The sequence below is a fragment of the Patella vulgata genome, chromosome 5 (assembly GCF_932274485.2).
Source record: "Patella vulgata chromosome 5, xgPatVulg1.2, whole genome shotgun sequence".
In the NCBI taxonomy this organism is placed as follows: domain Eukaryota; kingdom Metazoa; phylum Mollusca; class Gastropoda; family Patellidae; genus Patella; species Patella vulgata.
In genome coordinates, this window is record NC_065883.2 from 28,781,902 (window position 1) to 28,926,080 (window position 144,179).

The window sequence follows — 144,179 nt, forward strand, 5'->3', positions numbered from 1 at the left end:
ACAGTGATGGAAAAGCCGGGAAATCAAAGACGGGCATACACCATACAGTGTGCTATGAGGGAAATTTTGCCTGGGCAGCGGCACTATGGCCTACTCTTATATCGAATTCCAACTGCCATGGGATCTTTTACGTGCAGTCCAATGCATAAACAGGACCTCGGTTTTTGGTCCCATCCGGACGACTGGACGGCTGTCATTGTCAGGCCCTCAGTCCTGCACCACTGAGAAGGGGGAACCACGTCGGAGAATCGCAATGAACTTTCTCGGCCAATGCAGGGATCGAACACGCGACCTCCAGACTAGCGAGCCAATGCCTTACCCGCGGGGGGGGGGGGGGTCTAGTGGTATAACTCGGACTGTTTAACATACTGTCATTTCACTCCCAAGCTTGTAGGTGATAATAAGGAGTTGGGTCGGCTGACCAGCATAGTGGGTTTTCTCAGGGTCCCATCTTTACTCCCACTGTAAAGACATCTTTACGCACGCAAATTATTAAAAGAAAATGTATTATACATGTAATTAGTCCCGAAATGAACTGGTTTGTGTCAGCACACAGATCAGCAGTGAATACCTCTGCGAAACAGTTTGTTGTGTCAGGTGGACGTCAAACTCTCTTCTCTCCCCCACCCTCTCGTCACAAAGTGTACTATGCTCTTTATGGCCTGTACGCCTGTCATCGTAAATCTACAAAAGCAAAATGTGTTGTAGAAATTTAAACAATTTTACATGCATATATTATGATATATATACATTTATCACCCAATAATACATTCTACAGTAGATATCGCTTGTGTGATGAATTTCATAATCTACTGCGATATCTAGCTCCTAAGATGTTGTTAGTTAGTTAGTTGTATTTTACGTCCGCTTCCACCGAGGTGATATCGCAGACAAAAGCGCCTAAGAGATATCGATATCGTTTTACATGAATTTGATTGGTCAATCAAAAAGGAACTACTTTTTTTTATTTTCAAAGAACAGTTTATTTTTTATTTAAAGTAACTTATTTCTTATTAAAAAAGGAACTATTTTTATTCAATTGACCTTGATGGAAACACTGGGACAATATAAAGCACTTTGCAGTGGTTGAATTGCTGTCAAAAAATGATGTATCACTACGCCGTAATGTAATCAGGTTCAGTAAAAGTGAAATCTATAGCAAAGAATTATATTTATTTATTTGTGCATGTAAGAAGGGATTGTGTGATAAATAAAATCTCCTACTAGTACGTACTCGTCTTTTTTATATCAAAAAATGTCAACACTCGTCGATAAAGGTAAAGGAAAAAAAAAAATCGGCAGTAAAAGTGAAATCTATAACAAAGAATTATATTTATTTATTTGTGCATGTAAGAAGGGATTGTGTGATAAATAAAATCTCCTACTCGTACTTACTCGTCTTTTTTATATCAAAAAATGTCAACACTCGTCGATAAAGATAAATGAAAAAAACCAAAAAAAAATCGGCAGAGCCTCGTTTTTTTTTACTTTATCGTCTTTTGTTGATATTTTTTGATATCGAAAAAGACTCGTAGGAGATTCTCTATATAATATTGCCATCGTTTGTTTCGCTCATTTACATGCAATACTTGTGGTTTTATAGTTCCTTGCGCACTGATCAGCAGTGAATATTCGCTAAGCCGCTACAATCACTGATAAGGATGACATCAATGCGACTTAATGAATCTCAAATATTAACTTTTTTCCACCGACAAATTAAATTCTAAAAAATTTTTTGCTGTATTAGAAAAATAAATAAAGACGTTTGACGTATTTTGTAGGTAAAAATTATTTCCTAATTAGTGTAAATGGGTATTAAAATGACTAATAAAAGGCAGCATTCTGCCCGAAGCAGTAACGCCATTCAGCCAATGATTGACGCCGCGTGCTGTGACGGCACGTGTTAAAGGCAGTCATCTTTTACGGAGATATTAGAAGACTCGTAAATCTCTGTGAAACAGATTGAGTTCTATCATGAAGGTCCATGGTTCTATGGTCATGGAATATATCACGTTAGCTAAAGGGACACAACCCTAATATACATCCGTGTATTAAATGGATACAGACCACCAAAGATTGGTTACATCCTCTTTATGGTGTTTCTCTCCGCATTTTCTATGACGAAAGTTGTTATCTTTTTTGTTGTAAGTCCGAGAGAACCGGGTTTGAGTTTACATTTCCTGACATTCTTTGGTGAATATTCATGATTTTGAGCAAAAATAACCCCTCAACACATGGATAAAGACCACCAAAGATTGGTTACATTCTCTTTATAGTGTCCCCCCCCCCCTCCACATTTTTTAAGGCAATAGTTGGTGTCTTTTTGGTGTAGATCTGAGAGAACCAGGTTTGATTTTACATTTTATGACAGTTTTGGGTGAATATTCGTGATTTTTAAACAAAATTACCCCAACACATTATATTTTTTACATAGTGATTTTGAAGTACTCACATTATCTTACTTTCTTTTTTGGTTGGTTAGTTGGTTATTTTCATTTTATATCTCCTTTCTGAGTGAACAAAATAAAAGTTTTTATTTGAATTATCTAGCTTTTAAATTAGTCCAAAAAGCAGAAGTAAGTTACCATCATACCCTGATAGATGTGTCATTCACCATAAGGCTATAAGGGCCAGATATCTGCTGTCAGTAATATTTCGACTTTGCTCCGTTATCGATATCGGCCTAACATTTATATGCACTTATTGATACGGGTTTTCCTTGTTTGAATTCAACATATAAATGATAATTACCTAAATCTTAATCCATCCAGCACTCTTAACATCAGAGATTATGTGTTCTCTTGCGCAGACACTTGCATTAATATACAAATATATAGTCAAATTGCCTCTTCTCAAACAATTTGTTACATTAAATTATGTTGGTTATGTCAAACTATATTTTGGAAGGTCGTTGGAATGAAGAAGTGTCTAAAATAAATGTTAATTATAACATTATTACTGTTTCTTCCAAGTTTGAAAATAAAATTGATGACACTTGGAAAAGAAAAACCACTGTGGCAGCGTCAATCTCTGGATTCCAAGTATAACGAACCATCTGGTGTGCAGCGACCATAGACGAAGGCGATTCTTAGCAGTTGCTTTGTCAATCATATCCAGAAGTACCAACACGAAGCCATTTCCTTTCGTAAAAAATTCATAGATGTTCAAAACGCCCTCGATAACAATTTTACACTCATCTAGTTGTCTTCATATATAGAAAGCGGATTATTGTACAGGTATACTGTAGGCTTGCTCTTATTCTGATCAAAAGAACACGGGGAATATGGCTACAGCGACTGTCTTTGTTATGGTATTATAAAACAAATTCTAAATTGGATCTTAAATTAAAATAAATTACAAAACAAATTATTTCGTAGTCAATTGTTTTATTTAATTAGGTGCTTATTAAGTAATCAAGAGTTAAAGAATACACCCGCGGCTGTATATAGGTAATTAAGGAATAAACATTCCGAATGCGCATTCGGTCACTGTGACGTCACTGGCGCCTGAGGAGATTAAAGGACAATATTGATGCCAGTCATTATCACATATGTGATAGAACTGGTTAAACACGTTCCAAATATCATTTTATCACAGAGATCATTGCTACGATAGATGAGTAATCAATGTTTCAACAATAGGAAGTGACGAACGCAAAAGGAAAACACGAGTTATCCCTTTATATAACTGAATGAAGTGACGGATGATAACAGATACATTGGCGAATTTCTGCTCACTAATAATTCCTTCGAAGAAAAAAAATGTTGTATGGGACTGTGAAAGGATATCTGACAATTCATAAACAAAATTGACTCTCACTAGATAAGAGAACATGAAAGAAAAATAGAAAAAGTCCGTGCATTACCATGTTTTTATAAGTATAGAATGAATAAACACCCGTGAATGTACGGACTGTTTCTATTTTTCTCGTGTTCTCTTATCTAATGACATGCAATTATTTTTTTGAATTGTCATTTGCCCCCCCCCCCCCCCCCCATTAATCTGGTCTGCCCTCTGTTTGCCCCCCCCCCCCCCCCCTAATAATTTTAGAAAATAAAAAAAAGGTATTTGTGATAGGTTTCGGTAATCAATACCTTCTACGGTGAATAAATCTCACATCCCCACTCAGTCATAAACTTGCATGTTGTAGAGCATTTCCGACAGTCTATTTTTCAAAATTTTCTTGGCGAGGTCCCCAATGGACTCGCTACTTTGGCGCTCACAAGGGGAATTCGTTGAGGTTCGCAAGTCCGTTCGTTTGCCATTTTTTCTCTAGTCGGATAAACTAGTGATCAGACGACGAACGGTATCTGGGCAGATCTATTTATCTCGACGATCGGTTCCTGACAGAATACTGTAAGACAGCATTTCCGGCAGTCTATTTTTCCAAATTTTTTTGGGGAAGACTCCTTACTTTGACGCTTGTGAGTGGGCTTCGTCGTGATTCGCAAGTCCGTTCGTTTGACACTTTACCTCATACATCCGTGCCTGAAATACTGCCAGGCTGCATTTCCGGCAACCTGTTTTTCAAAATTTTCTGGGGGAGGCCCCCTACCCCTAGTTGATGCTCGTGCCTTTGCCCCCTTAACCTTGGACTTTGCCCCTCCAATCACCGACGGCTGGCGCCGCCACTGCATGTATCTGTTATCACCCGTCACTTCAGCCAGTTATATCTCTGTGATAAAATAATATTTGGAACGTGTTTAACCAGTTCTATCACATATGTGATAATGACTAGCACCAATATTGTCCTTTATGAGTGTTTTCGATAATTTGGCAAATTCGTTTTTACGGGAAGTCTTTATTTTCCACTTTGAGTGAAGATGGATGATTTAATGTTAATCAGATTGGTGTTTCTGATAAGAACTGCAAGACCTTCTGTTCATGATGTTTTGATCATATGGTCGACTTTCTGTGTACAGCCTCTTCCTAATTCTGTAAAAATAATAATAAAAAAAACTTAATAGAAATTTACAATGGTATTCTGTCGGATTTTTTGCCAAAAGGACTAAAGCCAAAGATATTTTCATAGTGTGCTGTTGGAAGGAAAGGTTGAATACAATAGAACTGTCAACTCAATTTATAATAAGCCAAAAGCCATTTCACGTATATAGACCCCCCTTAAGGAACGACATACTTTTCAATGTTGAATGTTTATGAAAAGAACGTTTATTTCTTCATATCTGTAATATGTATATAAAAAAGTAGTTGATGAATTTATTAGAATTAGGCCAATTCAAAATAGGAAAGAAAATATTAACATGAAACACGTGGTTATGAAAAGGCTCCACCAAACCATAAAACATTAGTTGCACTTACCTTTCTTTATCATCGTTTCCGGTAAAAGTAATTTATTTTTTAAAATTACCTACACATAAACAAAAGTGAATATTTAGGCCTACACGACATGCACTGTTTTTACAAGCGCCAAGCAGTTTTTAGCTTACCATATAGATAGAAGTACCAATCGTTAAATCAGTGGGTACAAAGAAAAGTCTTTCCGAAAAATATTAGAAATGCCAACGATCAATTTTAAGCGGGATAATTGAAGCTGATTAACCGATAATTCCGATTTTATTGTAGTATGGGCAAAGAAACCGGGGGAAAAACGGGAATTGTCAATCATCAATAATGGCGGCCGTGTGTTGATTGCCATTATTTCGTTTCACGTAAAAGACATTTAGCTTTCACAATTATAAAAACATCAGCAGTGATCGTTCAACGAAATATTACTAAAAAAATACACAAATTTTCAACAATATTTTATTATCAAGTTCAATACTCGCTGATGAAACAAAACAAAATAGAACAATCACGGATCAATTAAATAAAACAAAAGACAATTATTACCAGCCTCACATAGAACGAAAAAAAAACATCCCCCCCCCCCCCCCCCAAATAAAAAAAAAACAAACCCCACAGCTGTTGCTAAATAGATCACACATATTTTCAATAGTCCGAAACGTCGCCAAACCGAATACGAAAGTCCTCAAATTGTCAAACTGAGTCCGAAAGGGCGCCTGTGTTAAGTCCGAAATGACCGGGGACCGAAATGTTGTGTTACCATCCATTCTTGGGACAGAGGGAAGGCAATGGTGTATCTTTGTTTTCGTTAAAGTACAAAATGATGTTATATTTAATATATTGATTGACTCATTGAATAGCATGTAAAGAAAAACCACGCCCACATAATACTTAAAAGGTAAACAAGACCACGTGTCTTTTTGACTCCCAGTAGGTCGAAATTGTGTCGTAAAAGTGTGACGCTGTCCAGAATTGCTTTCTTTGTTCGAATTATCCAAACCAGTTATTCAAATTAAAAAACTATAATGATAACCTGAATGATAAAAGTCAAATTGATAGGACATATGAGAATAATTCTTATTTTGTTTACAAAACCTAATGTCGTAAATGACATCTGTTGAGATTTATGGTAGCTAAATCGTTCAACCGCCATAGCTGATAAAAATTGACAAGTTATTTTCAATTCAACGGCGAAGAACTCATTCTATTTCCATGTTGCAACAGCAGGAAGGGTATGGAATTTAACAAGAATATGATTACCTTTATTTTGTGTTCTAGAAAACGTGTTTGTCAATGCAAATTCGTGATAATGGAGACTTTGTTTGTAAACAACAGTTCCAAAATGTTGTTATTTTTTGCAAGCTCAGCTGGGTTGGGCTAAATTATCGCATATTATAGGTCGTGTCAGGAACAGGAGACATTTTGACAATAGATAGATTAGACATGATAGGTTTTATCCCTATTGATCTTCTTTATACTTTAGAAAATATCCATAGGTTTATATTTGGTAGGATCATAAATACCACTCTTGTTGTAACTGAATAATATGTCTCTGGTCAACAAATTGTACTATTTTACAATATTCCAATTAATTGGTGATACAAATTTCATCTTAACACACCTATTTTAAAAAATTGGAAAAATTCAACTAAATGATTTGAAAAGCCTAACGTAAACCTTTTTAAATGTGACTTGGATTTAAAAATATTTTCGAACCCTCTGGACAAGTAAAATAGGATGTAATGGATAATTTACACAACAGGTAGGACACTTAAACATCTAGTACTTAGAATAAGGCTATTATTTACTTTCTGGAGCTGTCAAGCCAGCAAGAGTGTTATTGTCCCTTTAAATTAGGACGGAGGGCCTGACAAGGACAGCTGTCTAGTCCTTCGGATGACACGAAAAACCGAGGTCCCGTGTATACATTGGAATGCACGTAAAAGATCCCTTGGCAGTTGGAATTCGATATAAGAGTAGGCGATAGTGCCGCTGCCCGGGCAAAATTTCCCTCATAGCACACTGTATGACGTATGCCCGTCTTTATTAGCCCAGTTTAGGAGCAGAACAGTAGGACGTTAAACCCCATTTCATTTTCCTTTAAATTAAGCAGATATTTGATATATAAACTATAAAGTGTCCCTCATCTGAGTGATCATTGCTTGTTGTTTAATAACAAAATGGTGGGATTAATAAATAAGCTTAAGAAGAGTTATAATTGTGTATATTGTGGAAATATACAAAATTACTTCCCATAATTAAAATTCATTAACCATAAACTGCTCAGTTGACTACAAACATGAACTTGACTCTTTGTATATTTATATGGTTAATACATGTAGTATTATTTATTTATTACAGAAATGGGTCGATATTTGTAAATTGGTGCAATTAGGACATATATACAAAATATATTCTAGTTTGCTGTGTCATTTAAAGAGGGTTACATGAACTGTTTTTATTTAAAAAAATAAAAATTAAAAAAGAATTGATTACGTTAGCGAACTGAAAACGGAAGCACGTCATTTTGGTCCCGCGTCATTTCGGACTCAACACAGACAGACTTTGGGACTCCGTTTGACGATGGTTCGGACTTTACTTAACGACTTTTCGACTCGGTCGGGCGACATTTCGGACTCGGATGAATAATTCAAAGACTGTTGAACAATTGTGTGATATATTTATTACAGCTGTTTTTTTATTTTTTTTTTATTTGAGTCCGATAGTTGTTTTGTTTTATTTAATTGATCAGCGATTCTTGAAACCACTAATAAAAAGATAACACTGATTTTAAACTGCTTGTTCTATTTAGTTTTATTTCATCGGCGAGTATTGAACTTGACAATACAATATTGTTGAAAATTTGTGTATATTTAGTAATACTGCTAATGTTTTTATAATTGTGAAAGCCTAAATGTCTTTTACGTGAGTCGGAATAATCGAATCAACACATGGCCGCCATTATCGCTGATTGACGCCTCACATTTTTCCTCGTCCACTAAAGAACTGTAAGGTTTCTTTGGGCATAATATAATAACATAGGGATTATCGGTTAATATTTTCCAAAAAGAGTTTTCTTTGTACACACTAATTTATCGATTAGTACTGCTATCTATGCCAAGCTTGTCAAGGAATGCATGTCAACGTGTAGCTTCCGGATTATCGTTAAAGAATTCTAGGGGCTTGTAAAAACAGTGGATCTCCAGTAAATATTTTGAAATAAATTCTACAGCATATTATTCTTTTTTTAAAAAAAATAAATTACTTTTAGGGGAAACGATGACAGTTGTGTTCAACCTTTCCTTTCAACTTATTCCCTGTCCGAGTCCGAAATGTTGAGGCCACATTTTTTTGAGTCCGAAATGTCGTAAGTCCGAAATGACGCGGGACTGAAATGACATGTAATCCTGAAAATTCGTTCATATTTCATTTGTTAAAAGGAGGTAGGCTTAATAGAATATTTTTTTTGTATGACCATAGCTTTTTTTCTTTTGAAATATGTCTGTATTTTTAAATTATTTTAGTTTAACCACTCATCTTACCTTATGGAACACAGACGACACTGGATCTGGTGCCGGGAAGAGGACGAAGATATCCCATAGCTCACATAGTTTGTCATCGTGGGATATTGATGGAGGACTGGCAGCTGATTTTGATGGATCTCTATCCGGCTTAGGGACAGAATTAGGGACATCTAGTTACAACATGAGGTAAAGCGAATAGACCAATATAGCCTATTATAGTTAGGAGTTCTAAATCAGAAATCGAAAAATGACAAATATGTGTTTCTCAAATAAACTCATAGTTTAACAATAAATGATCAATGAAATTTTCAATTCACCATATCTTTGTAAATACTATTTGGAATTCAACCATTTTTGGACTGATATTCCTATTAGCGATTCAACTTATTGTAGTTTAAATAGAGGTTTTTATAGCTCTAGTACGGAGTATTATAGCTCTTTGAGTTTTATTATTTAGTGAATAAATCAAAAAAATAATAAGACTGGCCTCTAGCTAATGGATTATAAACAAAGTAGTTATTAAATTGTTTCCAGGGACTGAAACAAGGAAGAAGAAATCCAGTTTAAAAGTGATAGATTATGGCTGATTTGTATAAACTTGAATTTCTTTTATTTTCAGTGAAGCACTGCTTGCTCTTCCAGTTTTTAAGCAAGAAAATATAGAAAATGGGTAAATAATTTAATAGAGAAAGAAGTTAATCCGTCTTTGTACTGAACGTGTTCTTTCCAATGTAATCTGACTTGATTCAGTTAAAATTATGTTATAGAGAGAGAGAGAAATGGAGTTTAACGTCCACTCACACAAACTAGGTCATTTCGGGGCTAACACATGGTTCAATTTTATTTCAATAATTCGCTTGCACGTAGGGGTCTTTAGCAGTGGAAGGAAACCGGAGGACCCGGAGAAAACCCACAAGGTTGGACAGGCCAAAATTTTTGTTATACTTGGATTCAATAATCTGTTGACTTAACTCTAAAATGTCTTAAAAACAGCAATTTTTACCTAATTAGTAATAATTCCTAATCCTAATTCATGATTAAATGCACTTATATAAAGTTACACAAATTTCAACAACCCAATGACCATTATGCTCTTTTATTGTATTCGCTCATATATTTTTAGGTTTCAATATATTCTTGGAGCTGCGACTTCTCCAGCTGTTAAAATGAATGAAGAAACATTGACATACCTTAACCAAGGTGAGTTATAGGATATGATTGTGATATTCTCTGATCATTTTTGATCCTGTTTCGAATCAGTGTTCTTAATTCATTTTGAAACGAACCAGGCAGAATTGGGTCAAATGAGGTCGCGAGATTATATAAACTTCCATTCCCTTTAATATAACCAGACTTCAACAAAAATAATTCTTGGTAATTTGTTATGGAGGATGTTGTATTCTAATGTATGTGATTGCCATAAAAATAACGATAAAAGGTGCACCTTTTGAAGATTTTCCATATTTAATTCACGTACCGGTTTGAAGTAATATTCCTCAATAGATTGCTGTCTTTGTCTATACATTGAAATGTTTGTGTTTCATGAATTCATCATTCAATCTAAAATATTACCATTTTTCTACTATTGCTATTTTTACAATGGCAGCTTACTGAACCTGTTATGAATAATCATTGTTTTTTTACCAATCGGCTAGATTAAACATCAATCGGCTAAAGCTGACAATAAACAGCCGATTAAGAACAGTGTTTCGAATATCTGTGTAGCAATGAAAGTTTGAAGAGCTATTAAAAGTTTGTATTGTTGAAAAAATACAATTTAAAACTGGAATTGCTGATGAAGATGTCTAAGTCAACATACTCAAAGGATGTAAAAAAATCCAACCAATTGTGATTCATATTAATCTAACGCAGTGATATGTCCCTTGATATTCTAGAAGTGTTATTCAGTTGCCTGTGTGAAATATATCATTCAGTTTTGACTGTAGTTCAAAATGGACACTCCCTTGTATATATTGGCATGCACATAAAAGATCCCTTGGAAGTTGGAATTCGATATAAGAGTAGGCCATAGTTCTGCTGCCTGGGCAAAAGTTCCCTCATAGCACACTGTATGGTGTATGCCCATCTTCATTAGCTGAGTCGGAGCAGAACAGTAGGACGTTAAAACCCCATTTCATTTCATTTCAAAATGAATACATGTGCATGCCACTGTATTTAAGGGGAACAATTTTAGTTGTCAGACCACAAAAAATTTGATATACATAAGTTTACACTTTACATCTATTACATCTAATTGACATCTTTGTTTTATTTTTTTCAGGACAGTCTTATGAAATAAAACTTAAAAAGCTTGGAGATTTAACAAATTCTCAGGGCAAACTGTTAAAGGTATATTTTATTTATTTCAAGTGATCTATGTACATATTTATAGATTGAAATCCATGTTGTCCCATAGTATTTCTTTGAGATAATGATATAGTTGTCAAGAAGGGTTACCTGCCTGCTTAGCGTGGGCTTTCTCTTCTTGCTTCCTCTGCCTGCCTGCCAACTTAACAGTGGTATTCACTACTTTACTTTGACTGCTTAAGGGCACATAATATGGGTGGGAAAATGTTTCGGTACGTATAGCCAATAGTTACTATATCCATTTTACGGCAAGTTCCCACCAATCTGATTAAAATTGATTCAGTTATATTCACTCAAAGTCGCAAAAAGATGCTTCCCGTAAAAACAACTTTTGTCAATTATCGAAAACAGAAAACACCCTTAATCACCTTAGACACCAGTGACGCCACAGTGACCGACTGCATAATCGGAAAGTTTATTCCTTAATTACCTATATACAGCCTGCGTTTATATTCATTAATACCTGACTGATTCCTTAATCCCCTAATTAAATAAAACAATTGAATACGGAATAATTTGTTTTGTAATATATTTTAATTTAAACATGCATTATGCAAGAGCTAAATCTGCCTATTGCAGGTCTTTCTTTAGGCCTGAAATGTTTTCTAAAGTATTAATTAGACAATAATTAACTGATCCAGGCCTTAATCAACTCTCGATGGCATCAGATTTCTCTGATATTTAATAGATTAGAATGGTTCAGCGATACTTGGATTTAATGAAATATGGAGGACCGAGACTTAGCTTCGATCAACCAGTACGGTGGTTGAAATTATTGCACACGTCTGTCAAACCTTCAAAGGCTAATATCTTCGCTTGCAATAGAGTAATTTGAATGAAATTTTCAAATTATTCATTTTACATCATCTACTTTCAAACTATTATAGCAAGAATGGCTAGTTCTTTATCTAAATCTTACATAATGTATCTTTAAGATCCAATTTAGAATTTGTTTTATAATGTCCCTCCCTCTCTTCTCACGACAGCGATTTTAAAACTGTGTTTTAAAGTGACTTTTTGATAAGAGTTCCTCTACCATTGTGTGCAGTCCAAATGACTCGAGATACATTTCCGTCCGAAGATTATTGTGGTTTTACTTTCCCCGAGTAAAAGAGTAAAAAGATGTGGTCATGCAAAATGTATCATAAAAGTCAAACATGATTGAAACACGATTTGTAAATGACCTTTGACCCTGATTGTCTCGAAAAGGCCACAGCGGCGGACTGATTACCACTCGGCATCGTATTCTACGCAAAATTTTACTCTAGAAAAGTTAGATCTGGTTTTGTGCCCATTTGATGGCCCCCCCCCCCCCTCCACAGAGCCTCCAGACTATTATATATAGCGAATAATGAATATATTGACAAGTGACTAGCACCATTTGTATTTCTGTACTTACAGAGAAGAGTTTGGGATATCAAGTATTACAGGGTTATCCAAATTACCGGTCAATGCGCTAATTGCTATGGTCATCTTCATTTGCCACGTAGCCTATTTAATCAAAGGCAATTTAAATTGGACCGTCAATAAACACTTGTCAACTGGTGGTATGCATAGATAGTGATATATTGTACAGACAGTGATATATATATATTGTATAGATAATGTATATACTATATGTAGTCCCTGTGACGTCACCAGCCAATCAACCGGATTAAGGTTGTATTTGAAAAAATTGAAAAACATTTTGGGGTGTTGGATACTTAAACATTAATAGCTGAATTAATTTTAATCAGATAAGTGTGAACTTGCCGTGACTAGTTTTGTTCGTATTGAACTTTTCCTGATTAACGACTTACAATAGCAGCCAAGAAAATTACGATCCCCATGTAAAACACACCATTGTACAGAGGTTGTAATCCTTACTATGGTATGATAAAGTGAAAACATAAAAACAAATGAAAGTATAAAGAAACAAAGTATTAATAGCATACTTAAGGACTGTATTGAGTGTACTTGTCATGTGTGAAGAAATTATGTGATAGATATTAACTTTTCATGGCCCCTGCATATAATGCACAAGGATATAGTTATCATACTTGTTTTGTACATCCGTTTGTATGTCACTTTTTGTTTCCAAAGCTGAACTGTTCCTTTTTTATCACGGAACTCTGTACACTCAGTAGTCCATTACTATTTTGTCTTTTGAACAATTTTCATTTTTTTTTTGTTTTTCTGCATAGTCTAATATGGGTATCCTTTCCGGAGCAGAACTCCAGAACCATTCTACACACAACATCAAAGTACTGTAGTGATGCCTTTTACTATTTAGACTTTTTGGACATTTTCATATTTTGCTGTTTTTATCAATCAAATAAGATACGGTCTAATCTCGGGCTGGGCAGATCTCCAAAACTATTCAGTATTCTGAAACACTTTATACACACAAACAGCTGTGTGTTTCTCTACCAGTGTGTCCGTATGTCCAGTTCTTTTTCTTGTGTAGAACTAAAAAAACCTATTCTTTTTTTTTTCGCTAAAAATGCTAGGTGAGATGGCACTTCTATGCCATTTGGTGTGTATTTTGTTATTCATCTTTTGAAGTTACCATCTGGTCTGTATTAAAATTATATGCATTATTTAAACTGGTGAAATGACAAAAACTATTGGATTTCAAAACTTTGTAATTATATGCATTTTTTAAATTAGTGAAACGAAGATTTTGCTTTATATACTGCTCAGACAACTTAGCTGCTGTGGGTGTATGTTTCATTGAATGGCAACCTATCTTAATTTTATATTGTAATGCCTTGAATTGAATGCTTTACTGGCTGACCTCTATGCAACTAACACGTTTATGATAAATCTAGCTGGCTACTATGAATGTTCATTGTACAAAATTGTGGGAGCCTGTCGGGATACATTGGGTGAGGGCAGAACAAAAATTAGTGTGTCAGTAAAAGAGTTTTTTATATTTATATGTCAGTACTTTATAAGTGGTAATTATATGATTCTGGTGAAACAAGGTCTTAAAACTTACTTGTAATGGTTGTATATTGTCGTCGCCCCTGTTGTCTACAGACAACAAAGACCATATAATCTTTTTAAAATTTATATATGTTGTGTACATTACGTCCAAAATTCTTTCTCCAATACTTACTCTAACACGGCTTTTGACCTCACCTGTTGTATGCCATGTTATGATTACTCTAAGTTTAATTTATTGTTGTGCATCAGACAATATGAATTTTGTTATATGCCCAAATAAATATAGAAAGAGGGGAATACAAAATCATTTGAATAAAATGTTAAATACCATAGAGGCTCTCAATTTAAACCAATTTTGTCCAAATTTGGTCTGAAGCGTAGTGGTCATTTGAGGCCAAATTCTATTTGATAATCAACAATATTCTTTCCTGAAGTTATGCTCCCTTTTCCGAAAAGGATTGTTTTCAAATTTGTTGTGAAGCATTGATATCATGAGAGGACAAACCCTTACGATATACAGAGTTCTGCACCCTTTCTTTTCCATAATTATGTCCCCATTTCCAAAAAGCTTGTGAACTTATTAGAGACTACAATCTTTCTTTTTTTTTGAGACAAAGCTGCTAAGTGGGCATATTTCCACACTATGTGAGGATATTTATTTTTTTGGGATTTTCACACTGTATTGTAATCTAACCAACTTTCTTTCACACCAATGTTTTATCAGAAAGCATAACCTTTAAATCAGACAATTGTATTCCAAATAGTTATAAACCTGGCCATAAACTACTTATAAGCAGTCTCATATACACTCTCCCATAATTGACTACAATTTGCAGACCATGTATTACATTCCAGTACCAACAATTTCATCACCAGTATTTGAAAATTTGACATGACCCGAATGCAGTATGTCAGACATGAATATGGTATGAAAAACATGAACAGAATTAATATGAAATTAGTGAATTTGGATCTGTAATTTGAATTGTCTTGGTTACAAAACAAATATACTTTCTGACAAAATAGAGGCTCAAAAGATGGGAAACTGTAACTTAACGTAAATCTTGAAAATGCTATAATTAATTTGTTACGTTACAGAGTGTGGTTCGAATAAACTTTCATGAAAGACGTTTACAATACATGGAGAAACAACAGATAGAATCGTGGAAACAGAATCGACAGGGAGAAAGAATTATAGATATAGGTGAGGAATTTCAAATTGTTGTCGGCTAAACATAGGAACATCATTAATATGAGTAGCAGAGCCACTGGACACAGCATTGTAACAAGAATGGAGAAGGATACTATTTGCATGGCTAGTGTGGCTGCTTTAAGTGACCATCTTCATTAGCCCGGATGGTGCACAAAAGTAGGATGTTGAACACTATTTCATTGCCAGACATTTCATTTTTTACCCTTGTGTCTACATTAAACTGTAAAGGAAATTTGTTATGGCCCACATGGGTTGTTGTTGATTTTCTTGTGTCAGTAAATGTGCAGTCTACAATCATGCCAAAAATCACATTTAAACGGCATTATGTCTCACCAGCACTTCCAGTCAAATCAGTTGTGTGTTTTCATTACATCTCAGTATATAAATAATATATACATTTTAACAGTTAATATATAATATTTCATATATTATTTCAGATATCCCTTTATCTTATGGATTAATTGATGTAAACTTGGATCCAATCAAATTAAATGAAACAGAGTTTATATGGGATCCTACGAAAGAGACTGGTGTTTATATACGTGTTCATTGTATCAGTACAGAATTTACCGCTAAAAAGCATGGTGGTGAAAAAGGCGTTCCTTTCCGTGTTCAGGTTGATACATATTCACAGGGAGATGCTGAAGAAAAACTTCTTCATTCTGCTTCTTGTCAAGTAAAAGTTTTTAAGGTGAGTTGTTTAGTTCTTTCTTATTCCATCCCCCATTTTTTTAACATTGACAGTTTCTTGCTAACATTCTGCAGACTACATTTATGTTGCAATCTTTTGAAAATTGATATATTGATATATATATTAGTGAGGTGAAGAAGAATATTGAATTATGATATTATAGTTATACAGTATAAAGACTTTTCTTGTCATTTTCACAAAGATCACCTTCTTGGTGGTGACGGCTTACATGATGTAGGTTTATGTTTTATTTCCTCGGAAACCTGTCTTTACTCCATACACAAAACCTTATAGGAGCTGCTGTGGCTCAATTAGTAAGACGTCGCTAATGTTCAATCTCTGTGTTGACCGAGAAAGTTCATCAGGATTTTCAAGCATGGTTACCCCATGTCAGTGGTGCAGGATCTGACAAGGGAGTAAAAGAACCCTTGGCAGTTGGAATTTGATATAAGAGTAGGCTGTAGCGCACTGTATGGCCATCTTCATTAGCTCGGTTGAAGCAGAACACTGGGACATTGAAACCCATTTTATTTTAAAACTTTATATAGCCAAAACAGTACTAAAATACTAGGTCAGCTTTCGAGATTTTGGTGGGGTTTACATAGTGCCAATGTTATTAAGGGGGGAGGCTATCCAAAAATTTCTATTCTGAAATGTTTAAGCTAATGAATTGAAAATAGTACAAGTAGTTAGGAAATGTAATAAACAAGGGAAAACTAGCATTAAAAAAAGTTGTTGCCAGGGTAACTCATTTTGGGGGGGAAAATTATGAAAAACGTAGGTACACTATATCTCTGTAAATATTTAAGATATCTTCGCCAAATTTGCAGGATATATAAACTAATCTCGTACCACAGAATCAGACAGAAAGCAATTTGAATTACCTTTAATATTTCAAAATATTGTGGTGAGGCAAATGTTTTAAACACCATTTTCCAAGAAACTATAAAAAATTATAGAGAAAAACTCTGTCTGGTTTTAGGGTTATCATTAAATAATAAACACTTCAAAAATCAGACATTTAGCTTTATTAGTGCCAGAGATATGGTGAAATTACATTTTTCATACTTTTTCCCCGAAAATGTGTAACCCTGGCAACAACTTTTTTTTCTTTATTTTTAATGTTAGTTTTCCCTTGTTTATTACATTTCCTAACTACTTCTGCCATCTTCAATTCACTAGCTTTAGAATTTCAAAAAGCAATTTTTGGGTAGCCTCACCCCTTAATCATTTACTGAAGGTGTAAAGTGCACACTGGCTGACAAGGACTCTTGTTACCTGTAATCTTCATTAGCCCAGTAGGACGTTACACCCCGTATCATTTCTTTTATCAACATGTACACATAAACATTATTTCTCTTATTCTTATTTATGCACCTTTCTTTGCAGCCAAAAGGGGCAGACAGAAAGCATAAAACAGATAGGGAAAAAATGGAAAAGAGATCAGATTCAGAAAAGGTAAGGAAGCAAAACACAATTTTTAGAGGCACTGTTTAGTACTGACTATTTAATTTATAACACCATGTTTTTAATTATTCAAATTACAAATTAATTTAACAGTTTTATATGGTTTTGCAAGATAATAGACATTGCATATCATTCATCTTTCTTGTCGTTGTGGGTGGGGGGGGTGGATGGCTGAATGGTTAGCGTGCGCGCGCTGTATCATAAAGTCTGTCATTGAGTCAACTGGCATGGTTTCGAATCCCCGGTTGTACGTGACAAGGAGTAGGGTCGCCTGTCCAACCTCGTGGGTTTTCTCCGGGTCCTTCGGTTTCCTCCCACTGCTAAAGACCCCTATGCGCAAGCGAATTATTGAAATAAAATTAAACCATATTTTTGTCCCGAAATGACCTAGTTTGTGTCGAGTGGATGTTAAACCCCATTTCTCTCTCTCTCTCTTGTCGTTGTTTTGATGATTGTTTAGTTTGATAACCAGGATGTATATAGACACGGTTATAGATTTTTAAATTTTATTTGTTCTTTTCTTGTAGGAAAAATATCAGCCATCATATGAATGTACAGTTTTAACAGAGGTAATTATTGCTTGCCGTTCTCCCAACTTGGAATGTGTCATTTGAGTAACCACTTACAGTATATTTTAGGCATAGTGATCTTTGATTATTAGGGGAAACCAGTAGACTTGGTTATCACTAAAGAATCACACCTCTCCTCTGATCACTAATCAATCTTATCAATAATGTTTCTCTGATGTAAGAGGTCCTGAACACAAAGTACCAGTACATATATTTATGGAATTTAATTACAGAGTTCTCAAATGACTATTATTGTACATGCTTGTAATGTCGCTCCTCAAGCTGTATTTTCGTTCATGTAGTTTAAACGGTATCTCAGAAAATCTGTTTTGTCTTCACTTTTATTTGGAACTAGACAATGTTGTCACGATCTCTTATTACCCAGATGTAAAACGTTTTAGTTCAGTAAGGATGAACACAAACTGTTCTGTGGTAAATTTTTACACTTGACCGCTACTTTCACCAAGATGGATGAGGTGTCTGGATTAACTTTTTATTGGCTGTAGATAAAATTTGGACAATATTTTTAAAAATTGTTTCAAATATAGATTTAAAGCAAACATATAATGTAAATAATGTAAAAATTGAACCCTGCTCTCAGAAGTGTATTCACCAGAATCATCTTGTAAGAAAATCATTGGTAAATTTGAATTAATAAGACTGGTAATATTGCATGCATTAATATTTTACGGTATTTATATTTTTTTTATTTTATAGAATCCTGCAGAAATATCACTCACATCACAAGTTAATTCATTAGGTTTAAAATCACCAGAACAATCAGATAGTTTTAGTGAGCATCGAGGTGGAACGAGTAATCAAGACTGGAGACATATAAAAAATAGGTATAAGAAATGATTTCTGCTTTGGAATTACAATATTGGTATGGCTTAACTAATGAATTTTTAACTTAACCTTGCAAATGTTGTCTAACATACTTATGGTTAAATCAGCAGCCCAATATGTCTTGAGATTGGTGCCCAGGCGCATCAGTCTGATTAAAATACAGATCTATATTTCGTTTCGTTTTTTGAATACTTTCGATGGCCTACACTACATGAAGATCTGACAAGTTGTACTATAAGGTTGTGTTAGGGCTTTTGACCCTATGACGTCAGACATTGATTAATCAATCAGCGTTGGCGTTTCAATTTGTTTACCCACAGATCCGTGCATGCCACACTAAGAAGTCGTTCAGTCGCCATAACAGACTGTTTCATTGGCTTATCCCTCACTTAGCCAGATCCTAGCGTAGTAAAGACAAGTAAAACGAAATTTTGAACTATAAAAAACGAAATAGGATCTGTGTTTTAATCAGATTGAAGTCGCATAAGATAATTTCAGATGAAATTTAAAATAGTATCAGTAACAATTGTCCATAATAAGTGATTCAAATTAAGTACAGGCCTGTGCACATCAAGGATTATTTCTTCACGCTAGCCTGTTATCCTGTCATGAGAATCAGGCGTGCAAAACAAACAATGCACATCACATTGATTCTTTATCAGCGATGAGATTTTTTTTATACAAATATAGTGGCAGCCATCAGGGGTTTACACAAACTATTGGAAATATATTTAAATACCCAGATGGTATGTTGGTGATAGATTGGCTCACAGTAGCACACATATCGCAGACAAAACTCTGGGGACAACATGTCAGGCTGCGGAAAATGGCTAACAAATAATTCTTTGTGTATTATTAGTAGGACTGGATGATATTTGAAATTTTCATTATTGCGATATCAATATAAAAATTCACAAGATATTGCTATTATTGCAATACTTATATACAGTAGAATCTGCAAAAGCAGCCACTCCTATTCAGCGACATCTCGTTGTAAGCAGTCAGGATAAATTCCCCCCGTAGAAATTCTATTGTTTCATCTCTTTAATCAATGGCCAATGGTCACTATTTTGTTAATAAATTTAGCAAAATAGCGCTTATTCAACGGCCATTGTTGAATGATACTATCTTGTCGTACTTCGTAGAACCTCCGCTAATCCCGTGATTAATAGTTAATTATCTATTCCCCCACCGATCAGGTAAAACGAACTGTGAAAATAACAATAAACCCAGGATTGCCCGTTAATTAATCTTTTGTTTTATTAAATGACAAACCCTGATCATTGTTTTCACACGTATTGAAACATTATTAGATACCGATTGAATAAACTAATAGTACTAGCAAAGCCGAGTTTTGTCGCGATCATTTAGTATCTATTTTCTATTGCCACTTTGTTGCTAAACAGAAGTTTTAGCACTCCCTATTATATTACATACAGAGTTACACCCCCTAAAAATCGATGACAAATTTAGCAATGTTTTTTTGGACATGTGCTTTTTGATAAAATAAAATTAATTCATGGATTTTCTTCACAAAAATGAATAAATAATGTCGAATACATTACAGTGGTTGACAGTAGTATCAATGTTGGTACAAAATGACAGGTTTACAGAAGATATATCAGAGATTTGTGTCAAATAATTTTCATCCCAAGCAAGTTTCAGCGACGGCCAAATTAACTGATGCAAGTATTGATGTTTGCTCCCAGTGCATCCAAGTGTAAAATTTACTTGATGTCAGCACTAACAAACACTCAGATTTTATTAAGCGGTCACTCCCGTTAGGCGGCCAGTCATGAAAATTCCCTTGAGTGGCTGCTTAATACAGATTTTACTGTACTGCTTAAACACAAAAGACTCGAAAAGAGGTGGCAAACCCTTCAAACAGATTTCTATGAGAAGCATGTAAATTTAAATCATTGTTAGGTCAAGCTTACATACATTTCAATAAAATATAATTGCTCAGGCGAATTGTTGAAATGAAATTGAACCATGTTTGTCTTGCAATGACCCAGTTAAATCTATGTGAAAATTCACATAATTGAGAATATCCTGAAAATTTTCTTTGTTAATATTTTTTCAGCCCACCTCCAACTCCAATAGCGTCATTAAGTCAGAGTTTATCTGGATCATCAACTCCTGTTCACACATCATCCACACCCATTCACATCTCTTCGAATAACGTTGATACCTCTACTAATGTAGTTACTATGGTATGTTGCATTTTATTGTTAAATAAATATTATAATACTATTGCTTTTACCAGTAGTAGAAGTAGAAAATTTATGTGATAGAATAGAGTAAAAAAAAACCTTGTTACTGGTCTCTCGACTAGAATGTCCAGGATTTGAATTGCGTCCTGGACTGATAAAAACCTAAAAGATTTTTCAAACCAGTTTCTCACTTAACATGGGTTGGTATCTACAGGGCTAACAATTAAAAAATACCTTGTTTGGGTGGGACCGAGTTACATTTGTGTAGACATTGACGTCCTCATAAAAGAACTCAGGGCAGTTGGAATTTGATATAGAGTAGAAACTCTGCTATCTGAGCAATATAGCCATTGAAGTGAAAATTACCATATGTTAGTCTCGAAATGACCAATATTGAGTTGATGATATGTTAAACTCCATTCTATTTCACATTGGTAATACTGGTTTAAAGAAATCACCTACAAAACTAGCAAGATTGAGCAAATGATCGATCTTGCTAAGGGAGTAGTTCAGATTGAAAATTTTCATGGATGAAACCAGCAAAGTATGGATGAATGAAATATGTGTCACCAACATGCCATGCATATTAAATATGTTACATGTCCTACATGTCATACAAAATTAAAGCCATGGTTATTTTCCAGCCATTATTAGGAGAAGCATCTGCAGTTGAGGTCACACAATGGTTACATTTAAATAGATTTTCACATTATGTTCGAGTTTTTCAAAACTTTTCAGGTAACATAGAAATTTAGTTTTAATTATTTTAAGAAGAATTTTGTTTTAAGGCAAAAATCAGATGCATAAAACATGAGAAATGCCATATCCTTCCGATTGCTGACCATATTCAATATTGAAATTTTGATATTGGCATACCATTATTTTAAATAATGGTACAGGCAAAGTGACAATCGGAAATTATTGCATGCTAGATGAAAATTGGACTGGCATTACGATGTCATTGAAATGCATGTGCAGGATATATAGTGTCTGTATTTTATGTTATTTACCGGTAATGCTCGCAAGCAAATCATTGAGACAACACTCAGACTAACGTCCTTCTGCTTTATCTGTATATTACTTAATGTTCTCAACGATTAAAACCACATTTAAAAAATATAGAAATTGATCATTTACAGTAATATTATTCATTATGTGTGAACAAATGGTAGTTTTTACTTTGTATTCAAATTAGAAAAAATAATTATATATGTATTGAAGGTGCTGATTTATTACGACTAACAAGGGATGATTTAATACAGATTTGTGGATTGGCAGATGGTATCCGATTAAATAATGCTTTACAGTCTCGGTAAGAAAACTAAATCTTGCTGCTTTTAGGAACCTGTGTTGTTGTGGTTTGAACAGATGGGTTGAAAAGCAGATGCAGTCTGGTTAATCTTATGAAATGAAAAATCTAGATCATGTGGTCAAATACAAAAATTTACTAGCTCAGTATTACTGTACATAGTATATGTTGATGACCTTTAAGATATTTATGAACCTTCTGGCATCTTTTTCTCTAGTCCTTAGGATCTTCACAGTCCAAATCTACTTTCTTTGCTTCTCCCCATGAGATACAATTGATCTGTAATTCAGAGTCCAGGTTTTTTCCCCCATGGTGTCACTGGATCTTCTCACTTTTGTTTGCCATGTAGATTCTATAATGGTGAGGTTTTAACTCAGTAGTAAGTACAGGAGGACTTCACTGCACACAAACAAAACTCATCAGACAAACCTGTGGACAATAAGACAAACAAATTACACAGACATTACAAGCAATAAACAACAGCCGTATATATCAAATCAAGGGAACGGATCCGAAGCCCACTGTAAGCCTCTACTGTGCTGTACTGTCCCGGAACTATAATGATACAGCCTTCACTAGAAATGAAAAACAAAGGAGCTATCTCGCAGAACAGAAATGTGTGCCTAATTTTGATTATTTCTGTATTTGTTGCAGGTCTGTACGGCCAAGGTTAACTATATATGTCTGTCAAGAATCAGAATCAGGTATGTATATTATTGTTGATGGATCATGATTACAATTTAATATATAAATCTTTTCTTTCAAATTTGTTCTTTGATATACTTAAATTTTTAATTCAAGACATTTTAAATTTGGAAACTTAAATTAATTTAACCTAATTTTGATAAATTATCCCGGTTTAATACACGTGATGCACACGGTCTAGATGAGACACATTTCCCGGGCCCAAAAATGGCTAGTTAATGCCCATCTTCATTAGCCTAGTTGGAGCAGTAGGACGTTAAACCCCATTTCATTTCTAATACATTAACTCAAACAAAAGGGCACTATAAAAAAGAAATTATTTTATGTGGACAGCTACTCAGTCGACCAAAAGTAGCCAAGACTATTGACAACAGAATGGTTTTCGTTTTTTTAAATTATTGAATGTTATTGTAATTTTATTGTAGTGTATCATGCTATATATTTGGAACTCATGACGGTAATAGAATTAGCCCAGAAGTTAGCATTGTTATTTGGTATACAGACACATCATATAGGTGATATTTACACACAAGGTCCATCAGGAATACATATACTTGTTACAGATGAGGTAAGGATCAGGATTGAATAAGTATACTAAACAGCGAAAAAAACCTTAGTACGATTTCAAAATCAGAGAGGCACTTTAATCAAATCATTCTAGAAAACGACTTACTAAATGGATCAAAGCAATTTTTTGTGAACAGCATGTTGACACATTATTGATTAATTCATCACAGTTCCAAGACATTACAAGAAGGTTTAAAGTCTGTACACAGTCTACACATCAGTATCTGGTGTGTCCACCGCGAGTGTCAATAACAGCAGCGCAGTGTCTGTACATGGAGTGAACCAGACGATTGATGAACACCATTGGCACCTGGAACACCACAGGACCTACTCTCTTGTTCAGGGCGATTCCACCCCAAACCATTATGCTTGGACCTCCCAACGAGTGTCGTTCCATGACACCTTGGTCAGAATAACGCTGGCCACGTCGACGCTACATTCTGGTCCTGCCATCTGCAGTTGATACGCAATACCGACTCTCATCTGTGAACAAAACAGTTCTTCGATTGCCTGTGTTGCCAGTTCTGGTTTGTTGGGTAGACTGCAGGCGTTCACGTCGATGGCGAGGGGTGAGGATTGGTCCATGATAAAGTCTACGGCAATGGATGGTCTCTCTAGTGAGATGTTGGCGCACTGTATCTGTACTGATAGGTTTTTCATGTGTTCCAACCGCCTGACGTGCTGTCTCAGATGCCTTTGCGAAGGGATTCTGTACGTGCTGTCGCACAACATGGCGGTCTTGTCACCTTGTGATAACCATTGGTCTGACAGTTCGGGGGTGCTTGTCCCTGGTGTTGGTGGCCTGAAAGCGTTGCTGAAGCCTGCAGATGGTCCGAACATTGACCTGGAAGTGATTGGCAACTGCTGGGGCAATGTGCCTCGTTCATCTGAGCTGTCGTGAGTCGGGGCATGCTGCTGACGTTGTAGTGTGAATGATTCAACCAGGAATGGGGGTGTATTTTATAGGGCTGGTCCCGGTGAACAGCATGTGCAGCATGAGTTACATGAAAATCATGGAGAACACATTACCATCTCAGAAGTCAGGTTGCGTTTTTGAGAACATTTCCTGGGTTCAATTCTGTGTTTGGGAAGGAGCCTTATTGCTCAGGTAAAGTTGGAGATGTGGTCACAAATATACAATAAAAACATTTGGTAAGTTTTATGCAATGCGTCTATTCAGAGTAACATACCAACCTGACGTTTCTTTTGCTGCTTACTATATTTTGAATTTAGTTGTTACCGATATCAGTGTAAGTCGACATTAAATATAATCGTTTTATACCCTAAATATGAAGACAATCAATTCCCGGGTTTTAAACACAAAAAGTTTTAAATTTTCTAGATTTTATGAAATTATAGTTCTGTCATGTATTATTAATGAAATAAAAATAAAAACTTACTCTATGTTGATAGTACAACAATGATGTATTATTTAACTTTAGGTAGTACAGAATATGCAGCATGTACAGGATCAGTCCAGGTTTGCAGTCGAAGGAATGAAAGGTATGCGTCTTATTTTTCATGTTATTTGCATTCACTTTAAGAAATCCAGTCCAAGATTTCAATAGTTAGGTCATAATAAAGTATAGATTTGGCATTTCCTAGTTATTTTATTGAACACTGGACAGATAAGTGATTTAAAGAAAGGGTCTCATGCTTAAACATATCTCAGTTTATGAGTGTGACATTGCCATCAAATTTAATTTAATTATCAAGCTTGAGATTTGTAGCCTCAGAAGAATGATGTACTTTCAAGGCTGGATTCTGTGTAGGATAAAGCACAAGACTGAGGTTATGCTGGGGAAAGAACGACTGAGGAAAATAACCCGATGTTTTTTTCTGAAGTCGAGAACCTTATCTTGCTTATAAACCGTCTATGTTTACATGTACATAAAATGAGAATATCCCAGAATTCCAGTAAGAAAAACCTTATATCATGTTTTCTTACGGAAAAAAAACCTACCCTAGAAGAATAACCATTTACAGGTTTATAGAAAAACTTTCAGAAGAATAACCCCAAATTCACTTATATATATTCACCCCCCTCCCACCCAAACAACATTCAGACCGCAAGTTATTCGGGCATAGAATATATCCCAAAGATCCAAGAGATTTACCGTTATGTGTAGGATAAAGTGCAAGACTGAGGTTATGCTGGGGAAAGAAAAACTGAAGAAGATAACCAGAGAAAAAGAATAACCGAGGCCGGTAGGCCGAGGTTTTTCTGTCAAGGGTTTTTTCTGAAATCTTTCTTCCCCAGCATAACCGAAGTCGAGGACTTTATCTTGCTTATAAACCGTCTATGTTTACATGTACGCAAGATGAGAATATCCCAGAATTACTGCAAGAAAAACCTTATATCATGTTTTCTTATGGAAAAAAAACCTACCCTGGAAGAATAACCTGTTACAGGTTTAAAGAAAAACTTTCAGAAGAATAACCCCAAATTTCCCTGTATATATCCAAAGCCGCCCCCGACTTTCAGAACGCAAGTTATTCCGGGCATAGAATATACCCCAAAGAGCAATGAGATTTACTGTTACAGGTTTATAAAGGTTTATAATTATTGTTCTCAACTAGCTTTAGGGTTTTTCAAGCCTTATCCCAACTTATTAAAGGAATGTGTGCCTAGTTGTTAGGATGGTATGCTAACAGGGACACCTTGATGTGCACCATCCTTGACAGTTCAATTTGAAAAGTACCATGGTAGTCTAGCAATTTATTTACAGGACTCTCAACTAGAATGTCGCAGATTCGTATCCTGGTGTGGGCTCTGAAGAACCATTATGATTGTTCAAGCCTGTAGCACCTGTCTGGCTGACAAGGAAAGTGTTGCCTAATCATTTGGATGGGACGGAAAACCAAGGTCCTCCCATGTAGAAGTCATATGAACCCTGGAATTTGAAGAATTTTATGCCAAAATGCCATTGTCCAGGCAATATTCTCTTCTATAGCATTGCATTCATGACCACATTAAATATAAGAAACGATGGACTTGACCAAAGTATTAGGTTGACAAGACAATTCGCTTTATTCCTTTCCTTCCTGGCTAAAATCTATTCCTAGGCCTGTAACCTAGAAAATAAAATGACTAACAAAGAGATATGGCATTAAACCCCATACCACTCTTTATTGTTCTTTATACCCCCGTCAGACCGGGGTGGCGTCCTTACTTCGCTGCTACAGCGATGGAAAATGGTTTTAGAGTGCGTTAAGATCGCCATAAGCGTGGTGGATATGCCAGTTATCGTGCTGTGGTCTCCATGGTCGCCAATGATCGCCGAGACACGGTGTGTAAGTTGAGCATGTTCAAAACAAACACCAAGGTTCTGTGATCTAAACTGGAAAGCTATGAGAATACGACTTTTTTTCAAGTTTGTAATTTTTTGGGACATTTTCGCGTGTTGTGTTCACGTTTGCCGGCAACCTTGTGCATTTTCTGTTCACGCTACGGTCGCAGCAGCGCAGTAAGGATGCCACCCCGGTCTGACGGGGGCATTACTATTTCATGATGCAAAATTATTTCAATTTGTTTTTATTTTTTCAGATGATGAAAATAATAAATACAGAATTTTATTAAAACTGATTGAATGAAGTGTTATATGCTGAGACAATATTATTACTCATCCTTAAACATGGTAAAATTATCCTCTTCTTTCGAATGACATTCCTTTATCCACGATATATCATATAGAAATTTTAAACTTCTTTGTGTGGAGGCAAGTCGAGAAATTAAAGAAGACCACGAAGCGAATATTGTTTGTTAAAATAATTTTGTTTTTAATAATTGAGAAAGTGAAAAGGAACACAATGTTGTTGGGATTCAGAAACAGAAGTTTTTATATCTTCTCTTTACATCAAAATCAACTAAAGTTGAAAGAAAAGACAAGTTTTTCAACGAAGAAAAGAGAAACTCTTACAATCTTATCAAGGACAGAAAAAAAGCAGAGAATTATGTATTGTCTAAAAAGAAAATATAAGTATATTATAGAAAGAAGAAAATCCTGTGCAAAATTTATAGACTATAGTAGTATTTCTGTTGAGGATAAAATCTTAACTGCATGTTGTGCTGCTCGTTTCCATGTGAAACATTATATTCTAAACAAATTGGTTTTACAATTTTCTTTGGCAAGAAGGAAGCCATTTTTAGCGGAAAAGCCCAAACCAACTTTTTTCCTGTTCTGCATTTATGCTTATCATATTACTGACTAATTGTGTAGACCCAGATACCGAGATTATTGGTTAGATGCCTTGTTTATTGTGACTGTGATGGGTTGATTTCATCCTTTACTAATAACTTATAATAATAATGTATATGTATGGTGCGCTTAATAATCCATCCATTTATGCATTCTCAAACCACTACTTTTAAGGAGCCTCTCGTCAATTAAAAAAAAAAACAATAGAGTGCAAACAAATGAGATGTTAGTTGTGACTTAAAAATTGTTATAGTTTAGGATTCTTTAATCTTTACTGGCAACTGATTGCAAAGGCAAGGTGCAACAGCACTGACATTTTTATCACCAAATTATTTTAGTTTTGTTTTAGGAACAGCAAGTATATTTTTGTTATGCGAGCTTAGACTACGTTTAGGTTTATAGTATGTCAGAAGTTCAGACGAATATAAGGGAGTGAGATCATTTTGACATTGATACATGAATGACATAACTTTATACTGAATCCAGGGTTCGACAGGCAATCAGTGAAGAGACTTTAACTCTGATGTTATGGGTGGATATTTTGAAGTTCCTGTTACAATCCTGGTAGCTTCATTTAAATATCTTCATTTAGATACTTGTTAGTGTAATATCAGCCAAATTAATTCTCTTCATATTTCGAAATTCCATCCATTAATCCCCCCTCCCCCTTGCCACATCCAACGTCTGATTTATATGGTTTGAAGTTCGATGTATTTGTACGTAATAGAGTTATACATTTTAAAATATCAGTGTTGACTAGTAATCCATCAATCATCATTAGAGATGCTTTATTTTATGTTCAAAATATTTTTGATACTTTAGCTTGTAACCGTCTTTTATAAGTCAATTAACTCTATTGTTGTCCCCTGCCTTTTGAAGAAAGCAGGGGACTATTAATATGGGTATGTCTGTCTGTCACACTTTTTGAGACAAAATAACTCTCCTTCTAATTGTGTTAAAATGTTCAAACTTGGTATTTATTAGGTGATGGTCTTGATGGAGTTTGAAGATGAACATTTTCTGCTTAGGGTAAGCAGAGATAAGCAATTTGATTGGTTGATGCTTTGGGACACGATAACTTTGGTTCTAATTAAGTGGGAGTGATGAAACTTGGTGTATAGTTTTGTCACATCAATACCTTGACTAATTTCGATAATAAGCATTTTCGGCTCAGTGTAAGCAGGTTGATAAGCAATTTGATTGGTCGAGACTTTGGAACACAATAATTCTCCTTCTAATTGAGGTAGAATGTTCAAACTTGGTGTAGGTGTCTTATTTTCCACTAAGGCTAAGCCTAGATAAGCAATTTGATTGGTTGAGACTTTTGAAGGAACATGATAATTGGGTGCGAGCGATGAAACTCTGATTATAGATAATTTATTTCAATACCATGGCTAAGTTCGATAATGAGAATTTTCTGCTTAGGCGAAGTAGTGATAAACAGTTTGATTGGTCAAGACTTTAGAACAAGGAAGAATGTTTTAACTTGATGTTAATGTTCATTACATGTAGGTGAATGTCTTGACTGAGTTCAATGATTAAAATATCCTGCTAAAGCTAAGCAGAGCTAAAATTTCATTGGTTGATGCTTTGGGACAAGATAATTGATTGTAACTGATGGAGAGTGATGAATTTTAGTGTTTAGTTTCACTACAAGGTACTTCAATACCTTGACTGATTTTGATTGTGCACATTTTATGCTTAGACTAAGATAAGTATAGATAATCAGTTTGATTGCTTAATACTTTTGAAAAAGATAAATGTGAAATTAATCAATATGTGTCATCTATTTATTGGTTTTCGGCTGGGGACATCAGCTTTACTCTTGGCTTGTTTCTCCTAAAAATGGCATTTCTTATATATTGCAATGATATACATATCACAATATATTGCAGTATATAGCCCTAACAATAAAAAGTTATCATAAGGTGTTACGCTGCCATGCATTTAGTTTTTTATACGCCCACAATTTTGTTGTCATCACTCCTGTCTGTCCATCTTACATAAGGTGTGCTATATGCACCACTCTTAATTGTTTAGTACTAAAGTACAATTTTGTAATGGTTTTGTTAAGCTCTTGTCTGCCTGGTGATTATGTTACCCCCTAACTGCTCTTTGAAGTATGGATTCCCCACCTGTTCGTGACAAGAGTAGGATCGTCTGTCCAACCTTGTGGGTTATATCTGGAGTCCTCCGTTTTCCTCTCACTGCTGAAGACCAAAACGCGCAAGCAATTTATTGAAATAAAATTGAACCATAATCCTGAAATGACCTAGTTTGTGTCCAGAGGACATAAACCCCATTTCTCTCTCTCTCTCTCCCTTAAAGTATGAATGGTGCAGTCAACAAGCTCAAAATTTTATAATTGATGTAGTTATTACTTAATAGGATTTAACTTTTCGTCTGGGAATGTAATTACCTTGTTAGCTTGAGATTAGGATATGGTACTTCTCATTCTGTTTGTATGCATGTGAGATTGAATGTATTGTTAGGGTTTATAGAAAAGATAAAAAATAATTGTCGGAATAATTTGTTCAAAATATCAAAGATATATACATGTGTTGTGTGATTATGTATGTATGTAGATGTATAAATTTTGAAGATAAAAAAGAATTATATATATACTTATCATAGTAAAAAAAAAAGAATAATTATGCAGCAGAATTCATCATTGATGTTGAGTCAATTCATTTTGTGTTAATTGTACATTAAAAATAGCCACTCTATGTTTTAAATAGCATTTGAGTGGTTTTGTTAACAATTATATAAAACTATTATTACTCATTGTTATATGTTTTATGTAAATTCATTATTTGTCCTTGTTCAAATGCTGTTAAAATTGAAAATATCATGAATTTTATTTAACAGGACTCTACATTCTGAGGAAAGTACAGTCTAATAAGTGATTATGAATTGGTGAATACTAAAAAGTGATTTAAATATAATGCTGATGCATAGAAGATTCATATTACATGTTTTACTATTTTTATATGCCCACATTTCAAATTTGGCTGTATATTGCCATCACCCCACGTCTGTTTGTCATCCTGTCCGTCAGTCAGATTCCTTGTTGGTGCAATAGAGGCTACAATAATCTTTTAAGAAATTGATATGTGTTGTCTATCATTTTGAAACACAGGTTTGCAAACTTGTTGTAGATGTTAATTAGGTGACTTGAGTTGGGATGATGAGCATTTTCTGCTTATCGGTAGGCTAAACAGAGATAAGCCATTCGATTTGTTACTGCTTTGAGGCTCAATAACCGTTATTGAGTGAGATTGTTTTCACTCAATATTGAGCATTGTCTGCTCGAGTTAAGCAGAGTGATCAGTAATTTGATTTCTCAACGTTTATAAATGTGAAAGCAATATAGGAATGTCATTTATTTATTTTGCGATTGAGACAGGGGATATCATCCTCACCATTGTCTTGTTAAGCTATCGTTGTGATATTTATATTGGTTGTCTCTCCTATTGAAAGGAAGAAGCATATTGATTTTTAATGATTTTCTATGATAACTTCCAGAGTTATTCCCCATTGTTACAAAATCTTGGGGATGCTCGATTGTCAGTCCAGAACATCACAAATTGACAGAATTACAATCGAGTGAAGTGGAATTAAGTCCCATCACAGCTCTGTCAGTCCCGACAATAGAGGTGGTGTCAGTAGAATCGTGACATTATTAAACACAACCAGTAGTTATGGTTGGTTGAGATATTTTCTTATGCAGTCAGCTCATGCGTTGTAGCCCGAAATCCACCTTTTCAGTCAATTGTCGCTATTTTTGGGATGGAGAGAATTTAGTTCAGGAACGTTTAATCGAGTATCGCCTTAGTTAGCACATAAAATCTTCCATTGCGATCCTATCATTTGGGAAATCTTTAGTTCTTTCGCCCATAACTGGTTTGAGTACTATGCTGCTGGCAGGTGTATGTTATTAAGAAGAATTGTATTACTGTAGTCCAAAAACCTTTGAGCTTTTGAGATTGACTATTTAGTTAATATGTTCTTCTAGGTGTCCTACTTGCTCGGACTATCCATGTTAGCTTCTAATTTAAAAGTCATATTTTCATAACAAAATTTAAAAAATCAAAATATGCAAAAAGTTGACTAACTGGAAGAATTATGAAGAACTTTGTTCTAAATCTATTTAAGAAAAGATAGTGGAAAATTTTGATTTTAAATAACTAAAACGATGAATATGTAAGCAGTGGGCACCATCATGTATGTAAAAGAAATGATATTTTATATATACAGTGTATATATTACATGCTGTAAAGAATTCACTATATATGTAGACATATGTATGTAAAAAAAATATGGTGTTAAGAGTGACTTGATCTATACACTAATTAAGAAAATCATTTTACGCATTTTAATGTCAAACTTCTCAAAATAAAATATTGTTAAAATTGATCATGATCGTTTGTCATTTGTTATTGTAGATGTAGACTATTTGACATATTGTTTGATGCGTGACAATATTCGTGTCACTGTCGAATAATCTTGTGGTGATTTTAAACTATGTCAGCATGATGAAATATAGGCGGTCTATGAAGTCAAATGAGAAGTCATCATAAATTTTTTATGCATAAGAAATAATCTTGACTTTAAATTCATACAGTGTTTAAGGTCATGAGACGAAGAAGCCTATTGATTTTTAAGGATATCCGATAATTACTGCCGGAGTTAAAACCTTTGATCATTTTGAAATACTCTTGTGAACGTTCTACCAAGATACGGTCCATGGTTCTACTATCTAGAAGCTAAAGTCATCACCCAATTACCAATGCATAGTGTTATGACCATGAGACAAAGATGCAAATTTATATGCTTTCGATTGTAAATTCATCATCATATTACACGTTTTATATAATAAAGGTGACTCATTATTTTAAATTCGAACAAGGGTTTCTGCTCAGTTTCTGCTCAATCGGTAGAATCTGTGAAAAAAAGGCCAAAAACCAATCAAATTAGTACAGTATTATGAAAAAAACTGATACTTCCATACACTTGAGGCCAGTCTAGGGTTATATTTAAGATCAACAATAAATCAAACTTCTCTGAATAAATATAGTCCATATGTTACCCAATGATCAGAACTTCATACTTATACTTTCTTAAGTTCAGATCAAATTGATTTCTTTCCTGTAATATTTCAAAACACTTCGGACCCATTCCCAGTTTCATTGTATGTTGCTCAAAATAATTAATTCATCAATTTTTATCATGCACTAAATTTATTTTAATGAATTTTGATTATACATAAATGCAAATGGCCATGATAAGCATCCAAGCTGATTGTTTGGCTGAGTGGATAATAGCCTCTAGGACATTGCGATTAAATTTGTTACACCTTAAGCTTTAGGCAATAAAACCCCTTTCATGGACAGCATTGAAATAAATAGGGTTATAAATGCCCTAATAAATGACAGATAATCAAAGAGGGATTATAAATAAATATATGAGCCTTTCAGAGATGAATGCTGATCGGACCTTTAGCTTTACTCATTCAATGAACTGCAACTGTATCGAAATACTGTTAAAGGGACAATAACACTCTTGTTGGCTTGACAGCTCCAGAAAATAAAAAATAGCCTTATTCTAAGTACTAGATGTGTTGGTGTCCTACCTGTTGTGTAAATTATCCATTAAATCCTATTTTACTTGTCCAGAGGGTTCAAAAATATTTTAAAATCCAAGTGACATTTGAAAAGCTTTACGTCAGGCTTTTCAAATCATTTAGTTGAATTTTTCCAATTTTTTGAATTAGGTGTGTTAAGATGAAATTTGTATCATCAATTAATTGGAATATTGTAAAATAGTACAATTTGTTGACCAGAATAAAAATTGGGACATATTATTCAGTTACAACAAGAGTGGTATTGGGACATATTATTCAGTTACAACAAGAGTGGTATTGAGCCTTTAAGCTGACAATCTTGTGTCTCTTGCATATTATGAAATTGGTTCAAACTGGTCCTCTTTGATTATTTTAAATAATAAATGTACTTTCTTCTTTGGAGTTTGATGTTGTGATACTGATCAGTGATAGTGGCTGGCGGTTTGGCGTCTGGTTTACAAAATTCTTAAACGCTCTACCTCATCTTTTTTTAACCCATAATACAAATCAATGTATGAACATAAAGTGCTACTCCAAAAGGTAATCTTACAAATCCATATTAGTAATTTAATTAGCCAGGCAAATCTTATCTGACGGAAAAAATATATGAAGCATGTTATTGTTTATAAGAGAGGGGCGTGGTTTACACGAGTGGGCTGGGGCATTCTATTTTAAACTTTCGCTGCGACGTGGCATGTGACGTCATATACGGAATTTACCGAATCGTGCAAAGACAATATTTTTTACATCAAAGATCGAAATATCTTTTATTTATGATCAGTTGTAGATGTAGAGGTCGCAATGGAATGTTCTTAAATATTTTGCTATTAGGAATTTAAAGGACGCTGTTTTCGGCAATCACGTGACCTCTTCTTCACCCAGGACGTGGCGATCGGGTGCTACGTCGAATTCTAGTCCATACAAACTATAATTATTTTAACTTAGTGGGACAGACAGGCGTCGATCTAAACTTTTAGATAGTGGAGACGCCAAGTAAAAGTCATGGGGAGTAAGTATGAATTTGATTTTAACTCGATTATTTTCTAATTTTGGTAAAATTTTGTCTTCAATGTACTCCACAACAACTGACGTATGGGAAGGATAGGGCATTATGATTAAAACTAAAAGCCGGTTGGGAAGGGGTTTCTCGACGACCGTGAATAAGAGAGGATCCTGTTCCCAGAGTTACAATACAGTATAAAATAAATGTACGTCTATTTTACCATTAATTGTATTTACTGACTTTAAAGATGTAATTTTAAGGAGTTACAATTTAAAATTTGTAAATAAAGACGTCTGAAATCTTTTCGGGTAGATAAATATCTCCACAGCTGTTTCCAAATCAAATCGGCGTGACAATTCGGTAATAATACTACAAATTATGGAGACATTTAAAACACTGTACAAATATACTTGAAAAACAAATGTTTTTGAATTGATTTTCTCAAACATACATTATATTTGTAAAATAATGTCTGCAATTATCATAATGATATGAAATAGTACAGATCTCCACCAGCAGTCTTCAAAAAAGGTGATGAAATAGTTCTAGACCCTTCTTTCCCAGGACCATTTCATAGTTTACCAAATTTTATTTATTTTTTTTTCAATTGAGTTCCTACTGCATCCAAATTCCAATGCGATATTGTGTTCAATCCTCACCCTCTTTCTGCTGTAAAAAAATATTTCATTCAAATTGGAAACATTGACACGATTTGAACCTCCATGTGCTGAGTTTACTTGTTATTAATGTTATGTGCTTGATTAATGACTAAAAATACTTGAACACTTAGACTTATTAGAAGACTGTTGAGAAAACCGAACAACCCAACTTTTATTTATAAAAATACATAAATGAGGGATTAACACTAAAGCAGTCAACCATGTAAATATATGGTTGAGTATCAGTAAGTACTATTAATCCCATTTCCACAATATATGGACACACATGAACACTGAATTTTACTTTTTTTTTTTTTTTCTTTTTAGTCAAGTTTTTGGAGTTTGTAAAACCGTTTTGTGCGGTTTTACCTGAAGTTTCTAAACCAGACAGGAAGGTAACTACATCATTATGTATAATTTGTGCCTTTTACTAGCTTTCTACAATTAATATTCAGAGTTTCTGTGTTTGAGGATCTGTGCCAATTGCAGTTTTAAAACATCAAGGGGCAGACATTGTTTGACACATGGCTTGTTCTAAAAAGTATGTTAATTGGATCAGGAAAGATTAGACATAATACATTAATCATAACAACCAACACAGATTAATCAGGTTTTGAAATTGTTGCTAATCCTAAAGGATATATTTAATAGCATATTATATAAATACATTGTTTGTACAGCTGATCTTGCTTTATTATGAACATTCAGTTTCTTTAAAATATTTTTTAAAAACATTTTCATACTATAATTCTGAAGCAGCAATATTTCATACTTGTTATTTTTATTTTCCAGATTCAATTTCGAGAAAAGATATTATGGACAGCTATTACTCTGTTTATTTTCTTAGTCTGTTGCCAGGTTCGTATCTTAAAATACTGTTCTTTTCTTCAACCAATAGAAGAAATATTTGTGTTTTAGAATATTATAAGGGAAATTCTATCAATTTTCTCTCGGATTCCATTATTTGGTAACACATATTTGTATATGTATAGCATGTGTTTTAAAATTTAAGTAGAATTCCATTAAATTGTTGTATTTGTGACTTTCAGATTCCATTATTTGGTATCATGTCTTCCGATTCAGCTGATCCTTTTTATTGGATTCGTGTTATTTTGGCCAGTAACAGAGGTAACTATCATTTCATTTAATTTATGCTATTTTGGTTTAAATTATGCATGTTAATTGTTATACATTCCCTAAATAGACGATAATAGGGTCCACCTTAAACTTGAAGAAATCGGGTTACTTACTGTGCACAGTTAGACAACCTTTAGTTTTGACCTCGGAATGTTTCAATGATCGAAGTAATGTCTTAACACTGATCTAAGTTTTTGATGTTTTTATTTTCAGGTACATTGATGGAGTTGGGTATTTCACCCATTGTAACATCCGGTTTAATTATGCAACTGTTAGCGGGAGCTAAAATTATAGAAGTCGGTGATACTCCAAAAGATAGAGCTCTTTTTAATGGTGCTCAGAAATGTAAGTAAACATACGTATACAATCGTACACATGAGTTGAGTTTCAAAAAGATCTCTACCCTTGTCATCATCATCAGATTGAGCACTGTCATTGCAACCTTGCTACTTTAACCAATATTATATAACCATGGTCCTAGACCATTATCAAACTCAAAACTTTTTTTGTAATGTCACAAAGTTGAAATTAGTAAATAAAGTCTGTTTTTATCATATTGATACTAGTGAGATAATCTGGTTATGGGGCAACTTACACATCTAAAACTGCTTCACAATCAGTATACTGATTTTAAGACTAATACTCAGCCCCAGCTTAATGCTATTTTACAACTGCCTGTGTGTAGGTCTGTATAAGTAATATTGAGCAATGTATATAGTTTAAGAAAGAAATAGTTGCAGGGTGTGTCAACTCAATTTAAATTTAAAGATGTGTATTTGGGAATACAACTAAGAGAGATGGGCACAAATTTTCTGCCATGTTTTATTGCCACATTGATTGTTTTTAATTTATGTTTTGTCAGATTTTAGCTCACCCTATGTCATTGATTCTTTCCCACTAAAAACAACTGTTATGTTTTAAAATACCAATCCCATATTTTATTTCAGTATTTGGTATGGTAATTACTGTTGGTCAGGCTATAGTATATGTAATGACAGGAATGTATGGTGATCCTGGTGATATCGGAGCTGGTGTCTGTCTTCTTATTATTATACAAGTATGTACTTTCTTTTAACCGATACAATATATCCTCTATATGGGTTGTGCTATGGATTAATTTTTTCTGTGAAATGGGTGGAGAAATACCTGTAGTTAATTAATGTAAACAGAATTAGTGCCATCATATACTATCAGGCATTGCGGTTAATATAAAAGTGTAAGTTTTTAAGGAAAAGATGAAAAAACCCATCATAGATGCGAAGTCTGTTAAAGATTTTTCAAAATATTCAATAAAATTTATGTAATATGAATTTGTAAATGCTTATTAATTAATGAGCATGTTTTCTGTATATTTCAGTTATTTGTTGCTGGTCTAATTGTATTATTATTAGATGAATTATTACAAAAAGGTTATGGTTTAGGTTCAGGTATATCGTTGTTTATTACGACTAATATCTGTGAAACTATTGTATGGAAGGCTTTCAGTCCTGCTACAGTCAACACTGGTAGAGGTAAGTGTATTAAGACTTTCGAAAACCCATGAATGTTGATTAATTTGAAACCATACTATTATCCCAGAATAAAATTATTGAATTTCAATACAGAAACTAACGGAAATCTTGTTATTGTACTTAGATTTTTTTGTGGCATTTAATGAACTCTTATTAGGTGTTCTTGTTGACATGTATTAATTTATTTTGTACAGGAACTGAATTTGAAGGAGCTATTATTGCTCTCTTCCATCTCCTAGCAACCAGAAGTGATAAAGTACGAGGTTTACGAGAAGCTTTTTATCGTCAAAATCTACCCAATTTAATGAATTTGACAGCTACAGTTTTTGTGTTTGGAATTGTCATTTATTTCCAGGTAAGAGTCTCTCATTATTCTAAACAAACTCAAAATTAATCAGATAGGCTTGAATCTTTTCTGTATTTTTAATCATTTTTCTGGAACATTATAGTTTGGATATAATTAGTTTCAATTTATCTGAATAGTTTAGTAGTACAGTAAGGTTTAGGTTTGTGTGAAAGAAATAAGATGTATATTTCTTTTTACAAATTTTGACACTAATATTACTTCTATTTTTATTCCAGGGATTCCGAGTGGATCTACCAATCAAATCAGCTCGTTACAGAGGTCAATTTACGTCATACCCTATAAAATTATTTTATACCTCTAACATTCCCATCATTCTGCAGTCAGCTCTAGTATCTAACTTGTACGTTATTTCGCAGATGTTAGCTACCAAGTTTGGTGGAAATTTCTTTGTGAATTTACTAGGTGTCTGGGCTGTAAGTATAAAATATATTTTATCTAAATAATGTTTGTAATAAATAATCAGTTCTTTTTAATGATTTTCTTTGGATTGAAAGAACTTAGAGTAAAACATAACAATTGGGCATGTACTGGTGATTTAATGGATAAATATTTAAAAAAAAAATTTTATTTTTTTTTACAAAGATCACTGGTTGGCATACATGTATATTTTAATATAGTTATTGCCATTGTTACAATTCATGTATAAACAAGAAGAAAAATTAAAAGTGTATAGGAAAATATATGGTTAGAATCCAGTTCATTAATGAAACTATTCTATTTGTAGGATGTTGGAGGTGGTGGCCCTGCTAGATCTTATCCAGTCAGTGGATTGTGTTATTATATGTCTCCGCCGGAGACGTTATCACATGTTGCCGAAGATCCTATTCATGCTGTCCTATATATTATATTTATGTTAGGATCATGTGCTTTCTTCTCTAAGACATGGATTGATGTATCAGGTTCTAGTGCCAAGGATGTAAGTAAATACAACTCTTACCATTTAATACAGGCCTTCAAATAATTTACCTCGATCGTTGTCTCTACAAATATATTTGAGTCAATATAATAATTTAGCATCTGAATACTACCGGATACTTACCCATGATGTGTCTAGTTCAACACAAGTTACTACAATTTCTATCTTTTGTATTGTAAAGCAGTTGTGTGCTTGAATTTAAGTATGCTGCAGATATGTCATTACTGTAGCAATTATGCTCATGATTTTTTCCCCCCATTTTGTCCAGCTACTAAGGAATTTGTCCTTGTCACTGAAATATTTCAATCCCTATTGGTACAATGATGTTGATTGGGCAGAAAAGTCTATTTCTGTCTCCTGCATATTGTAATAAAAAATTTCAAAACTGTAGATCTCGTAGAAGTAAACCTAGCAATAAAAAAAAAAGAAAAAAAAGAAGATTTTTAATATGTTCGATGTCATTTGATTTCAATATTTGTATTTTTTCCCAGGTTGCCAAGCAATTGAAAGAACAGCAGATGGTAATGAGAGGTCATCGTGATAGATCTATGATTAAAGAATTAAATCGTTACATCCCAACAGCTGCTGCTTTCGGTGGTTTATGTATTGGAGCTCTCTCTGTAATGGCTGACTTTATGGGTAAGTTGACATGGTTAAAAGATAAATTGATTAAAGAATGGACGTCATAATTATTTCGAGAGATATTTATGGGCGAGATTCTTGCATAAAAAGGATAGCAGACGTGTATTTGTATAGCATATATAATGGGGTCTTATAGGGTAATTTAACCTAGGTGATTTGTCATAAACCCTGTTGACATTACAAATATTAAGCGTGCCAGGCACAGCACGGTTAATTTTTTGTAGTGTAAACAAACGGGTCAAACATAAGCGGGTAGTACAGAGCCAATTGAAGTGAGGTGGTCTCTATACGGTGCCAGGCACGACACGGTTAGATTTTCATAGTGTAAACATTATCTGATCTGAGAACGGTTCTCAATACAGATTACTGTGCATGCGCCAAATGAACCATGACCTTCCCCCCCCCCCTCTGCGAACTTTGGAGTTCTGTCACAATGGCTGCCCAAACTAAATCAACTGCCATAATTGTTTTCATCCGGGTAATTTGCATAGGGACTGAAATTAACTTTTCTGTGAAGAATTCACATTTAGCGTGCCTGCCACAGTTCCGAGACAAGTTATTGTAGTGTAATGTTAATGGGTCAATTTCTTGAAATTTGGCGCGGCCTGGTACTGTGCCGGTTCGCTTATCGCGGCCAAGTGTAGACAGGGCTAAAGTAGATAGATCCTGTAATCCGAGTGCATTCCTATTCATAATAAAATAATATGTATAAATTCTACATTATTTATTAATAAATTAAATGTATCACAAAATTAATTCTATGTATTTTATCAACAGGTGCTATTGGAAGTGGAACTGGTATTCTATTGGCTGTTACAAACATCTATCAATATTTTGAAATCTTCGTCAAGGAACAGAGCGAGATGGGTGGAATGGGAATGTTATTATTTTAAATTTATCTTTAGACGTCCAGATTCATTGTTCATTAAGTTATCCCCACTTCTAGGTCATTGGACAATTGCTTTTAATAAATTAAAAAACCAGGGATAAGGAATAGAACATTATGAAAGGACCGGTTGGGGAATTTCAAGAAGGAAGGGTTGATTAACCAATGAAGACACCATCAACCAGTTTGAATCGGCAATGATGTAAACAATTTGTTTTGAAAGATGTGTAAAGTTGATGTTCATTATTTGCTTGTTGAGGCAGATAAGAAGATATTATTTGTTATGAAAGTCAGAAAGGAACTCATAAAGAATTTAATCTTCAGCTCATAACAATTCTCAAAAAAAACGAAAAAAAGTTAAAAAGATTGAATGAACTATTCATCTACCCTTGTGTTACAATTGAAATTATTGAAGAGTTATTCCCCTTGGATGTATTCAGTTTGAATGCTAGTATGAGTTTTCATTGTTTTGCATAATTCAATATTTTACTTGTCATTACAAATTGAGTTTATTGTACATAAGAGTAGCGAAATATGAACAGAGAGTTAACTATTTATTTCCTATACAATGGGGAATAATTCTTCAAGACATAGTTAGATTTATTAGATGTATATGGTTAGGGGTTTGTAAAAAGATGTTTTGTTATAAAGACTATAATATGTTAGCTTTAAATGTCACAGAAACATTCAACGATATAAAAACTTATTACAGAAAAATGTACTTCTGATTTCTGATTTATTTCAAATTGTTTTGTTCATTATTTCAAAAGTGTAAATTTGGTCAGTTTTTAAATTCAATTTTAAGAAGTATTAATTTTGACTTGAATGTCTCAGTCGTTTCCTTAAATCATCAATCATTTATATACATGTGAATCAAATACAAAGAGATTTGAAAAGAAAAAAAAACCTAAAATAAAAATTATTTATAAAAAAATATTGTCTGGTTTTTTTTTCAAATTACTAGGACATATTACATGTAATTAAATCTGCATATTGTAATGGATACCTAAACTATTGGGGGTGGGGAGAATCTCCATCTTTAACAAGTTCATGCAAATATTCCTATCCCTGTTGATTAATGCTAAAACTGTGACGTTTCACTTGGCTTGAGAATTCTGGCATGAACTACTCCCTCACTAAATCCTGATAGTTGTATATTAAGTGCAGGATTTGCTCAACACTAAATTGAAAAGACAAACTACATAGACATTGCAAGAAATAAACAACTAATATCAAATCAAATGAATGGATCCGAGGGGTCAGCTATAAGAGACCACTGGGTTGTACAATCTCAGACCTGTAATGTTCCAGGCTTCACTCAAAATAAAAGAATTAAATTATGATTAACAAGATAAACTTTATAGAAATATAGTAAACTTTGCATAAGTCGGATCTAAGTGGACTTGACAAATTTTATCTGAGTTGAGTGAAGATCTGACTTAGCCGAAGACCAAAATTCAATCTTGGCTCCATTAGAAATAAACTGCAAGAGCCGGGAAAAAAATGATTCAAAGGCACATTTCAAGCTTTCGTTCGTATGTGCGAGTAGATAACTTCCATTTTGTCGCCATCTTTGAAAAATGTCCTAAATTTTCCCGTAAGTGCCTCGTACAGCAGACCGTGAGTTTATTATTGCGTCACGTCAAGTAGGCTGATTTTGACTCAAAATGATAGGGGAAAGTATTTTGGGGCTCTGTGCATGGAATACCTAACCGCGTTTTAGACCATCAGGACGAAACTGACGTAGTCAAATTCTGAACATACTGCCGATCCGACTTAAGCAAAGGAAAAAAATCTGGAATTCGATCAAATGGACCGAACATTTTGATTCGAGTTGAGCAAAGATCCAACTTACATGCAGAAATTTAATAAGAAAAACATGCAGGATCAAAGGGTCCAAACGATTTTATGTGAGTTGAGAGAAGATCCGACTTATACGAATCAGACTTGTGCAAAGTTTACTCTAATGTGACCATGCAGAACTTGGATGATAAAAGCATCATAGGTTGTGACTTGTCAGTCAAGGCAGCAGAATTGTCAAATTTATACTCAACCCTAAAGGCTATTTCAACCATACTCAATATATGGTATACCTGCAACTGATTAACAGAATAGAATGAAAAATATAAGGTCAGTCATTGGTATTTACAACTTGGGTGGGTGTGAAGAAGCATTATAAAAGTTCCACATCCAAAGTGATATACCGGTAGCCTAATATATAAAATGCACTGCCTTATTCAAAAGAATTTTATTCATATTGCCAACAAAACAATCTTAACAACATTTTTTTTTTTTATCAACAAGAGCATGAAGGGCTGATGACTCCATTTAATACAAAATCTTCATTGGTCACTGGAATATCTGAACAAATCTGTTCATCAAAAGCCAATCCAATGGTCACAGGATTGTAACCCTGATTTTTACATTCTTGTAGGTATTTGTCATAATATCCTTTACCACGACCTAACCTAGCACCATCTATGGTAAACGCTAAACCTGGAATGAAAATTAAATCGAGTCCACCGGTTTTCAAAGCATCATCACGACCGGTCTTATGCAGTGGCTGCTTTATTTTCCATTTTGTTTCGGGAAGATTTACATAGTCATCCCACGATTTCAACTGCAACATTGCCATTTCTGGTCCATGATAATAAGGAATAAAACAAGTTTTTTCGCTTTTCAAAATATCCCGAACAATAGACTGGGTGTTAATTTCATCAATCATACTCAGAAATATGGAAACCCTCTTGCTCTTCATATAACTTTCATTTGCCAACACTTTTTGAGTCACCTCTAAAGACTGGTGAGCTTTCTGATCGTCTAATAATTTTGTCAGTCTTGATTTCATTTCTCTTCTAAGAAGATCTTTAGCTTGTTTTATCGAATTTGTTGTCATTTTAAAACAAATTATGATTGTGAACGGAATTGGATTCCAACCCAGAAAGGTATTTCCTGATTTGGTGTTCCACCTAGCGGGGATTCCCTTGAGATTCTAAAATCAGCCAATCAGAGCATTGTAAACATATTGCACGTTCAACTTCCGGTTGGGACAGTCTTAAAATGTTGACACGTCGATAAATGCATGGATTTCCCTCTGATTTGCCATCTGGTGCATTTGATACGGTGACACTTTTTTCAGATCTATGTCAGGCGGCGCCAATCTTATCAAGGAGCCGGAAACCAGTATTTCAATTACCGGAACTTCTGACGTTGCTTTGCTAGCAGACCCGAGGACAGCAAAAATGGTCGGTGTTAATAAAAAATTAATTGGCTGTGCCCTTGGAATTTTCGTCTGCTATTTTTATTATGGTATTCTACAAGAAAAGATGTAAGTATACGCACGTGTTGTTTTGTAAATAAAAAGTGAATGTGGTTTATCCGTAAAATGTGACATGTCTAACAGTAGTACTAAACCATAGAAATGAATAACTGAATTACGAAATTAAATTTAATCATTCAGTTTCACAAAGAAAAATATCATCCATCAGATTTGTTATTTACTTTAATTAATTAAAAGGATTAAGCCATTTAAATGATGATTTTTATTCAGTGTCACTTGTGTAGGCCCTACAGTGTGTAAGCAGCTATACACTATTTTTATCCAGTTATCTGGTATGTTCTCAAGTTTTGCCAGTCAGCGCGTCAGAAAAATGAATGTTACTCTGTTATGATTCAATTTAGAATCTTAATTACTTAGATCCTTCAGTGTAAAAGCATATGAAAGCAATGCCAAATAGTTATTAAATGTCACTGCTAATTGTAAACCAGTGAGATTCAGAAAATTTTGAAAAAACCTGACCAAGGCCAATATCTCAGAAATTATAAAAAGAAGATCCATGAAACTTTCAGAAATTGAAGTTCAAGATGCGCAGGACTTGTTTTAACCAAATTATTACAAAAATGTTCTGTTGTAATGTAAGCTTTTATGCCAGACTCGAACAGAGTTTCAAAAATGCCCTCCCATGTTTGACACTAATTTTAATTTATGTATCCAAAGTTTGCTTCAAAAACCTCTCAAAACATTTTAATTGCAGGAAAAGTACCCTATAATTTTCCTCTGCCAACTTCTTTTTCTAACTTTTTGTAGTTTAATCGTGGAGTCTACTGCACATCTAATTAATCTCATGTTCTCAATGAATGAATGATATATATTCCTCTTTTATGGGGAATCATAGTTATTCGGTTTGGACCCTAGACTCACAACCAGAATGTCCTTTGTTTGAATCCTGATGGCCCGAGAATAATCTTCGAGACTTATTTCAAGACTTGTTCCATCTTGTCAGGAGTTACACATAAAGGACTGACCAAGAAAGTGTAGTGCATATATACTCTTCAAAAAAAGTAGGGGATATTGAAATGCAAATACCTATGCAGGTTGTGATATGATAAATAGTCATGGACATTTGACATGCTAGAGAGTATGTTCACAGATGAAAAACTTGTCGCCCCAACAGAACCACTGAGCTGCACATGTGTGACGCAATAGCGCCATACACGTGGGAGGGGTTCATTGTCAAATTTGACATTTCAAGGAAGGGTTGACGAAAACTGCCGTGTGCTGGTTTATCTATCTATGTTTGCTTTCCTATCGGTTCTTGCATAAGATTTACTGTTCAGCAGATCTTTGCTTTAGTGTGTTACGCTTAATTTGATTGGGAGACGTGTTCTTCGACGTTAACGTCGACCGACAACACTGCAAGAATCGGCCATGACACTGCAAGAGGAGTGGGTCAGATTGCCCCAAATCGTGATTGGACGGTTGATTAGGAGCATGCCACGACGAACTGCTGAATGTCTGAGGATTGGTGGAGCAATTACTCATTATTATGACAAAAATCAAAAACGTCCATTTTCATTTTTGACGGTGTATCTCTGCGAGTGAAATGGGGCTGTCAGATAAGCCGCCCATATGAACTGTTTATGTTCATGTGTAGGCAATTGGCCTGTTATTAACATACACTGGTTACCTCTAATAAAAACAGCACTGTGCATTTCCGCAGTTTTGCATTGTTTCTGAATATCCCCTACTTTTTTTAAAGAGTATATATAAACTTAATCACTCGGTAGTTAGAATTTGAAGAATAGTAGGTGTAAATGTCAAATGACAATTTTTTGTAGAGAGTAGGCCTACTGGTACTTCATAACAAATTTTATCTTAATTCAAGTTGAAGACCAGAAAAAATAACAAATTCAAAAACAAAATTATTTTATGATTTAATGGATAGATGGTATATAACAAATTTTATCTTAATTCATGTTGAAGACCAGAAAAAATAACAAATTCAAAAACAAAATTATTTAATGGTTTAATGGATAGATTAGATGAGTTGTAGGTTAGTCTTTCATTTGTCTAAAAGTTTACATACTGGAACTTGTGTTAAAGGAAGTACATATTTAATTAACAATTTGTATAAAAAGAAAAATGACCTTGCCCGGGTGTATAAATTAGATGGTTTATGGAAGGATTTCACTTCATGAACCACTGTAGACTTGTTTAGTAATACAGAACATGGTTTTGAATACAAAAGACTCTACTTTTTAATTTGGATTAATACAATAAGTAGTACATATAGAGCTTCAGGTTGAAGTCTTAATCGTTTTAGCAAGCTAAAGAAGCTAAATGCAAAGTAACTACATTGTGAATATTGCTCTCATCCTATGCCCTAAACATTGCATAGAAGTTTTAAATCAATTGGGTGATATTCTCTAAACTGTCAATAGGGTTTTTCAAACCTATCAAATACAATGACACTGAAAGTAATTGTGGATAAGTGAAATATGATTGGCAGGTTTGTTTAAAGGGGCATTAGGTGAGAGAGAGAGAGAGAGAGATGGGTTGTTTAACGTTCACTCAATACAAACTAGGTCATTTTAGGACTAACACATGGTTAGTTGTCACATACAATCAGGGAATCAAAACCATCCCAGTTGACACAATGACAGACCTTACAGTGTGCACATGCTAACCATTCGGCCATCCAATCCCCGGGGCATTAGGTAAGATTAGATTTGGTGCTTCTACGTTGTTGTCCAAAACATTACACAAAATAAGAAGAATTGAATGGTGTTGGCATAGTTATTGTTTGGGATAAGACAGTTTTTCTCTTATTTTTTAGAGCAAAAGTACATTGTGATTGACTTATTTAATCTAATTAGTAAAATAATATGTACCTGATCAGACATAATAATTGTGTAGCAATAATATTTTAAGTAAGCTGATAGTAGTGATAGTTAAAAACATCAGTCAGAAGGTAATTGGTAGTTGACTAACTACCGGGATGTGGACACTTTGCTTGTCACAGCATATACTGGATGTGGGCATGGCCTGCCTGTGTTAACTTTTTTTAATTTAATTATTTCTGTTGTACTGTAGTTTTGTAATCAGAGTTCAGCTTTAAGATCTTTTTGAGCTATAATAGATGTTGTGCATGATGAAGGTCGAAGGATATATGATAATTTTACTTGTCTTGGTGAAGTTTGCAATGGTTAAATGGATATAGTATGAATGTGTAGGTGGCTTTTGATTTACATCTAACATAGAAAATCAATTTCCATTTAAACCTGATGAAATTAACAATAAAAGTAAAACATGTGGTGTTTATAGCTCTTTATTATAGTTTTATATAATGACATTTATTTTAAACCATAAAATTGCTTTAGGATACATGTTATTCTCAGTAAAGGATGATTTTACTTGAAAATATTTTTCATTTATCGTTGTTAGGAATGAAGATAATACAGTGTGAGGGAAACAAAATAGATAATAATAAATTTTCAGCTGCTCTAAAAATTAATCTTAGTGATAAACAATCTTATAATGGGAAATAAAAACATTATGCTTAGTATGTATTTATTGGTGCCGATTGGGTATGATATTAATATGCCATTTTGTGAAACTAGATGTGAAGGCGACATAAACATAAGGTTAGAAACAGTTCTGTTTGGCTTAGATTCATGGTAGCTATATGATAACTTGGTATAAACATTAGTCTATTGGATGTGTTTCTCTTTAGCTATTATTCAAAGCTTTTCTGTTTCAATCGTCTTGTTTCATGATATTTTTCAATATAATAACACTGAATTGAATTGTGCTTGCTCCAAAAATGTCCATTAACTAAGTCAAATAGCAAATTTTCAGATTATAGACCATCTTGACACTTTGACATTTTATATCAATGTTTTCAGCACCATTTTCGCTAGTCTCAAATAAGGTTTCCTTACAGATTTTGTCTTGACATTTTGGATTTTTGACAAGCACAAATGGATTTCAATTTTTGAGGGAAATTGTGTAATAGTTGTTGCACAATTACAGCTGGAGTAACTCTTATACCTTTTCATATTTCAAGGTTCACGGTGGTAGGCCTACTGCGCAACACAGGGGTTACTGCTAATTTCACATGTTGTAATGTTTTAAAACTTCTTTTATTTCAATGTACATGTATTAACTGTATGTGAGAAATAAAGTTGCTAATCCATGCCAGAAAAACCTGTTTTTATTCTATAATAAAAGTTTGTGGGGACCTTCAAGTCACAGTCTTCTGTAATGGTTGTAATATTATTATTATTATTATTGTTCGATTTATATAGCGCTTCATTACACGAGAAGTGTTTCTAAGCGCAAATCACAAACATATACTATACTATTCAAAAAAAGTAGGGGATATTTGATTTTTAAGTGTTATTAAAGTCACCTAATGAAACTGACGAAGAAACAAATGACAAAATGAAATGAAGTTCACATTCATCGATTTATTCCAAATGATCGTTAGACTAAGTAAGGCACAGACTGACCATTATAAGGGTAAAATGATACCCGGGGTCAAACAGCAAAGTTACCACAGCATCACAACCAAGTCAGTAACGGGTAAATCCTCCTCTGTTTGCCAAACAAGCATTGATCCGACGTGGCATACTCCTAATGAGACGTCTAAGGTCATTTTGGTCCAGATTGTCCCATTCCTGTTGCAACGCAGCAGCAAGTTCTTGGACATTGGCAGGACGTTGTTGACGTTGACGTAACCTCTGTCCAAGCATGTCCCAGACATGCTCGATGGGGGAGAGGTCGGGACTCAGTGCTGGCCAAGGTAATGTGGTGATGTTCTGTTGTTGGAGGTAACCTGTAACGATCCTGGCCCTGTGACATCTTGCGTTGTCATCCTGGAAGATGAAACGGCGGCCATGACGTCGTGCGAACGGCACAACATGGACTGCCAAGATGTTGTCCCGGTAGTACTGGCCTGTAACAAGCCCTGCAACAACATGTAAAGCCGTTCTTCCAGCAACAGTGATGCCTCCCCACACCATAACAGAACCACCCCCAAATCGATCATGTCTGATGACGTTAACGTCTTGGAAGCGCTCGTTTCGACGACGCCACACCCTCCTACGTCTGTCCAAAAAATCAACAGTGAACCTTGACTCATCTGAAAACATCACATTGCTCCAGCGTCGATTATCCCAGTGTTGACGATCCCTACACCAACGACGTCTTGCCTGAATGTGATGATCTCTCAAACAAGGGATCATGCGGGGACGTCGGGCGCGAAGGTGACCCCTATGCAGTCGATTCTGAATCGTCTGGCCACTCACTCTCACACCAGTGTCTTTTTGAAGACGAGCGCTGATCTGATTTGCTGTGATGACACGATTTCTCAAGGCCAAGGTACGGATAAATCGATCCTGGGATTGAGTTGTCGCCCTTGGTCGACCTGAGCGTGGTCTGTCCTGTACAGATTGTGTATCACGGTATCTGGACCATAGCCTGCTTATGACAGACTGAGAAACATTCATCGTCCGCGCCACAACCGCCTGTGTTGTGCCGATCTGTAGCATGCTAAGGGCAAGTAACCTTTCATTTTGGGTAAGCCGACGCATATCAAAATTTGTTTTCTGGTCACTAAAACAATTAAACTGATGTTTCCACCCTGGAATTCAATGCCACAATGACTGTAACATTCAAAGTCAGAGTCGTGCAAATCTTGGGTTGGACCCCCATGATGATCCCAAGCATCACCTGCATTCCATGCGGTAGCTATTGGTGCGTTTGGGCGTCACATGTAACTGGAAATGTTTCTTCTGTTAGGTTCTATAGTATTATGCCCCCAAAATCAAATATCCCCTACTTTTTTTGAATAGTATATATATGTGGTTAAATTAATTTATTGATACTGCACGCGGGTATCAGCACAAGTGTTGTATCAATATATTTCGCTATGTGTTGCTTGACACCATTAAACAACTTAAAATAGAGACATTATCCTGCAAGTGCATTTTAATGAAATTGTCATACAAGTCCAATATTTCATCCAGTATGAAATAATGTAAGCTGACAGCTGGAACATTTTCAGTACATTATATGAAATAATGATACACCAACATCAAAGGGTGATGTCACATTTGTATTTTAACACAATATCAATATCAGCTAATGACCCGATAATAAGCAGTGTTAATAATAAGCAGGTATTATCATGTGAATTGAACATGTTCACCTCATTAATAGATTATTATTAAACAAATCAACTATATGTTTACTAAATTTATATTAAAACACAGCTACAGGTCATCAATCTATAACACATCAAGGTACAATAAGTTCTATTTTGGAACAATTCAGTGATTGTTGCCATTGGAGTTTACAAATGAGAAATAAATTCACTGCTATTGAAATGCTAAATTCATCACATAATAAAGCTAGAAGAGATCACTATAGATTGATTATCAAAAAAATAGCAAAAACTTATAAAATAAAAATAAAACTAAAATGAAATTTTTTTTTACAATTGTTATAATATTTTCCCCAAATCTGTCAGGAATAGGATACAGGGTAAGTATGAATTTACATTTTTCAGGATTCTAAATTGTTAGATAATCAGATCCAAGTATTACTTTTTTAAAAATAATATACCAATTTATTTTTTCAATGTTTTACAGAACAAAAGGGAAATATGGAGAAGGAGAAAAGAATGAGAAATTTGTATATACTTTATCTCTAGTATTTGTACAGTGTATAATTAATGTGTGTGCTGCTTATTCAGGTAAACTAGTTAAATTTTCTGTGCAGAAAAAATAAAATGGATTTATAAATTTAGATGTACTAAAAAAAAATATTGCTTACCTACAACCTTCAATAGCATTTCAACAAAAAAACCCCACATAATAGAGGTCTTCTTCTTGACCTTGTCATTACATGCCAAGATAAGATACAGAAGATAGGCCTACATGATGTGCTGGTGGAAGATACCCTACTATCAGACCAGTTTTCCCATCACCTTTAAAATTCAAACCAAGAAGCCGTCTTTAGACAAGAAAACAATATCGTTTCGTAAATTTAAATCTCTAAACAATGAGTGGAGTAACAATCAAATTGACAAAGCAAAACAAAAATGCAGAAAAGCTGAGAAAAAGTGGTGTGAGACCTCCCTTCATATCCATAAAAACCTTTACCAAGATGAGAAAAACAAAGTCAAATATATAATTGAACAATCAATATTTGTTCCAACCCCTCAGTATAATCTTTTAAATGTGCTCTTAAAACTTACTTACTCAAAAAAGGTTTTACTTTTATTATATGGCATCTTTTTGTAGTCTTTTTGTGGTTTTAATTTTTGTTTTACCAGTATATGATTCTATCATTGTTTTGTAAAGCGCTTCTGAACACCTTTGGTGAAACTTGCGCTATATAAATGTTTAATAATAATAATAATAATAATAAATAAAATGTATTGCTTCTCTGAAATAAAGAAAATACAAATTGGCCGCCTGACTGGTAAATATGTATTTCATATGGTAAATCATGAAATAACTTATTTGTTTTATGCACTGGAGTTCATATTTGAGAACTAAAATGATAATATGTGTATTTTTATATGCCTATTTTGAAATGTGGTTGTATATTGCCATCACAGTTCATCATGCACGATTTCATTGCCTGGCAACCTATATTTTGTGTTCCAGGTAAAAGAATATTTCAAAAGGAAGCAGACAGTACACCTGTAAAACTATATGTAGCTTGTTCATTAACATATCTGGGTGCCATGTTGGCTAGTAACCATGCCTTACAACATGTCTCATATCCTACACAGGTAATAAATGTGGTTGCACAGCGACACAGCTTAAAAACACCTTTTAACTTTCTAATAAAGCTATTGAACTCATACAAAAAAAAACCACAGATGTTTTACGTAAATAACCTTTTGTTAAATACACAAAAACAAGGATGTTAGCCTTTTGAGTATTTTGTACATATTGCATTTATAACATAATGGTTTGAACAAAAGTTGGATGTGGATGAGTGAACGTCATACATGTAATATATAAATGGAATTAACTGATATAGATACACTTGCATGTGAGAAAGTTGTTTTGAATGTACACTTAATGTTTCTTAAATATACATTCCATTCTATTAATTCCATTCCTGTATAAACTCTTTTCCGTTCCATTCTTGTATTATTTCCATTCAGATCAGTGTGTATAAAATCCATTCAGTTCCTTTCCTGTAATTAAATGTGTGTATAAAGTCCATCCTATTCCTGTTATTAATTATATATTGTGTGTATCTTTTTTTTAATTGTGTGTATAATTGGTATATTTTCAGGTATTAGGGAAGACAATTAAGCCCATACCTGTAATGATATTAGGAGTATTAATAGCCAGGAAGAAATATCCATTAGTTAAATATTTATTTGTTATAATGATAGTTATAGGTGTGGCATTATTTATGTATAAAGATAATAAGGCTAGTGCTAAAGATAAACATGAAATGGGTATAGGAGAAATACTTCTTGTAAGTTTTGAAATAGTTTATTATTTATTCTATGTATATTGACTAGAATCATGGTCTTGATGAGTTAATAACTATTGACTTCCATTAGTCTGGTAGAAGTGACATATACAGACAAGCCTGCCGGTCATTAATGAGATGTAATAGACAAATTCAGATTATCAAATCTTTCAATTATATAGCTGTTTGAATTTCCTTTTTCACAAATGTTAAATAAATAAGTTTCAATTGATAAATAAATAAGTATAAAGTTATATGGAAATCACAGAGTTATTTTTGAATAATTTTTTTTTTTTTTCTAGTTGGTATCTCTAACACTAGATGGTTTAACAGGAGCTTCACAAGATAAAATGAGATCTGAACATACTACTAAAGCCTATAGTATGATGTTTTATGTTAATCTATGTTCTGTAATCTGGTTGGCTATAGGTAAGTCATTCATGAATAGAAACAAATTAAGTTCTCTAAACCAGGCTTTCTTTAAGGACTAGAGACAATAGCAGCAGATCAATTCTATTTGGCTTCCTGCATTCAATTTGTGATGTTTAAATTCATGAGTTATCAAGAATTGCTATTTGGTAATAAGGCAATGTCCATCAACGGTAAACATAACACAATCTGCATGTAAACCCTCAGGAATGAGTAACAAAAACATCTACAAATGTCAAAATAAGCTACATTGTACTCTTAAAAGTTTCCTACATAAAGTATTCCTTCATGGAATGGAAGGTAAAAAAACCCCTATGACCTGTGATTGTGATCTTCAAAATGAATATTAAATTACCTGAAACAGGATGTAGCTTCTCAATGTAATAACACAACAATTGGAGGTTATGTTATTTCTATTAATTTTCTATGTATTTAAAGCCTTGTGTGAGGGGTAACTTATCGCCTCATGGTTCTGTCAATTGACCTCCTCATGAATCAGCTGAAAAAAATTAATCTCCCTTTAATGTAATAATCCATTATAAGATGTTCTCTTTAGATCAAAATATAAGAAAAATTAGTTTGTTATCTTGTTTATATTTTCAGCTTTATTACTAACTGGAGAAGGTTTTGCGTTTATAGGTTTTGCAACTCGCTATCCCATAGTACTGTTTAATTTATTATCATTTAGTATAGCGAGTGCTATCGGTCAGGTCAGTACATATATTCAACAATACTTTCTTCTAAAGGGCTATGGTCATCACATCTGGCCATTGTCTGGTGTAATTTCATCTGAAATTCATATTTAGATGGTGAAAGGGATGTGAAGCTTACATGAAGAACAGAGGTGGAGCACATAAAATCATAAAAATTTAACAGTTTTCAAAAATCTTCTACAGAACCACTACATGAAATTTTAATTTGCTTTTGAATTAATCTGATGACCATTCAGATCCAAATTTTGCCCCAGGACAAGCCATGTATCTCGACGGATACCTCCATACTCGAAGTTTCGATTGGAAATCAAGTATGTAAAGTTTAAATAAATGAATTGAATATTTGTGTAATCGGTTTAGCATCGGTGTTTCAAGTGGCTAAGCTGTATCTCCCAAAATTCATCATTCACCTTGTGTAAAGCCTGACTAAACAGGCATTTTTGTTGGGTAATTCCTGCCATCAAACAAACACAGTATGTTTATATAATATTCTTTTATTTTATTTTCAGATATTTATATTTACAACAGTTACAACATTTGGTCCATTAACCTGTTCAATTGTCACAACAACTAGAAAATTCTTCACTATTTTAGCATCTGTTTTATTGTTTCAAAATCCTATGTCTAGTAAACAGTGGATAGGCACAGTATTTGTGTTTGTAGGCCTAGGACTTGACAGTGTCTACGGAAAAGAGAAAAAGAAAAAATAAGAATGGTGTGATTTAGAAAATTTTAATTATTTGATAGACTTGGCAACAGTTGAAGAGAATTTGACACAAGAAAATGATGTTATTAAGTATAGATATAAAGTTTGTTAAATGATCAAAATCAAAATCAAACCCGTTCCATATATTTTATAGCAAAAGTAGATTAGCATTAAAAAGTATACCCAAAATACGAACAACATTGAATGATTATTATTAATTTCCTTCAAATTTTTGAAATATATATTTCTTTGACAGTCAAGAGCCTTAATACATTACCATTGATAATATAATACATTACATACTGAAAAAATAATATATTTGTTACTTTAAAAGCATTGTATCTTGCCATATTTTCAAGTCAATTGCATTTTAAATAATACTGTGATGCAGGAGGCATTATGAATGACATGTTAATCTGATTGTAAGACAACTGGTTGATGAACATTCTAGCTAGTGTGTAGGGACAACAAGTATCTCTAAGATTCAAATTACAACTCAGTTGATGTTGTAATACCTGTAATTAATTTATTTTTTGGGTAGGGTTTTTTTTTGCGATTTTAATCTATAATTCTGTTTTTCCTAGTCCTAAAAAATAGCAAACTTTCAGTTAAAAATAATTTTAGTAGTCTAAATAGGTGACCTAATTATATCTTAAGAGAAATTAGAAATTTATTTTATGTTTTAATTTGGCTGTTTCGTGCATTTACATTCCACTGATCTTACCTCAAATAGCTCTAAATATCTCAGTTATAACATAGATATTGTTGTCAGCTGACTTGACTATATTGTACATGTCATGGTAATAGTGCTGAAGTTTGGTTTCACTTACTTCACTAAAGCAAAGATGTTTGGGTCAACTCACTTGGTTAACAATTGGATTAAGACTACATCAGGTTATAGCACAACTTTTTTATATGATACACAAAGGTGGAACTATAATGTTGTTGGCAAACAATGAACTGGCCATTGGTCTGGTTGCGTGAGATGCATGTTGCAGGCTTCATATTTTCAATATGATATAAAAACATGGTTTGCAGCTTCTAGGTTGATGCAACCGGAAGAAAATGTTGTTTGCAGCAGAAAATTTGAATGTCGTGCCAAAAGTCTATTCCTACAAATAGTGAATTGACAGAACATTTTGTTCACTCGATTTTAAATTATGTTCTTCATCCGATTAAACCATAATGGGCTACTGCAATTGGTTTACAGCACAATCACATGAAATAGTCCTTAAATTGACTCCTTTCTGCCAAACTGTAGCACCATGACAGTTGTCTTTGTCGCATCTAGTGAACATTGGTTTTGTAGTGAATTATGACACAATAATAAGGTTTTAGTGTATGTAAATATTACATACTTTATTACTTATTTGATAATGGTTTGTTAAAATATCTTTATTGAAAATTTCAGAAGTTTTGTGTTGTTTTTTGTATATAATTTAAGTGTTGTATATCTTTTTGTATTGGTATAAGTGAATATCAGTATTTGTAAATAGAGGATATATATTTTAAAGAGAAGAATATGATCATGATAGCAACTATATATCATTTTAATTATGTTTCAAGATATCAGTGCTCTATTAGTATAATATTACATAGTAAAAATTAAACCTTGTTAATGTATAAATATACACCCTAGAACAAACTCTGCAATTATTTTTCATGAAATTGTTGAAATTTTCCTTTCACAATGTTGGTGGACATTTAATGATAATCCCCGATCATTCATCTTGGGTGATATATAGACTTGTTTAATTACAAGGCTATAAATCAATTTTAATTGTAATTTTGTTTGCTATGTAGTTAAGTTTGTAAAATCATGTCATGGTAATTAAAGAAGTTAATATTTAGGAGCTGAAATTATCATTTTATTTCAAGATAAATAAATTCTCTTGTTTATAAATATGTGATTTGTATCTTTTTTTACTCAAAAACAGTAGTGGTGGTTAATACCAAGGCCAGTGAACATACAGTTGCATGTTTGATCCTCACTGTTGTAGGATTTCGATTGTTTGTTCTTCAAGACATTCACGGCATTACTGGTAGGGAAGTGCAAGGTAAATATAATGCAGCATGAGAGGTTTGTTTCAAACACAAAAGAGGCATTCTGTAAGATTTAGTTAAAGAGCTGACCATTTTTGCTATAGTAGTATAAAAATAGATTATGAAAAATGACTTGAAAATTTTAGTCAAATAACTTTATCCTTGGTGAGGTTCCATGTTTTGACAAGAAATGGCCGAAATTGTGTCCCTGATTCACAATTCATATTTTTCAATTGACTAGTACCGTTGTCATGATAATAAACAAAGTCTACATGTCAATGGGTCGCACCCTGAATGCTGCCATACTATCATTTGACGTTGATATAATGGACATTGTCTATTTCACTAAATAGTTGAACTATCTGATGGTCTAGCAACTTGATTATAGGCTTGATAATGATTTATATAACGAGGGAGATAAGGACATCGACACATACCAGGTTAATTCAGGACTAACACACTACAACTTGTTTCAATAATTCTCGTGCGAGTAGTGCTCTTTAGCAGTCATGGACACAGTGAAAACCCACAAGGTACATGTAGGTCAGCTGACAGATACTGTGCGAGCTTGGGCTCGCTACTATGCTGCTTGACTCAATGACAGACCTTATGCTCTGAAGTACACACATTAGATTACTCAACAACCCCCACATCCCATAATTGGTTGGAACCATCAAGACTATTAACATGAATGTAGAAGGAACTCCGAAAGACTTAATAGTACCATTTAATAGTTTCAAGGGTTCAAAAGTGATAGCTGATTGATTAGGTACCTTTGAATCAATAATGATAACAAAACAAATCTGTTTTTTAATAGTTTAACCAATAAAATGTCTTACACATAAATTTACAAAAAAAGCAGTTTAAATTAAAAAAAGAAAAAGAACAAAACTATATATATATTTACGCATAAAAAATGAAATTAACAAACATATGAATTGCAGGAATTGGTTTTACATAAGATAACCTAATTTTAACCAATTTGTATAAAAACCCAGCATGCATTATAAGGATAAATTATCTTTCAGTTTTATAAATTTAAGTACTGTAAATATTTAAAATAAAGAACATTTGTCCCATTGCAAGGTCAATCTAAGAATACCGTTCTTCTAATCAATTCCAATGCTACCATTAGGTCAACAATGCTGCTGCCTAGGGTACAGATCTCAGTTTTGTGCAGTTTATTTTTGTATTTAAGAAAAATGATCAAAGATTGATGTTTCTCATTTCTTGAAATTAAGAATAGATTTAGCGGTTTTAAGTTAGTTGACATTTGAAAGATGTGGGTTTGCAAGTAGTTGGCTTGCCTAGACGAAGACTACTCTGGCACCCGTGCTGCTTCTAATGACAGAGAAAAAAAAATATAGCTAGTTATTAGTAAATTATGGATAATATAATCTGGCAAACCAAGCCACAGCAACACAGTCAGCTTACTTAAAACACAACATATATTATTCATAATGTTATGTGATGCAAAAAATTAATCTCTTGCCAAAGATAACATGGCCATTGTTTTCTATATTTGGTTAGTGAGATGAAAAAGAATCTCTTATTCCAATTATATCAGAATAAAGAGAATGATTCCTTTCAGTCTATATAGCCAGAAATTTGTTCTGATACAAAATAGAATATGGAAGTTATAGGGACCAATTTTAAGCTCTAATAAGTTCTCCTGGATCGAGATTCAGGTGCTTGATGGCTCTCTAGCTTAATCGAGCAGCACCTTGAAAAACAATGACTGATAACATTTTATGCAGTTGCGTCAAGATACGCCTATCAACAGATTAATTTTAGAAACAACAAAATATTAATAAAACTTTACATTTATATTTTATTATGACATAACATTTGCGGTATCACTTTTATGTCAAAGACTTTACGAAAATTTTAAAACTACCATATCAGATTTAAAGAAAACTATATTACACATGTATAACACAGTAACAATAATGACAGAAATACAATAAAGGTATTTTTTATTGTTCACTTCCTTTTATGCTAAAGGAGAAATGGTCAAAAAGAATGTGACAAAATTTTTGATGGAGAAAATATTGAACAAATATATCAACAGTTAAATTTAACAATGAAAAGACACAATTTTCCTTGGGATACAAAAATAATCTAATTATCCCGAGATATTTTAACATATTTGGTGGAAAATAACAGATCGGATAATCATCAGCATTAGTTTACCATATTTACATAATTACAAGTTGCATGTTAACAACAAATGATATTGTGCGATGCAGTGGTGTACACTGTGACCAGGGGCACGCTTAACGAAGCATCGGTCAAATTACTTGAATACATGTAAAATAAAGTTGTATAGTAAAATATTTGATTTCCATGTATTTATGTCTTACAGAAGCTTTGTGAAACGGCACCCAGTCTGAGTGTTTCATTTGATGAGCATCTCAAGTTTTGCTTTATGAGTTCAGAGTCGTTTTTTTTTTTTTCACTAAAACGGAATCAAACTAGTATGCCAAGTAAAGCATCCCACTGAAAAACACTTTACTAAGGGGGACAGTAATAGAATTGATTCCAGAAGAGGCAATTAGACATTTACATACTTGTGTTGTTACGATCAACTACAACCAACAAAAATCATACACTTTCAAATCATGGTTGAAGGACAACTACAACCTCATCTTGTCTTGCAAAATGTATAAATTAATATTAATAAGTCATTTGCATAAAATCTAGCTAAAGCTTAAATCACAACAGTTTAACAATTTAAACATTTTTCAAAAATATACATTCTATTAATGACATAACATAAACATGGTATTGTGAGAAAAAAAAACCACACAGAATTTGAAAGATATTTTACTACCAGGTCACAATCTTAGGTTATGTTCTAATACCAGTTATTCAAATATTCACCATTATTTCTTTTATGTTCTTGCAAGAAACTTATCTTCTGCCTACTTGACCATTACACATTTTGAACAATTATATTTAATATAATTTTTATATTAAAGTCATTATCCTGTATCAAAATACAGATGCGATGACATCCTTTGATGTTGGGTACCATTATTTCAAATAACGTAAGGGCAATCGTACATATTGGACAATTTCATCGAAATGAATATATGCGGGATAGTGTCTGTATTGTAAATTGTTAAAAATGGTCTTGAGCAACACATAGCATAATATATTGATACAACACTTGAGCTGATACCCACGTACAGTATCAAAATATTAATCAATGTTTCGCTCTGACAATTAAACTGCATATAATTCTGTGAATATATTTAGACATTTTGATTATTAGTTTAATTAACATTCTTCCTGTATTTACAACCACTAGCAACTGTTTAGATTTTAATTATAGTCTCTAGATTCCAGAAACTTGAAAGATACAAAATATGTAGTCTACTGTCAGTTTCTGATTTCTAGAAACTTGAACTTATAGTTATAGTCAGTTTCCAGATTCCAGAAACTTGGAACATTTAAAATTAGCCATTTTTCATAAATTACAAATCTTATCTCCATTGTGGGTTTTGTTGATTGGGATAAGGGGGTGCAGGATATCCTCCATGTGGGTAGTTATTTTGGGGATATCCTTGTTGTTGGGGATATCCTTGTTGTTGGGGATACCCTTGTTGTTGAGGATAAGGATACCCTCCTTGTGAAGGAGGTGGGGCCTGTTGGGGATATGACATATAAGGGTTGTATGAGTTGTAACCTGTTGGCATGGCAGGCATTGGGTAACCTCCACCTGGTTGTTGGGGGTATGGTGCATTCCATCCAGCTCCATATGACCCTAAAAACAAAATAAATTATAAATAATTCTGCCATACAAATAAGGTAGAAATTGATTTCTGCTACCAAACATCTATTCTTGAAAGTTACAACTATAAGTTTATGATATGAGATTTGAAATTGTAAAGTTAGAAATATATGAGGTGGCTTATGGGTAACAGAAGTTAATATAACAATATGATTAAAACACACATCCTATTTGGAAGTTGTTATACAACACGTTCTGGTTGATTTGAGGGATTAGCCAATAACAAGAGCATCGCTACCGCTGCAATATACGTCCACATTCCTGCTTTGATTGATATGGTACTTTTTAAAACTAGAAATGGGCGTGGCTCTGCCCCTGGGGGTCGGGCATGCACCAAAAACAATAGGGATCTTCCTTGGGGTATAAGGAATAAGTATACCAAGTTTGAAGAAAATCCAGTAAGAATTGCGCCCTGTAGGCGACACAAAGACACACGAAAAGAAAATGGGAAATGGGCGTGGCTCTGCCCCTGGGGGTTGGGCATGTACCCCAAACGATAGGGATGTTCCTTAGGGTACAAAGAATGTGTATGCAAGATTATAAGTTAAGAAATGTGGCCTGTAGACGACAAACAAACAAATACTAGAAATGGGCGTGGCTCTGCCCCTGGGGGTCGGGCATGCACCAAAAACAATAGGGATCTTCCTTGGGGTATAAGGAATAAGTATACCAAGTTTGAAGAAAATCCAGTAAGAATTGCGCCCTGTAGGCGACACAAAGACACACGAAAAGAAAATGGGCGTGGCTCTGCCCCTGGGGGTTGGGCATGCACCCCAAACGATAGGGATGTTCCTTAGGGTACAAAGAATGTGTATGCAAAGTTTCAAGATTATTAGTTAAGAAATGTGGCCTGTAGACGACAAACAAACAAATACTAGAAATGGGCGTGGCTCTGCCCCGGGGGGTCGGGCATGCACCAAAAACAATAGGGATCTTCCTTGGGGTATAAGGAATAAGTATACCAAGTTTGAAGAAAATCCATGAAGAATTGCGCCCTGTAGGCGAACCACAGACAGACACACACACACACACACACACACACACACACACATACATACATACACACACACACACACACAGACAGGGGCGACGGCATAATACGTTCACATTATGAATGTGGACGTATAAAAAGGTCTGTTGCAGCGAGTTCTAGGCGTGTGATGCACTGAACTGTGGGTATCCTACTACAAACATCAACGCTGATTGGTTAATCAAATGTCTGACACCATAGGGTCAAAAGCCGCTCGTATGATCCCTAACGCAACCTCTCAGTACAACTGATCAGATCTTCATGTAGTAGAGGCCATCGAAAGTACAAAAAAAATGCAACAGAATATAGATCTGTGTTTTGATCAGATTGTTAATATAAAACTAATTAAAAATAAGAGTAATAAGACCTTTTTATCTAGCCAATGGAAAATGCTTTGGCTTGGCAATAAAGGTTAACCAACAAATTTAACCAAAATGAAAACCCAAATATAATTTAGATCATTTAAATTAAAATTAGATTGTTAAAATAAAGATAAAATTTTAAATAGGATTATTCAAATAAAGATTAATATTTAATTAGATTATTGAAATAAAGATTCAATTTTAATTAGACTGTTGAATTAATGTGCATCTAAAGATATAATATAATTAGGTACAACACAAACTATGTTGTATTCCAAAACATACAAGTGTCATCTAGTGTTCTAGAAAGTGAACACAAACCGGTACTGTTTGTGGAAAACAGCTGTGAATATCTAAATGTATCTGATGCTACTTGATAGAGAGAAACCCCAGAGCAAAATCACCACAATTGAATTTGTAAATCTTTTAATTTGCTCCAAACACTACTTACCTTGGGCATAGTTTTGTTGTGGGGGTTGACCTGGGTAAGATGGGGGTGGATGTGAAGGGGGTGCACTTGAAGCTGGTGGGGCACTTGCTGAAAAACATAAATGTTTCAAAGCTACAAAAGTGACAAAATTTATTTCTAGAAGCTTACACAGTGAACAACAAATTATTAGGTCCCCCCGGCAAAGTTACCTGTGTTTACGGTTACGCTTGTGCGTAGGGGCCTTTAGCAGTGAGAGGAAACCGGAGGAAACCCTTGAGGTTGGACAGGCGACCCTAGTCCTTGTCATCTACTACCGGGGTAACGAAACCACATCAGTTGACTCAATGACAAACCTTATGATATAACGCGCATGTGCTAACCATTTGGCCACCCAATCCCCCTAGTTTATTAAAAGATTAATTTATTAGTTTGCGTAGTTCTATTCAATCTTAACCCAAAAACCCCACGAAACAAAAAAAGACAAAAAAAGACCGACCTACCCTATTTTTGGTGGCCAAGTAACCATATTTTGCCTTATAGGATGGGACAAGAATATAAGTGTGCTAATCCTATGTGGGTTGGATTATGCCTTTATAAAAGCAATGATTCCTAGAAAATGTTCTTAAAAAGGATATACTTCATTTTTTTGACAAATCTGAATAATAACCATTGAAGCAATAAATCTAAATAATTTTGTTGAAGACCACGAAGTGATTTAGGAAAAGAGGTTGAAATAATGTTAAACTAAAAGTGTCTTTTACATTATTGTGCAATGAAACGGGAATATGTTGAAAATTTCAGTCAAATTACTTCAATTGTGTTTAAATCTGTTGAAAACAAAAGCATCCGATGATCTAGAGAGTTGATAATGGGTTTGGCATGTGTATTAATGCCCAATTAATGATTTATATAACACTTGAAACCAAACGAAAGATCTGCATTAGGCAGATTTAGCTCTTACATAATGTATCTTTAAAGTTACAAAAAGCCAATATAATAATGGGAATGAAATTGTAATCCGATATTATTTTAAGTTTAGGTCATGAAATCTCTAGTATCTTATCATAAACACCAAAAAAAAAAAAAAAAATTACAATAACAAAAGCATAGGAAGGGATGCATATTCTGCCTGCTTTTGTTAAATAAGACAAAAAATCAAACTACAACTTGGCATCAATTTAAATTCTGTATTCAAAAACCTTTAAATTGATGTGTGACATCATTTATCTTTCAATATGGCAGAGATATTTAGCTTTGAAGTTATTATACACCATAGTATTAATTTTTAAGGAAAGAAAAATCAAAAATTACTAAAATATACGAAGCAAGTCTCTACAGCAACCAAAAACAATAACATATTTCATGAAATTCTATAAAGTTTTGGCCTTTCAGCTCTAAGGAATTAAAAAAAAGTTCATGTTTGAAGACAAGTGTGAAATATGATGGGGACACAAAATTCGTAAAATTTAATTTTTCGGGTTGTAACCAAAATAAGGGACCTACGACATGTGTCTTATTTAGCAAGAGCTGGTCAAAAATTTTATCTGGGACAGTACAGACCAGGTGGTTAGAAGGCATGCAAAATAAATTAAACCAAAATCAAAAATAAATTTACCATTTGATGGGGGTTCATTAGAACTGTTACTGGTGGGTGTTGATGTTGGAATTGTTGGGGGTGGGGGACGGGGAGGGGCCGTCCTAGATGCCGGAACTGGAGCTACACATAAAATACAACATCAACACACAATGTTAAACTAAAAATAATGAAAACTAAAGAATATTAAAGCTTCAAAGATTTAAAGGAATACACTGTCACCATACTCTATATCTAATACTAGAAGAAATTTCTATAGTCACATTTATATATGTCTAAAAATTGTTTCGAGTTTGTTTACAATATTTCATTGACTCTACAAATAATTAAAGGTCAAACTGGTGTCCACCATTATTACATATGTGATAGAACTGGTTAAACACATTACAAATATAATTTTAACACAGAGATCATTGCAATGATAGATGCGAAATGATGATTTGAAGAAGCGGAAGTGAAGCAAAAAATGAAAAACAAGAGTTATCCTTCTATATGACTGTCTGAAGTAACGAGCGATAACAGATATACAGCTGAATTTCTGCTCACAGATAATTCCTTCGAAGACCGAAAGTTGCTATATGAGACTGTGAGAGGATATCTGACGATTCATAAAAAGAATTGAATGTCACTAGATAAGAGAAAACGAACAAAAATAGAAATAGCCCAGGCATTACCATGTTTATATCAAGTATAGAATGAATAAAAACAAGGGAATGTACAGGCCTTTTCTATTTTTTTCTTATCTAGCGAGATTGAATTATTTTCTTCAAATCTTCGTTACACATCTATCGTAACAATGATCTCTGTGTTGGAATGTGTTTAACCAGTTCTATCACATATTTGACTAATGACTGACACCAACCATTTAGCAACTGGTACATAAAAGTATTGTCTACCCGTGAAGCAGTTCTAGACAAGATACATGCATTTTGTTGTACATTTTCGAAACAGACTGAAACTACTGCTCACTGGACTGCCTCAAACCGCCCCAGTCACAGAACTAGTACTGTATACGGTCCTTAAGGAGCAGTAGTTTTAGGTGGTCCAGGTACAGTATGAAGTTGAAATGTATTCCTTTATACTAAATAAACACAGAAAATAAATTGTTTAAAATAATAAAAGAAGGAGCTTTTTATTAATTTGATGATGAAGCTGATGGAAATAAATGAAAAGTAGAACTTTTAATTAAATAAGGAAGTTTTGTGATTTGGACAAAAAATTTATACCTCAAGAGGCACCTTATGTTGATTTGGCTCTTAAATTCTCAAATGAATACTGTTTGAAGAAAATGTCCTTAACTTTAAATTGAAACCATAATTTAATGTGAGTAAATAAGTTTCAGGTAGTTAATTCAATATGGTACCTGATACTTTAAGAGCAATTTGTTTGCATTAGACCAAAATCTAAATCAGCTTGGAAAAAGTTCAATCTTTTTAATAATGACTGAGACATTTTTTATAGACTGGCCATTTATCATGCTCCTTAACCAATAAACGTTAACAGTACATCTACCATAACACACTTATTTAAACAACATATAAGAGTTATCTAACCTGAAGAGGTACCAGGTCCACCCTGATATTTTGGTGTTGCTGGTGGAGCTTGTGTTGGTGTGTTAGCAATTTGTCTCTGTAAATCACTCATCAGCTCATCCTTCTCTGTTTTACGAGCAAAACAAAAGTCAGAAATTTTACTCTGAAGTCGTACTAATAGTGGTGTCAGATCATTATAAAACTGAAAGTAGAGTTTAAATAATAATAAATAATAACTAGATGCTGGTGCGATATATTGTTGAATCAATGTATTTCAATTCAGCATCACATATTTAATCGCAAGCTACTGAATCCTTTCTTCAAAATAATTCTTTTCTGTTTTTTCTTTCAGAAATACAGTCATTGGATCGTGTCCTCAGCTTTGGTTGAAACAATAATACTACAGTAAATGCTGTTTGGTAGTCAAACATGTTTACAATAAACAATCCAACCATAAGCACTTGTGTTTTCGGTATGTTTTTTACATTTGGGTTGGTACTAACATTATAATACCAACCATTTTATATACATTAAAGAAAATAGCAGTTAACTGTAAAATTTTGTGGATTTAGGTATTTCAAATATAATAGTAGCACTTGAAAAAATCAACATGGAAAAATTTGGTTCTTCAAATTGTTTGTAGACTATGCAAAACTGTTCACTCACATGAGTACCAGAAGTTTGACAAATTGAAAGGATATCTAGATCAGGATACGAATTGTGTCGTAATTAGTTACAACATCCAGCACTAACACTTATTTATAAATTATATAAAAATTAACAAAGATAGAATCGGGAATTAATTAGCTGTTTATTTCTTATGTATTTCACTCAGATTTTCTCAATGCAAGCCTCTGGAAAGTAAGGGCAAATAACTCTTACCTTAGTTCCTTCTTCCAGATTTCCTTTCAGTTCCATGTACATATCGAAACCAGATGCTAAATCTTTTAACATTGATTCTCGGCTAGCTGCTGATTGGTTAGATGATTTGGCATTACAGAAATCTGTGTTTGCATTCTGGAAAACAAAATATTTATATGTGCATAAAACAATATATACTACATTACCTGAAGAAAAGATGGAAAATTACACAGGTAAATTTGCCAAGACGAAAGTAATGTGCTTTTTTATAAAACTCCACAATATTGCTACAAGTGTATTAAAATAACAGACTACAAATTATCAGAAACTTTTGACTGACAGCAGTAGGGTAAAGTACAAAAGGAGCTAACATAGGCATTTTGTCTGATAAATTTAGAAAGTAAAATAAATAGTATACCTGAATGAGTGCCAATAATGTCTCCTGTCTATGTATGCTATCAGCTACTTGCATTCTTAGTGGAGCAAAAACTCGATCTAATTCTTCACATGATATAGATTCTTCATTTATCAAACCTTCTTCTGCTAAAGCTCGCATAAACTTACTCGCTGAAGTTATAATAATTACAATGAATAATATGTTACATTCAAATTATACCACTGATTTCATACAATGGGACCTCATTCTTTTCCAAGACATGCATGGTACTTCACGGAAGTGTTAGATTTGTCAGCAAGTTCTCAATTGGGTGTGTTCGAATCCAGAGTGTTCTGAACTGAACAGCACTGCAACCGAACTCACAGTTCTGTCGTCCCAATAACTGTTGTGATGTAAGCAGAATAGTGAGGTAATGAAACATTTCATCTCTCTTGTTTAGTGTAATGTTTTCTTATTCAATAACGTGCACACTTTGTGATCTGAAATCCTCTTATTTAATTTATTGCCACTGTTCAGTGGAACATTCAATTGAGTATCCCCTACTTCTATTTGCTAAATGATGCAATGCCATAGCTTCTCACCAGTTCAATTGTCAGAGACCAGTTCAAGTGTCAAGAGTCAGAGTTTAAATTTAAATGAAGGGTAAAGTGTTATCATTTGTTGCAGTAATTCAAAGTTCAACTCACTCATATCAAACTTGGCATCTTTCAATTCTGTTTCTACAACATCACGTTCAGCTTTCAGAGTTTCCACACCATCCATGTTTTTACGGAGTTCTTGTACAACTGGAGAATTTTGTAAGGCAGCACCAGGACTAGCAGACGGCAATGCTTTCTCCATTTCAGCCTAGAGAAAAATAGATCAACATCAGATAAGATAAAAGGAATAATTCTCCTAAGAAAACTATAACTTTAAGTGTTAATAAATGTTAATTATTTGTTTATAAATTAGTGAGTTTGTGTCTAGGTGATGGAATATTTCAATAAATGGTCACATCTATTAGCCGATTTTCAACAAATTTGCCGTAACTGTACAACAAGCCTGTAAATAACACACCTGTCACAGACATTGTCTGAAACAAATTTAGACTTTGTCAGGCATAACCCCTCTGGTGCCTGTTATTTTGTCTGGCACAGATTTGCAATTTTTCTGTGTTTTTATTGATATTATTAATACATGTCTGGCACACAAATTTAAAAATAGTTTGTCAGGTACAGCTGTCATCATTTCTTCCCAGTTAAATACAAATTCAATAGTGAGCACATTTTGGGTATAGTCGATTAAAAGCTGACAGAACATTATAACTTTGGGTCACCATTACAATTGAGTACTTTCTTCTCACTACAACAGTAATCCAGTATGAATAATCAGATATTTTGGTGTTACTCTAAATTTATCATAAATTCTCACCGTTGGTTTTGACAATATTGAAATGGCATTTTTGTGCTTCTCGTATTTTTCGTGGACTACTTTATCGGCTTGAATGGCATTGTTCAGAATAGTTCCATATTTCTGGCCCTCTTCTCGCATAGGTTTTGTTAAAACTTCAGATTTTGTACGAGTCCATCTTTCTTTGAACTGCTCACGAAGTTGATTGTCAGATTTCTCTTCCTCATCTAGCTGTCTATTACACTGTAAATACATAAATATATAATTTTAAATAATAGCAATGTTTCTGTTAATAACGCACGACTAGCAGTGGACACTGATGGCTAGCCCCGGATCTATTCACTTGATTTGATATATATGTTTGTTATTCAGTATTTGCAATATCTACATATATTGTGTGTCTTGTCCACAGCTTTGTCTTATGGGTTTTGTTTATGTGTGGCGTGGTCCTCCTTAACTAACTAATAGAATGACTAAGATCAATTTACTTATTTGTTTTTTTTTTCTAATTTAGCAATCAAACAATTTTGACAAGTGTATCCGATTCTAAAGACAACTTCAAAAAGGGGTCCTTTTGCCAAAGACAAATGGAATAATTCTTCCATTTTTAAAAAAGAGAAATGAAAAAACTGTCTTCTAGAGTGACTAGAAAGAGTTGGAGTGGATTAATAACAATATATGACTCTAAATAAATTAACATCATCAACTACACACATACTTCATCTAGAATTTCACGGTTACGTTGTAGTAATTCTGGTAAATCACTCATCAACTTATTGATATAATCTAAACCACCACACTGTTTGAGTTGGTCCCCTTTCTCTATAACAGAATGTGGTACTGACTGTCCAGATAAATCTTCAATTGCAGCTGGTAAATTTAAAGACGATAAAACCCTAAAACAAGAAAACAAATCAATATAATCCCACAATTTATCTCCCAATAACACATTCTACTGTAGATGTTGCTTGTGTGATAACTTTCATATTCTTCTGAGCGATGCCTCCTAGGAGATATCGCGTTAAATGAATATAATTTATACCTCAAGAATAATATTTATTTACTTATGGGCGATAAATAAAAACTTCTATTCATCTTTTTTGATATCAAAAAAGACTCGTAGGTGATTCTCTATTTCAGAGATTAGTTTTTAATGATAAAAATTAAGAACCCCATAGATACATATTAATAACTTTGACTTCCTAAATTGAACACTCTACAAGCTAGAAAATTTTTTTTTACTAAACTTTAAGTAATACTAATTGTTGAATATGCATTTTACTTTAAAATTTTAACGGTAAGCTTTGATACTCTTGAAGAATGTCCATTATGTATCTCTCCATCATATATTGTAAACAAATATCATTTTGATTACCAACCTATTTAACAATTAAAAATTTTTCAAAACCTATACGGTCTTTTCGAAATATGGTGGTTTGTTAGATTCACTAATTTTCGAACTGGCTATAATATATAATGTTTCAACTCCATACTGAGACTGGACATTATGAATTATTAACAATATTACTACTTTAAGGTTTTTCTTCTAAATACACATAGTTGGGGGTTTTTTTTACAAAAAAAGAATAAACAAACCCATTCATTAGCTGTGTTGCTTCTCTGAGTCGACCAATCTCTGTGTTAGCAATGAGTGCTTTACGGTTCTCGAATGCTATCAATGCTTCGTGAACGGGCAGAGGAACAAGTTTACTGAATAAATCTACAAATACAAACAGTTTTATATAATAATATCTCATAATCAAAACAATTTTATACTGATTTAATTTTTGCCACAAATGATCAGAATGTTTCATTTATGAAATAACCAGTGGTTGCCAGGCAACATACGTCCACATTCTGCAAGAGATGGATAGAGAACAAACTAAAAAAAACCCTGATTTTTCAAACAATCAGGGGCCATAATAATACATGTCAATTTCGAAAGGAACCGAGATCTTTGGGAGATACACCTATATTTCAAGCTTCCTTAAAACCGGACAAAAATTGTGACCTGTAGCGTGTACACAAACAAAATGTGAATGACGGACGGTTGGACGGAGAGGGGCAACGACAATATACGTCCCCATGAAAATTTGGGCATATAAAATTTTTTATAGCTATTATAAGACCACCATGGATTCAGTTTTGCATTAAAATTGTGACTTTATTATCTGTCTTTTTGTTAATAAATTTCTCTCTATATATCTAGAAATTCTAATTTCTGCCCTTATCTTTTCAGTTTTAATCCTTTTTTTTTTAGTAAATTACAAAACAGTTAAAAAAAATAATGACCCACCTTGGAAATTTTTACTAAAGGGTGCAGTGGGTAGCAGAGGTTTAGCAATGGCTGCTTTTCCAATAGGTGGCAGATTTTTTACTTCAGGTACTTTCTCATGATAGATAAAATCATTATCTTTCCTGGCTGCTTCCAGCCCCCTTTGAACTTTAGCTAATTCATTACGGAAACCGAACGTTGTTCCACCACGAGTTTGTGAAGCTATTAAAAGCTCATTGGCATGCTAAAAATAGAACATGTAGAAACTGATTAATAGTATGAACATCCATGAAATTATGGTTGTCTCCTCATTTAGTTTGCAGAATTTTTTTTGGGAAAAATATGTTTTCGAAATTTGGTATTTCAATCAATTAAACTCCCACGTGAGATATCAACTTAAATACAGTTTTTTAATTAATAAGGACTCCAAGATTTCTTAATTAAGTAGAATTTCTATTTCCTACTTTTATGGCTCAGTCACTATGGCTACTCACCTGAAGTCGCGAAATTTCTTCACCATAATTTTTTGCCTGAGCTGAGACTTGACTTTGATAATATTCAGCCATAGCGTGGAATGCAGCCTGTTTCATGGCGACTGTGGATATCCAATCCTATAATAATTAATATACAGAAATCAATCAAAAAGTTTCAGATCTAAGAACTAAAATGAGTCATGAAATTATTGCATTTGGCCATTACCATAATCAAATCAATTCCTAGTAATGTACTCAGAATGTGGTTTTACTTGCTTCATAAATTTTTATTTTATAAATAACCTACTGAAATTTAATCTATTGTAATATGGCTGTCACATTAATAGTAATCTGATATGGACATAAAGGAAGTAACTAATCTGTCTGATTTGTTAACAGTAGTAGGAAATAAAATGCAGCAGTTTGTGACATGTTTTTGCATCCATTACATATTCACAAAGTATTCTTGCTTTACAGTGGTCCAAATCTTATGGATAAGAAAAGACAAAACAATCTGTTTGAGGGAACATTTGTAAAGGTCACAACACAATTTCTAAATACAATCTTTACATTTTAATAATTTTCATTACCTTTGGCCATAGTTCTCTAATAGAAGCTAACTGCATGAGTTTCATAGCATCAGCATAAAGTTCTGATGTTTGATATGCTAACTTGGCTATCATAGCATCCTTCATTTTATCTACAAATAAGAATTAATGAATTAGTCAAATCAAAAAACTTTCCTTAATTACACTTGGCATTTATAGTATAGCAGTCATAATTGCCCAATATTTACAGTGTAGCAGTTATTTGATTTATTACTAAAGAAACTGCTTTGATCGATTAATTATTTCAGTCAGGAAAATATTCTGAAACTATTGAATGAGAGGTGTTTGTGGAATGTCACACTTCCTATCAATAGCAATTCAAAAGGCTAGAGAGAGAATCTGATACTTCAGACAACTATTGGAAGGGCTTATAGGGACACTCAGCCCCAGAAAGCCTTGTTGTGGCTATGCTATTGAACAGATAGTGCCAAATGTAATTTTATGACCAACTAATACTATTGCATGTACCTGTTGATAGTAAACTTAGTAAACATACCATTAGTTGCTTTTCTATAGAAAGCCTCCTGTCCCTGAGCTAACATCAACGAACTTAAAGCACTGACGGTGTCTGGGTTTAAATCTGGTGTGGGATCTTGTTGAACATGTGACATCACGATATCTTTCAAATGGCCATATATACCACATGATTGCTGTAATAAAATATAAGAAATGATGTTAGTAATAGTAGATCTGGTGTAGGGGCCACAGGAATTTTCTAAAAAATTCTCTTTAGAAATTTTAACTGGTCTGTGACCTGAAAAAAACATATTTGGACTGGTGTTATAAAGTATTTTCTAAAAATAAATACTGATTGTACTTCAAACTTATATATTACTTTGCAGTCTAGAAACCTCCAAACTGTAGTTGAGCAAAAAGTTGATTTTAGAGTTTTATGTCAAAAGCTTAAACACATAACCCATTATTGGAAAACCACATTTCATTGTTTTTTAAGGCGAGTGATTGCTCTCGAGCGCCAGATGCGCACCTGACTGTCGATCGAGGGGAGATTTTTCTCGTTCCTCTTATAATTAAAAACCGCTCTCCTTTCTAAAGTCATGAGCGATTTATTATGATTTATGAAATCAGGAATGACCCCATTACATGTAGTTATTGATCTTCAGAACCATTTCCCATACACACAACTAATCACTCTCCTTAAAATCAGATCACTCCTTTAATATCTAATTGACTCTTCTAATCGAAACTGGGGGAGCTTTTTTAGGGGAGCAAACTTTTCAATTTGTTGATTAAGGGGAGCTTTTTTCAACTCTCCACTAAAATATGAGTAAAGTTAGCCTAACAAAATGTACCAGGTAAAGTCGGAACCCTGGTGTGGATCAATAGATCTACCAATATTTATTATAATGTATTTTTTGCTTTAGAAAATTGTGATCTAGTTCAAGTAAATCTAAATCAATTTCCCACTAAATGCACATAAATGCCTGTATTTATTCTATATTCTACCTGGAAATATTTAGCAGCTGTTTTTAAGCCCTCATCACTATCTGAGTTTTGAATTGATGCTATCTGACTCTGTAACGCAGCAATATTGAATAACATACACACTTTCTCGTAAGCTCCACTGGCAATAGCTGTAAAATATATAAATATATATCAATTTATAAGATTTCACTGGACACCTTAAAAAAAGTGGATTTATGTGTGCAATTTAAGCACAAATAAGCAAAGATTTAGCCCAATTACCTGGTCTGAACCAGATTTTTTAAATGTGGAAACACAATTCTTTTAAGGACTTGCATTCTATGAGTGACTTTGGTACAAACAATTGCAATGATCACTTTGCCATTTTGGGAAGTACATAGACAAAATTCCCCAGGCATTTAAATGGCATGGAATACATTGCAGCTTTTATTTCTTCGAAAGGGTATCATAGAGCTTCAGACAGTTGCACTAGAAAGAGTTCTATGAGTCTTTCACACAGAATTAACCAGTTTTATTCATTGAAAAATATCTGAGACTGCTCCTAAAAATATCAGTACATTCTACTGATCAAAATCAGTATAATTTTATATGCTACTCAATGTGAGCATATCCACATGCAGCGTAAATAAATCAATAGTTGTTGTGGTAGGAGAAAAATTATCACTAGTCAGATGGGAGACTGAAAATAACTGCCTCACAAATAATAAATAACTTAGATACAAGGACTATCTGACCAGATGATGACCAACCATATTTCAAATTACCCAAGTGTTTCTTACTTCAACCTACCCAATGATCGCTTCCCTGATAAAAATGATCCAACATCAAAGGCATCTTTCCATTTAAACTGAACTCGAATCTGTAACAATTGAAAATAAATGTTTTAATGTCCGAAATCCAGTATAAAGCACTTTCCTGATATAGATTATCACCCTGAATGTAGGTCTTTTGTGGCATTTTTCAAAGTCAGTTTCAATCATTCTAGCCTAAATTGTCTCTACATGGACTGCAACGAATATTAGTCTCTACAGCCTTTCTGAGTAACTGGTTGTTTTTCTGTTTGTATATTGAGTTGTCTGCATATTTCAAATACAAGGTGAAGGTCATTTTTCCTCTCAACCAGTCGTACGAGAAACATTATTTGACCTTTGTCCAAATATACAAATTTCACACTATTTTATCCAAGCTATATATTCGTTTCAGTCAAAGCTAGATCAATATATCCCAAACTGCTCATTATTTAGTGCTATATTTTGGTAGAACTATTGGGAAATTCATAACATCTGTCGTCTCATACATTTCTCACAGAAAAAAAAATATGCATAAATGTCAATTCTGGGGTTTTTTTGGTATATTTTGCCTTTGTAAAAATATTCAGAACTACTTTTTAACTTTCACAGGGTCAGAGAGAGAGGGAGGGTTTAACGTCCAGTCCACTCGACACAAACCAGGTCATTTCGGGACTAACATATGGTTCAATTTTATTTCCATAATTCGTTGCGCGTTGGGGTCTTTAGCAGTGGGAGGAAACCGGAGGACCCGGAAAAACCCCAGAAGGTTGGCCAGACGACCCTACTCCTTGTCACGTACAACCGGGGAATCGAAACCACGCCAGTTGACTCAATGACAGATTTTATGATACAGCGCGCACGTGCTAACCATTCAGCCACCCAACCCCCCAGGGCCAAAGATATTAATGTTATTTTTCATATAAAAATTTTTTTTTAAAGTAGTATTCTCCTTCAACCTAATAATCAATGCTCTACCTGATTTTCTGTAATAGGTAATTTATTTTCTATAGCAACTAGTTGATCATAATATCTGTAAAAAAAAAGAAAAAACAACACATTGTTTATTTGTTATAACTGAGAAATCACTTAGCCACCGTGACCCCCCACCCTTGCAGTAATTTGAGGCAGTGCAGTAGATAAGAAAGTTGAAGAGTACTGGAACAGTATCTAAAATTTATGCCTTGGAATGTTTTATGATTTGAAGAATTTGGGTTTATTTAGAAAGTAACAGTGCTTGGACCTAAAGAACACCATGCTATACTACTTTATCGAAATTATTAACTGATAAAGTTTAAAGTTGCTTAAAGTAAAGTTAAAGTAGCTAAGTCTCTAACTCAATATCATACAAAGTCTTACACCTTGAAAATATGAATTATTTGTCAATTCAAATCAACATTGATGTTGTGATCTTACCGGGAAAAGGTAGGCTTCTGATATCTAATATTTAAGACAAAATAACCATTTTACCATTGGTACACGAATCGTGTACCATAGTGCGTTTCAGCGTCATTTGTAACAAGTGACCAGAAAGAACGAGGCTAGACATATTCCACAACACTCCTGTCAAACATCTTATCTGGAGATCATGCACAATAGACTGGAATAACCGGACGCTAGAAATTGCCATTCGGTTGAGACTCAGGACGTATTTGGCTGGACATAACTGATTTGAAATTAGAGGTTAAAACGAAACAATTGAATGTAATTCAGTTTATATACAATCAGATTACATCATTATATATGCGTTGCAACCCATTAGGGTCAATTTCTAGGTCCCAAATATTAGCTCCTTTAAATATTGTGGCATCATGGCAACAGATGACCACCAGTCGTAATCAGGATATATATATATCCTGAATCGTTCACTAATGAGCAGATAACTTATTGTTGGGTGTGTCCCAACTAAACTGAATTAAACTTACTACTGGACCATTCCTGATATAAGCTTATACTTTATAAATCTAATACACTGCTATTGATTAGACGAATGTGATAATCAAACATGACAAAATGTCATTATAAGCTCTCTTAAAATAGAATGATAGACTCATTTACACAATATTTTATTTCGAAATCCACAAAGACTGAAAGAAATTCTCAACATCTAATTGTTGAAAGCCTATTATTTATCTTTCTTTAATTGAATTTTACTTAGGACACATACAATTAAATAAACATTGGATCTTGTAGATTGGGTGTGTCGAAATTAAGTGAGGCCAGACAGTTGTTCGTTTCGTTTCATTGTTCGAAACAAAACGAAAAATATAAATTTTTACACTCACCGATAGAGAACTTCAAGTGCAGATTCGTGTTTGTCAACCGATTTCGTGATCATCAAATTCCTTAATTTGTTAAATTCGCTAAGGGCAGTATTGTAGTCATCTGGTTCTGCAGATGAAAACGTATTTTGAATAAAACTACGTAATGGTTTCACAAAATCAACATCGTAAGTCTTCTTTAACGGTACTGATAGGTACATCGCCATCTTGATTTGTTTGATCACATGATCTACAGATACTATTTATAGGTTTAATTGACGTCACTCTATCTGATTCATGAAAGCGTGCAGTTTGATAATAATTTATCGTTTGTTGAATGGTCAACTGTTTTCTTTAAATTTGGGATTGGCCTGCTAGCTAGTTATAATAAAGAAATGGCCAAAGAAATAGAAAACTTTAAATATTTTTGAACAGCTAAATCAGAGTAGCGGGATGTTTTTTCAAAAGTTTTTCGGTGGACCTTATACTAGCTTATACATAGTGATAGTACATATTAAAAGAAAGGTCCATGTTTTTTCTAACAGAATTAGATTAAACATACATTATGCAAAAGCTAAATCTGCCTATTATTGCAGATCTTTCTTTGAAAAACAATTAAATCGATAAGTGGATAATCGAGACTGTGTTTTATCGTACTGACTTTAGTAATGGTGATCGAGGCTAGCCTAAAATTCAAAAACTAAATATTTCCGTTCAGAGTGCAGCCATTTGACTGAAATTTTCAACTTACGTTAGCTTTTTTATAACTATTATAGCGAGCACAGTCAACTCTTTATCTAAGCCCCCATAATGCCTACCTACCTACCCATGTCTACCTATGTCTGTTCCAAACGCAGGAGTCAGCTTGCTCCTCTATATTTGGCTCTATTTCATCATCTATTTGAGTAATTTGTCTTCTCCCGGTTACTTTTCCTTCACTACATGAATATGAGTAGTCGTACATCATGGGGTGGTTATGCCACAGTCGATCTAATCGGTTACCGAAAGATTTTACGTTTTTGGCCGTGATAACTGATTCTGGTAAGCTGTTCCAGTCTTCTATACTACTCTGTTTGTGAAGTAATGTCTACGTATTTCCAGTCTAGATCTATTCTTAACTAATTTCAGTAAATGTCCACGAGTCTGGTGAAAAGTACTCTTATTGATCGGTAGTAAATCTTCTGTTACACATTTGTCATATCTACCAGTTAAAATTTTATATGTCTCGATCATATCGCCTCTCAGTCGTCTAAATCTCAGTGATGGCAGCTTTAGTTTTCTGAGTCGTTCTTCATATGTCAAGTCCTTCATATCTGGTAACATTTTAGTGGCCCTACGTTGAACATTCTCAATTGATTCTATGTCTTTAATTTTGTATGGGTTCCAAACGCTACTCGCATATTCCAGGTTAGGTCTGACAAGCGATTTGAACAATAGACAGAATGTTTTAAAATTCAAGTATTTAAATGACCTCCTGATTATCCCAACTATTTGATTTGCTTTATTCACTTGTGTCTGTATATGCTTTTCGAAATTAAGCTTTGAGTCGGATTCAACAGATTCTAAATTAACATATGAGCCTGCGTAGGTTGGCATCGTGTAGTTTGTGGTTCTTGGTTGCTGTCTTTTACCAGAGATAGACAAGACTTTACACTTGTCCGGATGAAAATGCAATAGCCATTTTTCACTCCATCTAAAAAGATTAATGATATCATTTTGGACTATTTCAATGTCACTTTGATTGGTAATTTCCCTATATAACTTCGTATCATCTGTAAACATGTATACATCAGATTCCACAGTTAGAGGTAGATCGTTAATAAATAGAACAAACAAAATTGGTCCCAATACAGAGCCTTGCGGTATACCACTCGTCACACTATGCCATTTTGAAAAGGATCCATTTAGTTGTACTCTCTGTTTTCGGTTACTCAAGAATTTCTTAACCCATGTACATGTCTGATTGCTTATACCATAAGAACGTATTTTGTTTACTAATCTTATATGTGGTACCTTATCAAAGGCTTTCATGAAGTCAGTGTAAACGGCATCGATGGTTCCACCATTGTCGAGTATGGTAGTCCAATGGTCTAGTACCTTCAGGAGTTGTAGTGTGGTAGATCTGCCACCCATAAAACCAAATTGTTTTACACTAAATAAGTCAAATCTGTCCATATGTTGGATAATTCTTTTTCTAATTAACTTTTCCATTAACTTGCATATTATACCGGTAAGACTAACATGTCTATAGTTGGATGCAGAGTTCTTACTTCCTTTCTTAAAGAGTGCTGTTATTTGACCAATTCTCCATCCTTCGGGTATTGCACCTGTTAAATATACTACAGAGTGGCCTATCGATAGTATCTGCTAATTCATACAGTATCTCTTGATCTGGACCAGGTGATTTTGTAGTATTTTGTTCCTTTAATTCAACAGTTGTGAAATCATTGTCGTTTGAATTTTCATCGTATTTTATATTTTCAAGTAAAGTTTCATCATCATCGTTTTCTATACTAAAAACACTACTGAAAAATTCAGCTAATATCTCGGCTTTTTGTTCATCGTCTGAAGCAATAACTTTCTTTCCATCACGTACCGTGTGTATTTCACTATTAGTTTTTGCCGATTCAGCTATCTGCTTTTCACGGTTCTTCCGTTCCATTGAAATAATCGATTTTGCCTTTTTTCGGGCTTTAGTGTACTCTTTGTAGCCTTCGCTATCTTTTTTCAATCTGTATTTTTCCCAGCTTCTATGTTTCTTTCTAATAGAGCGTCTAGCCTCCGGGCTCAGTGGGGTGTTACCTTTTCTAGTACCAACACGCTTAGTCGGGATGTTATGTTGCATGGCTAATATTAGTTTGTTCATAAAAAATGTCTACCATTTCTGTTGTGTCTTTACCCTGTAATGTTTCAGTCCAGTCTATATCCAGTTCCTGTCTAAGTTTAACATAATCTCCTTTGAAATAGTTGAACTTTTCACTCTTTGTGTTTTCATAGCTAAGGTAGCATTTAAAATTAAATGATAATACACAATGATCACTGCGGCCGACCGGATCCAAGTATTCAATATTCTGTATATAATTACTATCGTTCACAATTATAAGATCTAGTAATGATGGCTCTTGATTTATGCGATACCTTGTTGGATGGTCCACTGCTTGTTGAAAATAACAATCTCTAATACATTCTAGAAAGTCCAGGCTAGTCTTCTCTCTTGCAGTCCATGAATCCCAATCTATATCAGGAAAATTATAGTCGCCTGTCAACAGAATATGAGTAAATTCTTCATGTTTACTAATATTGAGTAATAGCTCACTTAATTCATTGTGATTCTCCTCTGAGGATGACGGACTTTTATAGATACACCCAACTAACTCTGGGAATAAGTCATAACCATCTATGTTAAATTCTGCCTTAGATGTACTGTATCTACTATTCTTCGGTAACGCTTCTGTAATAATGATAATATTCGGGTCTGACTCGTCGTTAATAAAACGTGTTCTAAATTCATCAATTTTATTCATGAAACTATCTGCATTTGTGTACACACATTTTAGTTCACTTAAAAGTTTAAAATGCTTTCCACCAATAACATTTGAACTACGCATTTACAGGTTTATATACAGTCTTAGAGTGATTTAATTTCGTTTTACTACCACCCTGATTGTCTTCCTTTCCCACGGGGGGCCTCGAACTATGTGACGGTGTTTCCCCGATTTCTCTTCAGCATTTAGCTTCTTGGCCTCATCAAACATGGCTTTATTCTGATCTCTTTCATTTTTTGTCATATCGTGTGATATACTAATATTTTTGTATGGACTCTTCTCATCCACATCTTTCAGCTTACTAAGTTTATTCATAAAGTTTTTCTTTACTTCTGTATTTACAAATATTACCTTCATAGGTCTTGATCTAGTTTGAACACTTATCTCGCTTTCCTGGTTTTCTGTTTCTTCCTCGTTGTCGCCATCTTTGATCTTCTTCTTCCCGATCCTTACTACAGATTTAATTATATTTTTCTCTCTTATAGTGCTTTCCCTGATCTCCGATACCTTTTTATTTACAGTATCTTCAATAGCTACAGCGTTACTAATTATATTTGTATCAAAATTCCCAGACTCATCTACAATACGCTTAGCAATTACTTCCACCTCTTTAATAAACATCCGCGATAGCTAGAAATTTATTATTTATTATTAATCATCAACCTGCCATTGATAAACTTATATACCCTACTTCAATAAAATACAATACTTTTTTTCAGAGATTTTCGAGAAATGGTGATAATCCGAGTATAAACGATAATATATTGAATTATTGTGGTTGCTCAGTAAGAAAGAAGCTGCCTCGCTCCCGGTGTTGGCCGAGAAAGTTCCTCGAGTTTTTTTCCGGCGTCGCCTCCCCTTGCCAGTGGTGCAGGATAGGAGCCCTGGCAAGGAACAGTGTCTAACTATTCGGATGGGACGGAAAAACGAGGTCCCGTGTGCACAATGGCGTGCACCTAAAAGAATTAACCCATAGATGACAGCTGGAATTCGTTGTCCGCGGTGCCGTTGTTGGGGCACAATTTTCCTTACAGAACACTCACTGAATGGCGTATGCTCGTCTTCATCCAGTCAGTACAGAAAAGCTGGACGCCAAACCCCATTTCATTCATTTCCTATCCCGAGATGCGAGTTTGGCAATCTCAAGTTGCATTACGAAGTAGTTATCCCCCTTTAATTAGAAATCAAACGCCTTGGGTTAAAATTTAACCGACGACCAGAGTAAACCAAGGAGAGCGACAAATTCAAAAAGTTCTTACTTCGCGAAACCGAAATTATTTTTAGCTCTACCACCATCGACACTCACCAGAAAAGAGTCATTTTCACTCTAATTCTGTGAATTCATCCAACAGTAGTGGATCGTTCTAAGGACTTCCATTAAGCAGGTTTTGGCATGATTTGATGACCTATAACTCCCTTGATTTCCAATTAAACCGACACCAAACTGTACTATACGATTTGATAAAACCTAACTGCTCCGCGAAATTTTTGTCCATTTTAAAATGGTCGCCGAACAAGAATTAGAGCGCGCGTTATTTCACGTCGTCTTGAAAATACAGAAAAACTGTTCGGTAAGATAAGTTTAAGATTTCAGTATTCCACTCTTCACTATTTGTAACATAATTAATTATTTCTATTCAAACTGTGATGATATGTGTTGAAAATTTTGAAATTAAACCTAGTTTTACTTGCGAAGTTAAACCCAGTTTTACTTGCGAAGTTAAACCCAGTTTTACTTGCGAAAATCCTCGAATAGTATGTAGCCACGCACTAGACAGGCATAGGCGTACGAGGCGGGGGGGGGGGCGGGAGGGCACCGGCCCCCCAAATATTTTCAGGAAAAAAAATAGAAATCTGAAAAGAGCTCAGAATTGTGAGATCGGTCATTAGCCGAGGAGTTTTTGAATAATGGGGTCGGGAAGCGTCGCCCCGTCTGTCGGGTTTTGAATATTTTTAATAATATGGAAACGGAAAGAAAGCAGTCCAGTCAATGATGAACACGTACGTCATCTGAATAGAACTAGCACGTAGCACGTACACATGGCCTTTCTCAGTTTTTGAGTACTGTGTTCCTGTATACTGGTCTATCTTGATTCTAGATCTATCTATCTTAGATATGGATAAAAAAAAATGTGAACTGTCATATAATGAAAAACGTGGCAAAAGTAAATCGTAATACGGAATATATAGATTGTAAATTTGAACTCTTTTAAAATGGTCATTCATATATTAAAAGTAGATAACGTATATACAAGTCTTCTATACATCTGAGATCTGGATAAAAAATGTGAAGTGTCATAAAATGAAAAATGTGGCAAAAGTAAATCGTTCGACTTGTTCTTGTTTTCGTAGTAATAGAGCTTGTATTTTAAAGATGACTTTTTACCAGTTTTTATGCTGCAACTGACATAATTTACTACCCACTCCAAATTACTAGAAAGTATTCGAAATGCCTGGAAATCGCGTCTACGGCCGTCTGGTTTTCAAAATTTTCTGGGGGAGGCCCCCCACACGCCCAGTCAGACGCTTCGCGCCTCGGGAAAATATGCTGGCCCCCAAACAAGTTCGGCCACGTACGCCTATGTAGACAGGACGCGGATATACAGTATTGCAGCTAAATTCACCCGAAATTGTTTTTCTCTGTGCAACCCAGCGACAGCTAGTCAGCACCAACAATCACCGAGAACATGCAATTTGCCCTAAAGTTTACGGACTAATTAAAATTCTTCAATAGGGGACGACATGTTCTCCCAAAGATTAGAACCTTTTAAATTTTTGATATAGGTGCTTTACTGTTGAAAAAATATATATTTTTATTTCATAAGAAGCAACAGTAAATGTGTTTAAACAACACAGTGGGTTTTGAAACGCGTTTTTTCCATAAAAGAAATTAGACCAGAAAACAAGCATTATTCCCCACCCTGCACCGACTATTTGATGCATAATAAATATGTAATTCTAATATAAATATGGTATCGTTCTTTAACGCGAACGGTGTCAAATTCATTGTTTTCTATCCGCAATAACAACGGTTGGTTGCAACAGAGTTTTAAGGTCCATAATTTAAAGCGGAAATTGCAAATTTTTAAGTTATATTTTTAAAATTTATTAAAATAAAGCCTGAAAATAGATGGTATCCATAAACAGTCCTACTTTGTTAAAGAATAATCCTATAATTCACTATTGCCAGTTGAGAAATTGGCAAAAATATCATTTTCCTCTTCATTTTCAAACGTTTGAAAAAAGCTACTCCATGTTGGAGAATAGAAAACAAGGGAGGTAATTGGGAGGTAATTGTGTTATTATTTCCTGTATTTATGAGTTTTAAGTGTAAGAATGACACCTATGATCGTATAATTGTGAGTTGACAACATTGAGCAAAAGACATAGAAATAATTACGTTTTGACTTTCTTAGAAAATTTGCAATTTCCGCTTTAATATGTTTGCCCACTTGAACATTCTTGGAACAAGATGGAACAATGGTTAATCATTTTCAGCGACGACAGATTGTCATACCACAAAACAAAAGAATCGACACTTATTTTTTTAAATTGTAATTGGCCCCAGACCAAAGTGCTCCACAGTCTTGATACGCATGTACATTTGTAATAGTCAAGACTCGGTTTAAAGGTCCCACGAAAAGGTTTGCCACCGTTGATGACAGGGGTGCCAAGAAAAAAAGATGATGTATGCAACAGGAGAGGTGTCGGTTTGTCGAGCGTATAGATTATTGCTTTGGTAATCGTTCAGGTTGTTTGTGGTAGAAGTACGTCGTTACAATTATTTGCATGCGTATCGCCCTTGCTCATTTTGATTTTAAAATTTTAGATCTTGACAATTAGTCGCCAGTTTGTGTATTGTGAATTAGCACCCAACACCATGCTGATTTAGCTTTCTTTATTGGCGGCCAAGCGAATTTACTGCTGATCATTTTACGTATAATGGACAGAATCAGGGCCCTTGAGAGGAAAAAAATGTGCTGGAGCGAGACCTTTATTAATTAAGTGGACTATGCACTTCAATATTATAAAACCTGATCCCACAGCTGCTGTAAATAGAAATCAATAATAATAAAAAAAAACAAGGAAAAAACAAAAGAAATACAAAACAGTAATTTAATTGGAAGTTTGCAGGTGTTACACATATGTATAACATGGTTTCCGTCACATAATACTTAGCGTCTATTCAACTTTTTCTCCATTTTTAGAAATTCATTGGGTGACTGACTACGACAGGTGATGTTAACGTTAATTTCTCTTTGTTGAAACCTTATTCAAAGGATATAAATCACCCCGTGACCTTCGTCTAAAAAGAACTCTGCCTTAAAGAATATCAAACTTTTTTATATCTATAACTTGTTTATTTTAAGAAAAAAACATATGCTGTTCATCGGTCAATTAAAATATTTCTAATTTATGTATTTAGCCTATCAAGATATATTATAGGCCTACATATTTATATCCATTGCAATTATTTATTCTTAAAATATTTTTTATTTATTGTCAAACAAAAAAACCATAGGCAAATTAATATTGGTTTTTAAATTCAGTATTTTCAAATTTTCAAATTTAAAACAATATCAACAGGAAATAAATTCTTTCATGAAGATGACCTTTGGCCATATGGGAAAGGTATGCATATATTTTCCTTGACTTTTCCATTCTCAACCAATCAGAAGTCAGTTTATTGAAAGGAAATCAGGTCACATGACCACCTTGCAGTCAATGTGGACGTCGTGTGGTCCAAGTGTTCAACCGAAAAAAGTTAAAAATCATCAGAAATTTTGGGTAAGTTTTTGATATGATTTAATATACCGCAGGATAATAAATTGGATGAAATGCATATGCTACAACCATGTTGTCTACTCGCGAAACGGTACACTTTCCCGCAATATATCTCCCGCGAAATTGCACGTAAAGCATTTCTCATTGATAAGCACAAAGACATTAGATTTGCATACAACTGTGTCGATAGTAGTAGGCAAACCGGGGATATACGGTGTACTTTTACGACAATACATTGTAACCGTGATTTTACCCATGAATGTTATTTAAGGCTAGATATATTGAAAAATATCAGGTGATTATAAAAAATGGAATGTTTCTAAAGAATTAATTGGTTTGTAGATGTAAAGTTAAAGAATATATGAAAAAATTTATTTCATCACTGACCCCGATTTATTCTTAAACGTGTGTAGCGGTTGCCTACGTACACTAATAAACCATAATATACAGTTTACCGAATAACGGTTATTCCTCACATTGTTGGGATGGATTTGTTCCATTCATATTATGGATATGTTTAATTTTGGATGGTAATGAATGCCTGTTGTGGAGTAGTTTGAAGTAGGGAGTGGATTTTCGGATAGAAATGGATTCCTTATTTTGGATGGATAAAGGAATGTACCGTTAACTTGGGCATGTTGACACTCTAAATGAAAGACCTACATACAGTGTGTGTGTATATATATATATATATATATATATGATATCATGATATTATTAGTAAGTGAAGCACAGAATATGTATCTGTTAATAAATATTTTGCCCATGTAGACCTATCATATTATTTATTGTATTTGATTAACTTAACAGCTAGGTATAGTATATACATGTAGACTGTGTGAATTAAATGTCAATTATCACTGTGAAAAGATTTTGTTTAGACAGCCACAGAAAACCCATGTAGCAGTCATACCATTTTGTTTCTGAAATGTCATCAATGATGAAATATATAATTTCCTAAGGTATTCAAAATATAGCCTTCTGGTATTCAAAATCCCCTATTAATTGTTTCCTGTTGCTCTTTATCAAAAATACATTCTGTGACGTGTTGGATTTTCTTATTTCAAATTTCATTGATTCAAATGAATAACAGGCTAAAAATTATTTAGATTTTGTGTGTCACGTTTGATGATTGTTATTGTTAGGCCTAGTTCTATATATGCACCTAATGGATGAATACCTTTAATTATGAGTCATCACCATTGAAGGTATGGCACCAATTAAAATATTGTTAGTCACAGAGTTCCTAGATTATAAGGCAATACAATTCCAATGACAAAAACTATGATTAGTCATTTGCTAAAACTAAACAAAAAAATATTGTCATCAGTTCTGATTATTCAGAACATAATTTCTTTGTGGTCAGATGGAAGGTATTCATATCTGAGTATTTTTTGTAATTTGTGTGGACGAAACTCGGGATAAAGATATAAATGAATTTTATTCATTTTATTTTTTATCTAAAATATTAGTGGTTAACATTGTCATATTTCATACATCATTAGTATTGGTAAGTCAACTAAATTTAATCAATACAAAGGTTATGAAATTTTTAGTATTGAAAAAAAAAAGAAGATATTTTGAAGTTATTGGAAATTTAGTAAAGTAAATGTACATGTAGGACAAAGAATTTCCATGGTATTGATGAAAGTTGTGTAAATTATTGGGAAATCCATGTGTGAAATATTACTGGGCGATACATATATCAAGGTGAAATATTACTGGGAGATAATGTACATGTATCAATGTTTAATATTACTGGGTGATAAATGTATCAATGAATTAATATCATTTATCTCACATATTTTATGTTGGTTATATTAATGTATATTCAATAGTTTATAAAAAGTTAGGGAGTCTTATCCTTGTGATACAAATTATAGAAAACTTTTAAAATCTAAAAAAAAAAGAATCAATAATTGATAGATTGTTTGAAAGATTTAAGGAACTATCCTAAAAATTACTGCAAATAATCCCTGCCAGGTGTTGTTTTGAGGTCATTGTTGTAACTTATGGTCAAATACTAATAAGCATAGCTCCTCTTTACTTCAAAAACAAAAGTATGATTTACAGTAAAGTGACCAACATTTATTTGTGTAGCGTTGGTTCTTTTTGGTATCACTAGTAACATATACGATAGATGACAGGTCAGGCCAGGAAACAGATTTCTTAGAGCGTTAAATCTTACTCATCTTAAATAGAAGACTAGATCTCGCTTTAACTACGTACATCTTATCAAGGCCTTCACGTAATACCCTATATATTTCAGCACTAATTTCCATTAGGTTCAAGCCCAACTTGTGAGCCTATCAGATTCCTCGATCGTCGTGAATACCAGGTCTCGCGCTTTCAAGCAGAAATGTCTACCTGTGATAATCGAGTTGCAAAGTTCAAGGTTCATTCAATGTCAAGGTTTCCGTGGAGGTCACGATGTCACAACCTCTGATTGGACGCTACTGCTCACATGTCTGTAGATAACATAGCTATAAGTTCGGGAATTCTGAAGTAAACAAGCAATGGCCAGATGTTGTGAAACTCGCAGTCGTTGCTTCAGAAACATGGATCTTACTATAGTTAAATGTAAATGACTGAGACTAACTAATGTAAAAAATGTGATTAATGTTCAATATTTTTGTATCGGTTTTTCAGGTTTAGGTCAGTTTAATCATTAGAAGGACATGAAGCTGAGATAGTGATAGGCCTGAAATAATTTTGTCAACACCATGAAGACTGCATCGACAAAGTATAGTGGCCATGGCGAGTCCTCATCACAAAAAACACATCGGCGACGTGACAGCCATGAAAAGTCCAACTATGAAGAGGTCGCCATTATTGGTAATGGTGCTTATGGAACTGTTTATAAAGGTCGAGACCTTAAAAATGAGGGACAACTTGTGGCCATTAAAAAAATTCGAATACCTAACACAGAAGAAGGAATGCCTATGAGTGCTATTCGTGAAATATCTCTTTTAAAACAGCTGGAAAAATTTGAGCATCCAAACATTGTCAGGTATGTTTAACAGTGTACAAGTACAACTTCTTGTCTTAATCCCAATAATCTTCAATGATTTGTTTTGGAAATACCAAGGTTACATATCTTGCAGTGGTTACAAGTGCATGTAAATTTTTGAAAATCAAAAATATCACTATCATTATTGTCTTCATGAAGAAAAAGGAATTACTCTCCACAAAATCTTAAAACCAAGATATTTTAGATATCTCTATTTAAACAGAAGACATGACAACATTCGGAAAAGGCAGTTTTGTTTGAGGTAGATTTCAATTCTTGTAATTTAAAATACATGTAAAATACAAGTTAACCATCAAAATTCTTAAATTGCCTACCAGCTAGGCTAAAGATATTCATATTTAGTCTTCTGATTATTCCCATTTCAAAAGAGGGTTTGGGTGGTCTATGCATACTCTATGTATGATCTGTCAACAGTCATTGAGCCAAGTGACATGGTTTCGATCCCAAGCTTGCATGTGAAACGGAGTGGTGTTACCAGCCCAATATTGTGAGTTTCTATGGATGTTCTTGTTTTCTTCCCTTTGACTTTGAGTAAGTGAAATTATTAAAATAAAATTGAACCAGATGTTAGTCCCCATATTACCTGGTTTGTGTCCCGGTGCAAATTAAATCCCATGTCAGAAAGGGGTGTTGGATGCTCTAAAGCATGACCTTAGATCATAAGGTCTTTCATCGAGTCGGATGGCGTGGTTGTACATGTATCATTGTATGTGACAAGAAGTAGGGTCGTCTGTCCAATGTCATGAGTATTTTTCGGGTTCTCCGGTTTCTTCAAACTGCTAACGACCCCTACTCACAGGCGATTTATTGAAATGACCTAGTTTGTGAACATAAACATTAAACCCCATTTATTTCTCTTTCCTTCCCTGGTCAAAATTTATGGCTAGATTTTACTAAAGTATACTCAAACTCAGATTAGGAAAATACGTTTTCTGAAGATTGTTTCAGTTTACATTCCTTTTTAGGGCTCACTATTATCAAAAAATTTGCTACATTTGGTAGTTTGTATGTTCTGAAGATGCAGTCAGAACTATTTATTGAATGTTTTAAGATATGAAACTTTTAAAGTTTGGAGAATTTTAATAGTTGTTGTCTTGTTCTTAGTGTTTAACGTCCGCTTTCACCAAAGGTGATATTGCAGACAAGTTGGCTTTATTTTCATTATCTCAGTGTACACGTGAGAAAACCAGAGTACCCAGAGTAAACCCCCATCTCCAAGCCACATACGCTCACACCAGGGATCGAAACCACAACCACAAGCCAGAGGTGACCGGCCAGCTAGAAGTCGAAGCACAAAGTTCTAGACCACTAGGCCATCCCAACCCCCCACTTTTAGTAGTCTACTACTGGCTTTAAAGGCTCAATACCACTCTTGTTGTAACAGAATAATATGTCCTAATCTTTATTCTGGTCAACAGATTGTACTATTTTACAATATTTCAATTAATTGATGATACAAATTTCATCTTAACACACCTTATTTAAAATTTTTGAAAAATTCAACATAATGGTTTGAAATGTCTAACGTAAACCTTTTCAAGTGAAACTTCAATTTAAAAATATTTTCGAACCCTCTGGACAAGTAAAATAGGATGTAATGGATAATTTACACAACAGGTAGGACACATCTAGTACTTAGATAGAGATATTATTTATTTTCTGGAGCTTTCAAGCCAGCAAGAGTGTTATTGTCCCTTTAAATACCATTGATAAAAACTGATTTGATCAGTTCCACATGATTAACCTTATTGTAACTGAACATGTAATGTCGTTAGAATGGTGTCTACTATAGCAATCTTGTTGATGTTTGGTTCAATTCAACCTATTGTTAGTCCAATCTATGTTACTTATTGTCAAGTATTTTACGTACCAATAATCCCTTTGTTGTCACAGAACTAATAAAGCATAATAAATTCAAAGTTGAATAAAACTCAGGTTTTGTGGTGTGTAGCAAATATTTTATCAGCTAAAATCTTTAAGTAGAGGATATCAGATATTTATTGGGTGAATAAATTGATAAAAGAAATATTTTAGTTATGCATAAATGTAAACTATGCTAAATATGCTTTGAACTTGGACAAAATAATCTCATTGACTTTGTTCTCTGATAATTTTGTGTCTATTTAAAGTCTGAATAATCTGTTAGTCTGTTGTCATTAATCAGTCTTTAATCACAGTAATTATTGAATATGCATATTAATTTCGAAATTCTTATAGTTTTGAAATATTCTCGAATAATACCCACTGGTTATTTCTGGATAACATCACTTACACTAAACAGACATTTTTTTGGTAGCCTACAAATTTAAGAATAAAGAGTTTTCAAACATTGTACAGGGTGACCCCATAAAATTTTTATTAAATTTCTGGACTTTAACTTCAGTCTGTGTGCAGTCATTCACCAAAGTTTCAGTTATCTTGGGCGCTTTGCATAAAAGTCATGTTCTTTCAAAAAAATATGCTCCAAATGGCCTCCGTGGCATTGGAGGCAAACTCAATTTCCCTGATTATCTCAAGGATGATGTGTACCCTGGAACAACCCTCAAACAATTCGTGAATTGAAGGCAGCAATCACAGCAAAAATCAGGAAAATCCCCACAGGAATGTGTTGAGTACAGTAGATTTAGCCATGTGGGATCACTACAACAAGATATATTTACATGTATTTGCTGTTATATTTCTTACTACAGCTGATCTATATATTGTAAAATTATCATTGATTTTCTATGCACTTGTACATGTAATTGCAAATTGACAACATAAAAACTCACTCAAATAGAATGCATCATCATCATCAAATTTTTAAAGAAAAGCCTTTACATGTATGCTTAATAATGACAAATTTGTCATAAAACAATGGCATCAATAAGCTATCATGTCATGTTCTGTACCATACATGTACATGTATTGCCTTCACAGTATGTAGATTTCCGTCAATTATGATTATAAATTTATTCCTCACACAATAGGCCTTCGTGTACATGATACATGAACTCAGCAACAGGCCCACATGTAGGTGTACAATATACTCGACAATAGACGTAAATTGTGCATTGTAGGCCTACTCAACATTCAGATTTAAACTTTTAAATGGCTGGTTATCAGATAAAGTCCTGAATAAGAGAGACATGAATATTGTATTGTACTAGTAGGAGATATATATATTTCTATTATATCTACATAGCATGTATTTTAGTTGTGTAAATAAGAATGTGTAAATTGTTTAAATTGTGTAGAAGAGAGCATGTTTAACTTGTTTAGAATTAGGTTTAGTAATAAACACTTAATGTGAGTAGTAATGGCATGTAGGTGGATTATATTTGAACAACTAATTAGTCTGAAACTACAGTTACAGTAATGTTTAACATAGAGAAAACATAAGCTGGTTACCCCGACATATTTCTCAGATCTCTTTCTGTTAAACTTCATTATACACAGAACACAGTTTTTATGGAAACAATCACTAGTTTTATTCTAAAATCATGACATTTCGACAAGCATGATAACGATAAGAGGATACTTGTCGAAACGTTGTGCTTTTAGAATAAAACTAGTGATTTTCCCCATAAAAACTGTGTTCTGTTAATGTGTTCCCTGATCGCTAAATGCCACTTGAATATTATTTTATTATACACTATATCCCGTACGCAATAAAGGGTCAGTTGGTTCGGATGTGTGGTCTGAAGAATGGTGTATGTTAATTTTCTTAGGTCTCTTACGATGCTCTTATGAGTATGAAGAGGAGTCAGATCTCAGTCACCTTCCAAACCATGTGAATTTTCTCTGTATTTTAGTAGCGAATGAAATTAAAGAATTGGAATTGTTGTCCCTTGTGCGATTGTTTTGTTCATTCTTCCTTTACATGTATAATATCCAGTTTGTTCAGTTTATTTAGGAACAATTTGATTGTTAGATAACATGTTAAAAGTATTTAGTGTGGGTATTAAAAAGGTCTTTCATACGTGTAGATCATAATTGTTCTTCATGTGTAAACGATTTAGAGTATAAGTACACCTGGTATTGCTTTAAGGAAATATAAAAAGTAAAGTCTGTTGAATAAGCTTTTAGAATGATAAACTTGTTTATTGTTATATTAATGTATGGAGAAAGTCAAGTTTTATACAAGTAGGTCAGTCACTAGTAGACTTTCACTTATTGTAATGAACACTGACTTTTAACCTCCTTATTAACATAACTTACATACCACACTGACATAATGTTATACCAACTTTGAAGGGATTATTAGTAGAATCTATACAATTTCTAGGATTTCCTTAAGTAGCAGTACTGAGGTCAGGGGCTACTCTAGGGTACATGTAGGAGACATTGGGGATCCTCATACATTAAGTTAAATGAATTCAAAAGAGTAGAAAATCCTAATTGAATTTTAATTTTGTTGATATTTTACTAGTTCTCATGTGGTACTACACAATATTCGATTAATTTTCAAAGGACTGGCTAATTCCCTGCATGTACATGTACATTTAATACAATACAATGCACATGCAATGAAAAAGATTTATTTATTGTTAATCCTGAAATGACCTAGAGTCAAAACTAATTTTTTACTATCTGTTTTGAAAGGACAGCTGTGGCAGTTCAGACAACAAGGCTGGTGGTGGACATATTGCTTTCTTTGGCAAGACATCTTCTGATTCATATAAAAACCTGTATTTGTTTCCATGTTCAATTCAGTTTCTCCCACATGTAATAATGAAAAATGTGCCACCATTTATTTTAATATAAATTTGTATTTTTGTTAGGTTATTAGATGTACGTCATAGTCAGTTAAATGAAACTGAAATACGACTGATGTTGGTGTTTGAATACATAGATCAAGATCTAGCCACATATTTAGAAAGATGTCCATCTCCTGGACTTGGACCAGATCGAATAAGGGTAAGTTACTCTGGACCATTTCTAACTCAACCTCATTACTGACCTTTATTTTTTTATACGCCCAAGTTTTATGAGGATGTATATTGTCACCGTCCCTGTCTGTCCGTCCACAATTTGTTTGTGGACAGTCTACAGGTCACAATTTTATCCGACTTTGACGAAACTTGAAATATAGGTTTATCTCCGAAAGATCTTGGTTTATCTTGATATCGGCATGTATCGGATCAAAGCTTCATGGATTATGGCCCCTAATTGTGCGAAAAATCACGTTTTTAGCTTGTGGACACTCTGGAGGTCACAATTTTCATCCAATTTTGATGAAACTTCAAATGCATGTTTATGACATAAAGATCTTGGTTCCTTTCGATAATTGCCGGACAAAATGGACGGCCCTTTGATGAAACTTGAAATGTATGAATATCATCCAAAGATCTTGGTTCCTTTCGATATTTGCGCATATCGGAGCGTAACTTCCTGGATTATGGCCCCTGATTGTACTTAAAATCACGTTTTTATACACGCACATGGAAATGTGGTTGTATATTGCCGTTGCCTCCATCTGTCCTGACGGTCCGTCGTCCACACTTTCTTGTGAACACTCTACAGACTACATTTATGATCTGATTGTTTTGAAATTGATATATTTTGTTTCCATTACTGATATGAAGAAGCCTAATTAATTTCAATAATTTCCGTTAATTTCTGCTGGATTTATGGCCCTTGTTTCACTTTATTGCACCTTGTGAATGTCAAAAATTATCATCCTATCTGTGTGAAATTTATATGTATCCTTTAAATTAGTGAAACGATGGATTCCTATTGAATTTCATCAATTTCTGTTAATTACTTTTAGAGTTATAGCCCTTGTTTCACTTTGTCGAAGCCTGTAAACGCTTTGATGACTGAAGTTACCATCCGATCTGCATGAAACCTATTGAATTTCAGCTATTTCCGTTAATTACATGTATGTCTAGAGTTAGGCAATTGTTTCACTTTGTTGAACCCTATGAACACTCAAACGACAAGTTGCCATTCGATCTACATGTATATGAAATTTATATGCATTATTTAAATTAGTGAAACAATGAAGTCTATTGAATCAGTTTCCGTTAATAATGTCTAGAGTTATGGCCTTTGTTTCACTTTGAATGCTCGAACGACAAAAGTCGTCATCTGATCTGTATGAAATTTATATGCATAATTTAAAGATACATTATGGGAGATTAGATAAAGAGCTGGCAGTTCTCATCATAATAGTTAAAAAATAAATAATGTAAAGGCAATTTGCTGAAAATTTCCGTCAAATTGATCCACTCTGAACCGTGATTTTGAATCAATTTCCGTTAATAATGTCTAGAGTTATGGCCTTTGTTTCACTTTGAATGCTCGAACGACAAAAGTCGTCATCTGATCTGTATGAAATTTATATGCATTATTTAAAGATACATTATGGGAGATTAGATAAAGAGCTGGCAGTTCTCATCATAATAGTTAAAAAATAAATAATGTAAAGGCAATTTGCTGAAAATTTCCGTCAAATTGATCCACTCTGAACCGTGATTTTAGCAATTGAATTTTCGGCCTAGCCTCGGTCATAATTACTAAAGTCGGTACGATATAGTCTCGATTATCCATTTCATGATTAAATCATGAATGGAAATCGAACAGCAAATCCGAACCTAATTCCCCACATTAAATGTGAAAGATCTCAAATTTGAACCCGATTTCTAAATTGTCTGGAGCTATTGCCTATGATTTAAATTGAATTTGGAGAATTTTAAGGTAACAGTGAAATAACTTCTTGGATTATGGCCCCTGATTGTACAAAATATAGATTTTTTTTTTTTAAGCTTGTTCTTTATCTCTTGCAAAATGTGGGCATATCTTGCCTGGCAACCACAGGTTTACCCTTGTGCCTATGTGCTCAACCTTTATTTTCATTGCATCTCAGTATATTATCCAAAATTAAGCTACATATTTACACTCAATTACATTTGTACATGTACACACAGCCTTAAAAAACAAGACTACATGTAAGTACAATGGTTCATTCAAGTTCATATGTAAGCTTAGTTTATACAAATCTAAAATTTATTTGTGATAAATTGACTTTTAAAATGTCAAGGTATTGACCTTTTAGTGAAAAATTAGCCATTTAATTTTCATTCCTCTTTAGAATATGATTAGATTTAGTTTGTGATTGAAATACTAGCCTAAAAGTTAATTTATGTATTAGGTTAGATGTAATACTACCCACAAAACACTTCATTTCTATTGAAATACTTTCATATGATATTCTTGATTAAGGCTCAGTTTATCCAGTACACCCATATTGGATTAAATATCATTCACATAAATGTGTAATAAAAAGAATAATGTTTTGAAATTAGAGACATGCAGTAATTATTAAACATACATTATGCAAGAGCTAAATCTGTCTATTGCAGGTCTTTCTTTAGGCCTGAAATATTATCTAAATTATTAATTAGACATTAATTAACCTATCCAGACCATAATCAACTCTAGATGGCATCGCTAGCCTGCGATCCTTAGTGGATTGTGAGCCGATTTACGGCATAACTTTCCTTCACGATTTAACGATTAAATGGATAATCAAGACTATGCTGTTTATCGTACTGACTTTAGTAATGATGATCAAGGCTAGGCAGAAATTCAATCGCTTTGTTCTCGGTTCATAGTGGATCAATTTGAATGAAATTTTCAGCAAATTGCCTTTACAATTACAATCTTTAATTATCTGAATTTCTCATCTGCATCTATGAAAATTCTCTCATATATCACTAGATCTCCAATCATTTTTAAAACTTTCAAAAAGTAAAAAAGGTTATAAGGGACTGGGGGGGGGGGGTTGGATGGCTGAATGGTTAGCATGTGCGCGCTGTATCATAAAGTCTGTCATTGGGTCGACTGGTGTGGTTTCGAATCCCAGGTTATACTTGACAAGGAGTAGGGTCGCCTGTCCAACCTTGTGGGTTTTCTCCGGGTCCTCCGGTTTCCTCCCACTGCTAAAGACCCCTATGCGCAAGCAAATTATTGAAATAAAATTAAACCATATTTTAGTCCCGAAATGACCTAGTTTGTGTCGTGGACGTTAAACCCATTTCTCTCTCTCTCTCTCTCTCTCTATAAGGGACTGCACATTTAGGCCTGCTGCTGTCGGTTAAATTAGCAAATGAAAGCTTTTGTCAATGAGACAGGGTATGAGACAGGGTTACATGCTAATGATTACACTATATACATGTATGCCTAAAGATTCACAATGTGACAGAATTTGTGGACAATACGTATGTGGACATATGTTTTGATGCCTGGCAGCCTATTTAGTGTGTCACCACAGGCCCGGGACTGTACAGCGCAGTGGACACTTACGGCTGGCCCCCAGATCCATTCACTTGATTTGATATTTGTTTATTTGGTGTAATGTCTATTTTCTGTCTTGTCCACAGGTTTATCTTGTAGATTTTTGTTTTGCGTGTAGTACTGTCCTCCTGCACTTACTAATAGTGTAATGTCTTTGAACTCATCAATCTGTCTAGTCACACATTAATCAAGCTAATTATGATGATCTTAATTAGTCATAGTAGTCTCCCCAATCTCGTTAGTTTTAGATTAATTAGTGAATTTCCATGAGTATATGATGTCATTTAGTTGAATAATGTCATCTGTCTACAGGAAATTTTCAGGGTTATGATTACAATCACGTCACATGTGATATAAAATTAAAATAATACCAAGATTTATTTTAAAGTTGGAAAAAAAGCATTTTGTAGTGCCCACACACAAATAGTTTTGCTAGGTTATTCGAACTTGATTTTTTTAGTACCTGTATTTGTTTTTCAATACCAATTAAAACTAATGTAATTTGATCTTTTGTGCCTATTATCACATAATTAGCACTATAGTTCAGTGAAATCAACATTAACAATAAACTAACAGATGCAAGACAGTATAGATATGAACGATAGTTTGCTGAAGTCTAAAATTGCACCAAAAACATGCTGAAAGTTGATAATTTCTAGAATATTTGAATAACATTAAAATAACATTTAAATGACAGAATACTTTAATACATGTAACAAAATTCGCTCTCGATGTTACTACAACGTTTTTATCATCCTCGGTTACCCAGTGTACTCATTCCGTTCTACTCCACTATACCCTGGGTTAATCTATGGGGGAGACACGTTTTCAAGTTATCTGCCCTTGATGATTCTGCTATTTTTATCGACCAATCCCATAAATTGTTATTTGAAAAGGAAGTTGGCAAAGGGAAGTAACTCTCATCGGACAATGTTAGGAGTTGGCCTATTCTAAATGCGTAATTATTAACAACCAATTATATATTATGTTAATGAAGACCCGACGTTCATATAATAATGTAGGGTCATTAGTTTTATATAGAATCGTTCGTTCGTTCCCGGAATTTTATGTCCATGTGATATCGTAGCCAAGTTATTGTGAATGTTGTTGTTGTTGTTAGTTAGTTGTATTTTACCTCCGCTTCCACCGAGGTGATATCGCAGACAATATTGTGAATCAAATTGCCAATTATAAGTTCAATAATAATAAACATAAGAGAATGACATATTTCAGACAAAGAACGAATAGTAATAATAATAACAAAAGTCAAATATATAGATGTTATACATATTTGAAATCAACAACACATCCTACTGATTTTGATAATACAATTAAATATAAATAAATTATAAATATATACATTATTTACATAAATCATTCAGTAAATGGACATGAATATGGTTATCTACCCTTATAAAAACGAAGGCGAAACGATCGGTTTGTAAACTTGTTTTCTGATTGGTTCGTAGACTGTAGCTACATTCTAGGCCAGGGCAGATAATTTGAAATTGTGGAAACCCTATGGATTAACCCAGGGTATAGTGGAGTAGAACGGAATGAGTACACTGGGTAACCGAGGATGCGTTTTTATATGCCAGCATTGAAATGTGGTTGTACATTTACGGTATATTGTTCATCCTCCACAAATTATTGTGAATGTTGTATAGACAACATCTATTACTTTAGTGAGACCAATAAGGCTATCAAATGCCCGATCATAACAACTGCTGGAGTTGTAGTCTTTGAGGTTGGTTGGATGGCTGAATGGTTAGCACGTGCGTGCTGTATCATAAAGTCTGTCATTGAGTCAACTGCCGTGGTTTCGAATCCCTGGTTGTACGTGACAAGGAGTAGGGTCGCCTGTCCAACTTCGTGGGTTTTCTCCGGGTCCTCCGGTTTACTACCACTGCTAAAGACCCCTACGCGCAAGCGAATTATTTAAATAAAATTGAACCATATGTTAGTCCCGAAATGACCTAGTTTGTGTCTAGTGGACGTTAAACCCCATTTCTCTCTCTCTCTCTCTCTCTCTCTAGTCTTTGCTCACTTTGTAGATTCTTGTGGCCTTATCTGATCTATTTTACATTGATATTAATTATTCAAATTATTGACATGAAGAAGTCGATTGGATTTTCAGATTTTTTTTTTATACGCCCACATTTTCATGTGGACGTATATTGTCGTCGCCCTGTCAATCCGGATGTCTGTCTGTCAGTCCGTCCACAATTTGTTTGTGGACACTTTACATGTTACAATTTTTTTCTGATTTTGACGAAACTTGAAATATAGGTCTATCTCCCAAAGATAGGACCATAACTCCATGGATTATGGCCCCTGATTGTGATAAAAATCATGTTTTTAGCTTGTGGACACGCTAGAGGGCACAGTTTTTATCCGATTTTAATGAAACTTGAAATGCAGGTTTATAACCCAAAGATCTTGGTTCAGACCATAACTTTCTGGATTTTGGCCTCTTGATCGTACGAAAAATCGCTTTTGTTTTTAGCTTGTTCTCTATCCATCCCTTGCAAAATGTGGGTGTATCTTGCCTGGCAACCGCTGGTTAATTACTTCTATAAACAATGTTATAAACCAGTCTGCATGAAATTTATGTGAATTAGATTAGTGTAAGGAGTAATCCTATCAACAAACATTATTTTTCAATCGGCTTTTAATTTGTCTAATTACTTATAGAGTTAATCCCCGTACTTATTTCATAGAACCATATGAACTTGCCAATGATACAGTATATATAGATTTTGCTCTTATTAACCTAAAGATTCACAATATGTCAACCTTTGTGGACTGCTCGATTGACTGAGCTGCTGTGGGTGTATGTTTCATTGCCTGGCAACCTATCTTTGATGAGAGTGATATAGCAGATATTAGAAATGATTGTGGTGTCGTTTCCTGAATATATTCAAGGCAGATCTTTATCATGTAGTTTGGATTTACTGAGTTCGTGTGGATCTCTTAGAAGAGAATCCTAGTCCATTTAAAAAAAATGTTAGTGTTCCTTTACAAATGAATGAAAGCTAGGCTTTAAACCTTGCACATTGTCAGATTATGAATTATACAGACCATGGTATGTAATCTATTGCATTTAAATACAATATACATTGTCAAAAAGCCATTAGACCGAATAGATGAATGAAAATATAAATGTATAGCTGACAATCCCGCCAAAACTTCTCTACAAGTGAAATAAAACTGAATGACAACTATGAATATAGATATTACTAAGATACTAGCTTGAGCTATAATAATGGTGTATATTGACAATATATATATATATATATATATATATACACACAATGTGTACATATCTGACCTATTTAAAGACATAAACCCCCAGAATAATTATATATTTAATACCAAGATTATATACATGTATTTATGCGTAGATATTGGGTGAACTGGGGAATAATTTTGGGGTTGGCTGGAAACGAGTACTTGAATCTACCACCCTAAAACATGAAAATTATTCATTTCAAAGAAAGGTGCAAATATTTGGCACCACATCATATTAATTTAAAATGCTCCTGGATGTAAAAATAAACACAAAGTTATATGGATAACAATTACTATATTTCTATTAAAGCTACGTTTCAACAATGATTCTCTTGTCGTTGTGCTTGAAAACGACAAGAGAATCATTGTTGAAACGTAGCTTTAATAGAAATATAGTAATTGTTATCCATATAACTTTGTGTTTATTTTTAATGTGCTCAATTACTAAATGCCATTCAAACAGTATATCAGGCTCCTGGATGTGTTTCTCTTGGCGTGGGTGCCAAATTTTCTAGTCCCCCCATAATTTGGATTCACCCTTGCAGTAAACACAACTGAAATATTTATTTAATCTTATGACTTGGATTACTTTAAACTTTTATTTCTAACATTTACATTGCATAGAAATGTTTAGAATTAAAATTCATGGGTTTAACCTTGTCAGATATTTCTTTTTTGAACTGATAATATATTATATAAACTTTTTGTATAAATATGATAGAACATGGTCTTACACGTGCATATTTAGACTTTAATTTTTTAAAGATACGTTCTTGAAATGTCAATTTTATGTAGACATTTGGTTATTACTTTCGGTGGTGTAGCAAAATATTTGTGAAAACTTTATATTAGAAATGAAATGAAATGAAATGGGGTTTAACGTCCTACTGTTCTACTCCTAACCTGGGCTAATGAAGACGGGCATACGCCATACAGTGTGCTATGAGGGAAATTTTGCCCGGGCAGCGGCACTATCGCCTACTCTTATATCGAATTCCAACTGCCAGGGGATCTTTTATGTGCATTCCAATATATACACGGGACCTCGGTTTTTCGTCTCATCCGAAGGACTAGACAGCTGTCCTTGTCAGACCCTCCGTCCTGCATCACTGACAAGGGGGAACCACGCTGGAAAATCTGGATGAACTTTCTCGGCCAATGCAGGGATCGAACACCCGACCTCCAGGCTAGCGAGCCAGCGCCTTACCCACTTAGCCACATGATCCCCTCTTTATATTAGAGAAAAGAGTGAGCATTATGGAAATGGATAACATTTTGATCAATACTAAGTAATTAAAGGTCATCAAACATTTCTTTTAGGTTTTGGTCATTTGTATGCTGTCATGTTAAAATTTATCAGTCATTGTGTTTATTACTTTTTTATCTGTAATCTGTCTACAATCACACCCACTGAAAATCACTTAGTCTGGTCAGAAAAATATTTCTTATCAGTTGAATAGAATGCAAAGAATTTAATATAATTTTGATTGGAATCTGTAGCACAACTTAAGAGTAAAGGTCAGAAATAGAATTTGATAGTATTGTGTATTATAGTAATATACTATTATCTGTGAAATTTATATAATAGTAGGGCAAGATAATGATACAATTTACTATATAATTAACTGAAAATATTTTTATATGAGATAGAATTTGATAAATATATTTAAATCTTTTAATCTGTGATAATCTAATGTTAAATATGTATAGATTATTTTGACATTGAAATGAAATAGCAGTAATTCCAAAAATGTAACGGTAAATTAAGTAATGTTTCCAAAAATGTAACTGTAAGTTTAAATTATTGTTTCCAAAAATCTAATTGTAATTTAATTAATGTTTTCACAGTTTAAAATAAGACACAACACACTGTACACTCCTTTAAAAAGAATACTGGTATAGAAAAGTTTAACCAAACATACAAACATTGAAACTTTAATTAACACCACTAATTTCTATTCAGGAGAAGACACATTCATCAGAGGTTAGGCTTAAAGTGTGTGATTGAGTCTGTGTTGGATGGGTTTTTTTAGTAATGTGTACAACAATAACATGTCAAAAGGTGTAACAGTTTGTTAAAAGGTTACTACAATTTATTTTTATAGGATTTGATGTTACAGTTATTAAATGGTGTAGATTTTCTGCATGCACACAGAATTGTTCATCGAGATTTAAAACCTCAAAACATCCTCATCACCAGTCATGGTCATTTAAAGTTAGCTGATTTTGGATTAGCCAGAATTTATAGTTTTCATATGGCTCTTACTTCAGTTGTAAGTACTTTTACTAGCTTAATGAGAGAAATCTTGATTGGTTATGTGCCACTTATAGATTTCCAATTTTAATTTTAAACATGTACAAATTCTTTGTTAATGTTCTTTTTTTTTAACTTTGTATACAGAAAAATGGTTTATTCACAGTGCCTGACAAGAATATTTTTTCCAAATATAACAATCCTGTACTATCTGCGCTTATTCTCATTTGAATACATTATTCAGTTAGAAATCGACAAACATCAAAATTCTCTCACAGCTAAATATCAATTTAGAGTTTGAATTGATTCATGAAACTTAAACTCTGTATTTAACCTTTATTCTAGCATTTTGTTTATTTAATTGTATATATTGTATATTATAGGTTGTAACTTTATGGTACAGAGCACCAGAAGTTTTATTACAGGGTCAATACGCTACACCTGTAGATTTGTGGAGTTGTGGCTGTATTTTAGCTGAACTTTATAATAGAAGGTAGGAATCTCATAATTCATCATCGAATTACATCACATTTTGTTCACCTTTTAAATCTGTTTTTGTTTTCATCGATTATTCTGAATTACTGCAATAGGGTGCAAGAGGACACTTCAGAATTACAGCAATAGTGTGCAAGGGGACGCTTCAGAATTACTGCAATAGTGTGCAAGAGAACACTTGATTCTCAATATCATGAAATATGTCAGATACAACCATTTGTTTCTCCACTGGATGATATAGTTGTTGTGATAACTTTGATTAAATGTGAAATGTTTTTATTTCAGGCCTTTATTATGTGGACAATCAGATGTGGAACAATTAAAGAAGATATTTGAGTAAGTTCTGTTAATTATTTAGTTACTAATATCATCTGAACAGAGCTAGTCAATTATAGTCGCATGTTCACATTATCAACTCCTAATTCCTCAGGGGAGGTGGTTGAATGGCCCCACACATGCGCTTTAGATCATAAGGTCTGTCATTTAGTCAAATGGCATGGTTTCGATCCCAGTCTTGCATGTGACAAGGAGTAGGGTCATCTGCCCAATCCCTGGTCCCCTGGTTTCCTCGCAGTGCTAAAAAACTCAACGTGCAAGCAAATTATTTAAATATACTCTTCCAAAAAAGTAAGGGATATTGAAATGCAAATACCTATGCAAGTTGTGATATGATAAATAGTCATGGACACTTGACATGCTTTGAGAGTATGTTCACAGATGAAGAACTTATCGCCCCAACAGAACCACTGAGCTGCATGTGCGACATGCAATAGCGCAATACACGTGGGAGGGGTTCATTGTCAAATTTAACACTTCAAGGAAGGATTGATGAAAACTGCCTCTTGCTGGTTTGTCCTATCCATGATTGGCTTTCCTATCGGTTCTTGCATAAGATTTACTGTTTGGCATATCTTTATTTTAGTGTGTTACGTTTACTTTGATCGGGAGACGTGTTCGTCAACGTCAACCGACAACACTGCAAGAATTGGCAGTGGCACTGCAAGAGGAGTGGGTCAGACTGCCCCAAATCTTGATTGGATGGTTGATTATGAGTATGCCACAACGAATGCTGAATGTCTGAGGATTGGTTGAGCAATTACTCATTATTAAGACAAAAATCAAAAACATCCATTTTCACTTTTGACAGCGTATCTCTTTGCGAGTGAAATGGGGCCGTCAGATAAGCCGCCCATATGAACTGTTTATGTTCATGTGTAGGCAATTGGCCTGTTATTAACATACACTGGTTAACTCTAATAAAAACAGCAGTGCATTTCTGCAGTTTTGTATTATTTTGAAGAGTATATATTAGTCCCATAATGACCAGGCTTGTAGCGAGAGGACATTAGAACCCACTTCTCTCTCTCCTCTCTTTCCTAAATCATCAATTTGATTGGAAGTGATGTTTGTTTTATGAATATTTTCTATTTTTTAGATTAATAGGTCTCCCATCTGATTCTGATTGGCCTGATAGTGTTTCGTTACCACGGGAATCTTTTAAAAATAAACCACCTCAACCACTAGGGAAATACGTTCCTGAAATAGATCCCATTGGTCGGGATTTACTAGAGGTAACAATAGCTATTACAGTTTATTACTGATTAGAATTTTAAACGGTTTAATGTAACTATGGCATGTAGTTCTGTAATATTGTCATACAACTGGATTTATAGATGATGGAAACTACTTATTTGTTGAATGATCTATCATGTCTATGATAGTCTATACTCTCACCAAAAGTTAAAAAGCATTCCTTAAATGAACAGAAGTATAGAAGTTATCAATCCTATGACATGATTTGCGTCAAAATTTTTAGATAGATCTGAGAGTCTATCGGCATGATTTAGAGGTTTTAAGAGTCTCTTAAGAGTCATGTGCATTATAGCGTAGAGCATTTTCTAAAGAATTGGCTGGCACTTGTAAAAATTGCCCTAATCTAAGTAGACCAGTTCTTAGATTTTCGATAGTCTATGGTAATTTTGCATATGTTATGACATTAATTACGGCTATTTTCTTATTGAGAGTTCTAATTCCTGTATAACATTTATTCTTTCAAATCATTAATCAATTCCTATCTTTCTTTTAGAAATTATTGTGTTTTAATCAACATCGAAGGATCAGTGCGAGAGAGGCATTAAGCCATAGATATTTCCGTGATGATTTGGACAGTTTCAGAACCTCAAGTTCGTTATCAACGTCAGAAACAGACTCATTTGACACTGACGGTAGATCCGACACTCCTGTCAGTAAGTGAACGTGCGACATCATACATTGGGGATTATGTTTTAGAAATGACAACTGATGTCAGTGTAATTGCATCTATTGAGTGGCAGAAATCGTAGTGAAATGTTAAGTGTCACTTATGTGAAAGTGGAGCCATGTTCTGAATTACATGTACAGCAAATGAGAAGGCTATTTTTTAATGGTAATACCAGCTTGTGGAGTTTCGGGGTTGCATACGGTATAACACTTGGTATTAAATGGCATAAAGTAATTAAAATTGTATATATATAAATGTAAATAGAAACAATAATCATGCCATTTTAACGTGCTGTCATATGTGACGTCTTTTTTAATTTTACTAAGTGCTTCAAAGATAAGATATTTTATATTTTTTAGGAGTTAAACTATGTCTCACATTCTGTGCTTTTATTTTAACATTTTATAATAAGTTTGTTTTTATACGCCCACATTTTCATGTGGACGTATTATGCCGTCGCCCCTGTCCGTCCGTCCACAATTTGTTTGTGGACACTCTACAGGTCACAATTCTTATCCGATTTTGACGAAACTTGAAATATAGGTTTATCTCCAAAAGATCTCGGTTCCTTTCGATATTGGCATGTATCGAATCGAAACTTCATGGATTATGGCCCCTGTTTGTACGAAAAATCACATTTTTAGCTTGTGGACACTATAGAGGTCACAATTTTTATCCGATTTTGTTGAAACTTGAAATCTAATTTGATTATCCAAAGATCTCGGTTCCTTTCGATATTCGCGCATATTGGACCGTAACTTCCTGAATTATGGCCCCTGATGGTACCAAAAATCGTGTTTTTAGCTTGTGGACCCTATAGAGGTCATAATTTTTATCCGATTTAAAAAAACGTTCAATTATATCACCGTTACACCCTAAGGATGGCTGAGTTCGAATTTCGTGAAAATCGGCCCGAAATTGACAGACAAAATGGCCGTCGTTCGTTCTCAAATAGCGTAAAATTATGGTATATCAATGTTGTGGACACTATAGAGGTCACAGTTTTTATCCGATTTTGTTGAAACTTGAAATGTAAGTTGATAATCCAAAGATCTCGGTTCCTTTCGATATTCGCGCATATCGGACCGTAACTTCCTGAATTATGGCCCCTGATTGTACCAAAAATCGTGTTTTTAGCTTGTGGACCCTATAGAGGTCATAATTTTTATCCGATTTAAAAAAACGTTCAATTATATCACCGTTACACCCTAAGGATGGCTGAGTTCGAATTTCGTGAAAATCGGCCCGAAATTGACAGACAAAATGGCCGCCGTTTGTTCTCAAATAGCGTAAAAATATGGTATATCAAGGTTGTGGACACTATAGAGGTCACAATTTTTATCCGATTTTGTTGAAACTTGAGATCTAAGTTAATAATCCAAAGATCTCGGTTCCTTTCGATATTCGCGCATATCGGACCGTAACTTCCTGAATTATGGCCCCTGATTGTACCAAAAATCGCGTTTTTAGCTTGTGGACCCTATAGAGGTCATAATTTTTATCCGATTTAAAAAAACGTATTATTATATCACCGTTACACAGTAAGGATGGCTGAGTTCGAATTTCGTGAAAATCGACCCAAAATTGACAGACAAAATGGCCGCCGTTCGTTCTCAAATAGCGTTAAAGTACGGTATATCAAGGTTGTGGTCACTATAGAGGTCACAATTTTTATCCATTTTTGTTGAAACCTGAAATGTAAGTTTATAACCCAAAAATCTTGGTTCCTTTCTATATTCGCGCATATCGGAGTGTAACTTCCTGAATTATCGCGTTTTTAGCTTGTAGACCCTATAGAGGTCATAATTTTTATCCGATTTAAAAAAAACGTATTATTATATCACCGTTACACCCTAAGGATGGCTGAGTTCGAATTTCGTGAAAATCGGCCCGAAATTGACAGACAAAATGGCCGCCGTTCGTTCTCAAATAGCGTAAAAATATGGTATATCAAGGTTGTGGACACTATAGAGGTCACAATTTTTATCCGATTTTGTTGAAACTTGAAATGTAAGTTTATAACCCAAAGATTTCGGTTCCTTTCGATATTCGCGCATACCGGACCTTAACTTCCTGAATTATGGCCCCTGATTGTACGAAAAATCACGTTTTTAGCTTGTGGACCCTATAGAGGTTATAATTTTTATCCGATTTAAAAAAACGTTTTATTATATCACCGTTACACCCTAAGGACGACTGAGTTCGAATTTCGTAAAAATCGGCCCAAAATTGACAGACAAAATGGCTGCCGTTCTTTCTCAAATAGGGTAAAGTATATCAAGGTTGTGGACCCTATAGAGGTCACAATTTTTATCCGATTTTGTTGAAACTTGAAATGTAAGTTTATAACCCAAAGATCTCGCTCGGTTCCTTTCGATATTCACGCATATCGAATTGTAATTTCCTGAATTATGGCCCTTGATTGTAGGAAAAATCACTTTCTTGTTAGCTTGTTCTCTATCCATCTCTCGAAAATGTGGGCGTATCCTGCCTGGCAGCCGCTGGTTATTCAGTATCTTGATTCCATCCTAGAACAAAATCAAAACAAATGGAGAATTTTGAAAATTGAGTCTCATTTTAATAAATATTGCATAAATATGAACAAGATATCAAATCAAAATGAGTCTCATCATATTACTAACAGAATTAATATTTCATTTAATAGTCTCAGTATACTGCACACACTGTATTATTTAAAAAAAATAATTATTAGTCTCAATGAACAAATGTATTATCAATAAGAACAAAATCTTAAATAATGTGTCTCACTTTATTAACACTGTATTATTAATATGACAAAATCTCCAATAATCAGTCTTTTTTAACCAGTATTTTTTTTGCAGATATTTTTGGCTTAAACCTAGAAAAAACTGTCTAAAACTGGCATCAATGTTTTAAAAAAACAAAACAATTATAGATTAAAATAAAATTAGTGCAAATAAATTCATTCAATAAGCTTTTAGGGTAGGAAATTTTAAAATGTTGAAAAATTTCATAGTATCTGCATGAGAACACTTATTCATTATCTTACATTTAAAGTCTTACTAAAGATGTTTTACTCGGTTTTAAGTCATTTGTACAGTGTACGTATGTAAAATATGTTTAACTACTTTTTATAAGCAGTCCATCTTGTAGCCATATATCCTAGATTTTATTCCTCATAACAGGTTTTTTTTTTATCTTTTATGTATGTAAATTGTATGTACTTAGTAAGAATATTTTAGACTTTGGAGAAAATATATTTCCTTGACCATGCTTTTATCTAAAATATTCATAATTGTTTCTTGATTATACACTAAGATCAATAATAAGACAATGCCAAGCATTTGTTATAAGGAGATAATGTCTAATACATAGTTTAAATATTGTTTTGGATATAAACTCAATAAATATGCATTTAATATCATGTTGCCGTCCAGTTTCAACACTATGCATCATTTTACATTTCAGTTCTTACACAATAATCTTATAAACAAATATGGCCTATTATACCACTACATGTAATCTAATAATATATATCAATGTTTTATACAACCAAACATGACTGCAGTATGTGCACTCATATAAGGCAACACAAATAAAATAAATTGTTTCTCGGGCACCGCCCGCACGCAAAATTGGTTGCACGTGCGGCCTATTTATTAGTCTTGATGAAAAATAAAAAATATGTACCGCCCGCCCGAACATCGATAAACAAGTCATAAAAAGAATATGCCGCATGTATCTACATGCCCATACCTGAATATCCATTCAAATGTATTAAACTGATTCAGATGTAAACGCTCATTTACGGGTCTTTTTTATTGATATCGAAAGAACCTCCATTTTTGTATCACATGATTTTAATTACCTCCCCTTGTGAACTAGAATTTGATTCGTGTTAAACACCGAAAGTCATTGACAACAATGCAATGTATTTCAATCATTCGATCTTAATCGGCTCATTATTGCCGGCTTCAGTCAGTCCATGTTTGAAAAAATCCTACTTATAAAACAATGAATCGTAGAACAGGTTAATTATTATAATTTGTGGCTACGAATACGATACGATGATAGTCACCATACCTTAGTCAGAATCTGGGTCATTAGCACATTTAACGGTAGTTTTGATAATCCCCGGAAAATAATAATTGGATTGCACATTTGATGGTTTTACTGACCAGTTGTTAGTTAAATTTAAATAGTCATTCGATATAAACCCCAGATAGAACACCGAATATCCTGAGAAACACACCGAATATCCTGAGAAACAGTCATTTCCCGAATCCCGATGACACGTGACATGCATTGGTTGGAATTAGGTCAATCATTATAAACCAGCAATACTAGATTTAGATCTAAGTGTCGTTTACCGTGATGATTATTTTTGATACACATGCTGACAGAGGCTTACTCTTTAAAATATTGTCGTTATTATGGACGGCTATTAATAGTCGTACGGAATTTTATTTTAAACCAATTTCAATTATGGTTGTCACCATTACCATTAGTAAGCTACATTACGTGAACTAAATACTCTTTAAAATCTTGTCGTTATTATGGACGGCTATTAATAGTCGTACGGAATTTTATTTTAAACCAATTTCAATTATGGTTGTCACCATTACCATTAGTAAGCTACATTACGTGAACTAAATATGGAAAATTATTTTCCTTTCAGTCAGTGTTCAGTGTTTGAGTAGACTTGATTTTTGAGTTTATGTTCGATGTATGTATAATATATAACTGAAAGCAAAACCGTAGACAAGTAATGACTTTCTCATTAAAAAAAAAAAAAAAAAAAAAATACAAGGCCGCCCTCCCGCCCCAACAATTTTCAACAATAGCCAAATTTTATTTTGCACCATCCTCTAGCCAGAAATGAGGTAAAAAAAAAAAAATAGACCGCCCTCCCCCCCCTACAGTTTCAGCTGTCAGTTGCCCGAGAAACAAGACATTTATTTTGTGTAGCCTAAGTTTGTTATAAACTTGACATTTTTTTAATTAAGAAAATAAGGGATACAAATTAAATATCGATAGCTAAAGCAATATACATGTGTAAATAATGTATACAAACCTGAGATTATAAACCTTATTTAAAAAATAATTCTACACCATTCTTACTGTTATCTCCCACTAAAATCTTGAATCACTCGAGTTGTTAAATGAATTGAGGAAGGGAGATAATTAAGTTGGAGTAGGTATACTATATTAATTTGTTAAAACAAAGTCTAAATTTGATTGCTGTTATTGTATATTATTTTAATATAGAAAAAACATATTGATTGTTACATTGTATAGACTACAGTTATATACTATAGTTAATACTATTATTAGGAGTCTATATTCATTATTATCACATATATTTGTATGTTTAATTAATGCATTACAAAAGCACAGTGGTGGGAGGAATAGTATATTCCTTCTTGCTTTATATTAAAATACAAGAGGGGTATATATAAACCACAATCATCTAAATCACATGTATTAAAGAAGATTTAAACATTTATTTTAAATATTTCACTTTGGTAATATTTTATCTTTTGTGGAAACAACCAACTATCATTCAACATTTTAAACGACCAAAAATATATAAAAGCATTCCGTGTGCCTAGAAATGAATAATTTATTGATATATATGGTTTTTTTTTAAATTGTTTTTTTTTTAAAAGTTTATGTGTTCATCATAAAATAATAAATTCATTATAGTACTTCCTGTTCAGAGTATCATCATTTCAATTCAATTCTTTTCTGTGATTTATTCTTAATAATGGTGAAAATTAACCTTCAGTTACAACCTGCTTAATTGAATAGTCTTTTTTATATCTAAACTATCCCATTAACAGGATTTACATCAGTAAAAAAAATGATTTTGCAATGGTTTGTTTTATGCTTTCTAAAATATGATGCAATTTTTTAATTTGCAAATCCACGTAACTAAATACACACAATTTTAGTTAAAATTAATCTATTTGAATGATTTTTGAACCAATACTGTTTTTTTTATCAGAATACTTTTCAATGTGGATTATCTTAAACTCTATACCGCTTTTAACCTTTATTCTGGCACGATGTGGCTTTAAGAAGAATATGTGTGTGTACAGTATTCAGATAAATGTGAATACATTTCATTTAAGAGATTAAAATGTATGAGAATCATTAATAAAATAGATAATAATGGCCATTTAATAATAACTTCTTTTTTTTTTTTAACATGTAATCACATTACTTCCTGATATGGTTATAACACTGCCGTCATGAGAATTGACTATCGAATCCATCCATTGAACAACAAAGGTGCAAGAATTGAATCTGTCTATTTTTTTAATTGTTATGCAAATTTCACAATTTTTTCAGTTAGTTAAACAAACATTCCAGATTTGTAAAAGATCATTGTTGATTATTTTAATGAGGAATTCTAAGCAGTTGATGGATTCTTTCACACAAATGATTGGTTTAAGATTTGAACGGTCTCTATCATCAGGCTAACTCTTTCTTTTTGATATTTAGGCAACAAATTGGCCCCTCTGTTCAAAAGCTTTAACGATCAATGGTAAATAGAAATGTTTAAAGTTTTTCACTGTCATTTTAATATGTTATGAATTTTTGTAAATAAATATTATTTTGTTTATATTTTTTAATGTAAATTTTTTTTGTATATGATTTGAAATGAACCATTTAAAGGGACCATTTTATACAATATTTCTGTACTAGTGCTTCTTGTATTGTTTTATAGAACAGATTTACAGAAACACAAGTTAAAAGCAATGTAAAAAAATTTCTGATAATTTTTTGGGAGAAACATGATAGAAAAATTGGTTTAATAATGATATTTTAGAGTTCAGCTTCTTTACCCCAATTTCTGCATTATGCAAAATAAAAAACAAAATTTTTTGTTGGAAGTGTAAGAGCAGTTGATGGATTTCCAAGAATGATTGGTTTAACAGAATGAATTACAACATGTTTCCAAGTTCATTTATTAGAGAAAGATTACTCTGTACAGAGAACGACTGTGTTTACAATATAGATATCTTCATATTGTTATGATTACAATATAGATATCTTCATATTGTCATGATTACAATATAGATGTTTACAAGGTACTGTTTACCAAAACACAAGTTTGTGGTTAGACGAACAAAACAGACTAGTGAAAAGCTAATACATATATACATGTATATGTGTAGGTAGAGCCAAATATTAGTATGGGCACTTTTCCTAATTGCACATTATTTATAGAAGATTGCTGTCACATGATGTTTCCATAGAATTACAGGTGTGTGATATTGTAATCTGTAATTTAAGTTTGTTAAAGGTCTCTAGTGGGACATTGCAATATATATTGATACAACACTCTGGCTAATGCCCTCATGTAGTATCAATATTTTACTTTAATGTCTAGCTCGCGACCTTTAAACCACACTTAATGTTAATTAACATGACTAGCTTCTGTGTATATTATTAATGATTATTTTATCATCAAATAAACTGAAGTTTTAATCCTATATCATTTAAAATGCAAATAAACTGTTTTATTTTAGTTTTTTTTTTTTGTCTTGTATGGGTTTTGTCTGTCACATTTTTTGAAACACAATACCTTGAATGTTCAAACTTGGTGTAGGGTGTTCATTAGGTGAATGCCTTGACTGAGTTCTATGAATTTGTTCTGCTGTGGCAAAGCAGAGACAAGCAATTTGATTTGTTGGTGTTTTGAGACATAATTGTGATTCTAATAAAGTGATCGTGATGAAACCGGGTGTAGTTTCAGTACATCATGCAGTACCTTGACTAAGTTTGATAATGAGCAATTTCTGCTCAGGTTATGCAGAGTAGTATTAGTAAGTAATTTGGTGGATGCTTTACTTAAACATACATTATGCAAGAGTTAATTCTGCCTCTTGCAGGTCTTTCTTTAGGCCTGAAATGTTACCTAAATTATTAATTAGACATAAATTAACTTATCCAGACCATAATCATCTCTCGATGCCATCGCTAGCCTGCGAACAGGCTTTAGTAATGATGATCAAGGCTATCCTAAAATTCAAACGCTAATATCTTGGTTCAAGAGTGGAGCAATTTGACTGAAATTTTCAGCATATTCTATTTACGTTATCTGTTTAACTATTATAGTGAGAACTGTCAACTCTTTATCTAATCTCCCATAATGCCCCTTAAATGATAATGAGCAAGAAAGTCATTTATTTTTATTGTGATTAAGGAATAACAGCCATCACTGTTTGCTGGTTATTTCACGGTTACCTTAAAATTCTCCAAATTCAATTTAAATCATGGGCAATAGCTCCAGACAATTTAGAAATCGGGTTCAAATTTGAGATCTTTCACATTTAATGTGGGGAATATGCTTATTTTTATCTCAGAATTAAATAACTTCAGCCCGCCAACAAATTTCTAGTTGGTATAATTTCCTTTAATGTTGTAGTTATTGGGTAGATGGCAAGTTTACACCAGTAATATTTATTGTGGATGATAGGAATTGTGATGTTACTGGGTTTGAATTTGAAAAGAGTGGTTCAAGATAGTACATACATGTAATCAACACAAGTTTCATTATCAAAACATTTTTTTATATGACAACAATTATGTAATATTCATTATAAGAACATTGATAGAACTCTTGTCTGTTTGCTAGAAAAATCTATACATTGTGGTGAAGATCAATACTTACTAACTCAACAAAACACACATAAATCTACATACATTACAGATATTAAAATTCAATTGTCAGGTTTGAATTTAAATTATGAAATGATTTCAAAATTGAGACCACTGTGATTGAAAACTTTTATGCATTACATTATTTTGTAAGAACCAAACCCTGTGATCATTATTTGTTCACAGTGCATAATGATATCAGATTATTCCCATTGTGTAATAAATAAAACACACAGGGGCTTGTAACAATGTAGGGTATCAGAAAATGTTGGTAGAGGCAATATCATTGTCTTTAATATCTAATATTGTTTTTAGTTTTCACAGGTCCCTGTGATCACATACCAAGTTGTGGTTATAGTTAACAGAAATATTTCAGTTGATTCCAGACATAAATAATATAACAAAACAAAACAAACTTATAATATTTAAAAAAAAACAAAAAAAAAACAACCCAAGAGCAGACTGTATAGTTTCAAACGATTAGGCAAAAGTAGGCCTGTGAAACACAAAATCGATTATACCCTCAAAACTGTCTTGAATTATAAGAGGTAAATCGTCTTTTCAACGAGAACAGATCGTCATCCCACAACACACCTGATATCAATACATAAAATTCAATAGAATCTAGCCGTTCTAAATTCCTGTATTTTAATACACTACTGCATACAGTTGTTCATGTCACTGGCTTAGAATGATTTTGTATGGTTAAAATACTGAGGTGAGACGATATGTACCCATACTCCATAAAACAGATTATATACACCCCTTCCTCTCCCCACAAACCCCTCCAGCTTGAACTCTTGTTCAAACTACTCACTTCAAAGCTGTTATTCTATTTTTTGAAACATATTTAAAACAAATATAATATAAAAATGCTGCCAATATTTACAAACTGTTCCATTTATGTGGAATTGACTATAATCGGGTGAAAGTCCTTTAAAGAAAATGTTTAATATCTATGCTTTCTGGAGAAGAAACTGGATGATCAAGAACGTGTTTTGGGTTTCTCCAAGATGTTAAGAAATTTACCTCTTGTCATTTCACGAGCTGAAATTACAAAAAGAATACTTTTAAATTTCATGGATTTAAATTAGAAGGGACCAATAAACAATACTATTTGTTTTCTAATATTCCTCACTTGTGGCAGAATATTCTCAATATTTCGGTTGATTTACATTAGACATCTCCTGTATCAATTTAACTTACCTTCATCTAGTCCAAGTTGATAAGCTAAATTCTGTAAGCCTTTGACTTTCTCCATTAGTTGAGACGTTGTTAAACTTCCAAATTCTGGTAATTAATAAGAATAATTTAATTTAATGCATAATATAGAGTAAAGACAAGTTTTGAGCATCCTTTTTTAAGATAAATATACATTATGAAATGGTCAAAAGTTACTATTTAATTGCGTTTGCTACTATGAATGAAGTCCTGTCTACATGGACTCGGGTGCCATGGTGGCTGAGTGGGTAAGGCGCTGGGCCCGCTGGCTCGCTAGCCTGGAGGTTGGATGTTCGATCCCTGCATTAGCTGACAAAGTTCATCTGGATTTTCCGACTTGGTTTCCCCTTGTCAGTGGTGCAGAACGAAGGGCCTGACAAGGACAGCCGTCTAGTCATTCGGATGGGACGAAAAACCGAGGTCCCATGTACACATTGGCATTCATGTTGGAATTCGATATATGAGTAGGCTGCAGTGCCGCAGTCTGGGCAAAATTTCCCTCATAGCACACTGTACTGTATGGCATATGCCCGTCTTCATTAGCCCAGTTTGGAGCAGAACAGTAGGACGTTAAATCCTATTTCATTTCATTTCTACATGGACTCTTAAATCTTTTGTATTTTACTCTAAGTACATGTACCTCTGGCTTATTCATGAACAGATTCACTCTCCTTGTTATCATACAACTCTCCTTATTTATTTATCAAATATACCTCACTATGTCCAAATTGTGAGGGCTTTTTTAGAAGAAGAGCGATTATTTACTTTTTGCAATCAAGGAGAGCTTTTTTTTCTGGCAAAAATGAATGAAGAAATATATACCTTGTAAAAGTTCTATATCATCATTTTCTAAATCTGCCAACCATTTTGGTGGAGGTTCATCTGCTGTCATCGATGGCTATGGAAGAAAATAATTATTTCAAAAATACTTTGATATGTCTATAATCTTAAATAACAAAATAAACCAGTAATAGAAATTTTACTTTCTGGCATGAAAACTTTATAATTTATACTATAAACTAGATCAAAGTTTGATTTAATTGTATAAACCATACATTGTACTTACACTTTTTACAGCTGCAAATTCTGAAACACCAGGTACTGAACAAAAAGAATAAGCAATAATCAAGCTTTTTTACCAACTGAACTTGAAAATGAATTTGGATACAATCATTTACAACAATGTTTTTCGATTAAACACTCCTAAACTTCCAAATTTAACTCTTTTATCCAAATTGCTGTCATTTTAAATTATCTACTTTAACAACTGCTAAAAGCTTGATAGATCATTAACATAATTTGTATAGATCTCTTAAAGTGTTGGTACTTGGTAGGTTACATTAGATTGATTTATTTTATCAAAATTATAAATGATTTGGATGTAAGCTTATGCTGCATCATACAAATAAAAAATGCTGAAAATAGGTTTGACTTACTCTGTTCAGGCCATAAATCTGGTGAAGCTCGATCTAACTTCTCTAAGCTCATTAACTCATCATCTGTTAAAAAGAATATCATTTGATTCAATTTGTCATGTTTGTGCGACAAAATCTGAGGCCCATCTACATGTATTGGCAGATTCATTTCTGAGACATTGCTTAAAGATAGGTTGCCAGGCACGAAACATACGCCCACAGCAGCTAAATCATCCAAGCGGTCGACAAGGATTGTTGCATATTTATTCTTTTGTAAGTAATTGGGGGCATTTACAATACAATTTCAAATAGATCAGATTATAATTTTTGTCATTCGAACATTCACAAGGTTCACAAAGTAAAACAAGGGCCATAACTCTGGAAATAATTGACGGAAATTGTTGAAATTCAGTAGACTTCTGTTTCACAAATTTAAAATAATGAATATAAATTTCATACATATCTGATGATAACTTTCATCAATCGAGCATTAACAAAGTTGAACAAAGTGAAACAAGGGCCATAACTTGAGAAGTAATTATTTCAAATTGCTGAAATTGAATAGGCTTCGTGGTTTCACTAATCTAAATGATGCATATAAATTTCATACAGATTAGCTGATAACTTTTGGCATTAGAGTGTTCACAAGGTTTGACAAAGTGAAACAAGGGCTATAACTCTAGAGGTAATTAACGTAAATTGCTGAGATTCGATAGCATTCTTCGTTTCACTAATTCAAATAATGCCTATAAATTTCACAAAGATCGGATAGGTTTTGGCGTTCACAAGGTTCAACAAGGGCCATAACTTTAGAAGTAATAAACGGAAATTGCTGAAATTCAATAGGATTCTTCTTTTTACTATTTTAAATGACACATATAAATTTTTATACAGATTGGCAGATAACTTTAGATGTTAAAGCGTTCACAAGGTGCAAAATGTGAAACAAAGGCCATAACTCAAGAAGTAATAAACGAAATCGCTTTACTAATTTAAATGATGCATATCAATTTCATACAGATCAGCTGATAACTGTTGATTTTAGAGCGTTCACAAGGTGCAACAAAGTGAAACAAGGGCCATAACTCTAGAAGTAATAAACGGAAATTTCTGAAATTCAATAGGTTTCTTTCAAATTGTTTCACAGAGATCTTTTAATATCTCTGTAACAGATGACTGTTTCGACACGTGACGTCACATCCCGTGGTGTCAATCATTGGCTCAATAGCGCGTGCATTGTTTACATAAGACATTACTGATTCGGGCTAAATGGTGAATTTTACTTATTTTAATACCCATTTATAGGAAATGAATTTTACCTACAAACAATTCAAACGTCTTTATTAATTTTTCTAATAAATGAAAAAAATGTTTTAGAATTTAATTTAACGGAAGAAAAAAGTTAATATTTGGGACTCATTAAGTGGCATCGATGTCATCCTTATCAGTGATTGTAGCGGCCTAGCGAAAATTCACTGCTGATCAGTGTGGGTGTCTTTGTTTCATTAATTTAATTAATGCATATAAATTTAACAAAGATTGGATGAAAACTCTTGCCGTTAAGAGCGTTAGAAAACAAGGTTAAACAAAGTGCCATAACTCAAGAAGTAATAAACGGAAATTGATGAAATTCAATAGGCTTCTTCGTTTCCCTAATTTAAATACTGTATATAACTTTCACAAAGATTGGATGTTAACTTTTGGCATTAGAGTATTCACAAGGTTCAACAAGCCAACAGTGAGGCTAATGTCCCCCGCCCAAATCCCAAAACAAATAGATGACACATTTTAATTTATCGCACATTTATTTTTTTCAAAACTATCAAGCAATCAAATTGATTATCAACTATACAAGTAAGTTTCATCACTCTCTATCAGATAGAATCAAAGTTATCTTATCCTAAAGCATTGACCAATGAAATTACTTAGCTCTGCCTAGCTTTAGCTCGAAATGTTTATCATTGCACTCAGTCAAGACATTCACCTAATGAACATCTACATCAAGTTTAAACATTCTACCTCAATTAAAACCAGAGTTGTTATGTTCCAAAGTTTTGACCAATCAAATTGCTTATCTCTCCTTAGCCTAAGCAGAAAATTCTCATCATCAAACTTAGTCAAGGTAATGATATAATGAATCTATATTCAGAGTTTCATCACTCTCACTTAATTATAACCAAAGTTATTGTGCATCAAAGCATTAACCAATCAGATTGCTTATCTCTGCTTACCGTAAGAAGACAATGTTTATCATTAAACTAGATCAAAGCATTCACCTAATGAACGCCTAGGCTTACACCAAGTTTGAACATTCTGCCTCAATTAGAAGGAGAGTTACTGTGTTCCAAAGTCTCAGCCAATCAAATTGCTTATCGCTCTGTTTACCCTGAGCAGAAAGTGCTCATTATCGAACTTAGTCAAGGTATTGGTGATAAAATTATACACCAAGTGTCCTTGCTCTCACTAAATTAGAACTTAAGTTATCGTATCCCAAAAAGCATCAACCAATCAAATTGCTTATCTCTGCTTACCCTGAGCAGAAAATTCTCATCTTCGAACTCCATCAAGGCATTGACCTAATAAACACCTACACCAAGTTTGAACATTCTACCTTAATTAGAAAGAGAGTTATTGTGTTCCAAAGTCTCGGCCAATCAAATTGCTTATCGCTCTGCTTACCGTGAGCAGAAAATGTTCATTACCGAACCTAAGTCAAGGTATTGATGTAATGAAACCATACACCAGGTTTCATCACTCTCACTTAATTAGAACTAAAGTTATCGTGTCCCAAAGCATCAACCAATCAAATTGTTTATCTCTGCTTACCCTAAGCAGAAAATGCTCATCTTCAAACTCCATCAAGGCATTCACCTAATAAACACCTACACCAAGTTTGATCATTCTAGTGCAATTAGAAGGAGAGGTATTGTGCCCCAAAAAGTGTGACGGACAGGCAGACAGACAGACGAACGGACAGATGGACAGACAGACAGACGAACCCATTTTAATAGTCCCCTGCTTTCTTTGAAAGTCAGGCGTCAACATAGTGAAACAAGGGCCATAACTCTAGATGTAATAAACGGAAATTATTGAAATTAAATAGGCTTCTTCATCTCACTAATGTAAACAACATATATCAGTTTTAAAACAATTGGATGACAACTTTGGGGTTAGAGCATTCACAAGAAATTGTAGATGACGGATGGATGGACGGGGGCGACGGCAATATACATCCACATTTTCATGTGGGCGTATAATAAAATGAGCAATCACAAACTGAATTGGTACAATAACAAAAGAACATGTTTAAAAATCTTAAGTTTTAACATTGGCTTTACCTATGGACCTAATATAATAAATCAAGACAAGACTGTCAATGCTACTCCAAAACCACAAATATTCACACAATAACAAAAGGTACAATTTCATGGATTTAATACTTCAACATTTCGATGAGGATATTTTTGTTGTTATCAAATTTGTCTGTTATAAAATTAAAAGGTAGCAGTAGATGACTGAAATATTAGGATTCAAATTTTTTTAAAGATTATAATTTTTTCCCCTGGTTTAGGTTACTTAAATTCCGTTTTGTCAAAGTTTACTAAAATTTGTGCATTGTAAAAAACTGGATTATAAATTTGTATCAGATATGTCACAAGAAATTATTTCGTTTGGCGAACCAAGAAAAATTACAGTGAATATTAGACGTTAAGAGCTTCAAAATAGCCGTAGAACAGAGATGGGGGTAGATTCATTTATTTCATATTTACAGGTTCCAAAAGGCACTAGGCCAATGGGGGTGGAGGGTGGTCTAGCGTTGCTCTTCCTGAGTTCAAGATTTATATACTCTGGTTTCCTCTCACAGGAAACACCCAGGCAGTTGCACTAAACATAATAAAATAAGACAACCTGTCTGCGATATCACCATCTTTGGAAGTGGACGTTTTAACACTAATTTTAAAGAAGAACTATTCTAGGCCTAGGGTGCAACTGCTGACTGACCTTTCATTTTCAAACGCATTGGATGGAGCAGTTGTGTAATCAGTTTTAAGATTTTTATTCAACTGTGAACATCTGTAAAGGTAGGGTTAACTTTTAGCATGGATCTTGTACAGTTTAATTTGGCTGTGTGGGACACCTTATACCAGTTGTTCACTTGTTGGGGAGATAATAGGTAGTCTTGATCCTAAGTAAAACGTAAACAAAAAAAAAACCAATACGTCAACAGTACGGTGCTAGGCTTATTTCGTTTGAATCGCAATTGGTATACAGCAAACATTTTAACAGATAGGGAAAACGATAACAAATGACCAGAAATTGTAAAGAACAAGATGAAGAAACACAAAAGGAATCATCGAATAATTACCTATTTTCTCGAAATGCGAATTACCCGCACTTTGCCCCGCCATGTTTATAGCCTCTGACCAAAAGTTTTATTTGGTTTGCGATTAGATTTTACTCCAATAATTCATGTAATATTATTTCTACTTGTATGTTATGAGTATTTCCTTGCATAAAAGTTTGTTGTTAATGAATTTTACAATTTTATATGAAAGGCGTCATCTTTCCAGCCAATCAAATAATCGGTGTCTAGTTGACCCCATTCCACCTTCTTTACGGTCAAGGACACACCAGTTGTTGCAGGGACTGGCAGGTTATAGAATCAGTAAAATTTGCAACAGAACTGTTTCACACTTAACTTATTGTCAACAAAATGTCTTGCCTTAGAATATTGTTGAATAAACAGGTATAAGAACTGAAAGTGCATTTTAAAAAAAATCCAAGGGTAATGGGTTGAGCAAGGACAAAATTAGAAAAGAAATCAAATGTTGAAAATGATTGACAGTCTCTGCAGAACTGACTTCAAATCAATATTGTCTATTTTTAATTACAAAACCTGACTGAGTGAAAAAAGTTATATATCTACATTGTTTTACAAGTAGACATGAGATAAAGCCTACAGACTGACACTGTATTGCTCCTAAATACATTACCTCACTGGGTTTTTTTCCTGGTTCAAATATTTTTAGGATGCCAAACCCCATTTCATTTTTTTTTCTGGTGATGAGAGTAGCCCCACAGACATAGAATTCTGCTCACTGAAATTGTGAAATTTCGATTAAGGCATTATTAGTCTTCTAAACATGAGAAGTAAATTGCTTAAAGATGTCTTCCCAATCCCATGTACAAACTGGGTTAATTAATGATATATTTGGACTAAAAACATATTCAAACTAATTAATCTATCAAAAAATTGCTTCAAATCTGTCAAAACTAACATTTGGCGTTTTTGTGAGTCGATTAGATTAGGTTTTGATTTGCTAGTACGATTTGGTATGATTTCAATTTGATTAGCTATGGTCCACAAATGTGAAATTTGATAATTACAATTTGGTAAGATGGCTGCCATCACGGACACCGATCAGAAAAAAAAATTGTCTCTGCTAATTATTGATGACTTGTTAAAGACAAATGAAGGTTATCTACGCAAAAAAGGAAAAATGGTTGCCGTTAGAAACAATCTCCTATGTCCAACAAGTTCAAGTATTTTTTTGAAAACTGAATTGACAAAACATGTCAAAAGTTTACTGAGAAAACCTAGGATCGAGGAATATATTGAAAAAACTGTAAATGAATAAAATTGCTTAGAGGTGATCTAACATTCTTGTGGACTATAAAGTTAACATTAAACACGTCAAATGTGTTTTAAAAAAAACATTTTTTATGGAGAAAAACAACAATAAGCATTAAAAATTACTTACAACTTCGAACATTCCGCCATTTTGAAAAAGTCAAATCTAATCGCCTAAACACCACCTGGGACGATTAGGTCGATTTGCCTAATCAGTTGAGTTAAATCGTCTCACAAATGTAACGATTAGCATAATCAACTTGGTTCACAAATGCGTATAATAGCTAATCGGTCTAATCTGATCGGTTCACAAAAACGCCTATTGTATTTGCAAGGAAATACCACAAGCTACAAAAAATCTATGTAAAGAAGCCGAAGTTAGCCAAGGCTGCGAATTAATGAAGTAAAATTGAACAATATGTTAGTCTCGAAATGATGTCCCATCGCCATCATGTTTATCAACATATTAAGCACTCCCTAATGCAAAGCGGTCAGACAATCTACTCATGTAACCTTTGACATTGAACACTTGAGCAGACAGCCCTAATCGTCAGGCTGACAATTAGTGACACCCTCTCATTTTTGTCCTGTGCGTGCTCCATGGGTGTTTTTTTCGGGAATCTAGTATTTTTCTAGTAAAAATGGATGTTTCTACTTTCCATAACAAAATTCCTATACTTTTATTAGAAATAACCACACGATAAATACTTTTGTGCTAATGTATCTTAAAGAGATTTTTATAATAAAAATACAGAAAGTATAAATGGTGACTTTATGTTGTATGCATACCTTGAAATAAGCGTCTGGATGCGGACAATGTCCGCCCAAATTGACCCCTTTTGACAGGTCAAATTGCCTTTCGTTAGGACGTGATTGTCCGACCGAGGTTTAGTAAAAAAAATTAAGTCACAAAAAATAATTTCCATTCGCAAAAACAAGACGAATCTATTCTTTGATTATTAGATTCAAAAATCCAGGCCCCAAAACGCTGTATATGTCATGTATTGGCAATAATATCATCGACTCAAGTCATAGTGAAAACCTATAAGTCGAAGCAATATATCAGAAGGATTTTTTTTTTATAAGCTGTGGACAGCGTAGCAATCTTTTATCGAGATACAGGAGTTGTGTCGATGTATGTCAAAAAATGCCTCATAATATTAATCAATGTAAAATAACCAGTTTATAAATGTAGGACTAACTTGAGTAATACTCCAAGTTTTGTTCTTGGTTCATTTGAACCATTTTTTTTTTCAATATATCCAATAATTTAATACTAGACAATACACATGCTGTTTTTTATCGCACGTGGTAACATATTACAATGAATTTTACCAAAAACAGATGGCATCTCTAAAAATAAAGAAGAACTCTCGCGAGACGCGAGAAATTACAAGAGATGCTAAAAGAAAACTTTATATTAATGGATTATTTTAGCGTTTGTGATTATATTTTAAATAGGGTTATGTTTTAAAATACAAGTTATACAAGCTATTAGAAATGTCGACAAGTATTTGTATTGGAATACCGTAAGTAGTTCTAGACGATAGCAAAAGTTTAACTTTACCATTTGACTGCAAGTGTGATATGATGTTTGTGTTGATTACTGTCCAACTAATGGTTTTATTGTCAATGTCAGTTGGATAATGTTATGAAGAGCTATATAATCACACTACTTTTGATTTGTATTTTCAGGTATTGACGGGGAGAGGCTTTGCAAGATGTTATGCCACAGTTGTAAGTATCTGAATAGAATTAGGTTTACACAGTCCAGCAATAAATTGATTGAAACGATTATTATCTTTGAATATGTGTAACAGTAAAAATTACTCTTAAGAATTTAGCCAATTATATAAATTGCATCAGTCAGTAGAAACAATTCAATGAGCAAAATGTTGCCAGAATAAGTTTCATTCCCATTTCTTTTTTGTATCATATGTTTTTATTATTGTGACATGCATTATTTAATTACCTTAATTTATCTGTACTCTCTTCTTTTTCTTCAGCCAACTACCAAGAATTTTATAAATGGAGAATTTGTTGAATCCAAAACTACGAAATGGATAGATTTACCTAATCCTGTAAGTAAAAGAAACAAAATGTTTCTTTCTGAATCAAAATAGAAAATCTGAAATCTCCATTCAAATGATTTGTTGTTTTGTTTTTTCATATTTGGCTATAGACATCTTCTAATGCAAACAAAATTCAAATATACGTAGAAGTAAAAGCAAATGTTTATCTACAAAAACCAGTTTATGTTAAGCTTTAAATAAGATGGTTCACCTATCAATCCTAGATAGTTAACTATCATGACAGTCACTAGAATCAACATTTAAAAGTTTTATTTTATATTTTTAGGCAACTAATGAGTTAGTGACACGTGTCCCTGAGAGTACAAGAGATGAAATGGAAGCAGCTGTCGCTTCGGCAAAGGATGCTTTCCGAAGTTGGTCGCAAACAACAGTATTAACTCGTCAACAGATTATGTTCAAATTTCAACAACTTATTAAAGATAACTTAGTAGGTTTCTAAAAACACAATTTGATGGGGTGTTTTTTTAGTGGGGGCGGGGGGGAATAATGGTCTAATGTGATGCCTTGCAGATATTGTGTCTGTCATATATACAGCCATCAGTTGACAGTTAAATTCTATCTTTCTGCATGACGATATAGATTTTCTCCAGGTTGCTTCTCACCAAAATAAAGTATATATTTACAAGAAAATTGTTTGTCAACATCGTTAGATTTTTAAGCAAATGTTTAATACATTTCAGAAAATGATAGCAGCAAATATTACAAAAGAACAAGGAAAAACATTGATAGATGCTGAGGGTGATGTAATGAGAGGTTTACGTAAGTTATTGACATCTGTTCTTGACATTGATACAGAATCTCTATCTTCTAGAGCATGGAATAATTAAGAATAGAATAGTTTCAAATTTAATGATACCGGTACCACAAACAACTGAATCCCAGTTTTTAAAACAAATGAAACAAAAGTGTCATTAGTTTTATAAGAACTAACGCAAGCATTAACTTCTCTTTTGTATATATTTATATGGTTTATTTTCTAGAGGTTGTAAAACTTTTTTTTTTTAATGGTGTATATATATTTATATGATTTATTTTCTAGAGGTTGTAGAACATTGTTGTAGTATTCCATCCTTACAACTAGGAGAGACATTACAAGGTATATCTAAAGATATGGATACCATGACATTCAAATTACCACTAGGTGTCGTCGCTGGTATTACACCATTTAACTTTCCTGCTATGATTCCACTGTGGGTGAGTAATTGTACATTTGTATTGTACTTTTTACTCATCAAAACAACTAATGTTTGTCTCAGAATAGCAATGTATTGTGTTGATGAGACATTAAGCTCCATTCCGTCATTCTCGTCTTTTTATAAATCCACATTGAGTTGCCTTCGCCCCTCTGTGTGTGTGTCTGTGGGCCGCCTACAGGTCACATTTTATGAAATGGATAGTCTTGAAACTTTGCATACTTATTCCTTATACCCTAAGGATGATCCCTATTGTTTTTGTTGGATGCCCGACCCCCAGGGGCAGAGCCTCGCCCATTTTTTTGTATTTGTTGGTTTGTTGTCTACAGGCCGCATTTCTTAACGGATCATCTTGAAACTTTGCATACTTATTTCTTATACCCTAAGGATCATCCCTATTGTTTGTTGTGCCTGCCCAACAGGTCCTAATTCTTAATGAATCGTCTTGAAAACTTTTCATACTTATTCCTTATACCTTAAGGATGACCCCTGTTATTTTTTTTGCATGCCCGATTCCCTGGGACAGAGCCACGCCCATTTTTTTTGTCTGTGTGTAACCTACCTGTCACAATTCTTGACAGATCCTTTTGAATCTGAACTTTGCATACCTATTCCTTATACCCTAAGGATGATCCCTATTGTGTTTGACGAATGCCCAAACCCTAGGCGCCAAGCCACACCCATTTTTATACACCCACATTTTCATGTGGACGTATTATGCTGTCGCCCCTGTCCATCCAGACTCCCGTCTACAATTTGTTTGCGGACACTCCACAGGTAACAATTTTGATCCTATTTTGACAAAACTTGAAATATAGGTCTATCTCCCAATGATGATAGAGTTTAAAGTTCGTGAAAATCGGAATTAAACTGCCGGACAAAATGGCCGCCCTCATACGCATATAGTGTAAATATATGGAATATCAAGGTTGTGGACCCTCTAGAGACCACAATTTTGATCCAATTTTGATGAAAAACTTAAGATATGTCTATATCACAAAGATCTTGGTTCTTTTGGATAATTATGCATATCAGAACTTAACTTCCTGGATTATTGCCACTGATTGTTCGAAAAATTGCATTTTTACCTTGTAGCCCCGCTAGAAGTCACAATTTGTATTCAATTTTAAAAAAAGTTTAGGTATTTCCCCGATATACATCAATGGAAGATGAGTTTGAATTTCTTAAAAAACTGATTAAAACTACCGGACAAAATGGCTGCTCCTTGTACGCAAATTGTGTAAAAGTATGTAATACCAAGGTTGTGGTTATAATTTTTATCTGATTTTGATGAAACTTAAAATATGTTTATATCCTGAAGATCTAGGTTCCTGTAGATATTCACGCATATTGGACCGTAACTTCTTGGATTATGGCCTCTGATTGTACGAAACATCGCTTCTCTTTTTGGTGCTTGTTCTCTGTCCATTTCTTGCAAAATGTGGGCGTATCTTGCATAGCAACCACTTGTTTCTTTGTGCGTCTGTTTGTTATCTACAGACCACAATTCTTAATCGGGAATCACGTGGCTAAGTGGGTAAGACGCTAGCTCGCTAGCCTGGAGGTCGGGTGTTCGATCCCTGCATTGGCCGAGAAAGTTCATCCAGATTTTCCGGTGTGGTTCTCCCTTGTCAGTGATGCAGGACGGAGGGCCTGACAAGGAAAGCTGTCTAGTCGTTCGGATGGGACGAAAAACCGAGGTCCTGTGTACACATTGGCGTGCACGTAAAAGATCCCTTGGCAGTTGGAATTCGATATAAGAGTAGGCCGTAGTGCCGCTGTCCGGGCAAAATTTCCCTCATAGCACACTGTATGGCGTATGCCCGTCTTCATTAGCCCAGGTTAGGAGCAGAACAGTAGGACGTTAAACCCCATTTCATTTCATTTCACAATTCTTAATGGATCGTCTTGGAACAATGCATACGTATTCTGTATAGCCTAAGGACAGCAACTATTGATTTTGGTGTATGTCCCAATCCCCAGGGACAAAACCATGCCCAATTTTTGTTTTTATCAATTCTGAATGGATCATCTTGAAACTTGGCATATGTTTCCTTATAGCCTAAGGACGGCAACTATTGATTTTGGTGCATGCCCCGACCCCCAGCTACAGGGCCACGCCCATTTTTTGTGTTTAGCATTTGAAGGTCACAATTCTGAATGGATTATCTTGGAACTTGGTGTACTTAAACCATAAGGACAGCAACTTTTGATTTTGGTGCATGATCTACCCCGCTTGGGTGGTGCCACACACACTTTTTGTTAATATTTTGTCTGTAAATAATCTGCAGGTTGCAATTATTAACAGACTTGGATCCAATCTGTCATAATCTATCATAGGGTTGTACCTTTTGATATTGTTCCATATACAACCCCCAGTGACCGAGCCACACCCAGTTTTTGTGTTTATCGTCTATAGACTGTAATCCTGAATGGATCATTTTGGAACTTTGCATATTTATTCCTTATACTGTAAAGTTGGCAATTATTTTTCTTGGTGTATGTCCCGACCCCCAGGAATGTGGACGTATATATCAGCAGCCCCGATGCCCTTGTTTAAAATCCCTATATCTGTATATTTGCAGATGTTTCCAATGGCAGCAGTTTGTGGTAATACATCTATTATAAAACCATCAGAACGGGATCCTGGTGCTACCATGATATTAGCTCAACTTGCTAAAGATGCTGGTTTTCCTGATGGTGTATTTAATATTATACATGGTAGACATGACTGTAAGTAATCATTCTATATATTTGAACAATATACAGGTTATCAAGGGTTGACTCTTTGTTCAACTGCCACCGAGCTTAAAAGAGATGAATGTGACTAAACTGTTTGTAATTTTGATGTGTGTGTTGTACCTACATTCAGCTTCAATTACTTTTTCTATACAAGATTATTCTTTAACAGATTTTTTATATAAGGGAAATTGTCATTTGAAATAGATCATGCTTGAAAATTAATTTTAAATAAAACTAACCCATATGCTGGAAAATGTACCAAATAACATCAATATGTTGGAAATATTGTAAGAAATCAACACAAATCATTGTTGGCAGTTCAGGTTTAGTAGTTTTCTTTTGATTCTTGCCAGGGTGAATCAATATAACTTCTGCAAGGTTGAATGGTACAAAAATACTTTGCTACTTTGTGAATTCTATTAAAGTGATCAAATAGTGGCTCTTGTTCTGTTTAATATGTTTTTTTATTATATATTTATTTGTATTTTTTAGCTGTTAATTTTATCTGTGATCATCCAGATATCAAAGCTATATCATTTGTTGGTTCTGATCAAGCTGTAAGTATTTATTACTTAATAAAAATATATGTTCATATCAGTGATGGGATTTCAAAATTTTTCTTGCCGGACATTTGTTCCTGAAAATAAAGGGGCATAACTCTTATCATTATTTAAGCAGGTGGTTTCAGACCACAATTAAAAATCAAGTGTCAACAAAATATTCAAATTCATACATAATAAAAAATAGGTATTTTTCATATTTTTCAAATTGATGTCAGTAATATTCCTACAAAATTACGTGGGGTCGTAATACGATAGAATGAAAGCGTGCCGACCCGTACATGTATCAAATTCCTCCAATATTACCGTATTTTTCGGGGTATAAGTCGATATATTTTTCAGCGAAAGTCCGCCATTCATCTTATACTCTGTTTACATACGGAAGTTAAAAAAAATGACATCCCGAAATTTATTTGGCAGTAACCGTTGCTCTACCACAATGAGCGACTGACATCTACTAAGTAAATAATCGCAATTGACTCTAGCACACGCTATCGTCTAAAACAATTAACTACTTACACTATGCCAATCGAAATATTCATCAACATTTCTTAGCATGTTTATTTATTTATTTAAAAACATAAACCCCATTTAAAATATAATCATAAATCCGAGAATGTGCCATCAAAATAAAAAAATTTCTCCAACATTAAACGTGTCAGATTTGCATGTTTACATCTCTTAATTTCATGTCTCATGAGATTTCTACTTCATTTCAGTTATTGTACTATAACGTGCGATCAGAAACAGAGCTTGCATTGTCTTATATTTATCGGATGTGTGTGAAATAGCTTTATTTAACTTCGACTTCCACCGAAGCCATATCACAGACATGTTATCGGATACAATGTATATTGATTTGTGATGTTATATACTATTAGGATATGTGACATATATGACATGACTAATTTCTATGTGTTGTCGGCTGACATTAAGGAGATTAAAACATTCAAGAATGGAGAAATCACGGGGTTAATAACGTAGATTAAGTTTATAATCACTCTTATTGGATCGATATATAGTCCGACAAAGGAGAAGCAATGACTTTTGTTCAGAATGGGATTGATGAATTGTCCGACAAAGGACTAAGTCAGCCAATCAAGGTAGATTAAGTAGTTAATTAATGTAGGTGAATAGACGGTATAACACGATAAATACGTTGATCACTTAATTACCTAATCAATAATCGGGTTGAGTGGTAGTTATACACTCAGTACACTATATTAATTTTAGTTATACACTCAGTTATATTAATTTTGGAATTTTGAATATTATTATGATGTTCGATTGGGCATATTCCTGGCCGGACAATTCAGGACGTTTGGAAAATAACGTTGGAACATGTCCAGAATATATGGGCGAAATCCCATCACTGGTTCATATTGTAAACATAGTAAAATGGTTTAAGACAGTATTTAGAAATTACCTTGATTTATTATCTTCTGGAAGTCTTACTACTTTCGATATCACAGGTTGGTTGTGTACCTTATATAACCTTTTACATCGTGAAACTCTAGATACGACTCTGTTATTTCTTGTATAGAAAACTTGATCTATAATTATTTGTGATACCATGGTTATATCACTTTATATATTTACAGGGTCAGTATATTTATGAGAGAGGATCTAAAAGTGGCAAACGAGTTCAGTCTAACATGGTATGTGTAATTTACATTGTCTGCCTTGCATTCTTTTTTATATGCCCCCATTTTCATGTGGACGTATTATGCCGTTGCCCCTGTCCATCCACAATTTATTTGTGAACACCCTACACGTCACAATTTTTATCCAATTTTGACGAAACTTGAAATATAGGTCAATCTCCCAAAGATCTCGGTTTCTTTTGATATTGGCACGTATCGGACCATAACTTTATGGATTATGGCCCCTGATTGTACCAAAAATCACGTTTTTAGCTTGTGGACACTCTAGATGTATGATTATAATCCAAAGATCTTGGTTCCTTTTGATATTTGCACATATTTGGTCCCTGCAGAGGTCACAATTTTTATCCGATTTGAATATATCACAGTTACACCCTAATAATGGTTGAGTTCGATTTTCGTGAAAATCGGACCAAAACTGCCGGACAAAATGACCGCCCCTCGTATGCAAATATGGTATATCAAGGTTGTGCACCCTCTAGAGGCCACAATTTTGATCCAGTTGTTTATATCTTGGTTCCTTTCTATAATCGCGCATATCCGAACGCAACTTTCTGGATTATGGAACCTGATTGTTTCGAAAAATTTAATTTTTAGCTTGTGGACCCTACAGAAGTCACAATTTGTATTCAATTTTATCTGATTTTAAAAAACGTTTAAACATTTCACCATTACACATCAATGAAGGTTGGGTTTGAATTCCGTAAAAATCTGACCAAAACTGCCCGACATAATGGCCGCTTTTTGTACGCAAATAGTGTAAAAGTATGTAATTCCAAGGTTGTGGACACTCTAGAAGTCACAATTTTTATCAGATTTTGATCAAATTTAAAATATATGTTTATGTCCCAAAGATCTCAATTCCTTTCGCTGTTTGCGCATATCAGACCGTAACGTTCTGAATTATGGCCCCTGATTGTATGAAATATCACTTCTTTTTTTGAGCTTGTTCTCTGTCCATCTCTTGCAACATGTGGGCATATCTTGCATGGCAACCGCTTGTTCTTAAAAATCAAGAATGAAATCTTAACCAAACAAGATAATATTGTCTAACATTTCTACTGACAGCCAGCTTTTTATCCAGACCAATCATTTTTGGATTCTTTATGACTTTTAGGTTGGAAGTTTGAACCCATCATTTGGCTTCCTCCCACTGGTTATGGATTGAAAAAATCAAAGATTTAGCATATGTTAGTGCACCAAAAACCTACATTTTGAATTGTTATTTTTTCTTCCTTTACAAAGACTTTTATCCAACAGCTGACCAACTCTAATATAGTATCTGATAATGTATTATATTTCACAATCTTGTAAGGAGCCTAGGGTTGTTATTTTGATGTTTATTTGTTATTTTAATTAACAGGGAGCTAAGAATCATGGAGTTATTATGCCTGATGCTAATAAAGAAAGTACATTAACACAGGTATTATTTGGTTTTCTTATGTCCTTATTGTCATGGCAAATTGTGTGGGCTGAGTGTGTAGACCAGACTTAAAATTCCATCCATTTTATTCAAAAAATTGATAAAAATTCAACAAATTCTAGGAGAATAGTTTACAATCTTTAACCTACTTTTATTATTGACATTGATATCTATAAATAATATAGTTTTCTATAAGAAAGGTTTTATGCTTCCAGTTGGTAGGGGCTGCTTTTGGAGCTGCTGGTCAGAGGTGTATGGCACTGTCGACGGCTGTTTTTGTTGGCGAAGCTAAAAACTGGATTCCAGAACTTGTTGAACGAGCAAGAAAACTAAAAGTAAATGCTGGACACGAACCTGATGCTGATCTTGGTCCATTAATATCACCAGAATCCAAAAAGCGTGTTCTTAGTCTTGTACAATCAGGTGTAGAAGAAGGGGCAGAACTCTTACTAGACGGTCGAGATATCAAAGTTCAAGGTTATGAAAAGGGAAATTTTGTTGGTCCAACTATTCTGAATAAAGTAAAAGTGAGTCATATTGATATGATTTTATGGTTGATGTATATAGTTATATTTTACTCTAGATGGCATGTTTCAGATAAAATATTAAGCATATCCTTTATCATCATGAAATTGGTTTGATACATGGATGATGAAGTACTTACTGCATAAGAGGGCAATATTATTTTCCACAAATTATTTGATGAAAAAATCTGGTATCAAACATGGAGAAAAGAAAGTCCAAATTTTTGAAAAACAGACTGCCGGAAATGCAGCCTGGCAGCATTTCAGGCATTAATCGTTGAGATAAATAGATCTAACCAGATACCGCCAGTCACCTGACCATTATTTATGGGACCAGAGAAGAAAGTATCAAACCAAACTCGACGAAGCCCCCTCATGAGCGTCAACCTCAGTGAAGCCCCCGAAAATTTGAAAAATAGACTGCATGAAATGCAGTCTGGCAGTATTTCAGGCACTGATCGTCGAGATAAATAGAGCTTACCAGATATCACGTGTCTCAAAATCACTAGTTTATCCGACCAGACAGAGAGGAAAGTGTCAATCTGATTAAAATACAGATCTATATTTCGTTTATTTTTTTATTCTTTCGACGGCATGAACTACTTGGAAATCTGACTGGTTGTAGTGGAAGGTCATGTCAAGGGTCATACGAACAGATTTTGACCTTATGACATCAGACCTTTGTTAATCAATCAGCCTTAATGTTTCTAGTGGGTTACCCATATGTTCCGTGCATTACACACCAAAAACTCGCTGTAACAGTCTATTTCATTGGCTAATCCCTCACATCAGCCAGAATGCGGGTTATATAACAAGTCTTACAGTTCCTAGTGTTGTGAAGACATATAAAATTAAATTTTGAATTATAAAAAACGAAACGAAATAGAATCTTTGTTTTAATCAGATTGGGAATGTGTCGAACGGAGTGAGTGAATGAATATTTTCGCCACAATATTTTGGGAAACCGACTGTAGGAAATGCAGCCTGGCAGTATTTCAGACACTGGTCGTCAAGTTAAATAGAGCTGACCAGATACTGTCTGTCATCAAATCACTAGCTTATCCGAACAGAGAGGGAGGTGTCAAATGAATGGAGTGAGTGGATCAAAGTGAATGAATATTCTTGCCGCGTTGAACTTATACCCAAAAACTTTGCGGATCGTAATAAGCACTTCTCAAGTGGTTCACATGTTATTGTTTATAGTAGGTTTACAGCAGGATGGGTTCGGTAAGAAATCCCACTCATTGCATTCCATAAAATGTATGAAATTGTTAATTTTAGCCTAATATGCTGTGCTATACAGAGGAAATATTTGGACCTGTTTTATGTAGTTTAGAAGTGGATACATTGGATGAGGCAATTTCTATTGTTAACGCTAATCCCTATGGTAATGGAACTGCCATCTTTACAACGAATGGTGCTACAGCCCGTAAATACACAATGGAAAGTGATGTCGGTCAGGTAGGCAGGAATATTATTTAACTCTTAACATATCTTGAGTCTTTCTGTTCTGTGTTGCTTTATTTATTAACTCCCCCATTCTAATTTGAAAAAATTCTGATTTTATACACAACATATTGGTTCGTTTTTAAAAATTCCAATAATTCACTAAAAAAAATACAGACAATTTAAGAAAAGTAAAAAATACAAAGAATAAGTTTTCCATTTTTGCTTGAAATAACTTTTGATCATTAGTAAGATTTAGATCTGTTTACATAGTATATGATATAGAAGCCTTTTGATCATTAGTGAGATTTAGGTCTCTGATTGTGGAGCTTGTTTTACATTGTTTATAATAATTATAATGTATATTTTAGGTAGGTGTAAATGTTCCAATACCTGTACCCCTACCTATGTTCTCTTTTACTGGTTCTCGTGGTTCATTCCGTGGTGATACTAACTTCTATGGTAAACAGGTAAGATGATTTATACATTAAACATATGTTTTCATGACATTATACATAAATTTGACCCTAATTAAGGTGTCCTTTTACAATGCCTAGTGAATTGAATAAATCTAAATAAGCACTACTCAGGAAATATCAACCAATTCTGGTTGTAATCCATTGAGTGGGTTAGAAAAAGAAGCTGCATTTGCCTCATTCAGATGGCCAATCCCTTCCCCTTTTATAGAAAAGTAACCTTTTTTTAGCAAAACTGGAGAAGCATCACATAATAAACATAAATGTACATATACTAAATCAGGTTGAAATACATCAAGCAGTTTAGAAAACCACAAAAATACATTAATTAATCCAAATTATATTGCCCCTGCAATTCCACCCATCAACAGACATATGAATTCCAAGTATGTCATGTAGAACTTGTTCATATTTGCCCCTCTATGGTGCCCCTGTCTAAAGTCCAGGACGTTTATTTTAATAAACTTTTATTATCTTTCCTATTACATTTTTTTAATAATCTATTAGGCCTTTCTGAAAAAAAAAAGATTTTTGAAGATTATCTGAATTTGCCCTTTTGTTACGGTTCCCCGGCCCAGTTCTGTTGGAGCCAATGGATTTTATTTGGACAAATCTGAACAAACATATCTACAAGATTTCATTGACATCCAGAAACACTTTAGCCGAAGAAGTTGAACATGATTAAATTTTTAGTTGTGTTGAATGGAAGTTAAATCGCATTTCCCTCCTATTTTTATAAATCTTTGACGAAACCCTATAAAATGAAGCAAAATTATTGGGACAACTATTTGCTACTAAAACTGAACCTGTACTGATAAATTTATTTGTTGACAGGGTGTTCAATTCTATACACAAGTAAAGACCGTTACTCAGTTATGGAAATCAGATGATGCGGGAACGGTCAAGGGAAGTGCTACAAACATGCCAGTTCAGCGTTAAGGTCAATAAGTCCGGGGTTATTTGTATTTGTGTGAATGAGAAATGAGAAATGTATATCCATTTGCAATATACCCTTGATTTGGATTAAAATTATTGAATGTCAAACATAATTGTGCAGGTATATTGAGCATTGTGACCACTCAGGTTCTTATATGAATTGAACTTTATGCAGCTGATAGATGTCTTCTAGAACCTAAATATTTTTTTTTTAAATTCCTGGATATTTAATTCAAGAAAATGTCTTGATGGGATATGTTGACTTCAATAATACAGTTTAATGCACAACAGTATGGGGTGATCAGGTCTAAATTCATTTGAAGAATAATACAAATCATTTGTCCCTCTCATAGAAAATAACTTTTATATTGCAATCAGTGGATTTTTTAAATTTTATTTTAAAAAAACGATAAGCATAAGTTACATTTTTTTTGTTTTGTTTATATGAGTTAAAGATGTGTTATGTTAAACAGTATTTTATAAATAAAAGTGCTATTGTTTGAACCTCAAACATTGATCCTTTAAAATGATTTGAGGGTATTATTATTAGTCCACAAGAACTAACTTTATTCTTACCCTTGTTAGTTATGCAAGTTTGATATAAGTATATTTTTGGCACACTTTTGAAGCTTAGACATTTTGATTTGGATGTTTATAGACATTGTTTTTGGAAACATGTATACATTTGTTACAGCAAGCTGCGACAATTGTTACTGTATACTTTTAAAAATATACATATTTGTATATATGAGATTATTTTGAAGAACATGAAATTTATCATACAAATGTACATTATACATATAATAAATAAACTATATAAACATTTACCTTGTTTTGAAATGTTTAAAATATTGTCTGCAATTTGATACACCCACATTTCAGTGTGGGAGTAGTATTACTATATGCCGTCAACTTGTGACCTTGTTTTCAAATTTGGTTGTAAGAATTGCGGTCCTGAGAGGATGTAGTCCGACGAACCCTATCTATTTTTGGGAGTTATCCCCCATTGCCGAAAACATTGTGAACGTGTAGGCCGCATTCTCGGGGTGAAAATCTTGTCACCTTCGCTCCCACTAAACCAGTCTACAAATCGGACTATCAATAATCGTGCAATCAATATGTCAACAAAGTTCTCCAATAAAATTTGCCAATTTAATAGTTCAAGCTCGAAATAGGCTAGAAATCGATGACTTATTTCTTTATAGTGCGGAGCCATATTTGCGTAGATGTGAGTTGGATCCTGCGCAGCTATTTAAAATTTGGCCAATCAGCGATCGCGCTTGCGGGGTTGTGGTCAAAAATTCTGGTGTCAAGTGCCAGGTCATAGCATTTGTAAACAAAGCCATGTGCACGATTTACCTTGCAAATTGCTCGCGGTCGGGACGAACAGAGATCAAATGAACCCCAAAAACGTCCCACCCGTGTAGAGGAGTGGTGTATGAGAGCCACAAAAGGTATTTTGATCACACTGACATAAAATGTGGCAGTCAGTCAGGTTTTTTCGACACTGATTAAGGATATTGGACCATCGATTTCACTAGAAAAATGCCTTAATATCAAGGGAGATTACAAGGTCACTGCCTCTATAAGTGTAATTCTAATGAAATCATTCATTTTACATAACAACATACTTAAAACCTGTCTAGCCTGCTGTCTTAATAACGATCATGGATAGGATAGTGTATAGCTAAGATTAAGAATATAAAAAACATAATTTTGAAATAAAGGTTGAGAACTTAAAAAGTTGCAGAAATATTAAGAATAATGCTTAAATAATTTGAACTAGCTCAGAATTGTCAGGGAAAAGCCCATATGGACGAAATAAAATTTTGCATCTACAATGTATAAGCTTACAATAGATATATGAATTCAAATAACACTTGACTGTAATTAAAAGATGTCAAATTTCATTCTCATATAGAAAAATGGTTTTTGTCTGCAACTGCCAATGAACCAGATAGCACCCCTCCCCCCCCCCCCCTTATCAATATGGGGCTCACCAACGACAGTGTACATGTAATCATCGTAAAAGTGCCACACACACTTTCAATGTTCAAATCTTGCTTCTGATTAATAAATATTTTGATTTCTTTAAACAATTATAACAGATACTGTACATGTAGTCGATCAAATCCAATACTAATTACATTTGATTTACCCGTCTTCATTAGCCCAGTTTAGGAGCAGAACAGTAGGACGTCAAACCCCATTTCATTTCTTGATTCGAAAAATATTTCTGATCACCTAAGATAAATAAAATACAATTTAATGGAGGATTTACACTAAGAGTAAGACACTAACTCATTTAGTAGTTAGAATAAGGCTACCGGTATTTGTTTCACTGGACTTATCAAAACAGCAAAAGTGTTATTGGGGCTTTAAATAAAATAATAAAAATGCTATTTTTATTTCGCATGAGATTAAATTGTCCTTCTTTTGTGTGGCCCCCGCTCGAACATACTTGGATTTTTTCTTGCAAATTATAAAGATCTCTGATAAAACTGACTTCTTTAACTCTGATGAAGTAGTAACAAATACTGCACCATGATGTGATTCCTTTGGTGAGATTAATGAAGGAGTGGGGGTGAATGAGACACACTTTTAATTTTTAAAGTTGTTGAAGTACTAGGCCTAGTAGTAGGGGTTATGGACATAAAGGCCCTAAACCAAAATGGCTCAAGTATTTGGTCATAACGGTCAAACATTTTGGTCATAACTACATAACGGCCAAAACATTAGGTCATAATGGCCAAAAAGAACATTTGAATTTTGATATATTATGTATCAAATGATATTTATTAATATAAATATTGCATAATATAAATACCAATATTTCTTAATAGATAATATTTTCATATACATTTATTTAATACATAAATTTAAATTCACTGTAGACATTTATACTTAATACACTGTATAACTGTAACATACATAATTTACAAAGACATCTATTTAATATGGAGGGTGGGTGGCAAATGGTTTAACATGTACACATGAAATCAAAAGGTCTGTCATTGCGTCAAGTGACGTAGTTTCAATTCTCTGCACGTACGTGACAAGGACTAGGGTCATTTGTTCAACCTTGTGGGTTTTCTCCGAGTCCCCCAGTTTCCTCCCTCTGCTACAGACCTTACACGCAAGCGAATTATTTAAATAAAAAGGAACCATATGCTGGACCCCAAAATGACCTACTTTGTGTCGACTGGACATTAATGTTCAGCTCATGTTACTTTATCAGTGGGGTGTGAAGGACTTAATTAGGGATTATCAAAAACTTTGATTAATTGGTATTCCCCTCTTTCCTTTGAATCACAGCATGCAATGTTCTGGGTTGACTTGGATGGTTATATTCAAAATTCTTTCATTCACAAATTTTTCTGGACTTATGGTCTGTAGCCTATATAATGCACCTTTATTTCATTTATTTATTACTTCTACTAGTTGGAATAGAAGTGGTCATATCTTGTTGAAGGTTTGGTGAAACCGTTTTTAAAAATATTATGTTATGAGTGAATTGTTATTTTTGTCGAATGATTAATATACTAATAGTAATAGTCAGTTGTTAAATAATGTTTGGTAAAATTCTGTATGTTGTGACAGTTTTAGTCGGTTGGACTGAACGTAGACGCTGCCTTCTCACTCTCTTTCTTTCTTGCATCTTTTAACTGTTTTGTTCTTAAAACATCTATAAAACGTTGGGTGAAATCCAAAACCACAGCTGACTGTATCTTCAATATAATATCCTTCGTAATAAATCCATTTGTATCGAAAAATGCTGCAATAGATTGGTCATTTCCATCCAATTGAAATCAGTCTATAGCTACCTCACGACATTTGTCTCACCTTGGGTTTGTAAAGGGTTCTGAAACCTCCCTTATTAACACTGTCTAAGTGAACAATGCAAGTTAATTGAGCCTTTGTCGCCATTTCGTGTAGCTTCTACATGTATAACTGCAATGTGTTCCTCGTGAAGCACGCCATTTTGTGTTTACCAACAATACACGCGAATGTAGACAATAACGTGATTGGTCGATTGTGGAAAATACGGTCACGTGACGCGGCGAACAACGCTGAATTCTGTCCAGTGACCTCGTGCACTATGAATTTTACTATCAATAAATAGTCCGGATTTCAAAGAAGAATATCACCGAAGAACTATGAAATTTTTTGGAGAACATTACAACAAACGAATATCTCTATATGAACTATACACTGACAAAATTTCTTCTAGACCGGATTTGTAGGAACGAAAATATTTTTGCAACGACAATTTGTGTCCATGGAATGCGGCCTATTAGGGGCTGTAGTTTTGGAGTTACCCCCCATTGCCGAAAACATTGTGAACGTGTTAGATGCTGTAGTTTTTCGACAGATTTTATTCAAATTTGGTGTGAAGCTTTGTGGTCATTAAAGGACAAACCCTATCCGATATTCAGGATTCTAAGAATTTCCATTCCAAAGTTATTGTCCTTTTCAGAAAACATTGTGAATGCGAAATAGGCTTTAGTTTTTAACAGATTTTTTCCGACAGGGTTTCCCCCTTGTCAGTGGTGAAGAATGGATGGCTGACAAGGACAGCTGTCTACTCGAGGTCCTGTGTACACATTCGAGTGCATGTAAAAGATCCCTTAGCAGTTGGAATTCAATATAAGAGTAGGTCGTAGTGCTGCTGGCCGGACAAATTTTCCCTCATAGCACACTGTATGGCATATGCCCGTATCATTAGGCCAGTTGAAGCAGAACAGTAGGACGTTAATCCCATTTTATTTAATTTGTTAATGGATTTCATTCAAATTTGTTGGGAAGCATTGGGTTCATGAACGAAGAACTCTATCGATATTAAACATTCTTCAACTTTCCATTCCGGAGTCATTCACCCTTGTGAACACGATATAGGCTATAGATTTTAACAGATTTTTTTCTAACATTTGGTGTGTAGCATTAGGGTCATGAGAAGATGAATCCTGTTGATATTCAGCGTTCAACTTTCTATTCAGGAGTTTTGCCCCCTTTTCTGGAAAACCTTGTGAACTTAATAAAGGCTATAGGTTTTAATGGATGGGAGCCATGTTTTATCCCAGTGTTGGCCTAGAAAGTTCATCAGGATTTTCCGGCTGGGTTCCCCCATGTTTGTGGTGCAGGAGAGGGCCTGGTGGGACAACATTTAGTTGTTCGGATAGGATAGAAACCCAGCTTTTTCAAATTTGGTTGTATGCATGAGAGAAATGAAATGAAATGGGGTTTAACGTCCTACTGTTCTGCTCCGAACTGGGCTAATGAAGACGGGACGCATGAGAGTATGAACCCTATTAATTTTCAGCTTTACACAACTTTCCGTTACAGAGTTATCCCCTTTTTGTCAAAAACCTTGTGAACATTACAGACTGTCAAATATGGTGTGAAGCATTGTGGTCATGAGAGGACAAACCCTATCGATATTGAGTGTACCTTGACTTTCCATTCCGGAGTTATCCACCTTCGCTGAAAACTTTGTGAACATGAGAAGCTGTAGTTTTTATATACCTACATGTTCATGTGGACGTATATTGTCGTCGCCCGTATCCAATTTGTTTGTAGACAATCTACAGGTCACAATTTTCATCTGATTTTGATGATACTTGAAATGCATTTTTATAACCCAAAGATCTAGGGGGAGGTGGGGTTGGATGGCCGAATGGTTAGCCTGTGCGCGCACTGTATCATACGGTCTGTCATTGAGTCAACTGGCGGGGTTTCGATTCCCCGGTTGTACGTGACAATCTCGTGGGTTTTCTCCTGGTCCTCCGGTTTCCTCCTACTGCTAAAGACCCCTACGCACAAGCAAATTATTGAAATAAAATTGAATCATGTGTTAGTCCCGAAATGACCTAGTTTGTGTCGAGTGGACGTTGAACCCCTTTTCTCTCTCTCTCTCCAAAGATCTTGGCTCCTTTCGATATTGGCATGTATCGGACCGTAACTTCATGGATTATGGCCCCTGACTGTACGAAAAATCACATTTTTAGCTTGTAGGTACGCTAGAGGTCACAATTTTCATCTGATTTTGATGATTCTTGAAATGCATGTTTATAACTCAAAGATCTTGGTTCCTTTCGATGTTCGCGCATATCAGATTGTAATTTCCTGAATTATGGTCCCTGATTGTACAAAAAAATGGCGTTTTTTAGCTTGTACCCCTTTAAAAAAATATATCACAGTTACACCGTAATGTTGGTAAAGTTCATATTTCATGAAAATCAGACCAAAACTGCCTGACAAAATGTCATCTCCTTGTATCCAAATAGTGTAAAAGTATGTCATACCAAGGTTGTTTACCCCCTTAGAAGTCACAATTGTTATCAGATTTTGATGAAACATGTTTATGTCCCAAAGAACTCGGTTCCTTTCGCTATTTTCGCATATCAGATCGTATCTTCCTGGATTATCGTCCTTGATTGTACGAAAAATTGGGTTTTTAGCTTGTGGATTCTCTAGAGGTCACAATTTTTTATCGAATTTTAAAAACCATTAAAATATATCACCATTTCACCATAATGAAGGTTAAATTTTAAATTCCGGGAAAATCGAAATGAAACTGCCTTTGTATGCAAATTATGTAAAAGTATGTAATACGAAGGTTGTGGACACTCAGAGGTCACAATTTTTATCCAATTTTGATGAAATTTAAAATATATCTTTATATCCCAAAGTTCTCGGTCCCTTTTGATATGTGCGCATTTCAGACCATAACTTTCTTGATTATGGCCCCTGATTGTACGTAAAATCGCTTTTGTTTTTAGCTTGTTCTCTATCCACCTCTTGCAAAATGTGGGTGTATCTTGCCTGGAAACCGCTGTTTTTTTATAATTTGGTTGGAAGCAATAGAGTCATAAGAGGATGAACCCAAGAGATTAGATTTATTCAAGGATCCTGTTCCTTATCAAATTTGCTCAAATCCAAGTTTTCCTTTTGAGACAAAGCTGCTGTGTGGGTGCATTCCATGCTTTGTGTGGTTATCTATACATCAAGAGTTCAGACCTTGATTTTAGAAGCTAATTTGTAGAGTACATAGCGTAAAATGAGAAATGTTATCAGGTATTGCACTGAGTAAGCATGGCATACCTCATGTGTGGGACCTTTCACTAGTTGTAGCGAAATGGAACTAGGATTTGGACCTGGATTTTAGAAGCCAGTGTTAGAAGATAACTTTACATCAAACCAGTAGCAGGGTCAATAATTATTAATGTGTGTCATCCCCTGTATGCTTGTTTTACCTAACTTTATATTTTACTCTGTTTGGCGGTCATCTTAAAAGTCAACATCAATCCTTCAAAATATTTATTATATCATGTTTTATATACATATATTATCCTTCACCTTTCTAAATCTGAGTTATCTGAGTTTAACTTGAATAGAGATTTTAATTATCTATGCTGCATATATGCATATATCACATTACAGCCGAATCACATTACATATCTTACGTATTTGTCAACATCAAGGTGAACTTGCTCTATTGTCCGATTAGCCTATTCAGACTTGTTACCACGAATTTACTCACCCCACCCTCTCATAGTTATGAATTTATTGTTTCACTTGACTAAAGAAACATTTTGTAGGAATGTATTGCGATATCATTTTCGGTGGAAACTGGCACTATACCTAAAGAATGATTAAACAAATAGCGGAGACGGGGTTTCAGCCGGCTGATTTAAATTATTTCTTTAAATACAGTAAAGCTTGAAATATGTCAGTTTTCACTCTTTAGAATTTTTTGTAAATAAGTTTTTATTGTAGTTTCCGTGGCGTATTCCCAATAGGCGTTAGAAACAAAGATATATACCCTTAATCCCAGTGCCGATAAATGTTGGGTTGTGTGGAACAATATGCTAACAAATCTCAGGTACGATATATATTTGATTCTGGTTGAGAACAGCATGAGAGCAACATGATTGTTTTCATTGGAGATGAGACGCAAATATTCAAAGGGGTCAGACAAACTCTAAACCAACCGCGTTCCCTTCACTGAGTCCCTTCAAAGGAGGCCCTGGAATAACATGCATTTGTATCGTGGTAGATAGATTGATATTATTTATACATAGGTGGGGAGTATTAACGTCTTACCCCAAACAAATTGCAAAAGAAACCATGAAGTTTCTGAGAGCGATATTTTGTAATCAGTGTGTTTTAGTGGTGGGGGAATAAATAATTTCTTTTTAAATTTTTCAAACACAAACTGGTCATAGAGGCGAATTTGACAAAAAACAAAAAATGTATTTGTCACATGTATGGCGACGGCCATTACTTTCAAAATGACTGTCTTAAATTTAAAATAGCATTTTCCGACAAGACCAGCGATAATCTCGTAAGATATGACTTTTACTATGTCTTTTAAATGGTTTTCGACGTCTCTTCAAGGTCACCGTCGAGTGCCGAAGTCGTGAAACGCACCGTCGGGGGATTTGTTGGGGCCTGTCTCCCCCAGAAAATTTCTAGAAATTTCAAGCCGGTCTTGCCAGGCCGCGAATACGGCAACCTAAAAGTGGTCCATTTTAATGAAGACATCTGAACTCCAATCAACAAATCAATCACCCAGGCTGTTGTTGCATTCACATGACACCAGACGTATCACCGATGTTAGTGCGACCCATTTGTGACAATTTCTAGTCCCAAATATTAGCGATTTAGCTCCTTTAAAAGCGAATGCAAGTTAAATATGTTTAATAGCAATTTTATCTAGTGTATCTTTTATTTTGATTTTTCTTATAGAATAAGGCTATAATAGTATGTTCAGCTATACTTTTCGTTTAAAAAATGTATGTTTTATGTCCTATAGACACTTATTCGCTGAAATCTATGACATCCAACAATAACAATAGGGCATATAAATAGATAAGTTGGTAGAGTTACTCGGGACCCAAGATGGCGTCTTTGTACACTTGACGTCATAAATTCCTGGCTTCACAGTTGTCGCAACTTTATCTATACACGGCTTTGCGTCAACCAACCATGCAATGTGAAGTAGATGTCAATATGGTTATGTGTAAAAATATTCAGTTCAATATATTCACGGTGTATGATTTTATTCATACTTCAATTTTAGTGAGTTAATTCTGCAACGTTTTTAGAAAAAATTGCTATTAATTTGGCCAGTACTGTACATTGTTTGTTTCTTTATGTAAATACACGTATCTATATCTGACAGTGAGAAGGGTTTAATATAGGCTATGCCTGTTCCCCAATCCCTGTTCAGATACAAATCTGAATAAAAATATTGCTTATAAAAAAACCCTTTCCCAAATCCAGTCAATCATTCCTGAGACAAGGCATTTCTATAAGAAACATTAGTATCTGTAGGAAAAGTTGACATTATCATGCATAATTGTTGTTCTGTATGAATACCAGTGCATGGAACGAAGAGCATTTACATTCTTGTTGAATCTAGTACTGCTCCATTCTTGGATCTACTGTACAAGGTGTTAATACTGAAAAACTTATTTTCAATTACCTTTGGAAGTCTTAATATATCAAACATTGTTGTGTTGTAAATTTGTGATATTTAACATTTTAGCATTAATAACATCAAATCATTATATTATTGTTTAATAACACTGATTCCCATTATTATTAAAACTATAAAATAAATTTATGGAGAGTTGTCTCTATGTATGAATAAAGCTGAGAAAATCTGTCAGTAACCGTAGTTAAAATGTGGTCTGTTCCCACGCCCTTTACCATTACAACCACACCACCAGTTGCCAATAACAAAAAAATATAACCACAATACTGAATAATCTGAAAGGGAAGTTAAATTCATCATAATCTTTACATTTAGGACATTTTGGTGCCATTTTAGTATATTTTAAAATATATTATACACCAAACCCTATTCTGTCCATAATGCTTCCATAGAAGTTAAAATAAAAATGGAAAGGGGGTGTGGGAGCTAACATCTTGTGGTTATTTTGAGAATAACATTTCATTTCAATGTCTGGACAGTGGTTTTCCACTTTCTCTTCATCTAATTCAATCTGCTAAGGTTTATTTGTGTTCACACCACTGTGTACACAGGTGTACCTTACATTTTCATCACATCTCCAGACTTGGAACACTTTCCTTGTCACCCTAGCAGATGCCGCCTCTGACAATTGAGAACCAGACTTAAAAATCCTGATGGTTCTTCAAGGCCAACGCTGGAATATTCAATTTTCGACCACCGAAGCCCCAATTGAAATTAAGAAGTACAAATAGCATGTTATACATTGTTTGGTGTGCCTACCTTATCTTGTTTAGCTCTTCTTGCCACACATTCATGATACCTTGTTCGAGTAAAGGAAACCTTGATAAAAGAAATTATACTTCAAGATAAATTTGAATTAATATTATTGCGCTCCTATAATATCATTTGTTTTATATGAATAATCATACTCAGATTACAACTTTTGGCCACTATCAGTTAGATAAATCTTTTTATCAGCTCATTCGACAATTCAGAATCTTCAAGATAAAGTTTTTGGCTCGCTTCTTTGCATTTCAATGTGACAGCACATAATTTAGGGCACGATTTAGGGCCATACTTTGTGTTTGTATAGCAATTCTAAAACCACAGTTGTTATCATACAATAAGTCTATCACAAATAATCTATTTTACACAGTAAAACTCAAGCAACTCTTGTCAGAAAGACACTAAAACAATAGGGAAGTCTACCACCAAGTTTGTT

At 33.9% G+C, this 144,179-nt stretch overlaps 9 protein-coding genes across 10 annotated transcripts in view; 5 read left to right on the top strand and 4 right to left on the bottom strand.

The window, feature by feature from the left end:
* Nucleotides 1-6,425: 6,425 nt before the first annotated feature.
* Nucleotides 6,426-32,318, top strand: LOC126821860 (transcription factor CP2). The gene is made up of 17 exons (XM_050550410.1): nucleotides 6,426-6,536; nucleotides 8,829-9,014; nucleotides 9,448-9,498; nucleotides 9,952-10,028; nucleotides 11,110-11,177; nucleotides 15,222-15,327; nucleotides 15,774-16,027; nucleotides 17,417-17,485; nucleotides 18,022-18,063; nucleotides 18,781-18,908; nucleotides 20,993-21,122; nucleotides 21,767-21,860; nucleotides 22,344-22,434; nucleotides 23,086-23,135; nucleotides 23,562-23,704; nucleotides 25,146-25,206; nucleotides 27,251-32,318. Exons 1-17 carry the CDS (start codon nucleotides 6,517-6,519, stop codon nucleotides 27,295-27,297), a joined length of 1,617 nt encoding a protein of 538 aa, XP_050406367.1. The 5' UTR covers nucleotides 6,426-6,516; the 3' UTR covers nucleotides 27,298-32,318.
* Nucleotides 32,319-34,375: 2,057 nt separating this feature from the next.
* LOC126821861 (protein transport protein Sec61 subunit alpha) lies at nucleotides 34,376-41,582 on the top strand. The gene is made up of 12 exons (XM_050550411.2): nucleotides 34,376-34,534; nucleotides 35,515-35,582; nucleotides 35,980-36,045; nucleotides 36,237-36,315; nucleotides 36,538-36,669; nucleotides 37,272-37,381; nucleotides 37,682-37,835; nucleotides 38,030-38,190; nucleotides 38,418-38,615; nucleotides 38,927-39,118; nucleotides 39,610-39,757; nucleotides 40,538-41,582. The coding sequence occupies exons 1-12, from the start codon at nucleotides 34,528-34,530 to the stop codon at nucleotides 40,651-40,653; spliced, it is 1,431 nt and encodes a 476-aa protein (XP_050406368.1). The 5' UTR covers nucleotides 34,376-34,527; the 3' UTR covers nucleotides 40,654-41,582.
* A 1,297-nt stretch (nucleotides 41,583-42,879) lies between these two features.
* Nucleotides 42,880-43,616, bottom strand: LOC126821866 (5-formyltetrahydrofolate cyclo-ligase). The gene has a single exon (XM_050550415.2). It carries the CDS (start codon nucleotides 43,540-43,542, stop codon nucleotides 42,943-42,945), a length of 600 nt encoding a protein of 199 aa, XP_050406372.1. The 5' UTR covers nucleotides 43,543-43,616; the 3' UTR covers nucleotides 42,880-42,942.
* Nucleotides 43,617-43,689: 73 nt separating this feature from the next.
* LOC126821862 (solute carrier family 35 member B1) lies at nucleotides 43,690-56,182 on the top strand. Its single transcript, XM_050550412.1, has 7 exons — nucleotides 43,690-43,974; nucleotides 50,580-50,683; nucleotides 51,603-51,730; nucleotides 52,246-52,434; nucleotides 52,734-52,860; nucleotides 53,464-53,570; nucleotides 54,083-56,182. Exons 1-7 carry the CDS (start codon nucleotides 43,790-43,792, stop codon nucleotides 54,281-54,283), a joined length of 1,041 nt encoding a protein of 346 aa, XP_050406369.1. The 5' UTR covers nucleotides 43,690-43,789; the 3' UTR covers nucleotides 54,284-56,182.
* A 1,332-nt stretch (nucleotides 56,183-57,514) lies between these two features.
* Nucleotides 57,515-75,817, bottom strand: LOC126820866 (programmed cell death 6-interacting protein). 2 transcript variants are annotated; one of them, XM_050549001.2, is made up of 18 exons: nucleotides 75,586-75,817; nucleotides 74,279-74,333; nucleotides 73,302-73,371; nucleotides 72,534-72,661; nucleotides 71,566-71,719; nucleotides 71,052-71,161; nucleotides 70,483-70,599; nucleotides 70,010-70,232; nucleotides 69,310-69,433; nucleotides 68,432-68,609; nucleotides 67,735-67,956; nucleotides 67,011-67,170; nucleotides 66,346-66,494; nucleotides 65,949-66,083; nucleotides 65,088-65,268; nucleotides 63,556-63,657; nucleotides 61,962-62,048; nucleotides 57,515-60,091 (listed from the first exon to the last, which is right to left on the bottom strand). In XM_050549001.2, the coding sequence occupies exons 1-18, from the start codon at nucleotides 75,786-75,788 to the stop codon at nucleotides 59,811-59,813; spliced, it is 2,679 nt and encodes an 892-aa protein (XP_050404958.1). In that variant the 5' UTR covers nucleotides 75,789-75,817; the 3' UTR covers nucleotides 57,515-59,810. The 2 variants fall into 2 exon arrangements, with proteins under 2 accessions (XP_050404958.1, XP_050404959.1); XM_050549002.2 differs by lacking the exon at nucleotides 63,556-63,657.
* A 7,971-nt stretch (nucleotides 75,818-83,788) lies between these two features.
* On the top strand, nucleotides 83,789-104,748 carry LOC126820509 (cyclin-dependent kinase 6). Its single transcript, XM_050548542.2, has 8 exons — nucleotides 83,789-83,894; nucleotides 86,541-86,901; nucleotides 91,686-91,821; nucleotides 100,599-100,766; nucleotides 101,131-101,240; nucleotides 101,528-101,578; nucleotides 102,678-102,813; nucleotides 103,329-104,748. Exons 2-8 carry the CDS (start codon nucleotides 86,615-86,617, stop codon nucleotides 103,494-103,496), a joined length of 1,056 nt encoding a protein of 351 aa, XP_050404499.1. The 5' UTR covers nucleotides 83,789-83,894; nucleotides 86,541-86,614; the 3' UTR covers nucleotides 103,497-104,748.
* Nucleotides 104,749-111,857: 7,109 nt separating this feature from the next.
* Nucleotides 111,858-119,351, bottom strand: LOC126820516 (protein lin-52 homolog). Its single transcript, XM_050548550.2, has 6 exons — nucleotides 119,157-119,351; nucleotides 114,812-114,874; nucleotides 114,442-114,476; nucleotides 114,198-114,273; nucleotides 113,361-113,444; nucleotides 111,858-113,201 (listed from the first exon to the last, which is right to left on the bottom strand). The coding sequence occupies exons 1-6, from the start codon at nucleotides 119,197-119,199 to the stop codon at nucleotides 113,140-113,142; spliced, it is 363 nt and encodes a 120-aa protein (XP_050404507.1). The 5' UTR covers nucleotides 119,200-119,351; the 3' UTR covers nucleotides 111,858-113,139.
* Nucleotides 119,352-119,382: 31 nt separating this feature from the next.
* Nucleotides 119,383-134,306, top strand: LOC126820500 (probable methylmalonate-semialdehyde dehydrogenase [acylating], mitochondrial). The gene is made up of 14 exons (XM_050548523.2): nucleotides 119,383-119,537; nucleotides 122,118-122,159; nucleotides 122,429-122,503; nucleotides 122,781-122,942; nucleotides 123,196-123,274; nucleotides 123,555-123,709; nucleotides 126,294-126,441; nucleotides 126,943-127,007; nucleotides 128,612-128,668; nucleotides 130,038-130,097; nucleotides 130,313-130,624; nucleotides 131,903-132,082; nucleotides 132,439-132,537; nucleotides 133,378-134,306. Exons 1-14 carry the CDS (start codon nucleotides 119,505-119,507, stop codon nucleotides 133,480-133,482), a joined length of 1,572 nt encoding a protein of 523 aa, XP_050404480.1. The 5' UTR covers nucleotides 119,383-119,504; the 3' UTR covers nucleotides 133,483-134,306.
* A 6,529-nt stretch (nucleotides 134,307-140,835) lies between these two features.
* Nucleotides 140,836-144,179, bottom strand: part of LOC126820503 (kynurenine 3-monooxygenase) — an 18,603-nt gene continuing 15,259 nt past the window's right edge. Inside the window, exons 13-14 of the mRNA XM_050548530.2 lie at nucleotides 143,738-143,797; nucleotides 140,836-143,253 (exon numbers count right to left, since the gene is read on the bottom strand). Coding sequence (XP_050404487.1) covers nucleotides 143,092-143,253; nucleotides 143,738-143,797 — 222 coding nt within the window. The 3' untranslated portion in view covers nucleotides 140,836-143,091. The remainder of the gene's footprint in view (nucleotides 143,254-143,737; nucleotides 143,798-144,179) is intronic.

What these genes read in the sequence shown, in the direction of transcription:
- LOC126821860 (XM_050550410.1), top strand. Translation starts at nt 6,517, where the DNA reads ATGTTGCAACAGCAGGAAGG. An exon ending in ATTGACATACCTTAACCAAG is followed by an intron (nt 10,029 to 11,109) that starts GTGAGTTATAGG and finishes TATTTTTTTCAG; the next exon opens with GACAGTCTTATGAAATAAAA. An exon ending in CTACTAATGTAGTTACTATG is followed by an intron (nt 21,123 to 21,766) that starts GTATGTTGCATT and finishes GTTATTTTCCAG; the next exon opens with CCATTATTAGGAGAAGCATC.
- LOC126821861 (XM_050550411.2), top strand. An exon ending in CAGGTTCTAGTGCCAAGGAT is followed by an intron (nt 39,119 to 39,609) that starts GTAAGTAAATAC and finishes ATTTTTTCCCAG; the next exon opens with GTTGCCAAGCAATTGAAAGA. An exon ending in TGTAATGGCTGACTTTATGG is followed by an intron (nt 39,758 to 40,537) that starts GTAAGTTGACAT and finishes TTTTATCAACAG; the next exon opens with GTGCTATTGGAAGTGGAACT.
- LOC126821866 (XM_050550415.2), bottom strand. Translation starts at nt 43,542, where the DNA reads ATGACAACAAATTCGATAAAACAAGCTAAAGATCTTCTTAGAAGAGAA.
- LOC126821862 (XM_050550412.1), top strand. Translation starts at nt 43,790, where the DNA reads ATGTCAGGCGGCGCCAATCTTATCAAGGAGCCGGAAACCAGTATTTCA. An exon ending in TGTGTGTGCTGCTTATTCAG is followed by an intron (nt 50,684 to 51,602) that starts GTAAACTAGTTA and finishes TTTGTGTTCCAG; the next exon opens with GTAAAAGAATATTTCAAAAG. An exon ending in TGTAATCTGGTTGGCTATAG is followed by an intron (nt 52,861 to 53,463) that starts GTAAGTCATTCA and finishes TTATATTTTCAG; the next exon opens with CTTTATTACTAACTGGAGAA.
- LOC126820866 (XM_050549001.2), bottom strand. Translation starts at nt 75,788, where the DNA reads ATGGCGATGTACCTATCAGTACCGTTAAAGAAGACTTACGATGTTGAT. An exon ending in TTAGAGAACTATGGCCAAAG is followed by an intron (nt 70,600 to 71,051) that starts GTAATGAAAATT and finishes TAATTATTATAG; the next exon opens with GATTGGATATCCACAGTCGC. An exon ending in ATCTGGAAGAAGGAACTAAG is followed by an intron (nt 65,269 to 65,948) that starts GTAAGAGTTATT and finishes CTCTACTTTCAG; the next exon opens with TTTTATAATGATCTGACACC.
- LOC126820509 (XM_050548542.2), top strand. Translation starts at nt 86,615, where the DNA reads ATGAAGACTGCATCGACAAAGTATAGTGGCCATGGCGAGTCCTCATCA. An exon ending in GAGCATCCAAACATTGTCAG is followed by an intron (nt 86,902 to 91,685) that starts GTATGTTTAACA and finishes TATTTTTGTTAG; the next exon opens with GTTATTAGATGTACGTCATA. An exon ending in CAATTAAAGAAGATATTTGA is followed by an intron (nt 101,579 to 102,677) that starts GTAAGTTCTGTT and finishes TCTATTTTTTAG; the next exon opens with ATTAATAGGTCTCCCATCTG.
- LOC126820516 (XM_050548550.2), bottom strand. Translation starts at nt 119,199, where the DNA reads ATGGCGGGGCAAAGTGCGGGTAATTCGCATTTCGAGAAAATAG. An exon ending in TTCGCATTTCGAGAAAATAG is followed by an intron (nt 114,875 to 119,156) that starts GTAATTATTCGA and finishes TCTTTTTAACAG; the next exon opens with ATGATGAGTTAATGAGCTTA. An exon ending in AGATTTATGGCCTGAACAGA is followed by an intron (nt 114,477 to 114,811) that starts GTAAGTCAAACC and finishes CTTTTTGTTCAG; the next exon opens with TACCTGGTGTTTCAGAATTT.
- LOC126820500 (XM_050548523.2), top strand. Translation starts at nt 119,505, where the DNA reads ATGTCTTGCCTTAGAATATTGTTGAATAAACAG. An exon ending in GGATAGATTTACCTAATCCT is followed by an intron (nt 122,504 to 122,780) that starts GTAAGTAAAAGA and finishes TTATATTTTTAG; the next exon opens with GCAACTAATGAGTTAGTGAC. An exon ending in CTGCTATGATTCCACTGTGG is followed by an intron (nt 123,710 to 126,293) that starts GTGAGTAATTGT and finishes GTATATTTGCAG; the next exon opens with ATGTTTCCAATGGCAGCAGT.